This window comes from Prionailurus viverrinus, unplaced genomic scaffold (assembly GCF_022837055.1).
Source record: "Prionailurus viverrinus isolate Anna unplaced genomic scaffold, UM_Priviv_1.0 scaffold_50, whole genome shotgun sequence".
In the NCBI taxonomy this organism is placed as follows: Eukaryota; Metazoa; Chordata; class Mammalia; order Carnivora; family Felidae; genus Prionailurus; species Prionailurus viverrinus.
The window spans coordinates 1,464,495-1,605,145 of NW_025927613.1; the positions used below are offsets into that span (position 1 = coordinate 1,464,495).

Consider the following 140,651-nt stretch of genomic DNA (forward strand, 5'->3'; position numbering starts at 1 on the left):
TGGTCAGCCAGGAATGAATAGCTCTGGGACTATAGCTGTGTCCATCTCCCAACAGCTCCTCATCAATCCTTCAAAGGAATTGGTTGTGAGGAAAGGGGGAGAATGGAAATCGGCAATTCCATCCACCCCACAAAAGTTACAATCTTCTTCATTCTACACCCCCCTAACGCCAAAAACTATGTATTGTAAACACTCTCATCTTCCACGGAACCCCAGCAACTTTCCGGCTCTCTGCTGCAGCCTCAGACTCCTCCACTCTAGGACTTCTATGGGGATTTCTAAAAACAAAACAGCAAGTTCCTCTCCCCACCTGGGATCTACTCCCTCTTCCCCAGATGACTTACACCATCTGGCCGAGAACTTGCTTCAAATATTGGAAATCAGCATAGTCTCCGGAAGCACCCAGCATGGTGCTGTCGTTGACTCTCATAATGCGAGAGATGTTGCGGAAACGAGCCAAGGAGCCATAGGAGCCCAGCATGTCTGCTGCGATCACCACTCCGCCCTCAAACTTAACGCCGAGGACCGAGGTCCCGGTCACCATGGGGTTCCTGCACAGAGAGAGAGGGAGGTCTGGCGAGGGGAGGAACGTTGGAAGAGCCGGAGCCATCTCCTGCGCAGTGGGTTCCGCTTCTGATTTTCCAGGCCTCCTTTGCTTCTCCGGGACTCTCCGCCCCGCGCTCCTCGCTGTTCGCTTGCCCTGCGGCCCTCACCTCGCCTTCCCGGCTCCCTAAGCACCGGCCCGCCGCACCAGGTCCCACCGGCCCGCCCCCGGCGCAGGCTCGGACGCCAAGAGCTTACTGCGTGCGCGTCATTGGACCCCCGTAGGGAGCGGATGCCGGATCCACCGAGGCACCAGGAGTGGACGGGATGCGGTAAAACTGCCCCGGGGCCGGAACCCCGGCCCAAAGACTGGACCGCGACTCCAAGAACGCTTCCATCTTAGTCACGGTGGCAGAAGAAATGACAGCGCTTGCGCCAACGGAAGCGGAAGTGATCCCTCTGTGGGCATACCTTCTTCCTGCCGGCCACCTCCAGTAGCCATGTTGATGAAGTCAAGGCCCTTCTACCTTCGTTGTGGTTGATGGCTGGGACCCAGAGTTGTGGGATCGCGTGACGTAGCAGCGCGGCGCCGCCGCGCAGTAGAGTCTGGACTAGATCAGTTTCTGACGCACAAATTCAAGGTCGGGGAGGTTGGTTGGGAGGTAGGTATGTGGAACCACTTCAAGACACTGATCTGAGCGAGGAGGCAGAAATTCTCTTGTCCTTTTTCTGTATCTTTATCAAAAAGCCCATATGAAACTAACAGTGAACGCGGGATCTCTTAACATGTGTATTTCTCAAAGCAGCCTTGTATAGCAGGCATTACTCCACCTGTTTTATAAATATGTCTTGTGGTGTAGTGATTTTACGTGGCCACACAGAGAGTGAAGGTAAATCTGTCTTCAAGCCCAGATTTAAAAAAGAATCATACAGATGTGCAAATCCTGTGGTGTATGGTATTTCAGGTGAGTCACTCACTCTGTGGGAACTTGGACAGATATCTGAAAGTTTTCTTATTGTCAGATGCTCTTGCCCACCTCGTATGCAGCAGAAAAATTCCATTGACTGTGGGCATGAAACCAAATTCCAGAAGTTTCCTTTTCAATGTGGTTATGTAGCAGGGACTGGAACAGTATATAAAATGAAACTGGGTGGGGCGCCTGGGTGGCGAAAGGGGTTAAGCCCAGGATTCTTGATTTTGGCTAAGGTCATTATCTCAAGGTTCATGAGATCTGGGTGGAGGGGAGCTGGGCTCTGCACTGGCAGCAGGGAGGCTGCTTGGGATTCTCTCTCTCTGGGCCCCTCCCCTGCTGGTGCGCAGGCTCTCTCTCAAAATAAATAAACATTTTTTAAAAATTAAAATCAAACTGTTGAACCTAAAATCACTACTTTGTCACTCCTCCCCACACAACTTGAATTAAAATTTTTTTACTTAGTGGGAAACCAAATCAATTTCGTTTTAAAAATTCCATGAGTTAATGGGGCGCCTGGGTGGCTCGGTCGGTTAAGCGTCGGACTTCGGCTCAGGTCATGATCTCACGGTCCGTGAGTTCGAGCCCCGCGTCGGGCTCTGTGCTGACAGCTCAGAGCCTGGAGCCTGTTTCAGATTCTGTGTCTCCCTCTCTCTCTCTGCCCCTCCCCTGTTCATGCTCTGTCTCTCTCTGTCTCAAAAATAAATAAACGTTAAAAAAAAAAAAAATCCATGAGTTAATTTGAACCAAAGCAATGCAGGAAATCTTAACCTAATTAAGTAACAAAAAATTTTATTGGGTCATGAAACCCTGGAAAGGGAAGGTTCAAGATCTTGTGTTAGAGGCACCCAACTGACACTCATTGTATCACCTTTGGTCTTGAAAAATATACTTATTTTTCTAATTAATAGCCACTTCCTCAAACCCTATATTCCAAGTGACTCTTGGGTCACTCAGTTTTACTTGAACAAATAGCAGGTGCTCAGTGGGATGATGGCTTACTGGGATTCCTCGAAAACTACGCGAATACTTTGTTATTTGTAGCTGCCAGAGCCCTCATTATATGAACTTTAAATCAATCAATCAGTCAATCAATCAGCAATTAACTGGCTATGTCCTTGTTTAGAAGTGGTCTCATGGCTTGCTGGTTTTGGTCTCACTCCTTCTTAGGTCCTCAGATTAAGGTTCTTGTGGGGCCAGTACCAGTTCCAGAGATCAGACAAGTAGTCAAAATTCCATCAGGCCTAAATGAAGAAAAGTGAAAGGATCTAGAATCATCCAGCCTGAGAGTAGAATGGCTCTCAAACCGCCAACATTTGATGATGCAATACTCAAAAGAAGGTGACCACCCTGTCTTTTTTTTTTTTTTTAATTTTTTGTTTAATGTTTATTTATTTTTGAGAGAGACAGACTGTGATGGGGAGAGGGACAGAGAGAGAGGGAAACACAGAATCCGAAGCAGGCTTCAGGCTCTGAGCTGTCAGCACAGAGACTGACACGGGGCTGGAACTCATGAACGTGAGATCATGACCTGAGCCGAAGCTGGACGCCCAACCGACTGTACCACCCAGGTGCTCCCAGCCTGTCTTTTGTTATGAGGTAAAAACAAGACATAAATTAAACAAACAAGGGGAATTTGGAAGTTTCTTTCTTCTCTTTTTATTTTTTTTTAATGTGTATTTATTAATTTTGAGACAGAGAGAGAGAGCATGAGCAGGGGAGGGGCAGAGAGAGAAGGAGAGAGAGAATTCCAAGTAGGCTCTGAGATGTCAGCACAGAGCCCAACACGGGGCTCCAACCCACAAGCCACAAGATCATGACCTGAGCTGAAATCAAGAGTCCCACGTGTAACCTACTGAAGTCAACCAGGTGCCCCACTTTTCTAAAGCAGGTCTGATATTATCTGGAAAATCTTTTTTAAGTGTGCCTAATTTTCTATGGTTGGCTGTTAACTTTGAGTGTAATTAACACTTAGCTCCCACCAAAGTTTAAGCTCTTAAATCAGCAATCCCTGGACTGGATTTGAAACCTGAAACCTGTCAGGATATGCTTGAATATAGGGGATGTCCTTAAATTCTCAGAACAGAAATAAAACTAGACTAAATTGGAATATAGCAACCACCATCCCCACCACCTCACAAACATTTTCACTACTCTACTTTTTAGGAGAAATGGAATTTGAACCTTCAACTCCAAAAGAGTTAAGGATCATTTCCTGACCTGCTGTGGTGGGGGGGGGGGGGGGGCGTATAACAGATGAGAAAGAAAACCTATCCAGCTTCGCCATAGCTGCACTACTCTATGGGTCTTCCCTGAGGATTTTTGCAATTTTACATCCTCTATAATTCAGTTCTACAGTATCTCTCTCACAGCATGCATCACACTTGCCGTAATACTGTCTCCTCTGCCAAACTAAAAGTCCCCACAAAGGCAGGAACTGAAATTGCCTTTCAACAGTGTCCTTTGATGCACAAAAGTTTTCAGTTTTGACGTATCCCTATTTATCAATTTACTCCTTTGTTGCCCATACTTTTGACTTCATATACAGGAAATTATTAATGCTTCAATGTCAATGAAGCTCTCCTCTGGTTTCCTTCTAAGAGTTTTATAGTTTTAACTCTTGTATTTAGATGTCTAATCCACTTTTTAGAAAAGATTTTATTTTTAAGTAATCTCTATACCCAATGTGGGGCTTGAAGTCAACCCCAAGATCAAGAGTCACATGCTCCAGGGCACCTGGGTGGCTCAGGCGGTTAAGCGTCCGACTTCGGTTCAGGCCATGATCTTGTGGTCCGTGAGTTCGAGCCCTGCGTTGGGCTCTGTGCTGACAGCTCAGAGCCTGGAGCCTGTTTCAGATTCTGTGTCTCCCTCTCTCTGACCCTCCCCTGTTCATGCTCTGTCTCTCCCTGTCTCAAAAATAAATAAAACGTTAAAAAAGAAAAAAAAAAAAGAGTCACATGTTCCACTGACAGCCAGCCTGGCACTCCATGCATCTCTTATCCATTTTTAGTTAAATTTTATATATGATATAAAGTAAGGATCCAGCTTAATTCTTTGTGTGTGGAAATCCAGTTTCCCCAACATCATTTATTGGACAGACTGTCTTTTCCTCAATGGATGGCATTTGTACCTCATGGAATTCATTGATTGTATGTGTGAGGATTTATTACTGGGTTCTGTGTTGTATCCCATTAGTCTGTGTGTCTGTTTTTATGACAGTACCACACTGTTTTGCTTTCTGTAGATTTGTAGCAAGATTTGAAATCAGGAAGTGTAAGATCCCCAACTTTATTCTTTTTTTACATGTTTTGGTAAAAGTGTCTTTTTGAAACTTTTTTTGTGGTGGCATTTTTTTCCTCTCCTATGGAAATCTGGGTTGATGGTTACTTTCTTTTGAAACTTTAAAGATGTTATTTCATTATCTTCTGACTTCCACTGTTTGTGTTAGGAAGTCACCTGAGTGTCATACTGTTGTTTCTTTGAAGATAATGTGGTTTTCTTTCTTCTGACTTTTTTTGAGATGTTCAACAGTGTCTTTGATGTACAGCAGTGTTAGGAGGATGTATCTAGGCATTGTTTTATTTGTATCTATCCTCCTTGGGTGTGCTGAGCTTCTTGAGTTGGTATCTTTCACTGGTTTTTTAAAATTCTCAGCCATTATCTCTTCAGATATTGCTTTTGCCCAGAATTCTCCTTTCTCTCCTTAGACTGCAAATATGCTATCTATTTGAGCATGTCCCTGTGCTTCATACGTTCTTTCTTTTTCTTTTTTTTATGTTTATTTTTGAGAGAGAGAAAGCCAGGGAGGGGCAGAGAGAGATGGGGACAGAATATCTGAAGCCGGCTCTGCGCTGACAGCAGTGAGCCCAATGTGGGGCTCCAACTCATAAACCGTGAGATCATGACATGAGCTGAAGTCAGATGCTCAATTGACTAAGCCACTCAGGCACCCTACTTCATACTTTCTTGTTTTCCAGTCTTTTTGATATCTGTGTTTCAACTTGAGTATTGTCTTTAAATATATTTTTAAACATTTTTTAATGTTTATGTATTTTGAGAGAGAGAGAGTATGAGTGGGAGAGAGGCATCGAGAAAGAGAGAGAGAGAGAGAGAGAGAGAGAGAGAGAGAGAGAGAGAAAATCCCAAGCAGCCTCTGCACTGTCAGCACAGAGCTCAATGTGGGGCTCAGTCCCACAATTCTGGGATTGTGACCTGAGCTGAAATCAAGAGTCAGACTCTTAACCCACTGACCCACCCAGGTGCCTCCAACTTGAGTATTTTCTATTGACCTGTCTTCCATTTCACTAATCCTATGTTCTACTTTGTCCAATCTGCTGTTAAATTCTTACATTGAATTCTTCAGATTTTTTTTTTCAGTTCTAAAATGTCCATTTGACTTTTTTATGGATTCCAATTCTATTTAAATTTTCCATATTTTCATCTATTATGTTCATTGTTTTCACTCTTCACTAACATGTTAATCTAGGTTATTTTTACATTCTTGTATGCTGACTCTAGTATCTGGATCATCTGTGCATTTTCTTCTTTTTTTTCTTTTCATTTTGGTCATGTTTCTTTTACTCTATGCAAATAGAATATTTTTTTCTTTTTTTCCAGAAATGATTAATAATTCTAGAGGCTCTATATCATGTTCTTTTCCAACAGAGAACATTCTCCCTTTTTTCTTTCAGGCAGATAGGGTGAGGGGCTGATCAACTCAATCTAGTCAGGAATTAAGCGGTGTCAGGGTCAGGTTGCTGTTTCAGTCTGATTTGCTCATATTCTTCAGACATGTTCCTCACATGTTCCTCACAACCTTCTGATTGAAAACTGGGCAGGTCTTCATCTCCTTAGCCCCAAAATACTAAAGAAGATTGAGCTGACTCTCCAAGTTCCTGCTCCATGCAGCTCAGAATCTGACAGATGTCTTTTTTTTTTTTTAATATCTTTATTTGAGAGAGAGAGAGAGAGAGAGCACAAGCAGGGGAGGGGCAGAGAGAGAGGGAGACACAGAATCTGAAGCAAGCTCTAGGCTCTGAGCTCAACACAAGGCTTGAACTCATAAACCGTAAGATCATGACCTGAGCCGAAGTTGAACACTCAACGCAGTGAGCCACCCAGGTGCCCTGAATCGGGCAGATATCTTGAAGAGGAGACCAGTTGAAAGTTGAGGTTCTTCCTCTGATTCAACAGGTCTTTATTTCCTAACCAATAATTCCAGACTGGGAGATTTAGTCTGCCTTTTAGAAGCTTCTAGTCAGCCTCTCCAGCCTCCTGCACATTCCAAGAGTTCAGCAAATGTTCCATGGATAAACTAGCCACCGTTAGAGGCCCCCTCAGTTTTCAACTTGTCACTCCAATTTTCCAGTTTTGAATGACCACCAAAAGTGTGATTTCTCTTTCCCAAATAGAGGCATTCTGCCTAGATTATGCTTTAACCTCAGCCTGTGCTCAACTTAACTCAGAAAGGTTTTTCCATCTCTGGATTTTATGTCACCTAGTCCTCATTCCTTCCACAGCCTTTTGGTGCTTTTTTAAAAAATATACTTGTGGGGGGCGCCTGGCTGGCTCAGTTGGCTAAGTGTCCAACTCTTGGTTTTGGCTCAGGTCATGATCTCATGATTTGTGAGATCAAGCCCCATGCCAGGCTCTGTGGTGACAGCACAGAGCCTGCTTGGGATTCTCTCTCTCCCTCTTTCTCTGCCCCTCCCCTGTTCGTGTGCACGTGCTCTCTCTCTCTCTCTCAAAGAAACAAAAACTTTAATAAATAAATGAATAAACAAACAAACAAATAAATAATGTATTTTTTGTAATCTATCTAGATTCTTGCTGCAGTAGGATGACTGACCTGCCATGACTTACCTAGTGCATTCATTTGCTGTAACAAATAACAAACCACAGTGGTTTAAAACAACAGAAATGTATCCTCACACAGTTCTAGAAGCCAGAAGTCTGAAGTCAAGGCGTCAGCAGGGCCACACCCTCTCTGGAGGGTTCTTTGGCCTGTGGGTACATCACTCTTTGTCCTCATGTCACCTTCTCCTCTGGGTCAAATCCCCCTCTGCCTTTCTCTTTTAAGGACACTTATGATTACATTTAGGGCCTGCCCAGGTAATTCATTATATTCTCTTCATTTAAGGACCCTTCCTGGGGCCCCTGGGTGGCTTGGTTGGTAAACTATCCGACTTTGGCTCAGATTAGGATCTCATGGCTTGTGAGTTCCAGCCCTATGTCAGGCTCTGTGCTGACAGCTCAGAGCCTAGAGCCTGCTTCGGATTCTGTGTCTCCCTCTCTCTCTGCCCCTCCCCTGCTCACACTCTGTCTCTCTCTCAAAAAAATAAATAAACATTAAAAAAAAATTAAAGATCCTTCCTTTAGGGACACCTGGGTGGCTCAACTGGTAGAGCATCCAACTCGTGATCTCTGGGTCATGAGTTCAAGCCCCACACTGGGCATGGAGCCTACTTAAAAAAATTATAAAGAAAAGAAAAAAGAAAGTAAAGATCCTTCCTTAAATGACAACTGCAAACACCCTTTTTCTAAGTAAGGTAACATTTTTTTTTTCAACTTTTTTTTTTTTTTTTAATTTTTGGGACAGAGAGAGACAGAGCATGAACGGGGGAGGGGCAGAGAGAGAGGGAGACACAGAATCGGAAACAGGCTCCAGGCTCCGAGCCATCAGCCCAGAGCCTGACGTGGGGCTCGAACTCCCAGACCGTGAGATCATGACCTGGCTGAAGTCGGACGGTTAACCGACTGCGCCACCCAGGCACCCCTAAATAAGGTAACATTTATAGGTTGCAGGGTTAGGGAAGTAGATCTATCTTTTTTTTCCCCCATAAATAAATAAGTAAATAAATAAATGAGGAGGAGGAGAAGGGGAAGGAGGAGGCATTATCAACCAACTGCATCTGGTACAGAAATGCATCTGTTTTTTTACCTTTATAGTTGAAAAATAAAATACAGAAGATCACGCAAAACAAATATATGACTTGATGAATTATTGTAAGGCAACTACCCTTGAAACTACCATCTAGATCAAGAAATGGAACCACTCCAACTATCCCACCCAGTCCTAATCACAATTCTCACTTTGCCCCTAAAAAGTAGCCACTATTCCTGACTTTTGTAATCATCACTCCCTTGTATTTCTTTTTTGTAATAAGTTTTTTTTTTCTAAGTTTATTTTGTGAAAGAGAGAGAGAGTGCAGGGGAGGGGAAGAGAGAGAAGGAGAGAGAGAGAATCCCAAGTAGACTCTATGCTGACCTGGGGCTCAGACTCATGAGATCATAACCTGACAGGAAATCAGTGCACCCTCCCTTGTATTTCTTTATAGTTTTATCAAGGAGGCATGCTTCCCTGGATACTATCCTCCAGTCTTTCCCACTTCTTTGATTTGGCATGTATTCTAAGTTTTTTTTTTGTTTTGTTTTCCAATCTTTAGCCCTTTTTAATGACATGTTATTCTTCTCAGTATCATTATATACAAATCAATATAGAGTCTTTTCATTTCCTCTTGCCTTTTAGGGATAGTTAGGACTAAGAAAAACTACTTATTTTTATTATTTCCATTCTAAAATCTGTAGAATTATTATTTTTTTATTACCCTTTGATTCTTGGTTGGAATGTGTCCAGTTGGGTAAAATAGTGAAGATATGCTAAAAGTGCTCCAGTTATAACTACTTAAAATTTTAAATATGTTGGGGCACCTGGGTTGCTCAGTGGGTTGAGTGTCCGACTTTGGCTCAGGTCATGATCTCACGGTTCGTGGGTTCGAGCTCCGTATCAGGCCCTGTGCTGACAGCTCAGAACCTGGAGCCTGCTTCCGACTCTGTGTCTCCCTCTCCCTGCCGCTCTCCTACTTCTGCTCTCTTTCTCTCAAAAATAAACGTTAAAAAAATTTTTTTAAGTTTTAAATTATGTCATAATTTTTTCACTCTGTCTCTTTCTCTCAAAAATAAGTAGACATTAAAAAATTTTTTTTAAGTTTTAAATTGTCATCTTTTCAAATGAAAAAATGAATTTAGAATGAGAAGTTGGTAAATGTCAAACTTAAAAGCTATGGAATTCCAAACAATTAAAATGGCTTAAAGATAATTCCTTACACTGACAATAGAAAATAAAGCTCTTCAAGCAGAAAACTTTGGTTGTTAGAGGAACTGTTCACACTTCACACGATGATTAGAATTAGGTTGCTGATTAGAATTAGGTTGCGGAAAGTTTTGTTAATTACAGGTGGCTGATTTTCCCTGAGGGCGCACCTCAGGCCTCCTGGCCCTCCCAACAACCTGCCCCTCCCATCTCATCTCAGATTGTCCTTTAGGATGCCTGGCTGGCTCAGTGAAGCATGCAACCCTTGATCCTGGTGTCAGGAGTTCAAGCCCCACGTTCGGTGTAGAGCTTACTTTAAAAAGAAATAAAAATAAAAATAAAAGTCAGGTCATGTCATGTCATAAAAAAAAAAATTGCAGTCTAACCTTTCCCTTAATCTATCTCACCTTGAGCTCATTGGAACTGCTTTCATTCCACCTCTTGTGGAGGTCATGAAACAATCTTCTATTTTGAAGATTACTGAATGTACAGATTTCCTCTTCCATCCCTTTCTTTTCCTAACCGTTTTTCCATTGAAGACTCCAGATGTCTGACCCGAGTACCCTTCCTTCTGCCTACAGCCTGGGTTTTGCTGATTGTATACCAATAGTGCAACTCACTGTGTTCCTCTCTCCTCTGCTTTTCTGCATGTGGGCGGGAGCTCAACCCAGAGGTCTGATCACACCCAGGTTGGATGCCTTTGGCGAGACTGTAGGTGGTGGTGTATACTTTCATTGGAGGCCCATTGTGTCTGATTGTCTCTCTTTTTTGTGATGTTAACAATTGCTTCTGTTCAGTAAATTCACTGGTGTTGCAAAATAATGATATTTTGAATCTGCTATTTCATTTTCGTTCCTTAGCTTGACTATTTCCGTAGAGAGACACTTACCCTCATCTACTTTTTGGTTACTCAGCGCTAAACACATATAAGGAAGGCGGGATAAGAGGCACCTGGCTCATTTGGTAGAACATGTGACTCTCAATCTCAGGGTGGTGAGTTCAAGCCCCACATTGGCTGTGGAGCCTACCTTAAAAAAAAAAAGTTGAAAAAAAAGAAAAGCAAGATAACTTGATTCTTTCTCTTTAATGACTTTTTAATATGATTTTGCCCCATCATTATTTAAATGCGACAATTTTTGTATTGTTTTAAGTTTATTTATTTTTGAGAGAGAGAAAGAATCCCAAGCAGGCTCTGTGCTGTCAGCACTGAGCCCAAAGTGAGGCTCAAACAGGGCTCAAACCCACAAACTGTGAGATCATGACCTGAGCCAAAATCAAGAGCCGGACACTCAACCAACTGAGCCACCCAGGTGCCCCGACATTTTTTGTATTTTTAGAAACTCATGGATTTAAACATTATTCATTTTAGTGCTCAAATTATTCCAGATTTGGCCAGTAAGAGTGTTTTCAAGCCTTTTAACATTTCCCCATCATTTTTGAGCCCATCCTTTCTGGCACAACAGGATATTCTAGGCTCATCTCATAATTTCTCTCCGCACAAGCCCTGGAGTCAGCCATTTTTCCGAGGAGCCTTGATTTCTTTTAGTGGAGACTAGTATTTAGGAACCAAGATTGGGTCCTTAGGTGAGCTTTTTACTATGGAGATGTTGATGTTCACAAGACTTCTCAGTGGAGTGAGCTACACATGTACGTTTACATCAATATTTATTTCTATACTTATCTATAGGTATTAAAAACTATTAAGTTTACACCAATATCTCCAATTCCAATCCAACACCACTGGGAATATTCTAATTTTCTCTCTTTTCATTTCTATAATTCCCTTTTTCTGAAAGTGAAAAACATGGCTGCCATTAGCTTCACTGTATGATTTTTTTTTTTTTTAATTTTAGAGAGAAAGAACGAGAGCAAAAGTGGAGGAGAAGCCCAGAGAGACACAGAGAGAGAATGGTAGCCCAATGTAGGGCTCAACCCCCTGACCCTGGGGTCATGACCTGAGCCGAAATCAAGAGATGCTCAACCAACTGAGCCACCCTGGAGCCCCTCACTATATGATTTTTTTAAAAAATTTTTTTAACGTTTTATTTATTTTTGAGACAGAGAGAGACAGAGCATGAACGGGGGAGGGGCAGAGAGGGAGCGAGACACAGAATCAGAAACAGGCTTCAGGCTCCGAGCCGTCAGCACAGAGCCCGACGCGGGGCTCGAACTCACGGACCGCGAGATCGTGACCTGAGCCGAAGTCGGGACGCTCAACCGACTGAGCCACCCAGGCGCCCCATATGATTTTTTTTTTAATGTTTATTTATTTTAGAGACAGAGAGAGCACAAGTGGGGGAGGAGCAGAGAGAACTGGAGACACAATCTGGAGCAGGCTGCAGGCTCTGAGCTGTCAGCACACAGCCCAACGCAGGGCTTGAACCCACGAACCATGAGATCATGACCTGAGCTGAATTCGGACACTCAACCGACTGAGCCACCCAGGCGCCCCACTATATGATTTTTTTAATCAGCTCTCTTATGTGTGACCCATCTCGTGTCACTGCCACCATCTCTATCCCTGCACGAACATCCTCCTCCTGGCGCCCAGACTTCAGTTCTCCTTGCTGTGCTCTTGCTTTGCTATCCCAGCCCTGTGCCAGTGAGCTCCTCAGCCTGCTCTGATGCCAGCAGCCTACCTGGCCCACCCTTCACGAAGATGTTCCCTTTAGCCTCCTGTGGCTCCAGCGGTCCATCTCAGGTCACTGTCACTGCTACCTCCCTGCCTAGATGTCTCCTTCACATCTCCTGCTGGGCCACAGTGCATCCATCTCTGCCTCACAAAAGAGGCCTGTCTTGCTTGGGCCCACCTCATGGCTTTTGGGCCAGAATTGTTTACAAAAGGAAGGGGTAGGGGAAGAGGAAGGGGGGAAATATATATATATATATGTGTATATATATATATATATATATATATATATATATATATATATAACAAAGTGTCTCAAGATTTTACACTGATACTTCCACTTCAAATAAAATAACCACAAGCCTTTTACTTAACCTAGTCTGTATTACATCTGTATTTCTTTTCTTCCGCAATGAGAAGAGACTCTGTTTTCTCGAGGACATAGGGGGTTATAGAATTAACATATCCCAGGATTACTCATTTATTTTATCCCACAGTTTACAACAGTCTCAGGATAACAGTACTAATAGTACCACCAATATATTAATATCGTTTCTACAACATTATTTCTAAAAAGTTAAAACATTTTTTTGTATTTGTTCTTTAAAATATTTCTTCCCTTGATTTACAGCTTTTTTTTTTTTAATGTTTATTTTTGAGCACAAGAGAGAGCGAGCAAGAGTGAGTGGGCGAAAGGGCAGAGAGAGAGGGAGACACAGAATGTGAAGCAGGCTCCAGGCTCTGAGCTGTCAGCACAGAGCCCAACACAGGGCTCAAACTCATGAACCACGAGATGGTGACCTGAGCTGAAGTCGGACACTTAACCAAGCCACCCAGGGGCCCTGATATTTTTGTATTTATCTTCTTCCCCTGCTTTGATTTTCTTCTTTAGGTCTACTATTATTTGCTCCTGATCTTTACCTGTCTTTAGTATTTGTCACTGGCTCTTGAATCCTTAATATCTTTTCATTTATTTTCAACCTATTTTTTTTTTTTACATTCTGCTTCTCTTGGGGCTTTATCTGTTGTATTTATTCAGTCTTATATTCCTTTTAGTTTATAGTCTTCATTTCTGAAAATACTTTTTCTTTTATTTCCAATGATTTCCTGAGGTGAGTCACCCGCACTTGCATTTTTTTCAAATTCTGACTTATGTTGTTCTTTTATTTCTTGTATCATTCCCTACTGAGGAAATCTTTCAGCTCGTTTGGAAATAGTGAATTAGATTATTCTGCTTGTGGGAACATCTGTCTGGCATGCTTCCATTGCCTGTAGGGATGTTATTCTCCCTATTCTCATTCTTGTTAGAATAACTTTGTGTGGGATTTGCGCATGAGTCTTTTCTCTCATATTTTTGGAAACAATTGTTTTCCTGAACTTGTAGGAGTCGTGGTTCAGGATAGCTTTTCTAACTTCACAGAGCCCCCTCTGCTGTCGTGTTTTGTGTAATGCTTCAAAAAACCTAGCGTGCTCTGTACGGTTTCCTAGCTTGGTTCTCCTTCTCCCCTTTTGTGGGGAGAGAGGCAGAGGGAAAGAGAATCTTAAGCAGGCTCCACGCTCAGTGAGGAGCCCAGGGCGAGGCTCAAACTCACAACCCTGGGACCATGACCTGAGCCCAAATCCAGAGTCAGATGTTCAACTGACTGGCCACCCAGGTGCACCCTCCCTCCTCCCCTTTATCTACACCTTCTCTTCCTTTGGCTCTGTTATCCCTGTTCTGATTAATTTTTTTCTCTACTTCCAGAAGTTTCTTCTCAGTGTGTAGCACTATCCTAGAAGGGAGCCTTGCTGGTCAGTTTGGAAGTTCCTGGGACCCAGACTACTCCAGCCACTTCAGACCTGGATCCCCTTGCCTTCTCAGCCATTGGATTGGGCATAGCCCTTTTCTGTTTCAACTGCTGTTTCGAATTAGCCTGCTTTGTTTTCCAATGAATGCCTCTTAGCTGTTTTGGGATCTCCTGTTTTCAGGTGTTTCTTCTCCCACACAAATTCCAACAACTCACAGGTCTTTTAGGTAGTGGCGATTTTGAGACAGGGAAACTGAAGGTGATGCAGACAGGCCGGTCCGAGGACCCAAAGAAGGGGAACCCCAGGACTAGCCAGGAGGACCCTTGGCTTCACACAGGATGGAAGTCAACCGTGAGCCAGCAGGAAGTGAAGGCAGAGTTGACTGAAAAAAAATAGAGAGAGAGAGATACAGACAGAGCATCCAGGAGACTCGGAAAGGAAAAGAGCATGAAATATCATCTTTGCTTGGGGCCTGGGGTTTTTATTGGTGATTGTGGGCTTATTCACATGTCCTCTTAGGCATCTGGGAGCTGGTCAGAACAAGGATGGGGTCCAGGTGTCCATCATAAGTCACTCATTTCCTGAAGCCAGGGGTCTTGGAGGATGTACGCTCCTCCTGGTAAACTCCATAGATGTTATCTTTGGAACACTCCAAAGATAACATTAGCTCTTTGTCCCTTACAAGGAGGACATATTTTATCTGCATTACAAGACAGGTGTTGAGTGGGGGGGAGGGGTGCAGGTCTGAGCAAGAATTGAAGCTGGGCAAGGAGCAAAGGGAAAAAATGGCTTTTTTCATGGGGTCCCTTTGAGACAGTGAAACTGAAGGGACCTCGTGAAAAAAAAAAAAACCTCTCAGTGAATGCTGCTCTTCCTTTCTCTGGTCTTGCATTTGATTTCCATCCTGTACGAAGCCAAGACCCTCTGGGCTGGTCCTGTGGGACCTGCTCTGGGTCCTCATGATGAAGTTTTGGGGTGATGGTGGGTGGTTGGGATCTGCTCTGGGTCCTTGTGATGAGGTTTTGGGGTGATGGTGGGGTGGTCCAGAGCCCACGCCCAAGAAAGAATTCTTGAAGATGTCTTTGGTGCAAAAAGGTGATTTTATTAAAGCATAGGGACAGGACCCGTGGGCAGAAAGAGCTGCGCTGGGTTGTGAAGAATGGCTGGTTACATACTATGGAGTTGGGGAGGTATAGACAAAAGGGAGGCCTCCAGAAGGACTTTGATGTGCTAAAGAGGACTCCGGAGATACCTGAGGCCTTGCTAGTGTCCAGCTAAGGTGGTTTTTCCCTCTAGCAAAGCATTAGCGTTAAGACAGTAGGGAATTCCTGGGAAAACGTTTTACTCTGCCAGCCTCAGGTATTAGTCAATGGGCTGCAGGTTATAAGGAGACTTAATTTTACCTGTCGTTTCCTTCTGCCTTTGTTCCCCGTATCACTGTGGAGAGGCGATGTTGGGGCTCCAGGAAACTGACTCTCTAGGATTCTAGAGCTTAGGCTATTGATAAGATTGCCTTTTTCTTGTAATTTACTAGATGGAGACCTAAGTCTCCATGGAGACCCAAAGTCCTGTATGACTGTGATCTCTATCACTTGGCCATTTGTTTTCTTTCCTTTTTTTTGTCCTTGGGTAGCCAGGAGTGCCTGAGGAATGTCACACACATCCCACCTGCGGGAGGGGTGTGCTAGCGTGTATTTTGCCCTCAGCCTGCCTGAGACTCCCTCATCACTTAAACCCGGCCCTCCTGCATCAGTTCGTCCTTACCCACTAATGTTTGGGTGTCTCGGAGACAGCTTGTCACCTAATTTTGTAATCATTGGAAACAAAGTTGATAGGATTTTGGTTTGCTGTCTAGTTCTCTCCCTTTTTTTTTTTTTTTAACAGTTTATTTATTTATTTTGAGAGAGAGAGAGAGAGAGAGGGAGGGAGGGGGAGAGAGAGAGAGAGAGAAAATCCCAAGCAAGCTCTGTGCTGTCAGCATGGAGCCTGACGTGGGGCTTGAACTCACAAACCTCGAGAGCATGCTCTGAGCTGAAATCAAGAGCCGGACACTTAACTGACTGAGCCACCCAGACAACCCTCGTTTTCTTAAGAGAGAATTTGGTGATATTAAAAAATCATGCCACTACCATTGTCTGAGAATGCTGTCATTCATTTTTACAGTGTACAAATACAGAAAAGTTTACAGTAGAAAACACTCAATAGTGAGTTTTCCTGTACATAAATTATGCCTTGACAAAGTTGATTTTAAATATTTAAAACAGAAGTTAATCTTTACTCTTACCATCTAGAGATAATCATTCTTAACATTTTGACATAGTTCCTTCCAAGATATCAATAATGATCATGTATTTTTTTCCTTACTAATACTGTTTATTTATTTTAGAGAAGCATTTTTACTTCAAAGACAAAATACAAGTCAAACAATACAAATATATCTTTCAAAAGTTGGTAATCTCCCGGGCGCCTGGGTGTCTTGGTGATTAAATGTCCGACTTTGGCTCAAGTCATGATCTCATGATTTGTGGGTTCAAGCCCCACATAAGTCTCTGTGCTGACAGCTCAGATCCTGAAGTCTGCTTTAGACTCTGTGTCTCCCTCTCTCTCTCCCCCTCCCCCTGTCTTTCTCTCTCTCTCTGAAATAAGTAAACATTAAAATTTTTTTTTTAATTCTTAAACTTTTATTATTACCTAGTGATGCTTTTGTTTCTGTAGACTGAGTCAAAAGATACATACCTTTACTCTCTATGGATGGAGCATACATATAGTACACAAATCCGATGCATAATTCCATTAAAAATTGTTTTATGTTTATTTATTTTGAGAGAGAGCACAAAAGAGAGGGGGAGGGGCAGAGAGAAGGAGACACAGAATCCCAAACAGGTCTCTAGCTGCCAGTGCTGCAGAGCCCGACTCGGGTCTTGAACTCACAAACTTTGAGATCATGACCAGAGCTGAAATTAACCGACTGAGCTACCCAGGCAGTCCTCAATTAAAATTTATATATGTATATGTCCATGTAACCACTATTTAGATCAAGGTATAAATCTTTCTGCAGAAACCTTCCTTATACCCTTTCAAGTCAATAATCCTCCCCCGAGAGGAAACCACCCTCCTGATATCCGTTAATTTAGATTTGTCTGTCTGTTCTTGAACTTCAAATAAACAAATGACGTGGTACTCTTTTGTGCTTGGCTTTTGCTCAACCATATGTATTTGAGATTCATCTATGTTACTGTGTGTAAGAGTAGGGTGTTTTTTTTTTTCTGTGTGGTATTCATTGTATAAATTGGAGTGCATATTTAAATTTTTTGTATCTTTTGTAGTTTTGTAGTTTGTATTTTGTAGTAAAATATACATAACATAATTTACCATATTAACCATTTTAAGTGTACAATTCAGTGACATTAAGTGTATTCACAATGCTGTGCAACCATCACCATTATCCATTTCCAGAACCTTTTCATCACCCCAAATAGAAACCTTGTATCCATCAACAAATAACCACCCTTCCCCACAGGCCCTGGTAACCTCTATACTACTTTATGTCTTTATGAATTTACCTGTTCTGTATACATCATAGTGAGTGGCATCATATAATATTTGTCTTTTTGTGTCTGGCTTATTTTACTTAGCATAATGTTTTCAAGGTTCATCCATGTTGTAGCATATGTAAAAAATTCATTTAAAAAAAAATTTTTTTTTTCAACATTTATTTTTGGGACAGAGAGAGACAGAGCATGAACGGGGGAGGGGCAGAGAGAGAGGGAGACACAGAATCGGAAACAGGCTCCAGGCTCCGAGCCATCAGCCCAGAGCCTGACGCGGGGCTCGAACTCACGGACCGCGAGATCGTGACCTGGCTGAAGTCAGACGCTTAACCGACTGCGCCACCCAGGCGCCCCAAAAATTCATTATTTTTTAAAGCTGAATAATAGTCCATGGTATGTATATACCACATTTTGTTTACTCATTCATCTATTCATTGGTATCTGGGTTGTTTCCACCTGTTGCCTATTGTGAATAAGCACATTTTTTTGTTGTTGTTGTTTTAATAGATGCTAGCAGCTTATTTTCAGAAAGATTGTGTTTGGGACTGAACTGTGATTACCCCTCTACCAAAATTCACATGTTAAAGCTCTAATCCCCAATGTGACAGTACTTAGAGATAGGGCCTTTAAGGAAGTAATTAAGTTTAAATGTGGTGGTATGAGCGGGGCCCTAATCCTATAGGACTGGTGTTTCTTTTTATCAGAAGAGGAAGAGGGGCACCTGGATGGCTCTGTCAGTTGAATGTCTGACTCTTGATTTCAGCTCAGGTCCTAATCCCAGGGTCATGGGATAGACCCCTGCATCAGGCTCTGCACTGAGCACGGAGCCTGCTTGGGATTCTCTCTCTTTCTCTCTCTCTCTCTCTCTCTCTCTCTCTCTCTCTCTCTCTCTCCATCTTCCCTTCTCCCCAGCACATGCTTGCTCTCTCTCTCTCTCTAATTAAAAAAAAAAAATCTCTGTGCACTCTCTGTCTCCATAGGCATGGAAGAAAGGCCATCCAAGAACATAGCAAGAAGACAGTCATCTCTAAGCCAGGAATAGAAGTGTTGCCAGAAACCAACCTTGTTGGTGGCACCTTGACCTTAATCTTCCAGCCTGCAGAACTGTGAGAAAATTAATTTCTATTGTTTAAGCTACCCAGGCTGTGATACCTGTATTTTGTTATGGCAGCCCAAACCAACTAATACAGATCATATCAAACTTTTACTCTCATTAGTAGTGTATGACTATGTAATTAGAATGTGCCAGATTTCCCCACACTCTCAAAACCATTAGATAGTATCAGTCTTTAAATTTTTGCCCATCTGATAGTGAAAAATAATTTCCATTATGCTGATGAGGAGTGTTATACTCAATTCTCTTCTTCTATGAATTACTTCCACATAGTATTTATACTTTATTTTGCTTATTTGTTTCACTTTCTAACATTTGGATCTTTATTCTCTGGATTTTTGTTTTGTATATGATAGGAGATAATGTATCTAACTTTATTTTCTTCCAGATCAATACCCAGTTGTTCCAGGGAGCCTGGGTAGCTCAGTTGGTCAAGTGTCTGACTTTGGCTTAGGTCATGATCTCATGGTTCATGAGTTCAAGCCCCATATTGGGTTTGCTGCTGTCAGCAAATAGCCTGCCTCAGATCTTCTGTCCCCCTACCTCAGCCCTTCCCACTCTCATACTCTCTCAAAAATAAATAAAACATTTTTTAAAAATACACAGTTGTTCCAACATGATGTATAACTAAGCATCCTTTTCTTGGGGTGCCTGGGTGGTACATTCAGTTAAGCGTCCAACTCTTGATCTCTGCTCAGGTCATGATCTCACAGTTCATAGGATTGAGCCCCTCATGGGGCTCCATGCTGACATCTTAGAGCCTGCTTGGGATTCTCTCTCTCCCTCTCTTTCTGCCTCTCCCCTATTCATGTGCATGTACTCTTTCTTTCTAAATAAATAAATTTAAAAAAATTTTTATGTTTATTTATTTTTTTGAGAGAGATACAGAGAGCAAGTGGTGGAGGGGCAGAGAGAGAGGGAGACACAGAATGGGAAGCAGGGTTCCCGGCTCTGAGCTGTCAGCACAGAGCCTGATACAGGGCTTGAACCTACAAACCGTGAGAGCATGACCTGAGTGGAAGTCAGACATTTAACTGACTGAGCCACCCAGGCTCCCCTAAGTAAAAAATAAAAATTAAAAATCTATCTATCTATCTATCTATATATATATATATTTGCTTTTAAAAATTTTTTTTAACTTTTTTTTTTTTGAGAGAAAGAAAGTGTGAGTGGCAGAGGGGCAGAGAGACAGGGAAACACAGAATTGGAAGCAGGCTCCAGGTTCTGAGCTGTCAGCATAGAGCCCGACGTGGGGCTTGAACACATGAGCAGTGAAATCATGACCTGAGCTGAAGTCAGATGCACAACTGACTGAGCCACCCAGACGTCCCTGCTTTTCTTTTTCTTTTCTTTTCTTTTCTTTTCTTTTCTTTTCTTTTCTTTTCTTCTTTTTTCTTTTTTCTTTTCTTCTCTTCTCTTTTCTTTTTTCTTTTCTCTTTTCTTTTCTTTTTTAAGTTTATTTACTTATTTTAAGAGAGAGAGCAGAGCCCAGCACAGGGTTCAATCTGACAAATCATGAATTCATGACCTGAGTCAGAATCAGGAGTCGGTTGCTTGACTGACTGAGCCACCCAGGTGCCCCTATTGTAGTGTTTTTATTCACACTCACATATTCACTGTATTTTAGAGTTCTTAAGTTTCAAAGAGTACGTGGGATCCACAGCACATGCTCTCCCCTGAACCGCTTGGCCTGACCATCCTATTCTGAGTATCTCTCCTGCTGAAAGCCCAGCCAGGAGTGCAGAAGAAAAAAATCAACGATTTACACATCTAGTTCCCTTCCCTCTGTTTATCTGTGTTGAGGGGCTGTAGCTGGTGTATTAAATTAAGAATACGCAGATTATGGGGCATCTGGGTGGCTCAGTGGGTTAAGTGTCTCACTTTGGCTCAGGTCATGATCTTGCGGTTCATGAGTTCTAGCTAACAGCTCAAAGTCTGGAGCCTGACTCAGATTTTGTCTACCTCTCTCTCTCTGCCCCTCCCCCACTCACACAGGCTCACTCTCCCTCCTTCTCCCTCCCTCTCCCTCAAAAACATGAATAAACATTAAAATTTTTTTAAGATATAGAATATGCAGATTATGACTTGCTGAATGAGAGGGCCCAAGCCACCCACATGGGGTGGGAAGGCAACTTCCTCAACATCCAAGCCCCTGATGAGGTTTTGAGGTGATGGTGGGGTGGTTCAGAGCCGACAGCCAGGAAAGAATTCTTGAAGATGTCCTTGGTGCAAAAAGGTAATTTTTATTAAGGCACAGGGACAGGACCCATGGGCAGGAAGAGCTGCACTGGGGTCTTGTCGGGTAACTCATCATTCTATACCCTCAGGTTGGCAGGGGGTCAGGGATAGAGTAAGTCTCTAAGGAATTTTGGAAGCAAGGTTTCCAGGACCTTGAGGGACTAGCTGTTGCTAGGGAAACACCATTTATTACCATTTAATATAAGTTCAGTCATGAGACCCTTTAGATGTATATCAGGGGGCCATAAACTTGGAGTACGATGGCCAGCATATATCCTGGAGCAGTTGAGATAAACGAAGTTGACTTACAGGGTCCTTGATGTTGGGATAATGTTAAGCTAAAGTTCTCTTTTGCCCCCCACAAAGTGCCAGCATCCAGGCAGCTGAGCTCCTAGAGGGAGGTCACTCTGCCAGTTTCAAGGACTTGTCAATGCACTATAGGCAGTAAGGGGATTTAATTTTTCATTTGCCTGAGTTTCCCCCATGACCATGGCAAGCACTTAAACCCCCTTCCTTTGTTCTTGGGTAGCAGGAATCAGGGTCCGAGGAGTATCACACATATTCCGCCGGGGGAGGGGAGGGTGTGTGCTAGCTTGTGCTTTGCCCCTCAGCCTGCCTCATGTTCCCTCAACACCCCCTCTTTGGGGAAGTGAAAACTCCATGTCATTTTGATTGAAGCCGCAGTCTCAGTATAAGCACACAAAGGAAGTAAAGTCACAAGAATTATTGTAAGCGAGGGGAAGAGCAGTCCTCTGTCCCAGGTCATCAGTGAGCAGGAGACAGAAAAGCAGGATAAGAGGCACCTGTTACTTACAAGGTGGTTGGGACGGAGACCACTCACTTTTCGGGGGTTCAGCGCTAATTGGTTATTTTAAAAGGTGCCCCGGGAAAAGCACAGTGGGAACTGGGGTGGAATCCTAAACTCAGGTCCTTATCTAAGTATCCAGACTCTGGGTGTGAGCAGGGTTGTTACACTGTGAAATGCCAAGGCAGCAACTGAAAATGGGTTTCCTCATTACACTTATGTCTAACCTTGAAGCATTTGCTGAACTGCATACTTCCAAGTTCTAGAAAGGGTAGAGGAAATCTCATGCTCAACCCCCACACCCCTTTCAAGCAGATGAACCCTTTCTGGGTATGGGTATTCAGACTTTTCCCAATCCCTCCTAAATCAAACAAAAACAGATTGGAGATGAGAAGGGTAATTCTAACATACTTCCTGCCAAAATTATACTTGAGAGCCATTGTCAATGTGAATAGAGCAGATTAGAGTCAAATTTTATCTCTAGGCAAAGGTCACTGAGGCTTGAGGCATGGAGATTATAAGGAAAGTTTAGGCTTTTTAAACATAATTGCAAAACCAATAAAATATTAGCAGATTAAATCTAATAGCATATTAAATAATACAGCATGACTAAGCAGGGTTTATCTCAGATTAAAGGTTAATTCACCATTAGGAAATTTATCAATGTAACTCACCAGATTAAAGAAGAGACACTATATAATTATTTCAATGGAAGCAGAAAGAGAATTTGATAATATTTAACAGCCATCCATGAAAAGAATATAAACAGCTTTTAATGAAGAAAGCAGAGAGGGGAGTTTCTTTAACCTGATTAAGGATATCCACCAAAAATCCTACAATAGACATTAGTTAGTGGTAAAACTTTAGATGTAGTCCCATAATCTCATTAAAGTAAAGAACAAGATAAAGAAGACTATTATCCCTGCATCTGATAGGCTGGCAATCCTCACCTCATAAATAACACAGATGGAAGGAAGGAAGGGAGGAAGAAAGGAAAAATTGAGATACAGGTGTTGAGAAAGAGAATGGAAAAATTGTGGCTAGGCAATCAATATGATTGCCCATATAGAAAATCCAAGAGATTAAATAAACATGGAATTCAAATGTAATTGAAATATAGAATGCTGTTCAGATGCACATAGAAATAATGAGGAATAGAATTATTATGTGCATTCATGCATTGAGTCCGGATTAAAAGTAACATAAACCATAAATCTAGACGAAATAGTGTAATGAGAGGTGTAAAATATTTAGAGACAAAAGTTTTTTTTCAGTATATAAGTCAGTTAATTACCTTCTTTTATTTTTATTTTTTTAATGTTTATTCTTAGAGAGAGAGAGAAATCGAACATGAGTAGGGGAGGGGCAGAGAGAGAGGGAGACACATAATCCGAAGCAGCTCCAGGATCTGATCTGTTAGCACAGAGCTGGACGTGGGGCTCAAATTCACAAGCTGTGAGATCATGACCTGAGCAGAAGTCGGATGCTTAACTGACTGAGCCACTCAGGCACCCCAGTTCATTACCTTTAAAAAAAAAATGTTTTATTTTGAGAGAGAGAGAGAGCAGGGAAGGGGCAGAGAGAGGAGGAGAGAGAGAACGAATCCCAAGAGAGCCTGATACAGAACCCATGAACCATGAGATCATGATCTGAGTTAAAATTAAGCGTCAGATGCTCAATCAACTGAGCCACCCAGGGGCCCCCAGTTCATTACCTTTTCTCAAAAGTTAAAGGTGAAAGTATTCTTTCCGCATATCCCTGCCAGCAACAGCTGTTAATAGCTCTTTCCCATATTATGCCTGACAAGGTAGAGCATGGCTTCTGATCCTTAAGTTGCATTTCTTGGACTGTCTGTGACTTTAAGCATCTTTTCATATTTCTTTGTAGAGAATTTTCTCCTCTCTGCATTGTCTCTTCATATTGTCTGTCCACTTTTCTGTTAGATTGCATGTCTTTTCCTTAACAATTTAGAAGACCTTTTCATGTAATGTGGATATTAATCTGTTGTCTGTCTTCCTGGGTATTTATCTTCCTTTAGGATCATTTATCGATTTAAAAAATCAACCCAATTGTATTGGGATTCTAATTGAAATTACATTTTGCATATATAATATATGATACAAATGATATGATACCATTTGTGATAATTTAAACACACAAAATAGGGGATGCCTGGGTGGCTCAGTGGGTTGAGTGTCCAGCTTCAGCTCAGGTCATGATCTCACGGTTTGTGAGTTCGAGCCCCGTGTGGGGCTCTGTGCTGTCACCTCGGAGCTTGGAGCCTGCTTCAGATTCTGTGTCTCCTTCTCTCTCTGCCCCTCCCCCACTTGTGCTCTGTCTCTGTCTCTCAAAAATAAATAAATGTAAAAAAAAATTTTTTTTAACGCACAAAATAATACATAAACATAAGGCTAATGGGCTCATGACGGTGGTTGAAAGTGACTTTTATATAATTTTACTTAGGGAAATTTCAAAGAACCTTTGAAAATTTTCCTAACAATAAAAAATCAAGAAAATCTGCCAAATGAAGTGGAATTAAAACAGGAAGTATGCTTTGCTGGGATGAGGGGAATAACTTGGCCCCTGGAGAGGGAAATGGAGTTGGGAGAAGTTATAATGGGATTTTAGCTTTACTATAATTTTTTTTTAAAGAATGGATATAATTGCTTACATAGTTGATTTTTAAGGTATTTATGAGACTTTTGGTTTTAGGATGGTAAAGTAAAGGTGTCTGCACACGCTGGCATCTTGAAAAATCTTAGGATTTGGAGGCATTGGGTACCTTGAAAAGCTGGGCTGAGGTGGGGGTGCTGAAAATTCAGACTTTGATGGAAACAGGATCACCAGGGATCACTATATTTGAGGAAAGCCTTCAACATAAAGGAGACAGAAACCCTCTTCTGCAAACAGAAGTTCTCTCGCCACTCCTGAGTATACACCCATGAGAGATGAGAACATATATCACAGGAAACCTGATACACACATATTCATAGTACTCCAAAAATGGAAACAGCCCATATGTCAATTAACTGATGAATGAGCACACAAAATGTGGTATATCCATACGATTGAATGTTATTTGGCCACGAAATGGAATGAAGAATTGATATGTGCTACAACATGGGTAGACTTTGAACCTATCATGCTAAGTGAAGTAAGCCAGGCACAAAAAGCCACATATTATATGACTCCATTTAAATGAAATGTCCAGAAAAGGCAAATCCATATATTAGTGGTTGCCTAGGGCTGGGGTGGGGAATGGAAAGTGGCCACTAATGAATCCTAGGTGGTTTTGGGTTTTTTTCTGACCTCATGGAGATATTCTAAAATGAGATTGTGTTGATGGTTGCATACCTGTGAATATACTAAAAATCACTGAACTACACCTTTTATATGGGTGAGTTTTTTGGTATGTGAATTATAGCCCAATAAAGCTTTTAAAAAAGTGATCTGAAAAGAAGCAAAGATATTGGAGGGCAAAGAAGAGGATGTCAGCCCTCCTCTCTTCATGTTTGGAACAAGCCCTTCGAAAATCCTACATCAGAGAATGTGTTTCTACATATTTGTCTTTTCTTTTCTTTTTTATATTTAATTATTTATTTTTTTATTATTTTTTTTTAATGTTTATTTATTTTTGAGACAGAGAGAGACAGAGCATGAACAGGGGAGGGTCAGAGAGAGAGGGAGACACAGAATCTGAAACAGGCTCCAGGCTCTGAGCGGTCAGCACAGAGCCCGACGCGGGGCTCGAACTCACGGAGTGTGAGATCGTGACCTGAGCCGAAGTCGGCCGCTTAACCGACTGAGCCACCCAGGCGCCCCTATTTATTTTGAGAGAGAGAGAGAGAGAGACAGAATCAGACGTGGGCTCCAGGCTCTGAGCTGTCAGCACAGAGCCCGATGCAAGGCTCGAACTCATGAACCGCAAGATCATGACCTCAGCCAAAGTCAGATGCTCAACCAATTGAACCACCCAGGCGCACCTGGTTTTTTGTTTGTTTGTTTGTTTGCTTAAAGAGAACATGTTATACATACAGTTCGGCAGTTGGCACCCTGCTTTTTGCTCAAATATCTTGACTGTCCTTCTGTGCCAGTATGTATGGTCTGCTTTCCTTGTGTTCTACAGCACAGATATAACCCAAATTATGTAATCATTCTCTTCATGAAATGTCTACTGTTGTCACTATTACAAATAATGCTGTACCGGACAGCTATTTTTGTATACTTATGCACTTGTTAAAGTATTTCCATAAAATTGTATTGGGGTCAAAAACTTGACATCTAACATTTTGAAAGATATTAACAGTGTTGCCCTCCCCAAAACATCATTTTGAGCACAGCATAATGTATAGGATTATCAAATCACAATGTTGTACACTTAAAACTAATGTAACATTGTTATACTATACTCAAATAAAAATAGTTTAATTCGATTTTTTAAGGCATTTCATTAACGATGAGTGTCATTCTCTCACACCTCTCCATTATAGGATATTATCAGCCTTTCTAACTTTTGCCAAACTAATAGGGCAAAACAGTTTTGCTGGCCTGCACTAGCTTGTGAAACGGACTTGTGCCCCATCTCTTCCCAATTCTGTGTTTAATGATGACTCTTTGGCAGCTGGAAATCAGTCATATTTACACCACAAAATTGGCAAAGATTACAAATTAAAAGCATACACACACATATATACACAAAGTAAGGAAGGGAATATGACTAGAGACTACAGTTCTCGTCTTTTTTGTTTTTTTTACTGTTCTCTTGTTCTCATGTTTTTGTTTTGTTTTTCGTCTTTTCATTTTATTTAGAGAGAGAGAGAGAGAGAATGAGCAGGGGGAGGGGCAGAGGGGGAGAGAGAGAGAGAGAGAGAGAGAGAGTCTTAGGCAGGCTCCACACCCAGCGCAAAGCCCGACTTGGGGCTCTGTCCCTCAACTCTGGGATCACGACCTGAGCCAAAATCAAGAGTCGGACGCTCAACCGACTGAGCCACCCAGGTGCCCCTCAGGTTCTTATTTTTAATTAAACTTCTTCTTTGGAGGTAATTATAGATTCCCATGCAGTCCTAAGAAAAAATACAGGAAGATTCTACATACTCTTCCCAGTTTCTCTGGATGGTAACTTCTTGCAAATTATAGTGCAGTTTCGCAACCTGGAAATCATTGATATAGTCAAGGTACAGAGCATTTATATTACTACAAATTTCCCTCATGTTGCCCTTTTATGGCCACACCCACTTTCTTCACACCTTAACTCCTGGTAAACATTAATCTGTTCTCAATTTCTGTAATTTTATAATTTCAAGAATGTTAATGTAGATTGAATCATACAGTATGTAACCCTTTGTGATTGGCTTTTTTCACTCCACATGATTCTCTGGAGATTCATCGAGGTTACTGTGTGTAAACAATAGTTCGTTTTTTTTTTTAATTGAGATATAATTGACATATGACATTATATTAGCTTCAGGTATACAACATAATGATTAGATATTTGTATATATTGTAAATGATCACCACAATAAGTCTAGTTGACATCATCACCATAGTTACCAATTTTTTTTTAATGTTTATTTTTGAGACAGAGAGAGAAAGAGAGAGAGAGAGAGAGTGCGCATGAGCAGGGGAGGGGCTAGAGAGAGAGGGAGACACAGAATCTGAAGCAGGCTCCAGGCTCTGAGCTGTCAGCACAGAGCCCGATGCGGGGCTCAAACTCACAGACTGCGAGATCATGACCTGAGCTGAAGTCAGATGCTTAACTGACTGAGCTACCCAGGCACCCCACCAAATTTTTCTTTATTGTGATGAGAACTTCTAAGATCTACTGTCTTAGCAACTTTTACATTTGCAACATAATATTATTCTATGATCACCAAGCTGTATATTACATCCCTATGATTTATTTTATAACTGGAAGTTTATATCTTTTGACCCCCTTCACTGATTTTCCCCACCCCCCACACCCCTCTTCTCTGGCAACTATCAATCTGTTTTCCATATCTATGTGTTGTTGTTGCTGTTGTTGTTGTTGTTTAATTCTGCATATATGTGAGATTTGTCTTTCTCTAACTTATTTAACGTAACGCCCTCAAGGTCCATCCGTGCTGTTGCAAATGGTAAGATCTTATTTTTATGGGTGAATAATGTTCCTGTGTGTGTGTATGTGTGTATTGTAAATAATACTGCAATAAACATAGGGGTGTGTATATCACTTCAGGTTAGCATTTTCATCTTCTTCGGATATATACACAGAAGTGGAATCGCGGATCATAGGGTGGTTCTAGTTTTAATTTTTTTACAAAACTCCATACTGTTTTCCACAGTGGCTGCACCAATTTACATCCCCACCAACAGAGTACAAGGGTTCCCTTTTCTCCACATCCTTGCCATCACTTAACTATTTCATGTCTTTTTAATAATAGCCATTGTGACAGGCATGGGGTGATATCTTATTGTGGTTTTGATTCACATTTTCTTGGTGATGAGTGATGTTGAGCACCTTTTCATGTGCCTTTTGGCCTTCTGTGTGTCTTCTTTGGAAAAATGTCTACTTACGTCCTCTGCCCATTTAAAAAAATCTTTTTTTAATGTTTATTCATTTTTGAGACAGAGAGAGATAGAGCATGAATGGGGGAAGGTCAGAGAGAGAGGGAGACACAGAATCTGAAACAGGCTCCAGGCTCTGAGCTGTCAGCACAGAGCCCGACACGGGGCTCGAACTCACGGACCGCGAGATCATGACCTGAGCCGAAGTCGAACGCCCAACCGACTGAGCCATCCAGGTGCCCCTTCTGCCCATTTTTTAAATGGATTGTTTGGACTTTTTTTCTGTTGAGTTGTGTGTGTCTTTGTATATTTTAGATATCCACTCCTCATTGCATAGAGGATTTGCAAGTATTTTCTCTTATTCTGTAGGTTGCCTTGTCATTGTGTTGAAGTTTTTCTTCCTTTGCAATGGTTCATTTCTTTTTGTTGCCAGGGAAACTTACTGTGGTGTGGATATACCTTCGTTTAATCATACCCACATTGAAAGACATCTGGACTGTTTTTATTTTTGGCTAATAATAATAAAACTAACATAAGCATGCCTGTACAAGTTTTTGTGTGTACTGTTCTCATTTTCCCAGCTGGTCCTGAAGCTGTTGCTGGTATATATGACTTCCCTCTGTTACTTCTCATTCCTTTGCCTTAATAATGGCTAACATTTATAGGGTGTTTACTGCATGCCAGACCCTGTCCTAAGTGCTTTAGAAGTATTACTCAATTCTCAAAATAACCACTTGAGGTATGAACTATTATTATCCCTAGTTTATAGGTGTGGAAACTGTGTGGTAGGGTCCCCTCCCTAAGGAAAGAAAAAAAAAAAAACCCTCAAGGCAACCTTGACAACATCCTTCCCAACGTTGTAACATGAGACCATTTAATCAGACTACGTGTGTGTGTGTGTTACCATATATGGGAGACGAAGAAGTAAAAAATATATAAAAAACTATGCCACATGGCATTCGGGGCTCCATTCTTTGGGTACGAACCCAACTGAGCGGTGCTGGAACAAATAAAGTTGCTGCCTGAAAAAAAAAGCCTGGGTGTCACGACTCTGTGCGAGAATCCTGCTACAGAAACTAAAGCAGAAATAGACATGCAGCCAGCTTGTGTTAGTGCATAGATCTGAATCCATGTAGACTGGTTCTAGAGCTCAGCCAGGACTTAAGACAACTGAGGTTCTTTCCTTGTGGAGTGACCTCGGCCTTCACTCCTGGAGGACCTGAACTCTCAGTTCTCTTCTGCTGCTTAGTCTTCTGTTAACATTAACCATTGCACCTGGTGGTATGAGGTACCCTGGGGGTACCCGTGGGTTGCACCCATCTCTCTCCCTGACCCTGTGTGTAACAGCAACCTTATTTTCTCTCAATCATCAGGATCAATCGTCCCAGCTAACATCTTGCCCCCTTTTCTGCCTTTCACTCGATGGCATAAAAAACTAAAATACTCAGGTTACTGTCTCAAGGTCCAGTTCAACGGAACTACTGGTGTCTCCTCTTTGCAGAAGCAAATCTCCTTGGGATACCAAACCCCTAAACGGGCAAAGCTGATAGCCATGGATCTGCATGCAAAAAATGTTGTGAATGGGTTATAACTCCCACCCTTCTCTCTGTTTCTGGACTCATCGTGTATTCTGGCTGGAAGGGAAATGGTGCCATAGAATGGTTGCTGGTTCAGAACATAAATTGCACTCTGTGGTCAGCACTCCAATCTTAAAAGGTTTTACCATAAACGAGTCTTCTGGGAGGTCAGCTGCTTCTGAGGGATGGGGTACATGATAAGATCCATGACTCCCATGAATCTTCGTGTGGTGGTTAAAGCATGGACTCTAGACCAAATTGTCTGGATTCAAATACAGGCCTCACCACTCACCTACTTCTGACTTTGAGCAATTTAAGAAACTTCCCTGTGACTCAGTTTCCTTATCTGTAAAATGGAGCTAATAATAATAGTATTTTGCTCAATATGATTGCTGTGAAGATTAGATGAGTTAATGTCTGCTGGACATTGCTAGCACTCCGTCACTGTACATTGAGAGCTTTGGTCAGAAGCCATGTTATGTGGGCCACCAAGGGAGCCTACAAAGCATCTAGGATGCCCACAGGTGGTGGTGGTGGTGGCAGCGAACATATGGGAGCAGGAAAAATAAGTCAAAATATGAAATTGACTTATAGAGAGAACACATTTCTGCCTCCTCTTTGTTGAAGAGACCTAACATAAGCATCCTTCACCAGGTGGTGGGCTGGTTTGGTAGCTTTTGTAGGCCAATAGCCCTGGTAGGTCAGCCATGGTAAGGGGGTAGTACATCCTGGGAAGGCCACATGCAGCCTGTGTTCTTGCCACCACAGCCACTTCTTTCATGGAATGTCTGGGGAGGAAACAGAATGACATCCACTAAGTAGGTTCCCTTGACCCACTTGGCCACCAGAAGCAACCCTAATTTCTGATGGTGAGGGACCACTGACACAAATATTCTTCACATTCTGGGACCCTCCTGTGTGGTCTATGCACAAGTCTTCTTCCTGAACCCGCTGTCCCCGATCCTCTGTTCTCATTCTGTTTGAATCTGTCCACCCAGCCAAAGCACTGGCCTTGCACGTGGATCAGTAAAGATCCTCAGACTGTGTCTTCCACCAACAGAGCCAGTAACAAATTCTACTTGAAATTTTACCCACTGGAGGATTCTCCTTCTCCACTAACTTCTAGGACTATCTCTCAGAAAGCATTATTATCTTTTTAAATAAAGAGGCATTTATTAATTATCTGCAAGTTAAGAAAAGAATCACTAATTCTCTAGCTTTGAAAGTGAGTATCTTGGTTATAAAAAAACTTCAATTTCACAAGTTTTATAACATTTTTTATTGTGCTGAAGAATCTATAACATTAAATTTACCATCTTAACCATTTATTTTATTATCTTTTTTTTAAATATTTATTTATTTTTGAGAGGGAGACAAAGCGCGAGTGGGGGAGGGGCACAGAGAGAGAGGGAGGCACAGAATCGGAAGCAGGCTCCAGGCTCTGAGCCATCAGCACAGAGCCCGACGCGGGGCTCGAACCCACAAACCGCGAGATCATGACCTGAGCAGAAGTCAGATGCCAAATCAACGGAGCCACCCAGGCGCCCCTATTTTATTTTTTTAAAATAAGTTTATTTATTTATTTTGAAAGAGAGCACGAGCAGGGGAGGGGCAGAGAGAGAGGGAAAGAGAAGATCCCAAGCAGGCTCCACACTGTCAGCACAGAGCCCAATGTGGGACTTGATCCCACAAACTGGGAGATCATGACCTGAGCTGAAATCAAGAGTTGGGCGCTTAACTGATTAAGCCATCCAGGTGCCCCCATTTTTTTTTTTTATTCTAGAAAGAAAGAGAGAGCACATGAGTGGGAGAGAGTGACAGGGGAGAGGGAGAGAGAATCTTAAGCAGGCTCCACACTCAGCATAGAACCTGATGTGGGGCTCAATCCCATGACCTTGGAATCACGACCTGAGCCGAAATCAAGTCGCTTAACAGACTAAGCCACTCAGGTGCCCCCATCTTAACCATTTCAAAAAAACTTTTTTAAATGTTTATTTACTTTTGAGAGAGAGAGAGACAGAGAGACAGAGGGCAAGCAGGGCAGGGGCAGAGAGAGAGGGAGACACAGAAACCAAAGCAGGCTCTGAGCTGCCAGCACAGAGCCCGATGCGGGGCTGGAACCCACGAACAATGAGATCATGGCCTGAGCCGAAGTCTGGCCCTTAACCGACTGAGCCACCCAGTCACCCCTTAACCATTTTTAAATGTACAGTTTGGTTTTGGGTTTGTGCAACAGATCTCTAGAACTTCAGACGGGCTTTATTACTGCGATCATAACATCATAACATTAGCACTCCAGTGCATGCTCACTGCTACTAGAAGAACTTTACATTTATTAAGTCATTTAATTTTCAGTGCAGCCTATGAGAGTAGGTATTTTTATTATCTCTCTTTTAGAGATGAGGAAACTGAGGTACACAGAGGTTAAATAACTTGCCCAAATTCATTCAGCTAGGAACTTACAGAACCAGAATTCAAACACAGGAAATCTGGTTCTAGAATTTTTGCTGTTAATCTCCTGATGGGCCACTCCTGCCTGGCAATGGTCTGTTGTGGACAGCCAGCCACCTGTAACCCAAGCTAGAATGTTTTTTCTTCTCAGTATCTTTCCTGATGCCAGCGGCTTTCCTGATGAGCAGGCTTTTGAAGCCAGTAGAGCATACTGAGAAAGATGAGTTTTGGCAAGACAGGGCAAATGAGAGGGCACAGCGGGGCATTTTGTGGTTTCTTTCTGCCTTCAGGATGTTCTCAGGCTCCACCCAGCTATACTTGGAGGTAAGAAGCATGGAGCTACTGAAATCCTGGGCCAACTAGGCGAATCAGATAATCCTTAGTTTATGAAGGGGCTTGGGCCACAAAGTCACCCGGTGTCCCATGGTCCCACATTTTGTTTCTCTTGGGACCCAGAAGCCCACAAGAGTATATTTATCAAAAGAGGAGCCTGCTGAAGGGGGCTAAGCCTCAGCACCTCTTTTGGCCTCTGTGGGGACTCTCCTTCTGGGTCTTGCTTGCCACAGCCTCGTGGGTCACCCCAATTTGTCAAGCACTGTTGGATCCTTTGAGTCATACGGCCCCATTGGCAGATGTGTTGAATATAGCCAGGCGTGGCCAGAGAGCCCTTCTTGGTAGGAGACCCCGCAGTCACTGCAGGGGTGGGGGGGTCACTGCCTCCATCCATCATGCTCCAAGTGCAGCCCTGGACCCTGCAGCATGGCTGGTCACCCGCACACTTGCCTGTGTCCACATCCACCAAAGCCCACTCACCACTGTCCTACCTCTTTGTGTCTGAGCCCTCCTGGGCACACCTACATGTCCAGGACTGTCATGTGCTTGATCCTAGCTGCAAAGGGATCTGGGACAGTGAGCGTGGGGCCTTTTTGGTTCCTAGAGTGGTTGGTGGTGGGTTCCATCTGCCAACAGACATAAAAAGAGCCATACGTGCTGGCCAGCCCCAAACAATGAAACACAAAACAACCCATCTCAAGGAGCTCTTGTGAAAGTTCTATGATTCACTACAGGAGAGTGTAGCCGTTATAGGCACAGAGTCTGAAGCCGACTGCCTAGATTCAAATCCTAGACTCTGCTACCCACTAGCTGTGTGAGTTGGAGCAAGTTACTTCCCTTTTGTATGCTGTCACTTCCTTATCTGTAAAATGGGCGCAGTAAGAGTCTCCACTTCATAGGTTTGTTGTAAGGATTAATTAAACAAGGTAGAGGGGCACCTGGGTGGCTCAGTCGGTTAAGCATCCAACCTCGGCTCAGGTCATGATCTCCTGGTCCGTGAGTTCGAGCCCCATGACGGGCTCTGTGCTGACCGCTCAGAGCCTGGAGCCTGTTTCAGATTCTGTGTCTCCCTCTTTCTCTGACCCTTCCCTGTTCATGCTCTCTCTCTCTGTCTCAAAAATAAATAAACGTTAAAAAAATTTTTTAAAAAAACAATAAATAAATAAATAAACAAGGTAGAGCATGTAAAGAGCTTACGGAAGTATCTGGCACATAGTAAGCTTTTATGTGGATTGGGGTTCATTTATTTTTTGTCTTTAAAGTGCTTAGAACGATACCAAGGGTATGTTAAACATTTAATAAGTGATGTCTGTTTTTGTTGTTGTTGTCATTATGACCTATTTATTGCCTACTTGTCCAGGTGCTTCTATGGACTGTATCCTAGAACTGGAACTCCCAGGTAAAAACGCTGTGCACAATTTGACTTTTGATAGGTATTGACGAATCACATTTGTTAATAAGGCACCAGTTGGCACTGTCACCCGTCTCCAGTGATGACCTTTTCTTCATGTTCTCACCATGACTGGATTTTAACCTTTTAAATTTTGGCTCAAGACACAAGAGTGTTATCGTATTCTTTCACTATTTCAATTTTTAAATTATGTGTGTATTTCAAGCTTACTTTAAAAAATGTAAAAAATACATAATTGGTACATAATGTGAAAAAGAAATATTGTTCCCTATAATCCAAGTGGTAACCAGTGTTGGTTACATTTGGTAAGTTTGGTATGAACTTACAAGAACTGCAAGAAGTTTTGTCTCTTCAAATGCTTTTCTACAAACATGTAACCTTATTTGTTTGTTTGTTTGTTTATAGTATACATTTATAGTACATATTAAATTAGAAGTTATGTAATTATATACTATGCAATTATAAATTATAATTTAAATTAATTAGTTTAGTATGTAAAGTAGTCAAACTAAATAAAACTATATGGTTTAATTAATTAATTGTATATATAGTTTAAATTGAATGGGTTCATACTATTTTCTGCCTCTTTCCCCCTTGTCCATATTTCTTGGATATCCTTCCACGTCCATGTGTATAAAATTATACATTATGGTTTCTTGGTGTTCATGTTATGGATGTTCCATAATATATTGAACTATTCCCCTACTGGTTGTTTCCAACCTGTCACTATTATGAACAAGGTTGCAGTGGACATCTTATTAATAGATTTGAATACGTGTCCATTTCCACAGAGTGGATCATCCAAGGTGGATTCCCACTGAAAATGCTGCCAGGTGCTGCTAAACTGCCTTCTGAAAATGTTCCACCATTTTATACTCTTACCAAAAAATACAAGAGTGTCCTTGTCCCCACACCTCTTCCAACACTAAATGTTAACAATCTTCTTATTTTTGAAAATCCTGTCATGTTGTTGTTTTAACAAGCATTTCTTTAGTTGCTAATGAGGTTGGGTATCTTTATTTATGTTTATTACCCATTTAACCTTCATTTTCGTATCCTTGGAATATTTTTCTATTGTACCGATTGTCTTTTTCTGATTGATTTGTTGGAGATCTTTGTATACTTTTTTTCTTTTATTTTCTAAGTTTATTTATTGTTGAGAGAGACAGTGTGAGTGGGGGAGGGGCAGAGAGAGAGGGAGAGAGAGAGTCCCAAGCAGGCTCCACACTGTCAGCACAGAGCCCAATACGGGGCTTGAACCCACAAACCGTGAGATCACGACCTAAGCCGACATTAAGAGTCAGAGACTTAACCGAATGAGCCACCCAGGTGCCCCGGAGATCTTTCTATATTAAGAGAGATCATCATTTTTCAGTTTGAGCCTTTTTAAACTCTGGTTTCTGAGCAGCCTTTTGATAAGGTGAGACAGGAAATCCCAAAATATCCCCTTTCCAAACAGCACTCTCCATCTTTCTACACTTGTGACCCTGGGAAAATTGCAGTGGAACAGCAGGTTAGATATGGTATATGGAAGACAGAGAGTCCAGGACATGCAGTGAGGCCCTTTCCCAGACCTTCCTCTGATTCCATGTAGAATGAAGACAGGTGTCCCAAAGCCTCAGGATTCCTGTCTCTTTGGGACACTGGAGGGAGTATCCAAGTTGTCTGCCCTTTTCCCAGGCAGCATCTTGGTGGTGAGGTGACAAAATGTAGGCCCTGAGAAGGAGGGCAATTTGTTGCTGCCTGTCCTGAGCTTAGTAGAGAAACTGTGACTCAGAGATACGACTCCAGGGGCCAAAGGTCTTTCCAACCTCAAATAGAAGGGCTTTCATTTTCCTTTGGATTTTTTTTAATTTACAGTATTATAACATGTCCAAAATGGAAGCTTGATTAGAGGTTTTGATGGCTTAATTTGGGCCATTAACCGAAACTGATGTAATTCTTTCTTCCCAGGGCTCGTAACTGAGAAGGTGCAAGCCAAGTGAGCCTCTGTAAAGGTGGAGACGATTGCATAAAAGCCTTTTTATGGTTCTCGTCTCAGCTCTTCTGGAGCCAGGCTTGGCACAGGAGGAAGGCTGGCACAGGAGGGGCCGGGGAGGAAGTCACAGCAAACTTCCCTGTGTCCCTGGGACTGATGTCGCTGTTACCTCCTCTAGACTACAACACTGGGTTCACACCCACCTCACTTTTTCTTTTTGTAGGTTAGATATGTGACAAGATACATAATTTCTGTTGTAGTGAGATCCTCCTTCACTTAAACTTGAATCTATCTTCAAGGTAGATAGATACCCTTGCTTTCCTACAGATTAAACAGATTTAAGAACAATAGAGGGGCGCCTGGGAGGCTCGGTTAAGCGTCCAACTCTGTTTTGGCTCGGGTCATCATCACACGGTTCGTGAGTTGGAGCCTCACATGGGGCTTGTGCTGACAGTGCGGAGCCTGCTTGAGATTCTCTCTCTCTCCCTCTCTCTTGGCCCCTCCCCCTCTCACTCTCTCTGTCTCTCTCTCAAAACTAAATAAATAAACTTTAAAAAATGCATAAGAAAAAGAACAATAGAAAGGTATGGACCCTCTTCAGATCTTGATTCAAATAACCTGTAAAACAAAAACGTGTAAGACAAAAGGGGAAATTTGAATATCTGATAATAGTGAAGACTTACTAATTTGCATAGGTGCGATTATGAGACAGTGGTTTAAAAAAAAAAAAAGATGGGAATGCAAGCTGGTGCAGCCGCTCTGGAACACAGTATGAAGGTTCCTCAAAAAACTAAAAATAGAACTACCCTAAGACCCAGCAACTGCACTACTGGCTATATAACCAAGGGATACAGGTGTGCTGTTTCGAAGGGACACATGCACCCCAATATTCACAGCAGCACTATTAACAATAGCCAAAGTATGGAAAAAGCCCAAATTTCCATCGATGGATGAATGGATAAAGAATGGAGTATTACTCGGCAATCAAAAAGAATGAAATCCTGCCATTTGCAACTACGTGGATGGAACTGGAGGTATTATGCTAAGTGAAATTAGAGAAAGACAAATATTTTATGACTTCACTCACATGAGGACTTTAAGAGACAAAAGAGATGAACATAAGGGAAGGGAAACAAAAATAATATAAAAACAGAGAGGGGGACAAACATAAGAAACTCATAAATATGGAGAACAAACTGAGGGTTGCTGGAGGGGTTGTGGGAGGGGGATGGGCTAAATGGTTAAAGGGCATTAAGGAATCTACTCTTGAAATCATTGTTGCACTATATGCTAACTATGATGTAAATTTTTAAAAAATAAAATTAGGGGCACCTGGGTGGCTCAGTCGGTTAAGCGACTGACTTTGGCTCAGGTCATGATCTCACGGTCTGTGAGTTCAAGCCCCGCGTCGGGCTCTGTGCCTGACAGCTCAGAGCCTGGAGCCTGCTTCGGATTCTGTGTCTCCCTTTCTCTCTGACCCTCCCCTGTTCATGCTCTGTCTCTCTCTGTCTCAAAAATAAATAAACATTTAAAAAAATTTTTTTAAATAAAAAATAAAATTAAAAAAAAGAATTCTAATCTTGAAAGGATGCTTATAGAAATATTAATGCAAGGAATAATACAGTGTCTCGTGTTGGCTTCAAGAAAATCTGAGGTAGAGGAGGGCTAGGAAGAAGAGTTGAAGCAGGTAGGGTTGTGAGCAGAGTTTTAGGGAAGATGGTGGTGTAACTGCAGGTTCATCATACTCTTTTATTTTTGTAAAAATTGACATTTTTTGCTGAGAGAGAGACCTAGAGAGAGAAAGAGATCTCCCTCTCTCAATTGCCTTTCTTTTCTTCTGTCCCAAGAGACGGCTTTTTAAACACTTCCCTCTCCTTCGCATCTCCCTTGCTCTTAAATTTTTTTTTTTAACATTTATTTGTTATTGAGAAACAGAGAGACAGAGCCCGAGCAGAGGCGGGGCAGAGAGAAGAGTAGACACAGAATCTGAAGTAGGCTCCGAGCTGTTAGCACAGAGCCAGACGTGGGCTCGAACTCACAAACCGCAAGATCATGACCTGAGCCGAAGTCTCAGCTCAACCGACTGAGACACCCAGGCGCTCCAAGTCTTCCTTGCTCTTATTATCAGAGGCATGCCTCTGATAAAACCAAGCCATGCTTAGCACCTCAAGGGTAACCTCTGAGGCTGGAAGGTGAGAAGAGGACATCCCATTCCACAGAAATAAACTGTTAGTGGTGATCTTTCCAGCATCCGTGACAGGCCAGAAGGCAGCTATTTCTGAGTGCACTGAGGGTGGGCCGGAAGCCCTCCAAGTGCCTCTCAGATCACCCCCAGCCCTGGCAGAGGGCTTTTTTCCTCTCTCTGAGCTCTGTTGTTATTCTGAGTGGCAGGCTTTGAACTCAGCATTGTTCAGAGATAGGGAGGTGCTGTGAAATTTAGCGTGAGCAGCTGGTTGAATTTGTAAAACTCTGTTTCCTCTGATGTAATATGAAGAAAAAGCTGTTTACCTGTCCAGTTTGCTGTGGGCAGTCCCTGAGCTAACTGCTAGTGTGCAGGGCCCAGCCTGGCACCAGCCACACCTGCTAACAGGTCCTCAGTAAATGCTACTCCCTCCTGCACAGGGCGTGTCGTTGGTCTGTTAAAACCAGGAGAAAGGAGCAGGACGTGGCTCAGGAACTGCTTAGCTGCGAAAAACCTCCACCTGTCCAGCCAGTCCCACATGAGGCCTCTGCAGGCTGCTGCCTTGGGTGCCACAGGCACCTTGGGTTGTGTGTTGGGTGTGTTCGTTCTGTTCGCGCTGCTCGTTTGCACACAAACCTGCACGTGTATAGACCAGACCACCCTGTCCAATCCCCGTTTACTCTCGGCCACCCACATTACCCCATGTCCTTCATTGCACTTTATTGGTAATGATGCTATTGCCTTGATTAGTGGCCATCTCCCTCCGCAAATCATCTCTATGACAGCAGAAACTGCCTTGTTTCCCACTCTGCCTACCAAACCTAGTGGAGGCCAAGACGGAATGAATGAATGACCACGCACGCGTGTCTCTCCCAAAGGAGAGGGCAGGCAGGCAAAAAAAATAAATAAAATAAATTAGTACCTTTATTTGGGGTTTTGATTACAAAAGTAATACACGCTTATTATTTTTTAAAATGTACAAGTGTCGGGGCGCCTGGGTGGCTCAGTCGGTTGAGAGTCTGACTTTGGCCCAGGTCATGATCTTGTGGTTTGTGAGTTCGAGCCCCGCGTCAGGCTCTGTGCTTGGAGCCTGGAGCCTGCTTCTGATTCTGTGTCTCCCTGTCTCTTTGCTCCTCCCCTGTTCATGCTCTCTCTCTCAAAAATATACATTAAAAAAAAATTTTTTTTTAAATGTACAAGTGTCTGGGGGTGCCTGGGTGGCTCAGTCAGTTAAGCATCTGACTTCGGCTCAGGTCATGATCTCACGGTTCATGAGTTCAAGCCCCGCGTCGGGCTCTGGGTTGACAGCTCAGAGCCTGGAACCTGCTCTGGATTCTGTGTCTCCCTCTCTCTCTGCCCCTCCTCCGCCTACTCTTGTCTCTCTCTCTCTCTCTCTCTCTCTCAAAAATAAAAAAATAAGCATTAAAAAATAGATATATACAAGTGTCTGAAACAAAAGTAAAATATTATCCCCTTCCTTCCGTTGCCTCTCTCCAAAGGTAACCATGGTTACACATGGCCGTAGTACCTTTCCTGTAGCAGGGGGCATCCCCCACTCCCTCCGCACCAGGAAGACCCCACTGTTCAGTTCAGGAGACACCTGCTTCTTCTCTCCCCATTCCCAAGAAAGTGTCCCTGAGAGTCCCCAGAAACAAAACAGCACAGCTTTCCACATTCCTTCTGGAGCTTCTTCCTCCCCACCACCCACACCCCTCCCAAGCCAAACAGAGCCAAACAAAACACCAAGTGGCCTGGAGTGATTAGAAAAACTGTGAGCTCCAGAACCCAGGAACCTGAGAGGGGTTCCTGCTCAGCACCTACCTTGGCCTTGGCCCCTCTGAGCCTCAGCTTCTTCCTAAGTCAAAGGAGGATGATTTACCTACAAGTATGGGGTGTGGCAAGGGTTAAGTAGGGGTGCTGTGGGCAAGGGCGAGTGTGACCAGGTGGTTCATTCAGTTTAGTTCTGCTTGATCCCTGATATCCTCCCCTCCACCCCACCCCCCCACCGGCCGGACTGGGATTGCTTCCCCATTGCTTTTGTTTTGCGAGAGATGAAGAACAACACTTTTTTTCCTGTCTCTCTTTTTTTTTTAATTTTTTCAAATGTTTATTTACATTTTGAGAGAGACAGAGCATGAGTGGGGGAGGGGCAGAGAGGGAGACACAGAATCCAAATCAGGCTCCAGGCTCCAAGCTGTCAGCACAGCTGTCGAAGCTCAAATCCATGAACTGAGAGATCATGACCTGAGCTGAAGTCGGACTCCTAACAGACTGAGCCCCCCAGCCGCCCCTCTTTTTGTCTCTTTTCTTTTTTAAATGTTAAATTATTCTTGGAGACTCTGACGTCATCTCCTCTCCTTTCCCTTCTCTGGGTTTAATCTTTCTTTCCTCACTTCGCCATCTTGCCAAACAGTGGTCTGTTTAAAGAGGCCCAAAGAAGTCTGGCAGAGACTGGAAGGAAAGGGGGGAACCAGCAGAGGGGCTCCATACCCCCTACGCCACAAGAATCTGCTTTCTGTCTGTAGATGATGGAGCAAAGCCAAAGTTCGGGCAGCGGTTACATAACCGCCTGGCTGTTCAGCTGCTGGCCTGATAACCTACCTCCTCTAATATTTACTGTGCTTTTTTGGAGCTTGAACCAGCAGGAAGGAACATGGGCCGCACCCACCCTCCTTTGGGGTGGGGGTGCCCAGTGTCAGGCATATGGCCTCCTGGGATTAGCAGACCGGGGCTGGGGTCTCACCCTCCCTGGGACTGCCCAGGGCAGGAAGCTTGTGGCCCTCCTCATATGCCTTCATATCAATCTGGGAGTCAGCCAGCTCCAGTTGGACTCTGGTTGGCTAGGGAAGGGCAGATCAGAGAGAGGAGAGAATGCATAAGTTCCTGAGAAGCAACATTAGGGATGCCTGAGCCACAATGAGGCTGACTGGGGTGGCCCATCATGGAAGCAAAGACGCCATGGGCCGTGGACCCTTCTACAACCAGCCTGAGCCCTCTCCCTGGGCTGCTTCCACCTGTAGCCCTGATTTGAACGAATTTTCCCAACCACCTTGCAGGCTGTGGAGGAAGCAGTAGGTAGGGGCTAGGGGTGCCATTCAGGAGCCACAGAGAACATCAGGTCAGGGTTCAGAGCATGGAAGAACCTACAGTCTGTGACAGAATGGTGCTTTGCGGTTCTTGTCTAGAATAAGCAAAATCACAGTTTCTTTGGGAGTGATGACTCAAGAACCTTTTTTTTTAAATGTTTATTTATTTACTTTAAGAGCACATACGCAAAAGGGGGAGGGGCAGAGAGAGAGAGGGAGACAGAGGATCTGAGGTGGGCTCAGCACTGAGAGCAGAGGGCCCGACGCGGGGCTCGATCCCACGAACCGCAAGATCGTGACCTGAGCCAAAGTCAGACAGTTAACCGACTGAGCCCCCCAGGTGCCCCAGAACTTTTGACAAGGGGGTGAGGATGGGCTTTCTTTCTCTTTCAGATCTTGGTTGTAAGGCTATTTCAAGCCCCAAAGCAGGAAAGTAGAGGAGGTATGAGATGGGGTCCAAGGAGGAGGAGGAGGCCAGAGGCGCAGGCTGGAGGCAGGGTGAGGAGAGACAGCCAGCAGATGGGGAGGCCAGCCCAGGCGAAGAAGCAGCCCCCTGGGCCACCCCCTGGGGGACAGCTGCACCCACAGGGCTGACTGTGGCACATGCCTGGCTGATGGCGTGATGGTGAGGACCCAGATGTAGGAAAGAGTCAGGGGAGTTGAGTGATATTGAGGAGAAGGGGGTAAGGGCAGCCACAGAGCATCTCCCTCTGGGTGCTCCCTTACCCATGGGAACCAGGAGGACAGATGCCCATCATCTGTCATACTGCAGCCCAGCTTTGTTCTTCCTTTCACTCCGGTTTGGAAACACCATGGATCTTTCCGCCGGCAGTCTCGAGACCAAACTTCGTCCCTTTCACTATCCAATAAAAACTTCACCCCATAGCTTTCATCCAAGATGAAAGTGGCTTCTGTAGACGCCGAGTCAGCAGGTTCCTAGAAGAAGCAAATGTTACCCCTGTCAGGCAGCCAGGTTTCAGGAAAGAGGGCCCCTTGACTTCACGATGAAAAACAAGTGGGGTGGGTTCCCTTGCCCAGCCCTTCGAACCCGGGCCTCTCTGGATTGGGGCAGCCCCAGAGAGAGTTAACAGATCAGGCCTCAACCTTGCCTTGGTTCTTCAGCAAGCACCTGTCATTTGCTTGACGGCTGTGTGGCACGTCCCTGAGACCCTGTACTAGCAGGCTAGGCAGCCCTGGTAGCATTGAATCCTCCAGCTGGGGGACTCCTTCCTTCCTGGATGAATGGAACCCTGAGAGTCTTCTGACTTGTCACAGGCCAGTTAGGGACAGTGACATCATGCTGGACTGCTCTGGGGCCCTGCTACCCACCTAGGGAGCTGTATGAGGTACCCAGCCCAGAGATGGGGGGGAGCACTACACTTCCACCTGCCGGGATTTATGAGAGTAATGAGCGTGATAATGAGTGCTGCCAATTTTCCTTCCACTTCAAAGCTCAACAGGAATACACAAGTCAGGAGAAAGTGAAACCTGGACATGGGTCCTAGTTAACCCTGGTTCCTGTCAGGGCGGCCATGGCAGGAGGACAGGGTGGGCAGTTTGGGGGTGGGTAGGACTGTGCCTTTTGGAGTCTGGACGTCTGGAATCAGAGGGCAATCTTAGGAGAGAGCTGACCCTGACTGTGAATAGGAGCAGATGGGCCCACGGCCCTGTGTGGAAACAGACCCAAGTACAGAGATGAGCACTGACACAGAAACATGTGCGCTCATACACTCGCGCAAACACACACACTCACGCACACAGGCACATATGCATAGGCCCACACAAGCAACACTCCGGCAGGCACAAACTCACTTAAGTACACACAGACATGCACAAGTCCAGACACACAGGAACACTCACACGAGCACGTATGCACACACAAACACACACACACACACACACATACACACAGGCATACAGGACTGTGCACATACACAGAGCCACAAAGTATTCCCAGGCACCCACAAGAGATACACACACAGGTACAGTGCATATCTGCAAATGCACAGGCTCCTAGCACACACGCACGCGCACACACAGATACACACACACCCTGCAACTCAAACAGCAGCCTCCCAGGCCATTTGAGAACGTCCTGGCCAGCTGCCCTTGGTGGTTCACCCTGGGCTGCAGCCGGGGCCCTCCCCCTGCCCCGCCCCGCCCCCCAATTGGTTGTATAAATTTCTTCCCTTTGCTCCTTCCCAGGCACAGCGGCACAGCGTGCCTCGGACACCAGCCCGGCCTCTGTTTCTGCTCCCTCCTGACAGGCCAGTCAGGATCAAAGCATACCAGCAAGCAGCATGGGTAAGGAGGGGGCTTTCTGACAACCAAGTGCCACCCACCCTGCCACAGGAAGTGGCAGAAAAGCTAGGTCGGGAGAGCTGGGGGGGGGGGGCAGGCGCTGGACTCTGCTCCACTGGTGCCACCCCACCCCCACCCCTGCATCTCCCAGCTCAGCCAAAGTTTCTAGAGGGTGCCAGAAGAGGAGGGTGGAGGGGCTGCGGAGATGGGTGGCCCTGGACCCCCACCTGGCTTCTCAGCTGCAGCCCAGGCGCCTTTCTGCAGCTGGGAATATCTGGTGGGGCGGGAATACAGTGGGAGAACCTTTTGTCCCCGGCCTATCACCATAGGTGAATGACAGTCCTGATTTCAGCCCTGGGCCAGCTTCTTACTCCAGGAAGTAGGGAGCCCAGGCCTTTGGGGACAGATGGCTCTCCAGCCACCCGGAACCTGATCACTCTGGGACGGAAAGCGGAGCCCACACTCGGCCGCTGGGCGCCTATTCCAGTGCCTCCCACCCCTCAACCCACCCCCCAGTCCCCAAGCCCTCTTGTTCCTCACTCTCAGACTCCTAGAAGCTCCAGTGAGCTACCCTGTGTTCATCCTAAACCCACAGATGTTCAGAGATCTTGCTTAAGATGCTTAAGACAGGGCATTGTTTCCCAGAAAGAACACTGATGCTCCTGGGGGCCTGGTGGGTGCATGGGCCTGACTGATTCTAAGAACTGCTGGGAGGGGGTGGGGACAGGGACAGGAAGACAGCACAGCCAGCAACACCTCCCTCACACCTTTATTTCTCTCTCCGTTCAGCTTTGCGGGTTTTGTGTCTCTGTCTTGAGGTCTTGGGAGTTTTGAATCTCCTTCTGTTCTGTGTTGGGCAACCTCCCTCCCCTCTCCCTCCCCTCCTGTGCCAAGCCCTGGCACAAGTCCCCTTAATTCCTTTGGACTGGACCTCTCACCCTGCCACACCCACCCAGCCCTCTCTATGAGCACCAACCACTGCCTGGGATTTCTGTCCCCAGCTTCTGGCACAGTCCTTCCCATATTTATACAACACTTCTCCTTTAAAGTACTTCTGAATACATTGGCTTATTTGACCTTCATGGGCACCTAGAAAAGAAGGTAAGATATTATTACCCGCTTTTAGCCAAAGCAGGGGAGAGAACATGAGAGAACAGACATCAGACCTGGAGCTTGAAACCAGGTTTCCGCATTCAACAATGCTGTTGCTGCCACCTGGGCCTCCTAAGTCACTTGGCTGCCATGAGTAGGGGACCTGGCTTCCCGGCTGAGGCCCGGCTGAGGGCCTCCAGGTACCATGGAGGCTCAACTCTGGCTACTCCTGCCTCCCTACTTGTGGCCCCCCAGCTGTCAGGGCAGTGGCCAGACCGGCCATGGGCTGCAGCAAGGAGGCAATGCCCCAACCTGTGATCTCCACTCCGGGATTTCTTTCCTCCTACAGCTCCCTTTGTGCTAGTCCTTCCTCTCCCTCCTGGTCAGGCTCCAAACCCTGATGCCTGACACCTGGTCCTGGCAGCCCTCCTTCTCAGAGACTGATGTTGGTCCGGTAGATCCATGTGGCTTCTCTTGCCAGACTTCAGGGACAAGGAGGGCCACACCCTATAGCTCTGGTAGGTGGGCCTCTGAGCCCTCCAGAGCAGGACCAAACACCTAACGTTACAGATGCAGGAAGTGGGTGACACCCGGGGGTAGAAACTGGTCTCTGCACATCCAGGTGGTAACAGCTCTGTGGCCCCAAACTTCAGCCTCAGATCCTTACCAGACCTTCGGAGAAGTAACCCAGGCTTTGGACAGCAGCCTGGGGTCAGAACCCAGAGGGGAGAAAGGCAGGAAGTGTCCCAGACCCTGGCAGAGACAGCTTTCTGGGAAGGGAGGTGAACAGGCACCACCCTCACTCGCTGAGGAACAGCCAGGCTTTGATGGGCTCCTGTCAGGCAAGCACAAGCTGCATACTTCACTCATTGTACCTTCTTGTTTCCTTCTAATAAAAGCCAATCGTGGTATTCTTATTACTTTCTTTTTACAGATGGTGTGGATGTTGAGGCTGGGGAGGTTAAGTAACTTGCCCCAAAGCTCCCATGGCTTGGAGCAAGTCCCAGTGAGCAGCCAGGACTGGGACGCAAGTCAATGTCATAGCCATTGTACCGCACAGCCTCTCCTGCCCCTCTCCTGGGTCCTGCTTGAGTGTCTGTCCACCTTCAGGTCATACCTGTGAAGGCTCTTCCTGCCACATGCACACATGCATCAGGGTTCTGAGGGCCAGGGAGGATGGTGGCAGTGACAGGGCCAGAGTCAGGACAGGACCTGGGCCAGCACGTGGTGAGATATGTGTTGCCACAGGTAGGGAAGGAGCCTTGACCCTGCAGCGAGTGACAGAGCCAACCTGCCTCATTGTTTTCACAGCTACAAAGTGTGAGAAGTGTGGACCGGGCTACCCTACCCCTCTGGAGGCCATGAAAGGTAAGTGTGCAGCATCTGCCAGCCTGTGCCCCCAGAAGGGAATTGTGCAAAGCCATCACCCTCTACTGATCCCACTGCCGGTGAGGGCAGGAGACCTAAGGCCTCAGCCTCGGGCATGCCCAGCTCCGTGCCCGTCATTCCCCTCCACCCTGCCATCCCCACTAACTGCTTTCTACCCTTTAGGACCCAGGGAAGAGATTATCTACCTGCCCTGTATTTACCGAAACACAGGCATTGAGGCCCCGGATTATTTGGCCACCGTGGACGTTGACCCCAAGTCTCCCCACTATTGCCAGGTGAGGTGCAGCTTGGGCACTGGAGTACCCTGAGTCCCCTCTCTAGCCCTGGCCCCGGCAATGCCCTTCCCCAGCCGCATCCTTCTTCACCCTCCTTGGGTACGGTTGTACAATCTGTTCCCTGCACAAGGGCACCCCCAAGGTACAGGACAACGATGAACACCAGCCTGTACTGTGCTGCCCAGCCCAAGTGGGTCCAGGGATCCCAGTGGCATGGTCTGGGTGAGCACCACCTCCTGCCCCCTCTCCCATCCTAGGTCATCCACCGGCTGCCCATGCCCAACCTGAAGGACGAACTGCATCACTCAGGATGGAACACCTGCAGCAGCTGCTTCGGGGACAGCACCAAGTCCCGCACCAAGCTGATGCTGCCCTGTCTCATGTCCTCCCGCATCTATGTGGTGGATGTGGGCTCCGAGCCCCGTGCCCCAAAGCTACACAAGGCATGTTGCCTGCCTTTGTTGCTCAAGGATCTAACGGACACGCCACTCTGGGCACCCTCCAGGCCACAGGCCACCCCCAAGCCAGCTGCCTTCAGCTCTTGCACAGTGTCAGGGCTCAGCAGCAGGGGGAGGGGGCGGGACTTCAGAGGAGGGTTACCAAGGCCTGCGGGTGGTCACCATATAGAATCATGGGGGTGGGCACCAGAGGGGTTGGGAGGAGCTTTTTGTTTTGACTCTGAGAGAGTGAAGGAGCCCTTTTTTCCCCCAGCCAATTATGAGCCGAGGACTTCCCTCAGGCAGGAGCCTCTAACCACCCCTCCCAACACGTGGTTGAGTGCCATCTTTGTGCCTTGATGCTGGCGATGGCCCAGCAGGGGAGGAGCTTCTGGTCTCACGGACTCATGGGTGTCTTCAAGACAGATAATGGGAGAGAAGTCAGTGCTTTCTGCCTGCGGAGTTAGTCTCTCAGACTCTCCCTTGCTGCTCTGCAGAAGCTACCAGACTGAATCTCTGCCATATTCCCCCTGGGAAAATTGTGTTCATATCTTAAAGGAAAAGATATGATGGTGTCAGCAGATAGGAGTGGGGGGATGGGGGAGTCACAGGTGGGTCCCCCCAGCCCTATAACATTCCGATGCCATTCCTTACCCATATCCAGGTCATTGAGGCTGAAGACATCCATGCCAAGTGTGACCTGGGCTACGTCCATACCAGCCACTGCCTGGCTAGCGGGGAGGTGATGGTCAGCTCCCTGGGAGACCCCAAGGGCAATGGCAAAGGTACCTGTTGGCACTGTAGGCACATCTGTGGGGAGAACAGCTCCCAAGCTGAGACAGAGGGATAGAATGACCTTCCAGGGAGAACCAGAGGGCTGGGTCTTATCCAAAATTTAAACTATAGTCAAGGAACTTCAGTCGTTTCAATGATTTCTATAAAGATGAAACTTGAATGACAAATTCACTTAGAAATTACAGTCAGAACAGTGTACTATGTTCTGGGGGACTATGACATGACCCCGGAAAACACAGACATTTAATATCAGCCTTTACGAATTCATGGGCAAGTCTCACAGTCCGTGGGGTCCTTAACCTTCACATCGGCACTCTCATTTATGGTGCTGTCTTAGCTAATACTTATACAATGTCTCCCGTGAGCCAGGTACAACCTATGAGATAGGTGTGCCTAGCATCTCTGTTTTCCAGATGAGAAAGCCGGGGCACAGGCTGGGTAAATAACTTAGCCAAAGTCATACAGCTAATAAGCTGTAGAGGCAGAACTCAAACCCAGCAGTGTGGTTCCAGAATCTATGACCTAATCACCACACTGAGCTGTTTCTCTCTGAACCTTACCTATTCCATCTGAGGGCTTGGAGTGGGACACCAGTTCCTTCTCAGAGGTAGGAGGAATGTGGCCCTCCTAGGTTTAATACCACTGAGGAGTTGACATCTAGTTGTATTTGCAAAGGACTATCAAGGCGTCATAACACACTAAGCAAGGGAGGACATGTTAGGCATTCACAGTGAATAACGAGTATATGCAATTTGTCTGCTCTAAAAAAAATACAACTTAGTGAGCAGAATGGAGCCTAGCCTCTGGAAGGGAGTCCACACTGAGAGAGAGGCTGGGCAAGAGAGCCACAGCCTTCTGAGTCCCAGACTCTCGGCTCAAGGGGACAGAAATGTCCCCTGTGGTCTAGGACCGGGATGAAGTTGACGGGAGGTAGGGGCACCAGAATGAGTCCCCACCTCCCACCTGGTCCCCTGGATGGAACCATTTGGGCACCTGAATTGAAGGAGCTAGCAAATCCAGGGGGAGGAAGGGGCACCATGAAATGGACTTGCAGCCCCTTGGACGTGCCTGGGGGCAAGGGTTGGATAAGGCTGGCATCTCCACTGTCGCTACCTGCCACTTTACTTCCTTCACTGTTCAGGGGGTTTCGTGCTGCTGGATGGAGAGACATTCGAGGTGAAGGGAACATGGGAACGGCCTGGGGGCGCTGCACCCATGGGCTATGACTTCTGGTACCAGCCTCGACACAATGTCATGATCAGCAGTGAATGGGCGGCTCCCAATGTCTTTCGAGATGGCTTCAACCCCGCTGATGTAGAGGCAGGTGAGACTTGTCCCCCACAGGCCAGTAGGAGCCTGGGCACACACACCCCTACTTTCTGCTTGAAACCCCTCTTCAGGTCTCCTACTTCTCTCCTGTGAACCCGACTCTTGGGGTGATTGATGGTATAGGACTCGCTGAGTACTCCGGCTTGCTCAAGCATCCTTCTTATCCCTCCAACCGGTTTTTCAACCTTATGCCCTGGGTTGTGCCCCAGCCTTCACTCATGCTGCCCTGCCCTGATCCTGAGCCCATCCTCTGGCCCCACCCCTTCCCCAGGGCTGTATGGAAGCCATTTACACGTGTGGGACTGGCAGCGCCATGAGATCGTGCAGACCCTGCCCCTGCAGGACGGGCTCATCCCCCTGGAGGTCCGCTTCCTGCACAACCCAGACGCGGCCCAGGGCTTCGTGGGCTGTGCCCTCAGCTCCACCATCCAGCGCTTCTACAAGAATCAGGTTCCTCGTGTCCTCTGGCCCTCTCCTCCCAGCCATCCATAGCCATGAGGCACCCCTCTCTCTAGGGCTGACCCAAGCCCCTCTGCCTGGCTCCGCTAGCCCTATTTCTCCAGGAACAAAAACCAAGGCCGCTTGTCCCATCTCTCTTCTCCCCTGAATCCTAAATTCCTACTCATTCATTCAAAAAACGTCTGTGGGCTTCTATGTTAGGCACTGTGCTAAGTGCTAGGAATGTAGTGGTGAAGGAGACATCATCCCTACCTTAAGGGTCTTGCACAGGAGTTAGATCCAAGTGGCAAGAGGGCCCTCCATCTGCTGTCTCACTGCAGACAGCAGGCCCTGGGGAGACCCAGATGCAACCCCAAGTCCCCAATCTAACAGGCTCACCTCTCTGCCTAACCCCACCGTCCACCTCCCGATGCAGGGAGGTACTTGGTCAGTGGAGAAGGTCATCCAGGTGCCCCCCAAGAAAGTGAAGGGCTGGATGCTGCCCGAAATGCCCGGTGAGTGTCCAGGGGACGTTGGGAGTCAGAAGGCTGATTCCTGGCCCCGGGGAACAAAAGTCCTTACAGCCTCTGAATGGCACCCCTGCCCCAGGTCTGATCACCGACATCCTGCTATCTCTGGATGACCGCTTCCTCTACTTCAGCAACTGGCTGCACGGGGACCTGCGGCAGTATGACATCTCTGACCCTCAGAGGCCCCGCCTCACGGGACAGGTGGGGTGCTAACACGATGGGGGAGAGAGAAGGGGGAGGAAAAAGAAGGCTGGGGATGAGGTGGACGGTAGGAAGTGGCTGGGGGATGATCAAGGAGGTTCAGGAATAGCAAAAATGCAGACTGAGGGGTGGCACAGGCCAGGACTGTGGGCAGCCATGGCCACAAGTGAGGGAGTGTGAGCACGCTGACTGAGGCACCCTGCTCTTCCTGCGATGTCCTCACCTCCCACCACCGTCCTCCTTTCTGCTCCATATCCCCCCACCCAGCTCTTCCTTGGGGGCAGCATTGTTAAGGGAGGGCCCGTGCAAGTGCTGGAGGACCAGGAGCTAAAATCCCAGCCAGAGCCCCTGGTGGTCAAGGTGAGGATCTACCCCCAACGTCCACCCCTCACCCGCACACCCCCACCCTCCACTCCAGCTCATGGGTACCCTCATATCCATGCTGGAGAAGTATGGGGTGGGGGCATGCTCCATGATCCCTCTCCCAGGACCCGCGTGTTATCACGGGCCCTGACCCCTGATTTTCCCAAGGGGAAACGGGTACCCGGAGGCCCTCAGATGATCCAGCTGAGCCTAGACGGGAAACGTCTGTACGTCACCACATCTCTGTACAGTGCCTGGGACAAGCAGTTTTACCCTGATCTCATCAGGTGAGAAGCAGACAGCCTGGGCTCCCCTCCCCAAGTCCTCCTTTCCCAGAAGAGTCTGGTTTCCTGAAGACTCCTTGGGCACCCCACCCACCTCCACCATACGGGCCCTGCTCCTTTCTTAGGACCCACCCCTGCATCACAAACTCTTGGGGGAAAGGGATGGCCACCCCTGACCTCTTTCTTACTCCCTCCCTCTTTCTGCCAGGGAAGGCTCTGTGATGCTGCAGATCGATGTAGACACAGTAAAGGGAGGCCTGAAGTTGAACCCCAACTTCCTGGTGGACTTTGGGAAGGAGCCCCTAGGTCCAGCCCTGGCCCATGAGCTCCGCTACCCCGGGGGTGACTGCAGCTCTGACATTTGGGTCTGAAGTCCACCCCGGGTAGCCCCATCCCACATCTGAGCCCTCACTTCCTCAGACACCTGGCTTCATGCTGCTCCCTCTTGGCCCCCACGCCTTGGCAGATAGTCCCACCAAAGCCAAACAGAGGCTATTGGGACGTATTGAGTGGTGTCTTCATTTACTGACTACCTGTTGCATGTTGCTCACTGGCTGTTTTTACACAAACTCTTGGAAATTGCTTTACCAAGAAATAAACTATGGAACCTATTTCTTAGATCACCTTGTCTTTGGGGGCACAGTCTGTGACCCCGCTTCTGCTGATCCTTTGTATCTTGTATGGGAAAGTCCTGACGAGGACTCCGGGGGACTGACTAGTTCACACCAGGGATTACAACATGATACTGAAGGTCACCAAATCTCACTTCTATGGCCAGACAGAATGTGAAGACTTTGGAGGTGCTTGTCACAAGGAGACCTGAGGGGACAGAGTGTCTACTGGTGTTCCTAAACTTCACTATTTTTTTCAATCCATCCTCCACAGCCTGGAGGCTTTTAGGCCCCCTCTCCAGGATGGGGCCTCCTGCACTTAACCTCAGCATGAACATATGTCACATTACATTGAGACTACCTGCTTATTCCCAGCACCTGGCTTGTGCCTTAGCACAAAGAATGCTTTACTGAACAAATGAAAGTAAGGAGGCATGTGTGACGCGTGACTTATGGGGGCCTTGGGATCTAGTGTGTCTTACTAGACGTTTCTCTCCTAAGTTTGTCCCCTGTCCTTTTCAATGACCAAACTGCTTCAGAAAGAAAAAGGATCATATCGTTCTACATCGTATTTAAATATTTCTAAAGGTCTGGGGCACCTGGGTGACTCAGTCAGTTAAGCGTCTGACTCTTGAGTTCAGCTCAGGTCATGATCTCATAGTTTGTGAGTTTGAGGCCAACGTCGGGCTCTGTGCTGACTGCGGAGCCTGCTTGGGATTTTCTCTCTCCCTCTCTCTCTCTCTGCTCCTCCCCTGCTCTCTCTCTCAAAATAAATAAATAAACATTAAGAAAATTTCTAATACTTTTAAAGGCTTAAAATTCCATTCAACAAAATGAGCCTCAAACACTTACCATGCCAGAATCTATGAAGACTACAGGGGTTATATCTAAAGGACATGGGACACATCTGACCAAAGACTTGTATCTAGAATACAAAGCTCTCAAAATTCAACAGTTAAAAAAAAAACCCAAATTCCAGTTTGAAAATGGACAAAAGACGTGAACAGACATTTCACCAAAGAGGATATAAAGATGGCAAGAAAGCACATGAAAAGATAATCAACATTACCAGACATCAGGGAAATACAAATTAAAGCCATGTGATATCACTACACACCTATCATGATGGCTAAAATAGAAAATAGTGATAATACAAAAATGTTGGCCAGGATGGGGAAAAACTGAATCATTCAGACATTGCTGGTGGAAGTGTAAAACTGTACAGCTACTCTGGAAAATACTTTGTCAATTCCTTATAAAGATCAAACATGGGGCACCTGAGTGGCACGGAACCTGCTTGGGATTCTCTTTCCCTCTCTCTCTGACCCTCCCCAGCTGGCACTGTCTCTCTTTTTCTGTCTCAAAAAACAAATAAATAAACTTAAAAAGGGGCGCCTGGGTGGTTCAGTCGGTTGAGCAGCCGACTTTGGCTCAGGTCATGATCTCCCGGTCTGTGAGTTCAAGCCCTGTGTCGGTCTCTGTGCTGACAGCTCAGAGCCTGGAGCCTGCTTTGGATCCTGTGTCTCCCTCTCTCTCTGCCCCTCCCCCACTCATGCTCTGTCTCTCTCTCTCTCTCTCTGTCAAAAATAAATAAACATTTTAAAAAGAAATTAAAAATAAATAAATCAATAAACTTAAAAAAAAAAAAGACCAAACATGAGTGGGGGGAGCTAAGATGGAGGTATAGTAGGAAGACCCTAGACTTGCTTCATTCCTTGAACACGGCTATGTAACTGTCAAATCATTCTGAATACCCAAGAAATCGACCTGAGGACTGAGAGAACAAACTGTACAACTAGAGGGAGAGAAAAGGCCACGTTGAGGAAGAAGGAAGCAAAGTCACTGTAAAAGACAAAATAATTCTCAGTCTGAAGCAAAACAACAACAACAACAACAACAAAATTGAACTTTTGGGCATATATCCCAGAAAACTGAAAATGTATGTTCACACAAAAATCTGCACACAGTTGTTCATAGCAGCTTTACTCGTGACAGCCAAAAACTGGAAACCATCCAAATGTCTTTCAGTGGATTAATGGTTAAACTGCTATATCCATGCCATGGACTATAATACTCAGCAATAAAAAAGGAATGAACTATTAGTACACGCAACGGTCTGGATGGATCTCAAGAGAATTATACTGAGTAAAAAAAAAAAAAACAATCTCAAAAGGTTATAGATATTATGATTCAATTTATATAACATTCATGAAATAACAAAAGTATAGAACTGGAGAAAAGATTAGTGGTTTCCAGGGGTCAGGGATGGGACTGGGTGTGTGTTGAGGGGGGATGGCTATCAAAGAGTAGGATTCTTTTAGTGATGGAACTGTTGTGTATCTTGACTGTTGTGATGGTTACACAAATCTACAATGTGATAAAATCGCAGAGAACTAAATATGCATATACGTACATATAAGTGAGTGTATGTAAAACTGGTGAAACCTGAGGAAATTTGGTGAGTTGTATCAATGTCAGTCAGTTTCCTGGTTATGATATGGCACTATGGTTATGCAAAGTGCATCATCAAGGAAACTGGGTGAAGGAAGGGTACATGAGATCTCTCTCTCTCTATCTGTATTATTTCTTGCAATTATATGTGAATCTACAATTATCTCAAAAGAAAAAATAACACAGAAGTCAACATGAAGGAGCTTCCACTGGCCAAAGATGGGACAATTAGAGTTTCAAAGAGAACAATAATTGAAATAGATTGAAATATACTATGTTAAAATCCAGAAGTTCATAAAAACACACATAGGAAAACTCTAATTGGTCATGTTTGAAAGATACTAGAAAACCATCTTGTTATTCTGAAAACTGGAGAACAGAGAGAAAGAATCAAGTATTTATCTTGCTTTTCCTCAGGAATCCACCTTAGGACAACCAAATAGTTGATGAGGAAAAGATCTTTAAGGAATTTCAGCTAGTACATTAAGAAGGAATGATAGAATTTGGATAACACCAATTTGTAACTTCTAGTGACAAATGAGCCTAACCAGTGGTCACCAGTAGCTGCTAAAACCATTAAATGAAACACCAAAATGAAATGTTATAATGGATAGAGCTGACCAGCAAAACCAGAACTCACTAATCAACCTGCATCACAAAAAGAGTAATGACCAGGCATTATGTGCTACCTATGAAGTATTCTTGCCAAAACATCAAAATGAATCTGAACAAGTCTCTAGATCTCACAGTCGGTTTACAGGAAATATAGGAGACAGAAGAACAAGTTTCAAAAGCTTAAAAACATTACAAAGATGCAATTGTAAAAATGAAGAATGCGGGAAATTCTACAAAGCAAATGACTTGTTTCCTCAATGAATAAGTTGAAAGAGGGAGGGTATAGTTTAGAAAGATTTAAGAAACACATCAACCAAAACTAAATGCAACGTTTGGATCTTGTTGATACTGATTTGAACATAACAGGAAATACATTTTTGAGAAAATTAGAGAAATTTGGACACTGACTGTTCAATGATAATAACTTATGTTTAAGTTTTTTAGGCATGATAATGGCATTGGGACTATGTTTAAAAAAAGTCCCTTTTTTTAAGTTATATTGAAGTATTTACATGAATACTAAGTTACTTACAGATGTACTGATATAATGAGCACCTCTATTAAAATGACGGGGAGCAGGTAAGTTGGAGAGTGGAGGAGGTACAGATAAAACAAGATTGACCAGATGTTGTTAATAATTCTTTTTTTTAATTTTTTTCTAACATTTATTTATTTTTGAGAGAGAGCACAAGTGGAAGAGAGGCAGAGAGAGAGGGAGACACGGAATCCAAAGCAGACTCCAGGCTCACACAGGGCTCAAGCTCACAAACCATGAGATCATGACCTGAGCCAAAGTTGAACGCTTAACCAACTGAGCCACCCAAGCGCCCCTCTTGTTAAAATTCTTAAAGTAGGGTGATAGGTATAGGTATGCAGGAGATTATATACTTCCTTCTTCTTTTGTATGTTTGAAAATTTTTCATAATAAAAACTTTTTAAAAATTCACCTGTATCCTAGATCTGTACTTCTGATCCTATATCACTAAAACAGAAACTCCAAAAAGAAGATAGTACTTCCTGTCACAGATGACCTAGTCACCAGCGGTATGTGACCCAAATCTTCCCTAATCCCTGCTGTACCCACCCTGACAGGACCTTTGTCTGTTGTACTCACAAAGATACCACCCCATGCCCCTACACCAGACTAAGGGAGCAAGAATACCAAAACTGAGCTTAGCATGTCTTGAGTCCAATGTATCATCTAGGGGCTCCTGCTAGCACCATGGTCAGCTCCACAAGTTGGTTTATGACACCATCTGGAAAGTTCTAGAGAGTTTGCTGAGCTCAAGGATATGCCCAGAAAAGCTGTAGTCCCAGGCCACCATGTCAAAGAGTATGACAGAGTTCTGGAAGGTGTCCACTCATCATTGGTCTCTTTAGACGGATTAGACCTCCTACCCATTGTAATTTGGGTAAGTCTTTCAGGACAACCTCAGGTAATTGAATTTATCTTAGTGAGGATCACCCTCCTTCTTGCATCTTCCAAAGTTGATTGCCTGGCTGCATGTTCTAAATATCTGCTCCTGGCCATTCTCTGGCACCCTACTGGGAGTCTCTTTCCTGACTTACTGATTTTTGAGGCCTAGCAAACTCTCTTCTCTAAACACTACCTGACTTAGAGGAATATGTACAACATTATGTTAAGTAAACAAATTAAGTCACAGAGTTATATATATAAGAGAATAGTATAACCCCATTAAAATTTTTTTTAATGTTTATTTATTTTTGAGAGAGAGAGAGAGAGGGTGAGCAGGGGCAGGGCAGGGGCAGAGAGAGAGGGAGACAAAGAACTCAAAGTGGGCTCCAGGCTCCATGCTGTCAGCACAGAGTCCGACGTGGGGCTCAAACTCATGAACTGTGAGATCACGACCTGAGCTGAAGCTGGATGCTTAACCAACTGAGCCACCCAGGCGTCCCTATATTCCCCATTTTTAGGAAAAAATTGAACAAAAACCTTGGATTGGGTGGACCTAGGTTTGTAAGAACATGAAATGGGTATGGAGCATACTTACCAGAATGTGTTGTCCTAGAGGGATGAGGGTTATGTATGAAATTTCTAAGCTGTTTCTAGAACTAAGCAGGAAATATAAAGGCATAGTGCTCCAGTCATCTATCGCTGGGTAACCAACCACCCCAACACATAATGACTTAAACCAATGGCAACACTATTTTTTCTCACAAATTTGTAATTTGGACAGGTCTCTATGGGGACTCCATTCAGTGTCAGCTGGAGCAGTTTAAAGACTAGAGGCTAGAATCATCCAGTGGCTCACTCACTCCATGTCCAATGATTGATGCTGGCTGTCACCCAGGACATTGGCTGGGGTTATGAGCTACACATGGCCTTTCCATGCGGCTGCTTGGCTTCCTCACAACATGGTGGCTGGGTCCCAAGGGTGAGTGTCCCAAGAGACAGCAAAGAGGAAACTGTACCAGCTATTCTAACCTAGACTTGGAGGTCACACAGCATCACTTTCACTGCATTCCATTCACTGAGATAGTCACAAAGGCCTTCCCAGATTCAGGGAGACAGGAAATAGATTCCATCTCTTGATGGGGAAGTGGCAAGGTCCTGGAATAGTCTGTGAAACCAGCAATACTGTTGTGGCTGCATTTGGAAAATACAATCTTCCATATGTAGACACAACTATTTTAATTAATGAAACTTAGGGTGGAAAATGTTCAGCATTGGATAGCAAAACATACTACATAATTACATTAAAACAGTGTATTATTTGGGGCACCTGGGGGCTCAGTCGGTTGAGTGTCTGACTCTTGATCTCAGCTCAGGTCTTAATCTCAGGGTTGTGAGCTCAAGCCCTGCGTTGGGCTTCACGCTGGGTGTGAAGCCTACTTAAAAACAAACAAACAAAAAAACCAGTGTGTTACAGGTGGAGGAATAGACAAATAGAGTCAATAGAAAAGAAGAAGGTCCAGAAACAGACCCAACTAAAAAAGGGAACTTAGCAGGCACCTGGTGGCCCAACTGGTTGAGTGTCCGACTCTTGATTTTAGCTCAGGTCATGATCCCAGTGGAGCCTGCTTGAAATTCTCTCTCTCTTCCTCTGCCCCTCTTCCCTGCTCATGCGCTCTCTCTCTCTCTCTCTAAGATAAAAATAAATAAATAAAATAAAAATAAACATAAAAAAAGGGAACTTAGCACCTGATAAGAGTATGAAAGGAAAGCTATAACAAGAAGGAAATGAGGGGCGCCTGGCTGGGTCAGTTGGTGGAGCACGCAACTCTTGATCTCTGGGTTGTGAGCCCTAGTCCCACATTGGGTATAGAGATTGCTGAAAAAAATTAAGTCTTTAAAAAAAAGAAGAAGAAGAAGGAAATGATAAATATTTTGAAAAGACTGTCCGTCTATTTGGAAAACAAACAAATTAAATTAGATCCTATGGAAGACATTGTCGATTGGCTCTTGAAGAAACATTCCCAAAACTCTTTTCCCTTGCTCACTGAAGGTAAGTTATATCTTTACTTTTATGGTAATAATTCTATTACTCTTACTCTTTACCACATATGTATTTATCCATAAACAATATATTATGCAGTTTTGCCTGCCATCAAATTTTGCAAATTGCATCGTACTGTATGTTCTCTTCCGTGTTATAGTTCTTTCACGGTTTCTAAAGATTCGTCCTTGTAGATGCATGTGGCTGTGGCTCATTCATTCCCACTGCCCTATGACATTCCATCGTATGAATATACCACAACTTTTCACTCTACTATTGATGGACATTGGGGTTCCCAGGTTTTGCTAATGCAAACAGTGAAACTATAAATCCTACTGCCTCTGTCTTCAAGGCATGTTTGTAGGAGTAGGATTGTTGAATTATAAAATATTTCCATATTCGACATTATCAAACTCTTTCAAAATGATTACAGCAAACCACGTCCCCACCAGCAGTGGGTGAGGGCTCCTCTGGGCCCACAGCCGTGTCAGCTCTCAGCATTGGCAGACTTTGGAATTGTTGCCAGTTTAGTGGGTATGAAATGGCATCTTATCGTGGTTTTAATTTGGAATTTCTTGATTACTATAGAGAGTGAACAACTTTTCATATGTCTATGAACCATTTCTGCTTCTTTCTTGAAATTCCTGTTGATCTTCTCTGCCCATTTTTTGATTTGGCTATTTATCTTTTTATTTGTAGAAGGCCTTTATAAATTCCAGATAATAATCCTTTGTCAGTTATATGTCTTGAAAGTATCTTCTCCCAACGTGTGGCTTGATTTTATATACTTTTCATAGTGGTTTTAAAAATAAATTTAAGTTTTTAATATTAATGTATCTAAATTTATCCATCTTTTCTTTTATGGTTTGCTTTCACAGTACCTATCGGCTAGAGTTGCTATGAGATAAAGTGGCAACATCTGGGAGGCCCTTAGAGGAATCCTCGGCACATATTAAACTCTATATAAGTTCTTGCTATTACTGTGGTGATGCTTACCAGATAATTTTTATTGTTACTTCTCAGGGCAAGGTACATCATACCTCATTCAGCTTTATATCCCTAGCCCTTAGCGCAATGCCTGGCATAAATGAATACCTGCCTTTTTTCCCCATCTCAAGTCTCTCCCCCTACACAACCTCACCTTCTACAGTGCTGTCAAAATAATCTCCTTTACAGAGCTATGATACTTTTTCTCTCTTTCCTGAAATTTCCATTTATTCCCCACCACCTGCGAATTCCTAAGCTGGCATAATTTATCCCAAACTCTTTTTCCAATCAAGTGCTCTATATTTCCCTTCATACCAAACTGTGGTGTTTGGGGGTACCTTTCCATCAGTCTATATCCATATTTGTATATGAATATCTACGAATATGTATCTACACGGCCTAGGACAGTGTTCAAGAGAATGGGCTCTGAAGGCAGACTGCTTGCCTTTGGATTCTGATTCCAGCACTTAACTACATATGTAACTGTGGACCAGTCCCTTCACTTCTCCAAATCCCAGTTTCTTTGCCTGGAAAACGGAGGCGGTAAGTACCTTCCTCAAAGAGCTGCCAGGAGCATTAAATGAGGTGTTTAGCATTTGGTATGGTGTCTAGCACACAGTAAACATCAGACACATTTTTGCTGTTATTAGAAAACCGTCTTGCCACTATATCCTTATTCCCCCAAACTGCAATTCCCTGGGTTCTCCCAGTACCCACAGAAGCTAGTAGTAGATAAATGGAGGCTAAAAAGGGCAAAGGTGACAAGATCAGGCATCATTGCTGTCCTCCTTACAAAAGTACACTGATGATGAGACTAGAGAATGTATGAGAAGTCAGGACTCCAAATACAGTTTTAGGTGTATCGTATCTGTTGTGCCAAACAAAATACATCCATTCAAAAAATCGTTAACCTGCAGTCCCTTACCTTTGAAACTAGATGCAAAACTTAGTCCTCACGTGCATTTTTCATAGCAGAGGGTCCACTGCTTTCATTTGACTCGCGATCTAAACAAAGCCTTAACCGAAAGGTTAACAACCCATGGCCTATTCAGCACAATGTTCTCTTCAAGAGTTCATGTGGGCATCCAGCACCCCCTGGGGGTGTCAGTCAAAATTCCAGTGTTCACCGAGTGCAGAACTACAGGTATGCAAATACATTAGCATCTCTTCGGAAGGAAATAAAATACCCACGGGAAACCAAGAAACGCTTGGCATTTTAACTTAATGTGGTACAGCTGCTGAGATTTTGAGGCCTCCATCAGAGAGCAACGTGAGCCCGTGTTTGCAGATTTGCTGTGAATGCCTGTAGGCTGTGTTGAGGGCGGGGGTCGGAGGGTGGGGTGTTCAACTTATTTTTCATCAAAAGGAGGTGGTGTGAACTTTCAGCGAACCTCCATCACTATTACCCATAATTTTCCAGTTATGTTATCAGCCACTGATTCTTTTCTTCCAGTTGCTCTGATAACCGAAGGCAAAACTGAAACCCTGAAGACGAGGGCAAAGGAAAAGAAAGCTCCAAAGGGAGCCCAGCGCCCGGCCTTTCGTCCTGCGGTCCCTTTAAGAGAAGAACCTCTCGGGACCGGCAGTCCCAACCGACCCCAGTTTTAACCGAAACCTAACCCGGACTTCCCCTCTTCACTCAAATAAGACCAACTTTGGATTTTCCCTCCCCTATTGACCAATCAGAATCTGTTACCAGGCAGACTTTAGCTGCCGCCGGTGCGAGCCCGGCGCCTTCTGTCTCCGGGTGGCCGCAACGACCAATGAGAGAACAGGCCGCGCGAGTCTCTAGGCAGATCGGGACTGCTCCAGCCACTCAGAAAAAAGAAAATAAAGCAACGCACGAGCCCGCTGGGCCAGGACCGTGGGGCTGGGCTGGAGTGAAGGTGGCTACGAGGTAGTTTCTCTTTCTCCCTTACCTTTATTGTTGCTTGTGTTGGAAGGCGACTGTTCAAAGGTAGGGAGGGGGCAGTATGAGTTGGGAGGAGAGCAGAAAAAGATTGTGGCCGTATTTTCAACAGCTCCTTCGCCCATGTGCACGTGCCCCGAATCCGGGACCCCGTTCCCCCAACCGGGTTTCCTATGCCCAGCCCAGGAGTTCGCCCCCCTGAAGCCTCCCACCTTGCAGCAACGCGGGATTGAATGCAGGGGGAAGGGAGGGAGGTGGGGGTGCGCCTCAGGATGGGAGGTTGAGGGAGATGACGTAGGGACCGGCGACGTGGGGAGGGGGAGCCGCGGGGGAAGCCGTGGCGAGATTAAGTAATGAGAACTTGGGCCCAGTTTTTTCCAAGCCTGCAAGGGCAGAGTATGTTCGTATCCTTTCTGACCTCCCAGGAAAATTCAGGCGTGAGGAGAATCGGAGAACTTTGTTTTGTGGTGGTTCTTGTTTTTGGTTTTTTAAGGGGGTGAGGGCGGGACGGGGCCAGAGGCAGAAATGGACATTTCTAACGTGGATTCCCAACCCGCCTATCTCTTCCTGTACAGTTTTCCACACTCAGGAGACTGCAGGAAGCGGGGAGGGGGGGGGGGAGATAGAATGGAGGTGGCAGAGATCTCTTTGGGTATATATGGGCCTGGAGAAGTAATGGGATCATTTCTAATTTGGGGAGAAGGCAAGTGGTGAGAAAAAAAGACCACTGAGGACATTCAGAGGCTTTCTGTTTCTCTGTGTTTCTGGGTAGGGAGACGAGGAGCGCCTGGGGAGCGGCGGGGTGGCTCCAGGGGAAGGGAGGTTGAATCTTCCTGTCGTGTCTCCTCTCAACTCTAGCCCTCATGCCGGGATGGCAGAAGATGAACCCGACGCTAAGAGCCCCAAGACTGGGGGACGGCCCCCCTCAGGTAGTGCTGAGGCGGGAGAACCCACCACCCTTCTTCAGAGGCTCCGAGGTACCATTTCGTAAGTACTCCTCACCACCTCCAAGTCTTGCTCCAGAACCGTAGCACTTCACTTCCTCTGTAGATGAACTGCCTCTCCCTGAGCAAGTGCCTGTGAGCACTGGGAGATTCTCCCTCATGGTAGCCGTTGCTGAGCACCTGCCAGGCCTCTCAGCCCTCTTCCTCTCCCTAACAGTAAGACACCAGGGAAAATCTTGTGTGTGACCTCCAGCTTTCTCCTCTCCTCCACAGCAAGGCCGTGCAGAACAAAGTCGAGGGGATCCTGGTGAGTGTTTTCGGGAAGAGGGCAGTAGAGAGATGGAGTTGGTGCAGCAGGGAGGAGGAGGAAGAGGGTATGCCTAAGTGAAAGGTTTCTGTGGGACAAGCAGTGTTGTCTTCCCCGTCAGAAGATAATTGGCTTTGCAACTTGCTGCCAGTTTGACCTTGAGCATCTTAGTTCATCTCTCTGTGACCTGTGGTATAGACACTCAGTAGGAATAAAATCAAAGCCGATCCCCTCCACTCCCCTCTCACCATGGTAGCTCACCTAGGTGCCTCTCAGATAGAGTGAGAACCCAGCACCAGATCATTTCTAAGGTCCTTTTTCACTCTGACAGTCTCTAAGGCAGCCCAATTTGGGGGGAAGGATCAGAAGATCCTACCTTGGGTCCTTCTTGGCCTTATTTTTTTTCCCTTGCCTCTGTTCCTCCCAACCTCAGCAAGATGTACAGAAATTCTCAGACAACGACAAGCTGTATCTCTACCTTCAGCTCCCCTCAGGACCCAGTACTGGAGACAAAAGGTAAGTTTGGTGTTACAATTGAAGGCGTCAGAGGTTCTGGTTCTTAAAGGAAGGCTCACTGAGATGGGGCTGGGTGACTAGGAATACTCATAACCGCTTGATAAAGAAGGAAATGTGCTGTCCTGGTTTACCTGGAAAAGGTGGATTCCGGGCCGAGTGATTTGGTCCATCACTGCTGAAGTGGTAGTCTGTTGAGAACCACAGCAACTATTAGGATCTTAGTAAGGTGTGTCCCTTTTACTTCTCTTGCAGCTCAGAGCCAAGTACACTTAGCAATGAGGAGTACATGTATGCCTATCGATGGATCCGCAACCATCTAGAAGAGCATACTGACACCTGTTTGCCAAAGCAAAGTGTTTATGATGCCTATCGGTGGGTGAATGGGGGGCTGGGGTGTGGGTTGGTGGGCTAGGACTACTCCCTCACTCCTGGAGAGCTCCCTGCCTTGATAGAGCCCCACTGACTTGTTAAGGGGTTTCTCATACTTGATGCCAGGGACCCTCCGAATCTACCCATGATTCAGATACTCACTGGTGTCTAAGTATCTTCCCTCTTTGCCCCCTCCCCCCACTTACTCAGGAAGTACTGTGAGAGTCTTGCCTGTTGCCGCCCACTCAGCACCGCCAACTTTGGCAAAATCATCAGAGAGATCTTCCCTGACATCAAGGCCCGAAGGCTTGGTGGCCGAGGCCAGTCCAAGTATCCTTGAGTGGAGAGGTTGGGGCTGGAGGATGGACCTGGGGAGGAAAACTTAGGGTGTGGAGGGCCAGGAGTAGAAACAGCCTAACCTTCCCACGGGGCTTGGAGATCCCCGTTGTTGGCTGCTCTTTAACTTGTCTCAGATATTGCTACAGTGGCATACGAAGGAAGACCTTGGTGTCTATGCCACCCTTACCTGGACTTGACCTGAAGGGCTCTGAGAGTGTAAGTAACAAACAACCCTCCGATTGCATTCTTCTCTCCGAAGTGGAGGGTGACACAGCCTAGGTCATTCTGCATATAGTTTCTGGGTGTATAGGATATTCCCTTTACCTACCCGATGGCTCAGGCAGACGGTGAAGAGAATTTGTGGGTTCCTGTGGCGAGCTACTCCCATTTGCAGTCTGGTCTTGCTGTGGTTGACACTGGTGTCTGAGAGGGGCCAAGGTGGGGTGTGATTGGGCATGTCCTTCCCCACTGCAGCCAGAAATGGGCCCAGAAGTAACCCCAGCACCCCGGGACGAACTGGTTGAGGCAGCCTGCGCTCTGACCTGTGACTGGGCAGAACGAATCCTGAAACGATCCTTCAGTTCCATCGTTGAAGTCGCCCGCTTCCTCCTGCAGCAGCACCTCATCTCTGCCCGGTCTGCTCCTGCCCACGTACTCAAGGCAGTGGGGCTCGCTGGTGGGTGGACCATCATCTCTCAAGTCCTGAGAAACTCTCTGCCACTTTCAACTTCATAGGCCCTCCCACCTGCTAGGGTAGAGACACCTTGCATTTGCTTTCTATTTCTAGTGGCCCTTATAGGACATTAGGTCATGCCTTAGACCACCTTCTTCCGACTTCTCCACCAGTCAGAGTTGCCTCACTTGTCCATTGTTTCCTCCTCGCCCTCGCCTTACTACCTTTCCTGCACCTCCACAGACGACGATGAACATGCCCCTCGGGAGCGGTCTTCTAAATCCAAGAATGGTGTCGAGAGCCTAGAGGGTGGAGCCCACAAGAAACCAGAGAGACCAGCCCAGGTAAGGAAGTTGATGCCCCTGACCTTGCTGCCCTGGGCTGGGGGCTTTTGGTATCCCTTTCCCCATATTTTCTCACCCTTCTATGCCTGTGTTGACTCCAGTGTCCAGTCTTCCCACTTAACTGTGTCCTCTCTTTACCTTTTAGCCACCTAAGGAGCCGGAACCCCGGGCTGGGGCTGGCCCTCCTGCACGTGGAGAGCGGAAGAAGAGTGTAGTGGAGAGCCCAGCCCTAGCAGCCAGTAACCCACAGGTTAATGCCCTGGTGGCCCGGCTGCCTCTGCTCCTTCCCCGGGCCCCTCGCTCACTTATTCCACCACTCCAAGTCTCTCCCCCCATCCTGGCCCCCAAGCTTTCTTCAGGCCCTCTGAAAGTGGCTCTGCCCAGTAGGGCTGGGGGACCCCAGGCAGCTGTGCCCATCATTAACATGATCTTACCAGCTGTTCCTGCTTTGCCTGGACCCGGGCCTGGGCCTGGGCCTGGGCCTGGGCCTGGGCAAGCCCTACCTGGGGTGCTCGCTCAGCCACGAGGCACAGAGAACAGGGAGGTAGGCATAGGTGGTGACCCAGGACCCCATGACAAAGGTGTCAAGAGATCAGCAGAAGTACCTGTGAGTGAGGCCATTGGGCAGGATCCACCAGCTAAAGCAGCAAAGCAGGATATAGAGGATACAGGAAGTGATGCCAAAAGAAAACGGGGGCGCCCTCGAAAAAAATCAGGTGGAAGTAGGGAAAGGAACTCTACCCCTGACAAGTCAGCAGCTGCCGTGGACTCTGCCCAGCCCTGCCGGTTACCACGGGAGACATGGGCCTCTGCAGGGGAGAGCAACTCTGCCAGAGGGTCAGGGAGACCAGGGCCAGTGGGAGGGGCTGAGAAGGGGATGGTGCTTCCCCGGGATCAGGAAGATGGTGTTGTTTCCAGAGGAGGAAAGGGCCCCAGTTCCCGGCATGCCAAAGAAGCAGAAGATAAAATTCCTCTGGTCACCTCAAAAGTGAGTGTCATCAAGGGCAGTAGAAGCCAAAAGGAGGCTCTTCCAAAGGGAGAGGTAGACACCGCAGCACAGGGTAATAAAGACTTAAAAGGGCACGTGCTTCAGAATTCCTTATCCCATGAAGGGAAAGACCCCCAAGCAACACCCCCTTGATAGGTACGTGGGGAAAAGTGTTTATATTCACATTAACTCTTCCTGCCTAGTAGAGGCCCTTCTCTGCACTTGCTTCTCATTTGGCTCTTCTTTTCCTAAGGCAGTTCATTCTCCTGTAGAGACTGCTGAGGCCCCCTTGTCTTACACAGTGTCTGGCTCCTGCCTCTGATGTTTCCAGCTCAATACCCTTGGCTTTAGAGTCCTTGATAAATGTAGTGACTGTCTTACCTGGATCTCTGCTATCCTGTGGGAGGATAGGGATGGAGTAAGTATGATGAATGTATCGGCTAGGAATCTTTCGGTTTTAAATCAAAGAAAACCTTACAAACTGGCTTAAAAATTAAGACTTCCTGGCTCACGTAACTGTGAAGTCCAGAGGTAGTACTGGCTCCAGGGAGAGCTGATGCAGTGGCTCAACCCGTTTCTAAATACCTGATCTCCCCCCCTGCTGCTGCCTTCTATAGGATCGTTTTAAACCTGGGCCACTTCATGGCTGCCAGCACTCCTGGGATTACACGTTTTCTCATTTATATCCAACCTGAAAAGGGAACATCTTTGTGCCAGGAATCTTAGCAGAAGCATCAAGATTGACTCTGATTAAGCCATCCTGGGTCACATGCCCACCCCTAACCAATCACTGTGGCCAGAAGGATGGTATATGCTAATTTGTTCATTCTACATCGGGGAAAGCCTGGGATCAGCCTCCTTAGAATCACAAAGGTCTCCAAACGGGCAGTTCCTGGGGAGGCAGCTGACGCGGGCCACACTATAAAGTACATGTGGTTTTAGCTTGCTAGGTTGGGATCGGCTACACCTGTTTCCTTTTTCCCCTCCCTGTCTTGCATTTTCCTTACTGCAGCTATAATAATAGCCTCTTTCCTCTGGTAGGCTCGGAAGGAATGAGAGGGAAGTCCCTCTCCTTTAAGGACTCTCTTTGGTCTCATTTAGATGATACTTCCTACATTTCAGAGATGGAGATCCTTCCCTTTCCTGTTTCTGAATGTTTTTTCCTCATTCTGCTTCCCTACTCATTCTGCTTTCCCGACCCTACTGCCAGCTTTCACCAAGTGGAGTGAAAGATGAACTTCTTAGCCATTTTATTAAATCCATTCTGTATCCACCAGGTGTCAGTCTCTTGTCATACATGTGTCAGGACTTAGCCAGGATTGTGGGGTTTAGGCTAGGTGTGTGGAAGGAGGTAGCTCTGCAGATCAGCACCAATAGGAAGGGAACCCAGACCTTATGTTCTCCTTTGGAAAAGCAGTAAACCAATATTTACTGAGGACCTACTTTGTCTTCTGCGTAGGGTAGCTTCTGTCAGGGAATCTGGTTCTGCCCAGGAAATAAATTTTCTTTCAGGGAGACTTCATTTCCACCACAGCATATTTTTTAAAATTATAATATGTAATATTTGATATATATAAAGAATATATTTAACATGAATAAATTATGAAACATAATTAAGTGAATACCTTTGACCCATCACTCAAATTATACATTAAAACATTAGAAATACCATTGAGTTTCTTGTGTTCCTACCCTGGCCTATTCTGCTGCCTCTCCCCGGACAATAACCACTGTCCTTAACTTTGTGTTTATTAGTTACCTACATACACACACACACACACACACACACACACACAAATATATGTGTATCTCTATATTTAACCATATACATATAATATTCTTTTAAAATATTCAGTTTTGCTTTTTTAGCTTTACAAAAATTTTGTACTCTAATAGTCCCCTGCAGTTTTTCACCTAACACTATTTTTAAGATTCATCTATGTTGTAAGTAGCTATAATGCTCATTTTTCACCTGTATTCTACACATTTCACCTATTACTGGACATTTGGGTTGTTTCCATTTTTTTGCTATTACAAACAGTGTTGCTGTGAACATTCTTGTACCTGTTAGTGCCTTTTTTTTTTTTTTTTTTTTAAGTAAGATTTCGAAAAAAAGGTTTCTAAGATGGTTCATTTGATCTGTGCATCCTCTGAGTTGGGAACTGTTCCCTCTCATTCTCTGAAAGAGTTGACATCAGATCAGTAAAACTCAACTGTTGAACCATTTTTGCCTGGCATTCCTTTTTGGGAAAAATTTTAACCATTGATTGGACTTTCTATTTTTTGTTGAGTCAATTTAGGTTAAGTGTTTTTTTTAGGATTTTGTAATTTCATGTCTTTTTTTTTTAATTAAAATTTTTCGGGGCGCCTGGGTGGCGCAGTCGGTTAAGCGTCCGACTTCAGCCAGGTCACGATCTCGCGGTCCGTGAGTTCGAGCCCCGCGTCAGGCTCTGGGCTGATGGCTCGGAGCCTGGAGCCTGTTTCCGATCTGTGTCTCCCTCTCTCTCTGCCCCTCCCCCATTCATGCTCTGTCTCTCTCTGTCCCAAAAATAAATAAACGTTGAAAAAAAAAAAATTAAAAAAAAAAAAAATTTTTTCCTTTTTTTTCCCCCCTGTGCTCTCTGGGTAGTCATGTACTTTGTTTTTCATTTCTACTATTTACTTTTACCTTCTTTTGCACCAGAAATTTGTTATTTTACTTATTCTACTACTTTTGGTTTTGTTGATCCTCTCCCTTATGTATTGTTTTCCATTTCATTAATTATGGATATTATCTATAGTATTTCCTTTTTTCTGCTTTCTTTAGATTTAATTTTATGTTCTTCCATAACATCTTAATTTTGACACCTAACCTAATTTTCAAGCTGTTATTTTTTTCTACTGTAAGTTTTTAAGGACCTGTTTCCCTACATCCCCCCAATTTTTCTGTTGTAAATTACTTTAATTATAACTTAGTCCTAAGATATTTAAATTACCTTTATGATTTGTGATTTATGAATTATTTATAACAATTTTTTGAACTTCCAAACATCTGAATATTTAAAGTTTTACCGTTTTGATACCCACTTTCAACTTTAATCATTTATACTCAGAGATGTGGTACCCTATGATGCTAAATTTTTGAAACTTGTTGGGTTTGTTATTTTGTATTTCTGTAACTTTCCTGGATATCTAAATCTGTTTTGTTTTCTGCTCACTCTTGCCTGTGGTAGCTTGTTTCTTTGTATATTTTCAATCTTGGGGTTTTGAGCTCAAATTTTGTTAAACTTAATCTATGGGAATCCAGAGAGCCTAAATTGGGGGCACTTTCCTGCAGAGAAGATTTGCATTTGCTTCTGCCAGGAGCCAAATGATGCTCCTGACCTGGGACTGTGTTAGCCCCTTCATGGGGCTCAGTTTCTTTCAGGAGTCCCAGGTTTTCTCCCCTTCCTTGGCTAGGCCCGGGGTTTAGCCTCTGTTCACAATACTATTCACTCCTTCATATAGGTTTCAGCTTAATGTTATTTTTTTCTTCCTTTAGTGATTTCTCTTACTTTCTAATGAGCCCAGCAATATGCTGACCATTATGTTTGTTGTAATGTATCCAGGATCTACTTGTATTTTAATGGGAGAGCCCTTCCTTTTATCCAGGCTGTCAGAAATTGGCCTTACTGTGGTTTTGGCAATTTCCTTTTTGTTTTTTAGGTGCCAGGCACTTTTTAGAAGCCAACTGACTTAAGCTGTCTTCAAGTCAATAATGATCATAGCATAGTGGCAACATAACAGTTATGTTAGCAGTAAGCATAGAGCTATGGGGGCCCAGAGGAATAGCATATAGATCAGACAGGGATCCAGATGACTTCCCAGTTGAGGTAAGTAGGAGTCACCTGGACAAGTCTAACTCCTAAAACAAGGACAGAACAACATAAGACCTATAGAAAAAAAGCTAAATCATGGTACTCATTCTGCATAAGAGCTATAAATTTAGATCACTTGGGCTGAATAATTTTGGAAGACTTCATGGAAAAGATAGGGTAAGTAGAGCGTAGATAGGTGGAAAAGAGAGGACATTCCAGGGAAAGCAGAGGTTTGGGGATGTGAGATGTGACTAAAGACCTAGGAGAACCATCCCCTGATAGAGACCTGTCAGGTAGAAAGGGGGTGTACGAACAATAGTGAGAAGTCAACTAGAAGGACATGCAACCATCATAGTTCTCTGTTGACTGAATGAGTGGATAAAGGTATGAAGTTTGCATTAAAGGATGGAGGAACTGGAGTCATAAGGAAACAGCCAAGCAACTGGTTCCATGTGGAAGGAGAAGAGGGACTGGACTGGGCTGCTGATACATTAAAAGTGACAGGCAGGGGCACCTGGGTAGCTCAGTTGGTTGAGCATCAGACTTCGGCTCAGGTCATGATCTCACAGTTCGTGAGTTCGAGCCCCGTGTCAGGCTGTGTGCTGATAGCTTGGAGCCTGGAGCCTGCTTCGGATTCTGTGTCTCCCTCTCTCTGCAACCTCCCACTCTTGTGCTCGGTCTCTCTCAAAAATACATAAACATTAAAAAAATTTTTTTAAAAAAGTGACAGGCATATGGGAAAATAAACCACTCATGTTAGAATAGATGAAAGCATCCAAGAAAACCTTGTCCTCACCATGGTTGGCTTTGGGGATGTATCCATTCACTCTGGGAGACCAGCCCACCTGAGGATTTTGAGATTTATGTGTTTTTTTTTTTCCAAGTTTGTTTGTTTATTTATTAGCAAACTTTACACCTAATGTGGGGCTCAAACTCACAACTCCAAGATCAAGAGTTGCATGCTTTTCTAACCAAGCTAGCCAGGCATGCGCCGCTCCCTCCCCAACCCCTAATCCCTGCCATAGGATTTTTAAGTAGCCTATTTTATTTATTTGTTTATTTTATGTTTTATGATTGTTGTTGTTTTTTAAGTAGGCTCTACATTCAACTAATGACCCTGAGATCCAAGATCTGAGCTGAGATCAAGAGTCAGACGCTCAACAAACTGAGCCACCCAGGCGCCCCAGTAGCCTATTTTTAAAACTTACCTATTAAAAAAATTTAATGTAAGGGGTGCCTGGCTGGCCCAGTTTGAAGAGTGCAACTCTTGATCTTGGGGTCTAGAGTTCAAGGCCCACGTTGGGTGTAGAGATTACTTAAATCACTTAAATAAGTAAAACATTTTTAAAAATGTAATGGGGGGGGTGGGGACCTGGGTGGCTCAGTTGTTTAAGTGTCCAACTTTGGCTCAGGTCATGATCTCAGTTTGTTGAGTTCAAGCCTCACATCAGGCTCTCTGCTGTCAGCACAGAGCTGGCTTCAGATCCTCTGCACCCCCCCAAATAAATAAATATTAAAAATAGTAATCTAACATGGGGTACCTGGGTGGCTCAGTAGATTAAGCATCTAAGTCTTGATTTTGGCTCAGGTCATGATCTCACAGTTTGTGGGTTTGAGCCCTGTGTTGGGCTCTGCACTGTCGGTGCTTGGGATTCTTTGTCTCCCTTTCTGCCCCCTTCAAAAATAAACATTTAAAAATAAAAATAATCTGGGGCACCTGGGTGGCTCAGTCGGTTGAGCGTCCGACTTCAGCTCAGGTCATGATATCGTGGTCCGTGAGTTCAAGCCCCGCTTCGGGCTCTGTGCTGACAGCTCAGAGTCTGGAGCCTACTTTGGATTCTGTGTCTCCCTCTCTCTGCCCCTCCCCCACTCATTCTCTCTCTCTCTCTCTCTCTCTCTCTCTCAAAAATAAACTTTTAAAAAAATTAAAAATAATCTAACATGAAACAAATTATTCTATAGTTTAGGCAATCTTCAGTTTACTAGATGAAGGGTTAAACTAAGATTTTGGGGATTGCCTACTGCTTCCTCTACCATTTTTATTCTTTCCCCAACACCCTACTCTGTACTCACATGACCTCACCCCCCAAGTGTCATGTTTTTTCATTTTAACCCTATCATAAATTAAGTTAAAGATAATTTATAATTTACTAAGATTTGAAATAACTGTTTACTATGAAGCCAAGATAAACTCTACATGTCTAGTCGATGGCCCCAAATAAGTGAACTTATTATTTTTGTGGACAATTAACTTTCTTTAGAAATCAAAGCAAATGCCACATTTACTCACATACTAAATGAAAGGACTAATGTCATCACATGTTTGTCTGAGTATTTCATCTTATGGTATGGTTCCTCAGTAGGTCTATCCCTTCTTTGCCTAGGATTGTCCAGGTAGCTCTGTCCTATGAGATAAAACTAAGCACAACATATAGGTAATGCATTATTTAAGAGATGTTCATGAGAAGGTATTTGTTTGCTGAAAAGAGCATGAATTCAGTTCATATCTTAGCCCATTCATGGGTTGTAAAACTGATTTAGCAGGGTGCAAAACAGTGTTTTCAAAAGTGAAGTAAAACAGAAATTATCAGAGTTATTTGCATATAGTAAGAGTAAGTATTAGTTCCTGAAACCTTTATTTCAGCGAAGGTACATCTGTGTATTCTTGATCATGATATAAAATGTACTTCTTACTGTGGGTTGAAGTAAAACAACCTTGAAAAAGTGACTTAACCGTTCTGAAGCTTAGCTTCCATAAAATGGGATAAAATCTCTTTCACAGGGTTGTAATGAGGAATAAAGAAGGTAATATTTGTATTCATACACAGTAGGGGCTTGGCCAACAACTCCTGGCTTCTTTATCTTTTCTCTGGAGGAAAAAAAAAAACCCTAATTTCTGTGGCTCAGGGAGAAAAGTTGTTCTTTATAATTTCTTTAACCACAGGGGTATTTAAAATATAACAGGAGTTACATTATGAACTGGGTCCGCTAGTTATACCAACTTTTGATGACTAAGCCAACTTCTTTACCTGATTTGGTTAAACTTAAATAAATAAACGACATGGGGTGGATCAGTCAGTTGAGCATCCAACTCTTGATTTTAGCTCAGGTCACAATCTCAGGGTGATGGGATCGAGCCCCACATTGGGCTCCATGCAATCAGTACTGAGCCTGCTTGGGATTCTCTCTCTCTCTCTCTCTCTCTCTCTCTCTCTCTCTTTCTGCCTCTGCCCCTCTCGCCTGCTCACACTCTGTCTCTAAAAAACAAAATAAAATAAATGACATTACCTGACCCTGTTGGTACTTTCCTGCCCTCCCTATACTCCAAGGTGCCACACACACATATACTTTTCCATCAAAACAAGAGGTGTCCCACACACATAGGACAGTACAGTTTCCCATAGGGTCACATCATCCATGTGCAACCATCTACACCTGCAGTGGCTCCCTGGGACCTAGGAAGGAGGCAAATGGTACTTTTTCTAGCAAAAGAAAATTTTCAAAAATAGGTTCAATGTGGGGAATTTTAGAAGATATCCTAAGTTTTATGCTTTTAATTTAATATGGGAAACAGAATAGCATTCAGCTTTATAATTTGACAACTGAAAGCAAATAGGATGAGAGAAGAAAACTAGTCAATATTTACTTGTTAACATTTTTAATTTATTCATTTATGAAAAATAACTTTTTCCAAACCAAAAAGAAAAAAAATCGGTAAGACAGTTGGTATTGTTTTACATTTTTGGAAATCCCTTTAATGCCTAACTAGATTCTTATATCTGCTTCTGTATTCCATCTGTTGCTATATCAACAAATATAATTTCTGCCCCTGTGGTAGAAACTAAAGATACAGCTAGAATACAAAGGTGAATCCCTTCCTGCCTTGGGTTCGGACTAGAGGGGTTTGGAGACTCACAGAAACAGGAGAGTAACAACAACCACTCCAGAGAAAGAAAGACCAAGTCATACAGAGATGCAAAGAAGTTCACACGTGAGCCCTTAGAGTCATAAACACAGAAAATCAACATAGTTCTGCTTAATATTGTTTGTAGGGGAGGAAAAAAGTGGGGATCTCACTTGGTTAATAAAGGACTTAATAACTGCCTATGGCGATAAAAAGTTCCACTTAAAGTTTGAACAGAGATGTTCCTGAAATCTTGTTTTGTTGTTGTTATTGGAAAATAAAAAACTTCCTACTATAAAAAGTAGGGCTTTCACATCCCTTTTCACACTGTTTCAAAAGCTGGTCTGAGGCCCTTTGGAATCCTATCCACTGGAAGGGAGGGATGTATGACATTTTAAACTCTAGGCTAAAGCAGGATCATCACCTCTTGACCCTTGCCTGACAGCTGATTGGGAGCTGGCCAAGAGTTGCAGGACCTAACAGGTGGGTTGGTGATTCTCTCCTCCAGACCAGTGGTGACAAATTTAAACTATCTATGGCACTCTTGTCCTCTTTCTCCGGTCATCTTTCATAACTGTACTCCTGCTTTAACCAAGTTTATCAGCTTGCCCTCAAGCAAATTCCCATCTCTATTCTTCACCATACAATTTTTTAGTCTTCAGAATGCTCTCTCCTTTTTTGTTCTGCTGGATCATGTCCAATATCTCTTCTGAGACCTGGCTTATAGTGTTTTTTGAGAAGTCTTCCATTCATTTGTTCATAATACTGAGTGGCTAGGCCTTCCATATTAATTCATCAGACTCCTCTATGTTCCTTCAGCAATTGGATGGCCCATTTGTTCTACTTTTGTACATACTGCATTGCATGTTTTACATAGGTATTTTAAAGTGACTGCTCTTTATTCTGCTTCCCTATTAAACACAGAAGCAATGACCCTCTTTTCTTTCATTATCCTATATAGTTGTCCAAATAACAGTAATATATAGTACCATGGTAGTAATCTATACCTTTTAATCCTCACAAAGCCTGTGAAGTGTTAAAATTCCTGTATCCACTTTACAGACCTAGAAACTGAGGTTCAAAGCGGTTACTTCAGTCCCCCCAAATCAAACACCCTTTAAGTGGCAGGGAAGGTGGCATCCAAGATCAGGGCTAGCTTCAGAAATCTAGCCTCAACGTCGAATGTCCCAGCGAGACTAGGACTGAGGTTCTGAGAGAAAGGGCTCCCAATCAAATCAATCAATATTGACAATATACAAAACCAACACCAGAGGTCCATTGCAGGGCGCGTTTTTATTTGTTTAGCTGCATATATGGTTTGGTTTGGAAAGAGGGGTTATGATCACTCACCTCTCCCAATTTAGGCCCGTCCAGCCCCTCCCTGGAGAGATCAACGTCCGGAGGCTGGAGGCCAAAGGACCCAGGCAGGTGGTGACCTCGGAGGCAGAATCGCGGCCTCGAGTCGCGCCCGTAACGGCGATAAGATTGACGCGATTGGATCGCGCCATTTCCGAAGCGACAAGGGGCGTAATCTTGGAAGCTTCCTTAAAGATGAATTGGAAAAGGGTGTTGAGGGTGACTATCTTCCCCGCCCGCCCTTTCTCTTTCTCCTCCTCCGGCTGGGTCCCCTGCGTGTATCCCACGGTCTGATTTACTAAGAGAGTCATGTGGAACAGGGGAGGGGGAAAAGCCACTGAGAGCAATTACGGTAACTCGGTGGCTAACGCAAAAGGACTTATTTACATATAATTTGCATGCTCAGATACTTATGGAAATACCCGATATGTCTGTACTTCCTTTCTAACAGGTCATCCGCACCCGCCTGCTTGCCTGCTCTTCTCTCCTCTAGGGCGGGAGCCCGGTCCCTTATCCAGTAACTTTTACGACCTTTTCGGTTACCCAGCCTGGCACACACTACCTCCTAGCCTTTGGAAGATTGACCCCTCCTCCCCCCCGTAGGCTCCTCCCTTCGTCTTCTCCCTCTTCTGCTTTCAAAGGCCTCTTCCCCGCCCCCTTTTCTATTTCTGAACAGGCATGTTGCAGGCAGCTCAGCCGACTCCTTAGATTGCTATGGGATTGGTAGGGTCCTGAGCATCGAAGAACCAGGAAGGCACATCCCACGAAGAGCTGCTGGGACTCACGAGAAGACTCGAGCCCTGCTGGGATTTTATTTATTATCTGTCTCTTATTTTTGGTCTTGCTTTTGTGGAGGGAGGAAGAGGAGGCTGTGCGGCTCGGTCGAACTTGAGGCAGCGCGAAGGCCCCCTCAGGCGGCGCCGAGGGCAGCCCCGAAGCCGGGGCCTGGCTCAGCCGCCGCGGCCGCTGTCAGGGAAGCGCAGGCGGCCAATGGAACCCGGGAGCGGCCGCTGCTGCTGAGGCGGCGGTGTCGGCAGCCCGACCCCGACCGCCCGCACCCCCTCTGCGGGGTTCTCCCGGAGGTAAGCGACTCCTACCCCGTGAGTCCCCCTGGCCCTTGTGAGTGGGGGTGGGGGGGCCCTCTCCCACCCTGTCCCGCACAGCCTCTCCCCGCCCCCACATCTGGGTTCAACTACAAAACTGACGTCCTGGTGGCAGCTGCACCCCGAGTGTCTTCTCCACTCTTTTCCCTCAAGCCTAAGGTCCTCTTATGCTTTTTTGGCTTCCTCTTCTGTTTAGCTCCTCCCTCTGCCCCGGGGACCCCCCCCCCCCCCCCCCGTCCCTGTTGCCTCTGTCCCGAGTTATTTTCTATTAAATCATGAACCCTTTCCACATCAGGACACCTCTTGTAATGCCCACCCTTGTTTGCCCTTCCTCGTCATCTGTGTTCCCGCCCCAAACCTTTCCCACAGCCTCCGCCTTCATCCCCTTTCCTATTTTGCCCCTTTTCTCCGATGTGTTCGTGCAGCCCCAGCACTGGGTTCCACTTCCCCGTGGCCCTCTTCCTCTGTTTCTGATTCCATTACCTCACTGCCACCCACCCAGCTCCTGGCTTTCAAGAATTGTCTCTTCTCTCTCCTTAAGGAATCTCAGGCCCTCAGCCGCATTCCCAAAGTACCATTTGCATTGTACTTTGACCTTAATTCTTACCCTTCTTCTCTAGAGTGCTTTATGAGCCCTGTAACTTTCTTTAGCTTCCCTTTCATCCCTCCTCAAACCCCCAACCTCTGGAGGTTTGTTCCTATAGAAGAGAAAAGATCTGACAGCGCCCCTTCCCATTCGGGATTTCCAACTTTGACACCTTCTGCCTCGAATTTCAAGGATTTTTCTGATCCTTGTGACACTTGATTTTGTTTTCCATGTGGTCTTCATGTGCTCTCTGTCACATTCTTCATCTTTACATACCACTTATTTAAGGATCAGCTAAACCTTGAACTGAGATAAAATGTGTTGGGAGGAGGGGGAGCCTCAGCTGTCTCACTCAGGCTTTTCTGGACAGAAGGGTGTTTCTGAAGGATGGGGCAAGTTTTGAAGAAGTCCCTATCAGATTACACTTTGTTGACTACTCAGGAACAGCCACTAGGAGGGATGAACAGGCCTGCATGGAGACTGAATGAGGTTGTGAGAAATTTTGTTCTGGATTACTTAATTTTAGGCTTGTCTTTAAGGCATCACAGAGTAGAGTGTCTTCCCACCCCTGTCCAGATCCAGGAATCAGTTTACTGTCTGTGGCTTACTGGAATAGTTTTGTTTGATTCTATAAGAGCTTAGGCCTGGGGTGGGGTTGGGAGGTAACTGGGAAAAGGAACATGAGACATTAGAAAAAGGTTGTACATTCAGAATCAGGATTCCTGGGTTCAGCATATGACTTCCTCACTTGACCTCTAGAGTGACCTTTTGGGGAGAATGGCCCACTCTGTGGGCATTGGTGTGTAATAGGCTATTTGTAGGATGTGGGTTAGGGGAAAATTAGACTTGGTTTATTTGTTTACAGAACATTTTGGGTTTCTCAGACAAAAGGCATTTATTAGTAGTGGCTTAGCTGACCTGAGACTTTTCCTTCATTGTGGTCTCTCTGTTGGGTCTTTCTAGTTGCCAGCTGTGGTGATAAGTCCGTTTGAAAGACAAGCTCCAGGCCTGACTCCTCTGTTTGCCTTGCTTTTTTGCCCCACTGCATGAAATTACTGACCACCTCTGCTGTTCCTCATGGACTTGGTCCATAATCCAAATTTTATAGGTGGGAAGTATGTTTGTGGGAAAGCCCTTGGAGGGAGATGGCTGGAGAAGAACTTGGAAACGTACTCCCTGTGTCCATGTCTCCCGGCCTATGACAGTGAAGAGGGCTGGTGAAGTTCCATTCATCTTCCGACTCTAGGCTGTCTGAAAGTAATCATGCTTCCTCTTCCCCCTTCTTCCTGGTCTCCCTCCTTGCTCCTGAGCCAGAGCACAGCCTCCTCATCTCCCCTTTTAGGAGGACTTTCACTCTTTTCAAATACCCCCAAAGAGAAATCCTGTTTCCCCTAGCTTCCCTGCTTCATTCTCAGAGCTGCGTCCACGCCTCATGAGAACATGTTTGCCAAACGCCATCCAAAGCAGCAGATTGAAATTCTTTGATTTGGGGAAGAAGTTTGGGTGGAACCTTTCAGCAATTGGCAGGAGACAAGACAGGGCCTAGTCCAAGCACATTTGGGGCTTGCAACAGGGAGTAACAGTTCAGAGAGAGGTGAGTGCACAGGTTACTTTCTTTGCCATCTGTCTCTTTCAGCAGGGGCTCCCAGAGCTGGCTTGGACTGTCTGGCTGGAATCTGCCTACACCAGCTCCCATGGCCCTGCACAGAGACTTCTCAGCCTGATTCAGTATTGACTTAACTACCCTGCGACCACTGCCCTCCCTACCCTCCTGCTGGTAGCTTGAGAATGCCCTCTTCCCTGATACCAACTCCCCACTGGGGCCTTGGGGAAGCACTTACCTGGTTCCTGCTAGGGCCTGAGCCTGCTTGACTGTTCAGCCCGGAGTTTCTAGAGGGGAAAAATAGTACTCAGTCTCTACCTTATCCATTGAGGTCAAGGGGGAAAGATGAGCAGAGACCTTCTTAAAGGAAGGTTTGAGTTAGACTTTAAGATATAAGAAGAAACTTCTCAACAGCACAACAGGCAGCCTAGGGTTATGTGGAGTCTCTTTGGAAGAGCAACCTCTTTTTAAAAATTACTATCAAAGGTGGGGCGCCTGGCTGGCTCAGCTGGTGGAATATACCTCTTGACCTCATGCTTGTAAGTTCAAGCCCCACATTGGGTATAGATATTACTTAAAAATATAAAATCTTAGGGGTGCCTGAGTGGCTCAGTTGATTAAGCATCTGACTCTTAATTTTGGTTCAGCTCATGATCTCATGGTTTGTGGGATCAAGCCCTGCACTAACAGTGTGGAGCCTGCTTGGGATTCTTTCTCTCTACCCCTCCCCCCACACTCATGAGCTCCCTCTCTAAATAAACATTTAAATAAATATGTAAATAAATAAATGTTTGAAAAATTATTATCAAAGGCAAACATATACTGGGTAACAAATCCGGTGGCACTTTTATGATGAGATCAACAGTTCCTTTCCATTCATCCCTACTCCTATTCCTTTAATGTCTTCATTATCACAATATTTGTTTCTGAAGGTTAGCACTGTAGCATTGGATAAAATGCCTGTGCCTCTATTTCTTGATTTATTAATTGTAACAAAAGACGATTGAACTTTAGAGGATTTGCACTTCTCGTTTATATAATTGTCACTTTTATTTATTAGAAGCCTGCGTAACTATAAATAACATATGTGACCCTCCCTTTCTTTTCCATGAACTTGTAAGGGTCTCTACTTTTTTAATGTTTTATTTATTTTTGAGAGAGAGACAGTATGGACAGGGGAGGGACAGAGAGGTGGGGGGGGACACAATACGAAGCAGGCTTCAGGCTCTGAGCTGTTAGCACAGAGCCCGACATGGGGTTCAAGCCCACGAACCGCGAGATCATGACCTGAGCTGAAGTTGGACGTTTAACCGACTGAGCCCCCCCAGGCGCCCCTGTAACAGTCCCTTTTAGCTACTCACCTTGTAGGATTAAGATAGTGGCTTCACTACCTTTTTTTCTAACTCACATGATCCATCTCAAAGGGAGGGAAATTGAGCTTGCCAACCTGCTTGGAAATTCAGATGTTCTCTTAAGACTATTCTATGAAAATACAGGAACGTGTAAAAACATGAGGTTTGGTTTGAACCAATCCATATTTATCTATTCCCCCAAGAAGGGAATGGTGGTTAACTGGGTTAGAGGATTGATTTGGGGCTTTTTAGCTCCTATCCTAGCAGAGGCCAATCCAGGAAGGCCTTTAATGGAGACCAGTACAGGGGTGGAAGGTTGTTGCTTGGAATCTTTTGAGAGGTGGGAAACCAGGTTAAACATCCCCTCCCCCTAGAGGTTTTGCAGACATTTACTTAAATCCTAGGTCACATAGAACACATGCATGTATAGCTTTTCTGTCTGCTCCTGCTGCGCTCTGCCCTGAACGGCCGCCTGACGCTCAGATGAGGATTCCCTACATTGCCCAGACAGTAAGCTGTGGAGCCCAGTCAGTTTTTAACACCCCCCACTCCCATCGCAGTGCCTAGAAGCCAGCTGCTAGACTGCGGCAGGGGAGGCATTTTCAGTTCCCTTTATCTAATTGGAAGGACAGTTTAGATTCCCAGTGTGAAATGTGGGGCTCAGTTGTTTGAACATCTTTGAGAGCATAGGGGCCATTTGATACTAAAGATTTGGATTTTCTTCTCTTTTTGCTTATTCTCTCTCTCTCTCTCTCTCTTTTGAGAGAGAGAGAGCATGCAAGTGAGAGGGGAAGAGGGAGAGAGAACCTTAAGAGGCCATTCTCAGCATGGAGTCTGACTCAGCGCTTGATCCCATGACCCTGGGATCGTGACCTGAGCTGAAATCAAGTCAGATGCTCAGCAGACTGAATCACCCAGGCACCCCTCTTTTTTCTAATTATTTTACAAGGGGAAGGGTGATGAATACAGGACCTGTTTCTTCGTTTCTTCTTTAGCTTTCTAGTCCTTTCCCTTTCTTTAGAATGGTTACTTACCAAAGCTATATTGTCTTTGCTTTTGAAAAGGAATGAATTGATGTTGAAGACCATATCAAGATTTAGATTTTAGAAAATCCTTTTCCTGTTTCTTATTGTCTAAATTGGCAACTCAACACCTCCTTCCCCCCATGACTTGCTTCAGATGCAGGCAATCCCTGAGGCTCAAAGAGGCCAGGGAGGTCCACCTCCAGTTTGGTAGTTTCTAGTGGCAAAGCCTCCTACATAGGAGAAGAATCCAGTTTTCCTGCACCTCATGACACTGTCTGGTTCCCTAGGGAATAAAGACTGCTAGATGGGGGATCTGTTCAGTGAGGAGTCCCCTGAGTACTGTGATGTGGGATTCCTGGCTGAGCCCTGGGATTAAAAAAAAATAATAATGGCAGGCTTACCTCCCTTGCTGGTGCCAGTAACAATCCCAATTGTGATCAATGTGGGCAGGCATCTGCTGCAGATCCTGGTGAGGTCTGTGGTGCTAAATGTGGGAGATTGTCTGAACTTCACATCTCTCAGAAGTTTTGAAAAGTGGATTTTAGGAGCTTTTGGTGACTTGGAAGTCTCTGGAATACAGGGAAGGGGAAAGATGTGGCACGCATAGACAGATTGAGGAAACAAAGTTAGTTGCATAAAACAGTTGAAGCTGTCATGTGAGTTTTTCAGCAGACCTAAAAGGTAGTGGTCTCAGTTGAGTTAGAATGACCCTCTGCTCAGAGAACCCTGCAAAGGTGTGGCAAGGGGAGATGAAACTTCCTTATGACTCCTGTGTCACCTAAAGCTGTGAGTAGGGACAGATCCACCTAGGCAGCCATGCTGGTTCTGCTATTCAGAGGATGCTGCCCAATTTTAGGAGAGATAATGAACAAGTTGCCAAATTTTTACTGATTCCGAGCTCAAGCTGCATCGGAGAAATTAAATTCAGGGATGGGAACTTCTTGTTTGACAGTTGGGAGAAAGATAAACCGAAGAAGCCTTTTTTGGTGATCTCTGAGAACAGAAGTGTTCCTCATCTGTCTTCCAGCAAGACTTCAGTGGGGACTGCTGGGAGGCAGGGAGCTGGGCTATAAGAGTATTGGCAGAGCAGAATAGCTTTGACTTTTAATGTTTTAGAGGTTCAAGAAGAGGCCCTGGGAGGGTGGCAGTGGAAAATGGGGCTTCTCAGTGTGATCAGAGAATTTGTATCTTGAGCCTCTTTTCACCTACCCAAAGTCCTATGTCCCCAGATTCACAAGCATCCAGGTGATGTCACTAATAGTTGGAAATTACCTGCATTCCAGCTCTACGGTAGATTCTGCCTTCCTCTTGCTCATGCTCTTGAGTTTATCTTAGATTCACTCTGTGTTTTCATGAAGAGGCCTCTGAGCCCATTGCTTACTACAGTCAGACTCTGGAGCTGGGTTGAGCTGACATTAACAATGTGCCTCTCCCAGTCCCCGTTTTGAAATTTCCTTCAGTTGTGCACTAACTCTTCTGATGTGGATTCGGTGAGGCTCTGAAGAACCGTTCTAGGAGACCAGTGGCTTTTGTCACTCCAGAGAGGGTTTCTTGGTGATGTGATTCCTGTTCCTCCCTGTAGTTTGCATGTTATAGACCCATGAGCTCTGGCCCGAGTTCTTTTTTTTCTCTCAGCCCTTCCAGTTCTTGAAGTGTGTGTGTGATAATGGGGAAAGTAGTGTCGGGGTAAGAGAGAGCTGTCATAAATGTTTTGGAGGATTCTCAGACAACGAGTGTAACTCAAGTTCACTTTCCTTACAGTATATGCGTGCGCGCACACACACTTGCATGCATGTACACTGTTTACTAGCCTGTTAGGTGATTGGGAGTCACCTAATATTTATTGACTGCTAATGTGTGCCAGGAACTGTGCTAGATTCTTCTACACACATGAAGTTATTCCACACAGTAACAATGAGAAATAGATGTTTTTCCCATTTTCCAGTTGAGGAAACTGAAACTCAGAAAATAGATGGTTTGCATAAGATTACACATTTCATAATGGCAGAGCCAGGATCTTGAATCCCATCCCAGCCTATTTGACTCCAAGTTCAGGAGTCTTTCCACTTTACTTCAGCTACCACAGCACTAGAGAAAGAGAGAAGGTGTCATCAAGTCGGACAAGCAGAGAAATGACACACTTCTGCAGAGTTGATGATGGTTGTTTTAGAGCTGTTTTCTTCTAAGTGAAGCCTGGATATTATTTGCTGGCCCTATTCCTTGGAACTTTGAGTCTAAAGAGAAGGTAAAGTATCTGTGATTAGAAAAATATATGAAGACTTTGATACTAAATAAAGGTGAGATGCTTAGGACCTGTGTATGGAGTGTTATATGAGTAAGGAAATAACAGATTAAAGAAGAAAAGAAAAAGGTTATGGGCAGGCATGTCAGGGAAGACCCAGAAAGAGCACAAAGATAGAAAAACATTTGAAGAGTTAGAGACAAGGGAGTAAGACGAGAATTGCTTCCCAGTCTATCTGCAGAATGTATACACCTATACAAACATAACATGTAAAGCAACATTTTGCAAATACAAGGTAGGAACAGAGGCTAAGCCGAGTAGCTAAGTGCAGAAGGAAGGAAGAGTAATGTGATCAGCCATAGAGGTAGGAAGGGGAGGCTCCATGGGAGATGGTTTGTCGTCTGATTTTGAAGAAGTCCAGGAAGACAAAAAAAGGAGGGGCCTGGGAAGGTTTCATGGTGGGCAAAGGAAGACCCAAGGATGCCACCACTAACTGGTGTGTATGTGTCTCCCTTTCTGTTCCTTTCTCCTTCCTCCTCTAGCTTGGAAGCTCGAAGTCTGGCTGTGGCCATGGGAGACATGGTGGTGGAACCTGCCCCTCTGAAGCCAATTTCTGAGCCCACTCCTGGCCCACCAGGGAATAACGGGGGCTCCTTGCTAGGCGTCATCACGGAGGGGGTTGGGGAACTATCGGTGATTGACTGCGAGGTGGCTCAGAAGGCCTGCCAGGAGGTGCTGGAGCAAGTCAAGCTTTTGCGTGGAGGCGTGGCCGTCTCTAGCACAGGCACCCCACTGGAGCTGGTCAATGGAGATATTTTGGACAGTGCGATCCGTTGCCTGGATGATCCACCTTCCCAGATAAGGGAGGAAGAAGATGAAATGGGGGCCACTGTGGCCTCAGGCACAGCCAAGGGAGCAAGGAAGCGGCGGCAGAACAACTCAGCCAGACAGTCCTGGCTCCTGAGGCTGTTTGAGTCCAAACTGTTCGACATCTCCATGGCCATTTCCTACCTGTACAACTCCAAGGAGCCTGGAGTACAAGCCTACATTGGCAACCGGCTCTTCTGCTTTCGCAATGAGGATGTGGATTTCTATCTGCCTCAGTTGCTTAACATGTACATCCACATGGATGAGGATGTGGGTGATGCCATCAAGCCCTACATCGTCCACCGTTGCCGCCAGAGCATTAACTTTTCCCTCCAGTGCGCCCTGCTGCTCGGGGCCTACTCTTCAGACATGCACATTTCCACTCAGCGACACTCCCGTGGGACCAAGCTCCGGAAGCTGATCCTCTCAGATGAGCTGAAGCCAGCTCACCGGAAGAGGGAGCTGCCCTCTCTGAGCCCAGCACCTGACATGGGGCTATCTCCCTCTAAAAGGACTCACCAGCGCTCTAAGTCTGATGCCACCGCCAGCATAAGCCTCAGCAGCAACCTGAAACGAACAGCCAGCAACCCCAAAGTGGAGAATGAGGATGAGGTAAAATGCCTGGAAGGGGCAGTGGGGCAAGGTGGCATGGAGACAGGATGTCTGACATACAGTTCCTCTGTCCTTTTCTCTCCTTCCCTCTGTTTCATTTCACTGATAAAAGCATGGGATGTCAGAGTGGAAAAAGACCTTAGGATTCATGTATTCCAACTGCCTCATTTTACAAAGGAAGAACTCAGAGACCCAGAGAGATAAAGTGACCTCCCTCAGGTCATATAGCTAATAGCAAGACTGACACTCCTGACTCTGCCCGGGTGTTTTTACTCAACTTCCCTGCCTTTCCATTAACTGTTTACTGAGAACTGTGGCAGAGACCCCTCCCACCCTGACTTGATAGATACCTGGGGTATCTACCAGAACCTCTCAGAGCAGCAGCCATAGGGGAGGAAAAGGGATGGTGTGTGTGCTGGAGGGAAGGCGTGTTAAATACAGCCTTAGCTTCATTCTCCTGGTCCCTCCTCCTCATAATCCCTCTGCCCCACTCCAGTGATCCTGCTTTTTGTCGACTTAAGAGTAAGGTTTATTCCCTGTTACTGAGGCATCTGCAGAATGCCCTTGTGCCTGCCTTTCCTCCAGAGAAGGGATGTCTTGCTGGGATCTTTCACTTTGCATTTGGGAGAAGCACAAAGGGAAGAGGGAAGTAGTCTTGGTGTGGAGTAAATCTTGGGCATGCCCAGAGGCTTGTCAGAGACTTGAAGGCTGGAAAGAGGAGAAGGCTGCAGGAACAGCTGGGGGTGTCCAGTTTAGGACCCAGAGCAGGGAGGAGATAAGCACATCAGTAGGTTATGCCCAACTGCCATCCCATGTCTGGACAGATAGCTTGGGAAGTTGCCAGGGGACAACCAAGTGTCAGTGACCTGGTGTCCCAGCCAGACAATGGTGCTCCAGTACCCCCTTCTGACTCACCACCATCCCGGCTCTCATCCTGGCTGCCAGCCCAGCCTACGAAAGAAGGGAGAAAAGAACAAGGAATTTGCACTTGTTGGAAAATGCATATAGCCATGGTGCTGGCATGTGCCCCTGTGGGGCACATAACCCACCCACGGTTTTGATACAGTGAGACTTCTTTCAGCTTCTTTGAATCAGAGTGACTAAGGAAGGGAGAAAGCAGGAGGGACAGAGACTACAGAGCCTGCTTTCTGGAATTTTGGGATTTTGTTATGATAGTTTAATAATCGTGAAGCCAACAGAGCTAACATTTATTGAGCATCTATTATGTGCCAAGCATCATGCCAGGTACTTTACGTTTCATCCTCACAAAGTCCTAAGAGATGGGGATTATTTTACCATTGGGGAGACAGGTTTAGAGAGGCGAGGTGATTTGCCCAGGGCTGCTCAGCCAGGCCTCAGTTCACAGCTGGTACTCCTCCATCATTCAGCCAGGCCATCTTGCTTACTTCTCAGCATCCGTTTTCCTAGGCCCTCAGCTGTCAGAGTCCACCTGGGGAAGAATGGCCTAGGCCTTAGCCATCTAGATTTCCACAGTTCCGTGCACAGGCAGAAGAGCTCAACTGTTCTCAGAACCAAAATGGACCATTTCCTTTTCTGGTTGAGCTTGGCAGGGAAGTTCAGAATCATGAAGGGAAGTTGTTACAGAACAAGAAGAATCATTTTGATCTGGTGGGACTATGGTCATGAAGGGTTTGGGAGCTCCTCCTCTTGGGCTCAGGCCCACAGCAGTGTGTGTGTGAGCAGCTGGAAGTGAGCCCCTTGGTGCCTCCTATCAGGCGTGGCTTTTCTCTGTGTGCATTTGATGGTCCTCATCTTAGGATCAGAAAAGCTGAGGCCTCAGGGCTACTCTGTGCTGGTCCTTGATCTCTCTTCCTTGGTTCTAACTCCTTCCCAAGATGCAATCATGAATGACTCTGAGACCTAGGTATTCTGTTAAATCCTCTGGGATGGCTTCTCTGGCTGCCATTCTTTCCAACCTGGCACCTTATCGTGGGTCACTGGATCCAGGAAAGGAAGGAGATACCCCATCCCTAGGCATTCCTGGGTTATCTGATGCTGGCAGAATGAGATACCTGAACCCACTGTGCGTTCTTAGGAAACGTGAGAGCAGGAGTGAGAGAATAAACATGAATATCTCTACGGGTCCAAGCACTGGCGTCTGGCACAGAGGTCTCTCCAAACCCCTTTGTCAATTTGAGGATACATCTGTCAAGGCCCAATACCAAGGGAATGGGTTTGCCTCCTCCTCCTCCTCCCCTGTTATGCAACATTCATTCACTCAACAAATGAGGTTGTACAGTGTGCAGAGTGTCCAGTGCCAGAGGCAGTGGGGGCTGGAGGATAAAGTACGGCCTGTCCCTCCAGGAACTTGGAATGTTGAGACCCCATTATCGGAGAGACCATTTAGTGTGGGACTCCCGATTTTGTTTCATGAAACTTCACTGAATTCATCAGTTCTAACAGTTTTTTGGTGGAGGTCATGACTCTCTTGAAAAGCTGTCTCCTGCGTATAAGGAGGAAGTCACCAGCTTACTAAACAAAGCACGAAATTATCTAAAGAGAAGCTCTGGAGAGTAAAGTGAGGCCGCACAAGAGGCGGCCCTGGGGCTGCTGGTCTAGCTGTCCCCCTGCCCGGAGTCTCCCTGCAGTCTTCCCCTCCCCAGATGTCACACAGGGTTCTGTTTTCCTCTAATGATGGGTCTTTTCCACTCTGGGCCACAGCAGCCAAGGGCTCTAGCGTGGATTTCTCCCACCCCTCACCATTTCAGCCCCGAGGACGCACCGCTTCAAAGCAGTTTTTGTCAGCCTAACCAGAGGACCCTGCTCAGGTGGATTTCCTTCCCATTTGTAACCAAAATGCTGGACATTCTGACCTAGAGTAGGGGCCCAGGGAGCAGAGATGATTTAGGTACCACCCCCACTCCACACCCCGTCCCCACACAATGACAGTCCTAGTAGATGAGCTTTGTCTTTTCAGGACTGCAACCTTTGTACAGAGAAATCTGCTGCGTGTCACACTGGAAACCCCGGTGGGCCTTCCAGTCTGATGCGGTGTGATGTCAGCTTCTTGGCCTCAGCTTTTGTCCTGGAGCTGACTCAGTATGAGTGACTCAAGCCTACAGAGTAGGACAGATATACCTCCCTTCCCCCAGGGCTGTTAATGAGTCAGACAGGGCCCGTCTGTGGAAGACTCAGCTGGAGCGTTGCTCACGGAGCCAATATTCTGCCTGCTGTTTCTTCCCCAGACAGCTCATAGGTAGAAATTGAGCCACTAAGTCAGAACAGACTCTGGCATCCTCCTCACTGCCTCAGCTCTCCCTCCCACCTCTGCCTACCTACCCAAAGCAGAGGAGTTGTTGCCTTGGGAGAGTGTTTGGCTTGCCTTCTCCCTCAAAGTGCCCTTCTCCCCAGATCCTTCAAGGAATGATCTGCCTGTAGGACCTCCAGCTAGAAGAGAATGTAAACCATGGTGGAATTAAGTAGATGCTTGACATCCTGATTGCAAAGTAGAAGCTCAGTGACCACTGCCCTCCTGCCCCGGGACCTCCCAGGGCTTTGTCTCCTAAGGCCAGGCCCCTGCCCTCCTGCAGGTTGGTGCACAGGTATTGCCCCTTTCTCCCTGCCCTGACCTTGGCGGACAGAACTCAGGATGGGTCTGTGCGTGAGCTGCAACAGAGCCGCTGGAGGAGAGTTTGACCACTAGCCCTTTCCCCTGATTTGCTCTAGACACCAGTAAGACACAGGGTGAGGTTTAGACAAATCCCCTCACCTGGGACCTGGATGGCTGCTACCCAGCTGCTCAGTTTTCTCAGGTGGATGCAGCTAGGGCCAGCTCCCCAACTTGGGTCCAAGAATTGTAATTTATTGAGTGGGGCATGAAATAACCTGATAGGAAGCCTGCAGAGGTTTGGTAGATAGAGTCATCCCCTCCTTTATGCCCAGCAGCATCTAGCCCCGAGGTGTCATGCTCATGGCTCTGGAGTGTCCCTTGTCACCTGCTTCAGTGTTGGGACTGGTCTTCCCAGGGTGATAATGAGGCTGATTGGAGAGGAGACACCCTTGACACTGAAAATTTAGCTTTTCTCCTTCCTCCTTGCTGTTTCCAAGAAGCTGGAGGAATGCGGGCTTTCCAGTATGGGGGCCACACAGCTTGTTACATTCAGTCCCTTTGTGGTGGTTTCCACAGAGAAGACTCTGGGTGGGAGCGCATGAGTGGACTGAGTGGACGAAGAGAAAGCAGGCAGCTTGCCAGGGCAGTTACCGCCCTGAGGCACCCAGATGTTAGAGGGAGAGCTGGGTTCAGGCAAGGAGAGAAGGGAAGAAAGTGAAAAGCACAGGCCCTCTGTCTCTTCAACCCTTCTTTTACAAAGGTCTGAGCTAGCAGCCTTCCAGTGTCTCCCACAAGTGTCAAGTATTGGGGCAAGTGGTGTTTCTGGGTTGACTTTCTCCTGTTAAAGCAGCAAGGTAGAGATCACAAGAGAAGCTGTTATGATCCAGGTTGGAGCTAAATTCTTTGCCTTTGTCTCTCTCCCCTCCCTCCCTGCCCCTCCTCCTCCCTTTGCCCTCTGGCCCTTTCCCAGGAGCTCTCCTCCAGCACCGAGAGTATTGATAATTCATTCAGTTCCGTAAGTGGGGCCAGGCTGGGACTGGGTGGCAGGCTCCCCCTGTGGCCGCATTTCCTCTCCGTCCCCAGGTCTTCTGAGTCCCCAGGCCAAGGCTGGAGTTAAAAGGTGCCTTTTTTTCCTGGGAGAACCGCCCCTCCCACCCGGCCTCCCCAGCCTGGAGGAATCCCTCGTCCTTTGCCTCTAGTACCCTGAGTCCAGGTGGGGCCTTCTCCCAGATGCACCTGGGATGCAACATGACTCAGCCCCTGTTCCTGGGTCTCTAGAGAAAACAGCTGGGAGAGAGGTAGAATTTACCCCTGGATTCACGCCAAGAACTGTTTGGCAGAAACCCCCAGGATCCTGTTTCCCCACCCAGAACCCTTTCCCTATGGCTTCTGCCATCAGACCATCAAATATTTATTCAGCCCTTCTATAAATGCTAGCCCCTGTGCTGGGGGAGCAGACTCCAAAAGCAAACAGGATTTGGCCTGAAGGAAAGTTTTACCTCCCCACAGCTGGTTTTCTTTTTTAGCTTCAACCACCTTTCTTCCAGGACTGAGTTCTTCCCTTTCCCAGCTCACTGCCAGGAGGTTCCTTAATCTGCATTCTCCTTTCTTGTTCCCTCTGGACTAACCCCGTGACCCTCTGATCCCACAGGGTCTTGGACCTTGTTGCTGGGCAGAGACGTGAGAGGAAATGCTGGACCCTCTGGGAGTTTGGATGATTTTTTTACATTTTCTTTTTGATTTATCTACCCAGTCAATTTTCTCCGTTCTGTGCTGATTTCCTTTCAATCATGATTCCTATCTCCTCCCATGTGGCAGAGCCTCTTTCGAGGCCTGGGGTCACATCTCCAACATACTCAAGGAATGTAGGGGCCCCCGACCCAAATGCTGATTGGAGGATGGGAAGGAATTCTGCCTTTTCTAATCTAAGATGACTCTGAATTGGTTGGGGTGGAGAGTCCTTGGAACAGTGACCATTTGCCACCTGAGTGGATGGATTAGGGGATCAGGATGAATGAAGGAGTGAGTCTCCAAATTTCCTCATCCTTTCTTTTGCTTTCTCCATGGGCCCCTGTGATATTTCCAGGGGCCACAGAAGCCCAGTTCTGCTCTCTTTCTGTCTTTATCTCTTTTCAACCCTGTTTCCCAGAGCAACCCTGATTGGTTCTGATACCCTGTTTCATTATTGTGTGGAGCCCTGAGCCAGCCCCTCTGTGGGGCAGAGGCTGAGAGATGAGCTGTTCCTTTGAACCCTGGCCCTTTGCACATGCAGAGATGGGCCTGGTACTGCCCAGCTTTCAAAAGAAGCTCTTCTTTGCAGTGTAAGGGAGTGAGGGTAGAAATTCTCAATTCTCAGGAAACTAAACAGGACCCACAGAGAGGGAGAAAAAGGCCTGGTGAGTGAAATACTGTTTCTACCAGAAGAGAAGATACTGTTCTTACATAGCTGAGGGAAGCTGGGATGGGGCTGCTGGTTGGCTACCTTGATAAAGTGCCCTTATGATAGAAGGACTTGGACTGGGAAAAGAGCCCTTCTTTGTGTCCATCTTTCCTCCTACTCCCACCTCCCTCCCCAGGCAGACTTTGCCCTTTCTGAGAATGACGAAGTACCCAGCCTGCGGAGCCAGGCCCACAGCAGGGAGCTAATAAGGGGACGCTAGTCCCTGAGAAGGGGGAAGAGGACCTAAGGAAGAACCACTGAAAGAGACAGGCCTTCAGGGCCCTTGGCAAGGGCTGAAAGGAGCTATTGCTTTCTCCACCCACCTCCCCGCACCTCCCTCCCTCCATCTCCTTTTTCTGTCCCCATAGATTGTTCCTTCATTAATGCAAAGTCTACTCCCATCTCCTCCTCATCCCCTGCATGTGCAATGACCCCTTGTAAGAGACCGTGGGATGGACCAGGGGGATGCCATGGAAGGTAACAGAAGTCATTTGAATGGTGTAAGTCCTCCTTCTTTGCAAGGGGACATAGTGACTCAGAGCTCCCCTCCCTAGCCGTGTGGGCTCTGGCAGAGCCCTGCAGCAGAGACTCAGCCCAAGAACCTTGAGCCGAGTGAAGCATGTCAGGTGTAATCAGCTCTTCTCTCCGTCCGCTCCACCCATCTTGAAACCTTGGGACAGTTCCTAAGGAACTCAGGGCCAAGAGAAGAGGGGTGCCTCCCAGTGACCCACATTCATGCCCTCCTCCCACCCAAGAATCAGCCTGTGGAGGAGTGGGCTGGCTTTTCTATGTACTCCCAGCTCAGGTTGTCTGGGGTGGAGTGGTGGGATCTGCTACCAGTGCTGAAAGGTAGCTCTTTCCCTAGGGTTCAGACATGGGGATCCCTGGCCTGCACGGCCAGGAGTGACTGAGTGGGTGGCCCACTTTTTTCTATGGTCTCTTCACTGTCTTTTACTTCACCCCAACCCCCTATAGCCCGTCAGACTGGCTCCTGAGCGAGAATTTATCAAGTCCCTGATGGCAATTGGCAAGCGGCTGGCCACACTCCCCACCAAAGAGCAGAAAACACAGCGGCTGATCTCAGAGCTCTCCCTGCTCAACCATAAGCTCCCTGCTCGAGTCTGGCTGCCCACTGCTGGCTTTGACCACCACGTGGTCCGAGTGCCCCACACCCAGGCTGTTGTCCTCAACTCCAAGGACAAGGTAGGTGGACTCTGGCCCAAACCCATCCCTACATTTGACTCTTCTCCCATGGTTGTCCAGGTTTGTGTATATGCCCAGATATGCTGCACCAACATCCTGGACTCCTTCACGGTTCATGTGCGCCTGTCAATCTTGACTTTACCTCAGTGCTGTTGTGATCCTGGGGCCATCTTGTCCCCCTTCTTGGGCCTTTTTTCTGGTCCCAGAGAGGCCTAATCTTTCTAGTCCTCCTCTTCCCATGGTCAGGAGAGAGTTGCTCTCCAACCTCCTTCCAGCTCATCTTTAACTCTTAGGCTTTCCAGGCACAGTGACAGTGGGAGTAGAGAAATCTCTTGTTTCTAAGACCTTCTCTCATCAGAGTGGGCAGGGAGGAGAGAGAAGGATGCCAGACACACGTTGGAGAGAATTAGCTGAACTTGTGTGCTGATTGGAACGAGTACTAAGGTTCGGCTTTTTCGGAAGTATTGAGGATTAGAACCCTGCTTGGAACAGCACCCAGCTTTTCCCCAGTCTCTTTGTCTATCTTTAGGACAAGCCCCCAGAGGCTTCCAGGCCTCTTTGATGGTGATAATCAATAGTTTTGCCTAAGTGCATCATCTGTACATGTGGGAGCTCAGCTGAAACATTCATTCATTCATTCATTCATTCATTCATTTATTTTTAAAAATTTCATTTTGAAGTAATCTCTACACCCAACATGGAGCTCAAACCCACAACCCTAAGATCCAAGAGTCACATGCTCTTCCAACTGAGCCAGCAGGCGCCCCTCAGCTAAAACATTAAAAAAAAAAAAAAACAAAAACCTGTGTATGCTCTCACGCAAATTCTTGAAATGCGTGTTCGCAGGACAAGTTCCTGCCCTGAATGTCGTGTTCACAGTGTCAAGGGACTGACAGGCAAGGGTTGGAGCTAGGAGTGGGCAGCTAGAAGGACAGTGTTAGCAGAGGGGAGATTTGGGAGATGATGGTGGAGCTAAGTGGCAAATACTGGTCTCACACCCACTGCACCCCACCCTGCCAGGCACCCTACCTGATCTATGTGGAAGTCCTCGAATGTGAAAACTTTGACACCACCAACGTCCCCGCCCGGATACCTGAGAACCGAATTCGGAGCACACGGTCCGTGGAGAACCTGCCCGAATGCGGTATCACCCATGAGCAGCGGGCAGGCAGCTTCAGCACCGTGCCCAACTATGACAACGATGACGAGGCCTGGTCGGTGGATGACATCGGCGAGCTGCAGGTGGAGGTGAGGGAGCTCCCAGGAGGTGGTACTGGGGCCCAGCACCCGTTCTCCAGGAGCTTTCGTTATATTTGAGACAGGACCACACACCCTGAGAGGCAGGCTGAGGCAAGTGCCCATACGAATGAGCTAGGTAGTAACGGGGATGAGGGGAAAGGCTCTGGACAGAGCTAGTCTGGAATATTCAGGTGGAGCTCGTTTTCCTGCTGAAGGAATTTAGGTTAAATATAAGGATGAATTCCTAAGCCCAAGGGAGTGAGGGAAAAGAGTATTTATTGAACATTTGCTATATAAAGCTGTCTTATGGAAGCAGAGAATGATAAGTCATACATTCATTCATTCAAGAAATATTTATGGGCCTTCTTTGTGCCAACCTTGAGTACTGTGTGCTAGTGAGCACAATGGCCCCTGCCTGCAAGGAGTTATGACCTCAAAAGACAGACGACAAGACCAGTCAGCAGGTAGCTGTAGTCCGGCGAGACCCCAGTTGTGCTGCAGAGGGCAGGGCGTTAACGGGAGCACCTGAGGGTAGAGGTAGGACTTACTACAGACTTGGGCCTGGGCACACCTCAGATGATTTCCTAAGGAAGTAATAGGTCAATGGGGGCCTGAAGATGGGTAGGAATTTACTGGACGGAGCACTCCTGGCAGAGGGAGTAGCAAATGTGCAAAGGCTGGAGGACAAGAGAGCTCGGCCCGGTTGAGGAACTGAAGGACATTGTGTGTGACTGTGATGTGTGGTGTGGGTGAGAAGTGGTGAAGAAGGAGGCTGGAGAGGTTGGCATGGGCCCGGTTGTAGGAAGGATCCTATCAACCATGGAAAGAAACTTGGACTCTCGTGCGGAGCCAGAGCCACATTTTATGGAGGACTGTGACACAACCACATTTCATTTTGTGAAGACAGACTCTCTGTCCTTGAGCTTACAGTCCAATTAGGGAGACTGGACACAGACATCTAAGGGGAAAATTTTTGTTTAGGATATATAACAGGGCAGTGTGCAGTAAGTGCCGAGTGGAGTTGAGGAGAAGGGATCCACTGCGAAGGAAGGAGAAGGGAAAGACCTTGCTGTGGACCCTGGGGTCTGGTAGAATAATTTGTATTTGAGAGAGATGGGGAAATAAGACTGAATGGCTGAGACTGAAGAAATGGTCAGAGGCGACTAGTCGGGAGAGGCTCTGTTCTCTCCTAAGGGAGAATGAGGCCGAAGCTGTGGACAACACCTAGTAGAAGGCCCGAAGTCCAGCTTTCTGTGGCCGTTGTGGCGGGGCTGTGCAAACTTGAGCACACTTGGGGTCTTCTGAGAACTTGTTAAAAGTTCAGACTTCCAGATCCCATTCCCAGTAATTCTACTTCAGACTGATGGCAGGAAATAGGAGTCTGTGTTTTAGCAGCATTCCAGGCAATTCTGATGCAGGTAGAGTCCACGCCTGGAGAAACACTGCTGTAAGGCCTGTGTGAGTGCCTAGGCATTTGGGGTCCAGGTGGCGAGGATGGCATGGAACCAGGGCAGTCTTTTTGGAACAGCATCCATAAGGTGGTGGGGTGATTGTGACACAGAGGCAGCAAGCAGGCAGAGTGGCTGGAGGAGTAGATGACAGAAGCGAGGCCTGTGCTTGGCACTTCTGACTTGTGGTCCCCTCCTCTCTCAGCTCCCTGAAGTGCACACCAACAGCTGTGATAACATCTCCCAGTTCTCTGTGGACAGCATCACCAGCCAGGAGAGCAAGGAGCCTGTGTTTATAGCAGCAGGGGACATCCGGTATGGCCAGGCCACCACCCTGCCCCTTGTTCTTCCTCCCTCTCAGGCACTGCCTGTCTCTGTCCCCTTCCTGTGTGTCAGCCTGTCTTTCCCTCTTCTCTCTCCTTACTCTATCCTTGTTCTGAGACCACAAAACTTGAGGCAGTGAAGGTGCAGGTTGAGAAATTATTGGGCTACCGCAGAAGGACGTTACATTTTAAGAGGACTCCAAAGGGGTGAAAGCACCAGAGGAAGGAATTAGAACAGCGTTTCTCGGACCCAGTCTGAGGACTACACGTGTCAGAATCAAGGGAGAGGGGAGGAGAGCTTGCTGGAAACACAGATGCCAGAGCCACACCTGATCTGACTCAGAGTCTCGGTGGAGGAATGGGGCCTGGTAACCTGCATTGCAACATGATTAGAAACCACCAGGTTAGCAACACTCTCAGCCCAGGTTTCTAGCTCTGTGTGCCCGGAGTCAAGGAAAGAGTACAGGAAATTCCGGCATTGACAGGGACGTGAGGCTCTGGGGTGTCTCCTCCAAGCAAATGATATAGTTTCTTCCTGCTAGACGGCGGCTCTCGGAGCAGCTGGCTCATACCCCCACAGCCTTCAGACGAGACCCAGAAGACCCTTCTGCAGTTGCTCTCAAAGAGCCCTGGCAGGAGAAAGTAAGGTGAGTCAGGTGGGAGTGATCTCTAGGCCCTCCCAGAGCTTGCAGGCGACCCGGGACTCACCACACCCCCTGTCTTGTCCATCAGCCTCTCCCAAACCATCAGGCTCCCAGGCTTCTGAGTCCTTGCCTTGTGGGGAGTTTGATCTGGACTTCGGGCAGAAGCAATGTCTGTCCTCTCCTGGCATCACCTTTTGCTTTTGCCTCTTTTTTCACAGGCGGATCAGAGAAGGCTCCCCCTATGGCCACCTCCCCAATTGGCGGCTCCTGTCAGTCATTGTCAAGTGTGGGGATGATCTTCGGCAGGAGCTCCTGGCCTTCCAGGTGTTGAAGCAATTGCAGGTAAGAAGGGGCAGGGGGGACAAAGGTGAAGAGCCAGCTGAGGTGAGCGTGCAGGTTGTCCCACAGGGCGCTTGCTGGGGCCCAGCTTTCTGCCTGGGGCTAACTTGGATGCAGACACAACTTGAGCCGGTGCTCCTTCCCCAGTGCACTTCCCCAGGAAGTACAACCATGGGAACAGCTCCACAATGACCCCTCGTGGCCTTTTCGTGGCCCGTGTCTGCTGTGATCCCTGAACTTTGGGGGCTGGGTTTGTCCTTTAGTCTCCGAACTGGCCTGTGGCAGGTGGTTTGCAGTGTGCTGTCGATCCCCTGAACCTTTGAATTGGTCGCCTGCAAGCAGCTTCGCCTATTTCATCCAGTTCTTTCTGAAAATATTGTCATTTTCTAGGGAGGGCTTTTCTGCACCTAAATCCTTTCTTTGCCTTTTTGGGGCTTTCTATCTATCCGATGCTTTTCTCACATACCTCCCTGTGTATTGTCGGGCCCTAGACTTCTTTCAAACCTCCCTGGTCCTCAGTGGGATCAGTGGGTTTTTTACTCACTTGATGATCCAGAATCCAAAACCATGGGGACTGTCCAAGGTTGAGGTCAGAGGGGGATTTTAACCTCCTCCCCCAGTTTGGAAAGATGATAGTCGCATGCCTCTGTGTCTCCTCACAGTCCATTTGGGAACAGGAGCGAGTGCCCCTGTGGATCAAGCCATACAAGATCCTTGTGATTTCGGCCGACAGCGGCATGATTGAACCAGTGGTCAACGCTGTGTCCATTCACCAGGTGAAGAAGCAGTCACAGCTCTCCTTGCTCGATTACTTCCTGCAGGAGCACGGCAGTTATACCACTGAGGCATTCCTCAGTGCCCAGCGCAATTTTGTGCAAAGTTGTGCTGGCTACTGCTTGGTCTGCTACCTGCTACAAGTGAAGGACAGGTGGGTGAACTCCTCATCCTAACCTCAGGCCTTCATGCGTGTTCTCACTCTTCCCCGCCTCCTGTTGCCTAGATGTCAAAGTGGAACGAACAGCACAGTTGAAGCAGCGACGTGTTTGCGGGCGGGTTCAGCAGGGAGGCAGACTGACAAGTACTAGGATACAGAGGCGGAGACCTGAAGGACCTAGGGGAGGAGCAAGAGATTGAGCAGGCAGTGTCTTGAAGGATGAGGAGGACGAGGCTAGAGGGCACTGTGGGGCAGGGACTCTCCAGGAGAGGGACCAGCCCAGTGTGCTGAAAGCCGGGGCCACGCTGCCTGGCAGAGGGAGCAGAAGGCACCGCAGGTAAGCCGAGGCCAGGTCGGAGGGCCTCCCTTGTGAGGCCCAGGAGCCTCAGTCTGCAGGCACAGGAGTGACAGGGTCCAGTCTGTGTTCAGTGACCGTTTGGTGACCGCCCCTGTGGCGCTGAGGGTGAGGCTGGACTCATCCGGGTCTTCAGCAACAAAGCAAGAGGTACTGAGTCCCGGCCTGAGGGTGGTGGCGACGGTGACCGAGAGCAGGAGACAAGATGCATGTGAGGGACATGGTGGACACAAAGTTTTACCTCCCAGCCCCATACTCCCTTTCTTGTTCCAACACATGACTTCCAAAGCTTGTAAGTGTCTGTTGTTTCCCCCAGAGTGGTCATTTCTTTCAATATCACATTGAACTTTGTGAGGTCTGACTTCACGTATAGGTGAACGACGTGTTGTACAGAGATAGTTACCCCTGAGAAAGTCTTAGAGAGTCTGTCTCCGGACAGTGAGTGACTCAAGGTCAGCACCCTGAATGTTCCTGTGAGTTGTACCTCTCACTAGATAGAGGGCAGCCTCCTGGAAAGACAGGTGTGCAGTGGCCTGAGCTCCTAGGGCTCCCGGTAACATGGCAGTGTGTGAAGATCTGACTAACGGGATGTTTAACAGAAATCTCACATCTGTTAAGTACCTGTCATGGCCTGGCATTCTCGTATTAAAAGCCAACGAAAACCTTGTGAGGCAGGCGCTTCCCCCAAGGGAAATGAGGGTCCAGGAGCTTTCAGGACCCAGCCAGCCCTACAAAGGAACCCAGCAGAGGCTCTGCATGCACAGGCCAACGGGAAATGTGATTATTTGTAAGGATTTTGGTTGCAAGCTTTAGACTATCCCTGAAGAAGTAGGATTTTGAACCCAAGGCCCAGAGAGCCTGGAGCTGAGCCCCGGATTAAGTGGGGGTGGCAGGCGCGCAGGTGCTAGTCAGGCCTTTGAGCTTTCCTGTAGGAAACTAGTGTGTTTGGAAGAGTAGAGATCATCCTTTAAAGAGGGTGAGGGGTCAGGCAGCTGATAAGCCTTGTAAAATAAAGAGCAGATGTCATCAATCTGTGAATGGATCAGCCACTGGAGAGAAGTGGTGACAGTGAACCATGTAGAATCAGATGTAAGATCTCAACTGCTGCGGAGAGCCCCGGACCACCTTGCAGCGGAGTGGATTCCAGCATTTGAGAGAAGCCTCCCCTCCATAGCCATGGGGCCTTGGGCATGAAAGTCCCTTCTCTTGGAGCCTCTGTTTCCTCACCTGTACAATGAAAGGTTGGACTAGGACATCTAAAACCCTTCTCACTCCCAAGACTGCCTGTATTGCTAAATTTGTAATGCTTTCCCCAAGGGGGAAGGACTGAGGTGGGACTGGCTCCCCCTCTCTCCCCTTTTTTAGCCAGTCACACCAGACCTAGAGAAGGGGGCTCCAGACTAGGAGCTCTTAGCCTGCCAAAGCCTCTGTTGACACTGAGAGGGTCAGTTAGGCTGAATGGGCCGGGCTCACATGCTTGGCATGCTAACTGTTCCTCCTTCTGCTGGCCATTTTGGGGGGATCACGGAGACCTGGGATTTCTCTCCCTCTAACTCTTCTTCCTGCAGCTAGCTTGTAATAATTGTCTCCGGAGATTTTTTTTCTTTTAACGTTAGTGATCTTACCATGTAGTTAGAATCTCCTGCTCAGAGCCCCACGCTATTTTACACGTACACTCCGCTCAGCCTGTGCTCTTATAGTGGGGCTCTGCTCTGCAAGGGGCTGACAGGAATTACCATGAAAATACAGGTAAAGTATGTTCTGACTAGAGGCCTCCCACTGAGCAGAGGGCTTGGCCTCTGAGACAGCTGGCTGGAGCTAGAGACCTTTCCTTGCCTCCAGGTGCTCTATTTGGGATCAGTTTGGGTGCCAGAAGCATGATTTTTGGAAAATGGGGATATTCTTAAACTGTTTTCAGTTGTTAATGCAATTTCAAAAATAATCATAATACAATTTCAGATTCCACGGCCTTTGATAGCAGTTTACTTTTCTGATTTCCCTTCTTTCCGCTGTTAGCTTTAGGTCCTAGGAGGTTGGGCCCAGAGTTCTAAGCAGCAAGAAACGTGGCAGGAGGTGCCCCTGCCTGGTATCACGTGGCCAGTGTGTTGCATCTTGAGGCTCCCACCTCAGTCAGACTTACTACTGCCTCTTTCTCTCCTCTGCCCCCTCCTCAGACACAATGGAAACATCCTTTTGGATGCAGAAGGCCACATCATCCACATCGACTTTGGCTTCATCCTGTCCAGCTCACCCCGAAACCTGGGCTTTGAGACGTCAGCCTTTAAGCTGACCACAGAGTTTGTGGACGTGAGTCAGGAAGGAGAGGTGCCTCACTGTGTCCTTTCTCTGTCTTGGGAGAGGGAGCTATGGGCTCCCCCCAAATTAGGGACAAACAACAGAAATGGCAGCAAGTCAGGGTGAGGCTGGATGTCCTGGGAGGCTTCCTGCCTGATAAGAGAGCGGGGAAGTCATGGAGTTTGGCGTGTCTGCCCCGACGGAGGGGGTCCTGGCCGGCTTATAGGACACTGAGCCCTGTGCACACACAAGTGTCCCTTCACAGGTGATGGGGGGCCTGGATGGCGACATGTTCAACTACTACAAGATGCTGATGCTGCAGGGGCTGATTGCTGCTCGAAAGCACATGGACAAAGTGGTACAGATCGTCGAGATCATGCAGCAAGGTGGGCTGGGAAGAGGCCATATGTTTGGGGACAGGGCAGTGCCCATAGTGCCTCAGGGTTCCCACTCATATTGGGGCCCTGGAGCATGGAACTTCCAAAAAGTGGATTCCACCTCAAGACGGGGGTGGGGGGGTCCTCCCAGAGGGTTTCCAGCTCCCATGATCTAGTGCCATTCTTCCTTTGGGACATTCCTCCTGATTCCTGATAGAGCTGGAGGGGAGGTGGGAGGGTATGCGGGGTGTGGTGCACAGGCCACAGAAACCACCCTCTAGGCACACTCAGGGAAAGAACAGCGTCCCTCCCTGTCTCCTGTCCCTTGTCTGCCTTAGCTTGTTTCCTTCCATGTCTCTGGCTCTTCTCTTTGCCACCCCATGTGTTTCTGGTCACCACTTTCCCCCCTGCTGGCCCTTGACCACACACTGCCCTGTCCCTAGGCCCCTTCCCTGTCCCAACACTGCCCTCTCCTGCTGAGCTGGAAGTATTCCCTCGGCTCTCCTCTTGATCCGCTCCCACGGAGCCATCTCCTGGCCACCTCGCCCTCCTGTCCCAGATCCCTCCTCTCCCAGCTCTTCTGGGCCCTGTCTCCCATCTCCCTTCTCAAGGCTGCAGTGCACACTGGGCTAAGCTGCCAGTGTCCTCCTCCTCCCCGCCCCTGCCCCCACCCCACAGGTTGTCGCCGTTGCTCAGGAGCGTCCCCGTCTGGCCCCGTGATGACGGTGGCCCAGATCATCTGTGAGTGTCAGACGTAGCATAGGCATTGGCCTGCGACCAGATAAGTGCCCAGCTCAGGGCCCGTTCCCCAGACCCTCTCCCCAGCCTTCCCTCTGGGTCCCGCCCTTGGCGAGATGGTGCTGGTCCTCTCCCCTTCTGCCCTCATGCAGCACCTGGAGGGCCTGAGGAGTGTGGGGTGCAGATGGGCTCAAGACGGAACTCCCCTTCCCAGGCAGAACTGTGTCTGCAGCCAGGGAAGGTGCTGAAGTGGGAGGGGAGGGCCTCGGCAGACAGCCCATGACCCGCGCCCTCGCCACTCCCCCAGGCTCTCAGCTGCCTTGCTTCCACGGCTCCAGCACCATCCGCAACCTGAAAGAGCGCTTCCACATGAGCATGACCGAGGAGCAGCTTCAGCTGCTGGTGGAGCAGATGGTGGACGGCAGCATGCGGTCCATCACCACCAAGCTCTACGACGGCTTCCAGTACCTCACCAATGGCATCATGTGAACCGGGCCAGCAGGGGTGGGGGACCCTCCCGGGAGGAAGCCCCGCCCGCCCATGGGAAATGGAAGGCAAGAAATACAGAGGATCATGTGGTAACTGTAGAGCTTGCTGGGAGTGGGAGTGCCAGCAGCGGCAGGGCCCAGACCTGCCAGGACCTCCCCACCCGACAAACTGCAGGAAACTGCAGGACTCGATGCCCTCCCCCTCTGGAGGAGAGGCGACAGATGGGAGGGACACTGGGGCCTTTCTGCTCCTCACCAGGGTCCACAAGGTTCTTCCCTTAGGCCATCCTTGCTGTGTTCTGGGCCCCAGGAAGGGGGGAGGGTGGGGACAGTAGGTTCTTGGTACTTAGGACTCCTGTGGTTGCCCTTTGGCTGTGCTGCTGCCTGCCTCTGTCCCCTCCTAGCGGCTGGCTCTGATGTAGGGTCCTGCACGCGTGGTGGTTCCCAGTCCCGGGGTCAAGGGCGGGAAGGACTGGGACCCCTCCTGTGGATGAGGGGATCAGCCTAGCCACAGGGGATTCCTTGGCCTGATCCCTCCCCCACATCCGGGGAAAGAACTCTCAACTTTTTAATTTTTGTTTGAAATAAAGTCCTTAGTTAGCCATCTGTGTCATTACTGGGTTGTGTTTTTTTCAGGGGTTGGGGGGGAGGGGGATAGGTGAGGAAGTGTTGAGCAGATGCCTCAGTGTCCCTGATGCAGAAGGCACCACACAGAGCCAGGTGGAAGAGGACTGCTCCTTCCCTGCCTTGGCTCAATCAGTGCCTCCTTGTCCCTGGGAAGGGCCTCCCCGGTTTTGACTCTCACCAGCTCCCTGTCAAGTCCCCAGTGTCTAGGTCACATAAAAAGAGGAGCCTGAATGGGGATTAAACCATGAGCAGTTTTAATGGTCTGGTTTTCTCCCTCCCATTTCCCCACTGTTAGTATTATTACTACAAGAATAAAGGATTCCTGAGAGCCTGTCCACTCCTCTCCCTTGGGCCCTCCCTTGACAACACTCGTCCCCACCAACCCCCTCTGGATTTCTGGATTAAAAAAAAAAAAAAAAAAAAAGTGAAAGGCACTGCAGGGGTTGGGGGCTCAAGTGCCAGGGAGTCTGAGGGGTGGTACAGGGGCAGGGCCAGGCCCTTGAGGGTGGAGAAGCATCCTGAGGGCCCCAGTGGCCTAGGAAAGTCCCTCCTCCCACCCCCAGACCCACCTCGGGGGTCTGCAGCAGGAGAGTAATTAGTGTTGGGCTCAGAAAGGAGGAATGGAGGGCCCATTCTACTAGGACCCACGGGCCAAACCCAAAGGGGACTGCAAACCACTATAATCCTCAAAAGCCTGTTGTGTTTGGGGGATGGGGGTGAGGAGCTGAACAAAATGTGAATGAGGATGAAATCCCTAGTCCAGGGACCACACAGCAGCAGTGACCCAGGCTCCCGGCAAAAAGGGAGGGGAGAGGGCTGGTCAACTCAGGCCCAGGCCTAGTTGTCCCCACTGCCCCCTTGCCGAGCCCTGATGAACGCCATGCCGTGTGTGCGAAAATGGGTCTTGAGGTTGAGGGGGCTGTCGCAGCTCTTGCCACAGACCTTACAGGTCAGCGGGCCCCCAGAGGCAGGCAAGGGGGACTCTCCACCCTCTGGATCAGACCTCAGTGGAGGAGGGACCTCTTCCCCATCACCCAGGCCCAGGGCACTGGCACCACCCACACCCCGTTTCTTTTTGTGGCTGATGAAACGGTGCCGGCTCAGCGAGCCCGGGGAGGCGAAGCACAAGCCACAGTCGAGGCACTGCTGGGCACCGCCGTCCACCCTCAACCCCACCATAAGGCTCTGCTCCACTGAGCCACCACTCCGGTAACGCAGGGGCCCATGGCCTCCTGAGCTGGGCCCACCCCTGGGGGACTTGGCCGGGGGTGTTGTGCTGTCAGGCTCCTCACTACAAGAGTCAGAGGACTGGCGGCGTTTCCGTCCTGGCCCCTGGAGGAGAGAGTACAGAAACTAGGCCTCCCCATCACCCCGCATGGTCCCGGGCACACCCACCTAGCTTCCCGAGGCCAAGGCCTAGAATCCTGCGGCGTTCCAGCCCCAGGGCCCCGACACAGTGGGCTGGTCCTCTGCCTACCTGGGCTCTGGCACCGGGGCCCCGAGCCAGGGTGCTCCCCCGGCCAGGGGACTGGGACCCGAGTGGCAAGCCATGCCGAACCTGGACGTGTTTCTCCAGGATCAGGCGGCTGCTGAAGGTGCGTTTTCCCTCTGTGCAATACCTAGAGGGGGAGAGTGCGGAGCGTGGGCACCAGGGGAACAGCCCAGAAACCAAGGCCTAGGACTCAAGGTTGGGTGGGGTGGGGCGGGACGGGACGGGGGGGTGGGGGGCTCCCAGAGAGGAGACCTCAACCTTCAGTCCACTCAAGACAAGACTCGGGTTGGCAGGTACTTAGTGGGGGTGGGGGCATGGGGTGGGCGGGTCACTTGCTGGGCAGAACGAGGAGGGGGACGAGGCGGCAAGCAGCCAAGGGTTACCTGCATGGGTAAACTCGCTTGATCCCCTCATGATTGACCCTGACGTGGCGCCTCAGGCTGGGGGCGGAACAGAAGGAGCGCTCACACAGGCGACAGGGAAACTTTTTCACAGACTGAGAGAGCAGAGGGCAGGGCAGCTCAGAGCCAGGCTCCAGGCCACTGCCCCTCCAAGGCCACACAGACCAATGCCCGAGGTGGAGCCCCACTCACCTTGCCATGCTCCTTCTTCATGTGAGCCACATACTCATCTCGCTCGGGGAACCAGGAGTGACAAAGGCCACAGGTCCAGCCTCCAGGGCCCCCGCCCCCACCACCCTTGATGCCTTTGCTCCCTAGCTCCCGCCGGGGCCGTTTGGTTGGGCGAGGGGGTGAGGGGGAGCTGGGTAGTTCTTCCTCTTCCGAGGATGAAGACGACTCCTCAGTGGGGACGGTTGTTCCTCCCCGAGACACAGCCAGCTCCTCGGGCTCAGCCTTGGGGGTCGTTAGGGCACCCGCGGCCCCTTTCCCAGCAGTGTCCTCCCCCTGGCGCCCGGACTGATGGGTGTTCTGAGAGAGGGAGACAAGGGTGCAGCCTTTGCAGGGAAGGGCCTGGCTCAGCCAGTGGCATTTACTCTCACACCCCCACTTCCTGAAGGTCATGTGATCCCAGCCCCAGGTCACCACAGCTGAGCACACCACCCCACCCCCACCCCCACCTCTGTCCCTTAACTTCTATACCTTGAGATGATCCAGCATGGTCCTTTTTTGGGCAAAAAGCAGAGGACAAGACGGGCACTTGAAGACGCTGACACGCTGGGGCAGCAGGTGCTGGTCGAAGTGTGAGGAGAGGAGGGGTTTGTGAGTGAAGACCGTGTCACACATGGCGCACTTGTAGATCATCCTGTGTGGGCGGAGAGGACAGTGCAGACACCCTGGCCAGCAGGGCCCCAAGCCCACTCCGGCCCGCCCCACCCCCTCCCAGGTCTCACTTGGCCTGCTGCGCATGGAAGCTGGGGTGCTGGGTGTACAGGTGGGCGTGGGCGCTGGGTGCAGACTTGAAGGCCATGGGGCAGATGGGGCACTTGTGGAAAACCTCGCAGTGCGACGTCTGGATGTGGGACTTGATGGAGTTCACACCCCCAAACACCACTGCGCAGCTAGGGCACCTGGGGGGCACGGAGCGTGGAGGTAAGGTGGGGCAGCTCCAGCCTGTCCCCCAGCCCTCTCATCCCCGGAGCCGCTGGACTTAGAAGCTCATCAGTGATGGAGCATGAGCAAGGTGGGGACGGGAGGGGTGAATAGACCCTGCTCCTTGAGGGAGGCGTGTGGAGAGTGGTCTGGAGCTTTCTCTGCTCTCCATGGGGGCAGGGCAAAGGCAGACAGATCCCAGGAGGAGGGGTTCAGCAGGGGAGATGGGGCGCTCCCTCAAAGACCGGCTAAAAGGCTGGTACCGGGCCACAAAGTGCCGAGCTGCACAACGGTGGGCTTGGGGGGCAGGGATAGATGGTCTCAAGACAACGGGGCAGGAAGGCAGGAGGCACCTGTATCCCACACGGCGAGACAAATGCAGACAGGCCTCCCGGAGATGGGTCTGGAAATTGGCTTGCAGGAAGTTGCCCCCACACTCAGGGCAGACGTGGGGAGGCCGGTTCTTATGCATACGCTGGTGGGCGCTGAAGCTGCAGCGATTGGGGAGCATCATGGGACAGGTGGGGCACACCTGTCGAGGGGGTGGAAACAAGACAGTGAGCAGTGGCCTGTCCCCTGTGACCTCCCCTAAGCTCCCAACCCCCTCCCAGGTCCTACTCCCCGGGCATCGGGCTCTACCCCAGGGAAGGGCAGTGAAAGGCAACTCACAGTGCTGTTGGCCCCAGGGGCGGGGGGCCCAAGCTGCTGGAAGTGGGCAGCCATGCCCGCCTTGTCCCGGCACTGCTCCTTACACTCCAGGCAGCGAAAACACGTGTAAGCCGAGGTGGCAGGGGCAGCAGGGGGCTCGGAGGAGAGCGGCAGCACAGGGGCCTCGGCAGGAACTGCGGTGATGGCAGCGGTGATGGCCCCGTCCCCCTTGCCCAGGGCAGGCAAGGCTGGAGGTCCGAGGGCAGGAGGGACAGCCAGCAGGGGCGTGATATCCGGCTGCCCCACCATCTGGTCCAGAGCAACGGGCCTCATGACCAGGTGTGAGCACTGCATGACGAGTCCTTTGTCCTTGTGCTCTCGGGCATGCAGCAGCAGGCTGCACTTGTTGAAGAAGACCAGGCGGCGGGCGCAGTGGTTGCAGGTGACCTCGATGCGCATGCTCCGGCGGTCATAGTGCCTCGCCAGGCTCTTCTCCAGTGAGAAGGCATCCCCACACTCAAGGCAGCGGTAGCCGGTTGGAGGCAGGGCCAGCCCGGCCTCGGCCGGAGGACTCAGGTTGGGCCGGTAGGCAGGCAGCAGGTTCTTGCTATTGAGGACCTTGTTGAAGGCCTCCACCAGGCTAGACTGAGTCCGCGAGATCACCGTGCCACCGCCCACCCCGGGCCCGGGGGCCGGCTTGGAGGGCTGCACCATCACCACCGAGGCACCGTTCACCTTCTGCCCCCCAGCCCCCAGCCCCACCCGCCCCTCGGCCTTGGGCAAGGTTTGGGGCACCAGACCTAGCACATTCTTAGCCATCGTCTTAGGGCTGGTGGCAGCACCTCCAGGCAGAACCACGGCCTTGCGGGCCACGCTGGCCGCCATCAGCATGGCCGTACTTGCATTCTGGATGGTGGCCACAGGAAGCACGGTGCCTTTTAGCCGTGTACCGTCACCCAGCTGGACGCTCACCACCTTTGGACCCTCAGGGGTCGGGGGCGCGGGGGATAGCTTCAGGAGGCCAGCCTCAGCTAGGAGGGTCCCTTCGGCCAAGGGGGCAGGGGGTTCGGGATCTGATGGGACCCGGGTTACCGTCCTTGTGATATTCCCGCAGGATGTTTTAATGGTCTTGATCCGCACCTTGAGAGGCCTTGAGGAGCTGGAAGAGGCAGGGGAGTCGTTGCTGTCCTCATCTGCGGCCTCGGCTCCACTAGAGGGACTCTGGGGACTTCTGGGGGAAGACTTGGCCACCGGCCCCTCCTCCTCCTCTTCCTTCAGGGGCTGACAGCGGGGCACTCTGGGGGAGGCAGGAGGGCTCTGATGCCCTGGAGACTGCTTGAAGAAGGGCACCCCTGCAACCTGGGGAGGTGAGGCGCCGGCAGGAATGTCCATGGCCTCAGGGCTAGAGCCAGAGCCTAGCCCGGCTAGGCCCGGAGGATGAATGGGGCTGCAGCTGTCTTGCTTCAAGGTCCCCAGCGGTGGGGGAGAACCAGACGACAGCAAGGCTGGGCCATTCTCCCGGGACAGCTCAAAGGGAGAAGAGAAAGGAGGTGGGGTCATGGCCCCTTCCTGAGGCGGGGAGGGTGCAGCGGGAGGGAGGGGATCAGGGTGCTCCCCTGGCTCAGGCCCAAAATGAGCAAAAAGGTCCAAAGGAGCTTTGCCTTCCATGGCTTTTTCTTTCCAGGTACCCCCACTGGGAGGAGCTGGAGAGTGGGGTGTACCTGGAAGGGATGACTCAGGGCCCCCAAAACCATTCTGCATCAGACGATGTCCCACAGGCCCTTCCTTAGTCACCCCCACAGCCCGGGTCCCGTCCCCTCCTGAACTTCCAGCCGGGGACTCAGGCTGCTCGGGACACACAGTGTTCTTGACAATGACACTGACTGCTGAGATGTCTGGGGGTGGCAGGCCATGATCAGAGGCCTGGGCTGGAATCTCGGGGCCATCCTGGGCAGCTGCTGCTGTTGCCTCTCCAGATTCACCCCCTACGCTGGGTTCTGGCTTCCCTGAGTCTCCGGGCCCCTCATTTTCTTCCGGCCCAGAGTGGATGGCTTCATTCGCATCAATGTCAGGGATGTCAAAGGCAGCAAGGAGGTCGTCGAAATCAGGGGTCTTCATGTCCCCCATGGCAGCGGGTCCCCAACCTGATGAAAACAGAAGAAAGGAGGAGAAACTGAGCCCTCTGGAGGCAGGGACCCCGGCCCTCCTCCCTGGAGAGTTCCAGCTTCACCTGGTCAGGACCTGCGCACAATGTGACCTGGGCACACCTTTACCGCTGCGCAAATCCTAGGGAGCTGGTGGAGGTCTGCCAAACCCTAATACTGAAAGAGAGGTAGTGTGCACATTCCAGGGAAGACACCAAGATCCAGAAAAAGCTGAGGAAAAGGCACTTCTCAGAAACACAGCTGAGAGACAAGGGCAACAGAGACAGACGAGTTCAGTGAACATCTTGGTTAAAACTGCCTCAGCCCCTCCTGGGCCCTGCACAGAACCAATCAATTAATCAATAAAGGAGCAAAATGTACACAATGCTCTGGGGCTAAGGGCTCATTCAAGGCAGCACGGGACCCATTCACAATTTCTTCAGGGATCTTCTGGGGGTCCACAGAGATCTGAAAGGTCAGTGTACAAAGAGACAGTGACTTAGACCAAGATGTAAGAAATGATTCTAGTTCCAGCTTTATCAATGGCCTGCTGTCCAGTGCCTTACTTTTGAAAAGGAGGGCCAAGTAATCCATACATTACAGGGTGAGTCTGAGCAGGATAGGAATCATAACCCTGAGAGTCAGAACCCAGAAGATTTGTTATTACAGCTGGGACAAACAAGGACTAGTCAGGTCAAGGAGGAGATAGGAAGGAATAAGCACTGAAAATCCAGGACTGGGGTCAGAGAGAAGAATCAGGGGTTAAGTCTGGGGACTTGGGGTCATCACTGGCACCTGGAGATCTAGCCTGGTTACCAAGGAGAAGTGGACTGAGGGAAACCACCCAAGAGACCAAGATGGAAAGAATAAGACACAGGAACAGAAAGAGACAAAGAGACAGAGGGGAAAACCGTGACGGCACCCTGGTCACAAGGGCCCCAGCCTAGGCCTCTCCTGTCACAAACACCTGCTGCTAGCTCACCTACCTTCCCCAGAGTGCCTCTGCCCTCCCGTGGCCCTCCCTGGGCCAGCCCCTCCTCCCTTCCACTCTCCCTGGATCCTGCTCTCTCAGGGCCAAAACTCCAGGGTAACTTACCCAGCACAGCTGCCACAAAGGGGAAAAGCCAGTCCCCCTCACTCCTGTCACTTCTGCTCCGAGCTCCGAACTCATACTCCTCCCCTTTTCATTTTCCCTTGGCAACACCAGTCCAGGAAGTCTCGCCCAACCCCAACCTGGCCCAGTGTACGCGCCCGCACGTGCACGCGTGCACACACACGCACGCGCACGCACACACACACACACATACACACACACATCCCACAAGACTCATGTGGCACTAAACCAACAAGAAGGATAGCCTAGGGCTTGTGGGGAACCCGGGTCTGTTCCTCACCAGTTTCTCCCCAAAAGTTTCCATTTCTAAGAGGAAGAAACTGAAGAAGTCTCTGTCCTTACACATTCTCTGCCCAGGATGCAAGCCACTTCCCAGGGCCAATTCTCTCACCTCCTGCCAGCCTTTAGACCGAAACTGGAGACAGTCCCAGCAGGTGGCAGCTGGCAATGCTGGGAGGAAGGTAGGGTAGAGGAAGAGGGTACCAACTAGAGAAAGAAAGGGAAGTTTCCCCTCATCACCCCCTACTTAATTCTGCAGTTTCTGGGTTTAAACACAGCCCTCCATCCCTTGCCTCTGCCCTGATGGAGAGCCAGGGCCCTCCTCTGCCTGGCTGTCTCCCCAACAGGAGAAACCCGAGCTACCTTCCACCCTGGCCACCAGAAAAGCGGGTTGGTGAAGCACAGATCACTGGGGACTACAAGGAAACATATGCCCACTCACCCTCCCCAAGCAACTCCCCCTTTGGCGTCCAAGTGACTTAGAGGTCATGCGATAGCCAGGAGCGGACAGTCCAGCAAGCAGCAGGAGCTCAAGGCCAAAGAGGCTCCCCCCCACCCCACGGCTGAGGCCTTTTCTGCGGCCGTTGTGCCCGAACTCTTGGGCTCCGGCCCTCCCCCCACCCCTTTCCTTCTGTTCTTCCCCAAACACCAAAGGAAGGGGCTGAACAGGAAGAGGGTGAACTGGCCTGGGTCGGGAGGGGGCTCCACTGCCCTTTCCCCTGGCCCGGGGCCTGCAGCGCAGAGGAGGGCGAGGGGCCGGCGGCCGGGGGCGATTAGGCTGCCGCCAAGCTGGGCAGCGGGTGGAATTAAGTCCCTGCCATCTGCCGAGGGCCGGCGCGGGGAGATGTCCGGGGTTTCGAGGAGGGGGCGGGGTGTACAGAGAAAAAGCCGCTGGGGAAACTGAGGCGCACCGCGCTTCTCTCGCTCCCACCGGCGTGCGGAGGGAAGGACGGGCGCCGGCCAGGCCAGGCCCCACGGGATCTGCCGCGCAGCACCTCCCGGCCCAGGACTTCACAGGAGTAGGGAAGGCGCGTGGAAAGAGAGGAGTGGGGAGGAGACGGTCTTTGCGTGACTCGCAGCTCTCCGACCGGGGTCCGTCCCAACTCCGACCTCCTCCCCTCGTCCCGGCGCAGCACAGCCTCCTCCTCCCGCAGACTCCCGAGGATCCCTCGAGACGCGAGTGAGCCGAAGGCGCGCAGCGGACCGGGGCGCGAGCCTGAGTCCCGCCCGGGCCCGGACGCTGACCCGCACCCAGTCGGGGTGCAGGCTCCGCTCCGGCCAGGCCCAGCTCCCCCGCCCCCGCCCCCGCCCCCGGACACGGACACCATTTTAGGTCGCGACATCCCGCAGCCTCCAGTCACCGGGCCGCGCTTCGGACGCCTCTTGGGCTCGGGGCGCCTAGACTTGGGGACCCTGACCCTCCCTCCACGTTTACCCGGCAGGGGGCTGTGCTTTCAACAGGCTGGGAGTTTCGCCCATCCGCCTCAAGGGATGGAGGCGCCGGCGGGGCCTTCCTAGAAGCCGCCCCAGGGGGGCGGCGCGGAGAAGGGGGTAGTTGACCAAGTGGGGGAGGGGCGGGGGTATTTACCCGCCCCCCCGGGGGCGGGGCCAAGGGCGGGTATTACCCCAGGTATGCTTACTTGTTCCGCTCCTAGTGCGGGCCGAGACCCGGCGGTCTCTCGCCTGCTCCCACCGCCACCGCCACCGCCGCCGCCCTCCCCGCGGCCGCCGCTACTTCCTGCTTCTCTCCCGTTCAGCCTCCCCCTCCTTCAGCTCCCTCCGCGTTCCAGGTCTGGGCTGCCCGCTTCCGCACTCGCCATTGGCCCACGCTCCCGTCGTTCAGCACTGCGCCCCTCCCGGCCCCGCACTGGGTTGGCCTTAAGTACTGCCGCTCGGAACTAGCCCCTCACAGTCCTCCCAGCCTCATTGGGCAAGGAACCTAGTCCTTCTGAAGATGCCTCTCCCCATTGGCTGCGCCGGGCCCACCTGCCCCATCTGGGCATCTCAAAAATGACTGGCTTCCGCTACAGTCGCTTAGAAAGAAGCCAATCTGATCCCCTGCTTTCCCTCTAGAGGCGGTGACTATCCCAGGTGCGTCTCCGCCCCCTCACTCCTTATTGGCCACAATCCTTGAAGCCTGCAGTTCACTTATGCAAATTAAAAGAACTCTCAGCTTCTATTTGGTGGGCACTTTGAGGAGCGCCTCGTTGACTCCTAACGAAGCCCGGATGCGTAGATCCGCTTGCATTGTCTTCTCAAGCTAAACCCCAATGTCAGTCAGGCCGTGCAGAAGTCACAAAATGGGACGTTACCCAAAACATTACGTCATCTGGTTGACCAGTTCCTTGCAGTCTTCCTACTGTCTAAATCGTCATATAACCTGCACGGATGGGGTTCTCGCGCGGGCCAGCTCCTGGGCAATGGCGTTACCCCTACCTTCTCCCTCTGCAGGAGCGCTTGCAGTGGGGGCGGGATTAGTTATGAGTGTGGAAGGAACCGGCACCAGGAGCCCGGGACGGCTTTGCAGACCGGAAGTGGAGGAGAGGTGACGTTAGAGTGCTGGCGTGGCCTGAGCCATGTCGAAAGGGATCTTAAAGCGGCATGCTGGTAGGCTTCCTGAGCACGGGGACTGGATGGGACCGACCCTCGCTTCCATTTCCCATTTTAGGGCTCTCCTTTTCCCCGCCCCCAGCACGGGGTGGAGGTGGAATCGAAGCCGGTTTTCCCGCGCTTTGTTGCCACGCCCCCTGGAGGCGGGAGAAGGGGTGGGGATCCTCCGTAAATGAGTTGCTTTGATATTCATAATACAGATGCTAGCACTGGCTGCCACCTCGCTCGCGGGCTGGCCTGTCCGCGAACCTCCACAGCCGGTCGCGTACGCAGCAGCTCAGCACCGGGACGCGATTACTAAAAGCGGTTCTGTTATCCTGCACAGGAATCACTGGACCTCTGGACCTAGGACTCTCCTACGCGCCCCGAGACTTTACACGGGTAATAGCGACTGTATTGAGATGTCAATCAGAGTCTCTGAGTGGAAATCTTCGGGCCACCACCATGGAAATCTATGGTTCCATCGGGCAAGGCGCTCGACCTCCCTGCACCGATTTTTCTCATGGATAAAATAGGGACTATAATACCCACCGACATGATTGTTTTTGTGAGGATTACACCCGTTCAGAACCTAAAAGTGCTTTGTAAAGTGATGGGCAAATGGAATCAGTGCTCCCCAGTCGGCCGCCTTCTTTGTGGAGGTTTGCCTGCAGTTAGTTACCCCGGCTCACAGTGTTCTTCCATGTCTGAACCACTAGCTAGAGTAGCTTCCTGGATGTGGCCAGACTGCATTCCATTCCCACCTCCTTCCCTGCGTCTTCCTGCATGGAATAATAATTACCACTGATGCACACGTACTATGTGTGGGACCTATTATAAGCACTTTATATGTATTAACTTATATAATCCTTGCCACAACAGCGTGAGGGAAGTACTATTATTATCTCCATTTTACAGGGGAAGAAATTGCGGCACAGACAGGTTAGATTAGGTACCTTAACCAAGGTCAAAGGCAGTGGAGTTGAAAGTCCTAAAGGTCTGGAAAGCTGAACACTTTCACAGATTCCTTTGTCAGGAGGACTGTGAATAGAAGTTTGTTCTTCAATTAGATGCACTATTCACTCAATTAAGAAATACTCTAATTCAGGGGCACCTGGGTGGCTCAGTCAGTTGAGTGTCAGACTTTGGCTCAGGTCATGATCTCCTGGTGGGTGGGTTTGAGCCCTTCGCGTTGGGCTCTGTGCTGACAGCTCAGAGCCTGTGAGCCCAGAGCCTGGTTCGGATTCTGTGTCTCCCTCTCTCTCTGCCCCACCCCTGCTTGCTCTCTGTCTCTGTCTCTCAAAAATGAATAGATTAAAAAAATTTTTTTTATAAAAAAATATGTTATTATTATTTTTTTTAATTAATGTTTATTTTTGAGAGAGAGTGCCCAGCTGGGGAGGGGCAGAGAGAGAGAGAGAGAAGGAGATACAAAATCCAAAACAGGCTCCAGGCTCCAAGCTGTCAGCACAGAGCTGGATGTGGGGCTCAAACCCATGAACCGTGAGATCATGACCTGAGCTGATGTTGCACCTAACCAACTGAGCTATCCAGGCGCCCCAGAAATATTTTAATTCAACCAATACCTGAGCACCATCTAGGAGTAAAATAATGTAGACACTGAGGATACAGCAGTGAACAAAGCAGACAAGAATTGCTGGCCTTATGAAACATACTGAGAAGACAAACAATAAATATGGTAAATAAGATAAATAGAAGCATGTTCGAATCTAACTGCCGGGAGAAAAATTAAGCAAGGCTATTAAGCCATAAAAAGAAATGCGAGGAGCTTAACTGCATATTGCTAAGTGAAAGAAGCCAACTGGAAAGTCTATATACTGTATGATTCCAACTATATGACATTCTGAAAAAGGCAAAACTGTGGAAGCAGTAAAAAGATCAGTGGTTGCCAAGTGTTCAGATACAGGGAGGAATGAACTGGTGGAACACAGTGGATTTTTAGGCAGTGAAACTATTCTCTGTGATACTGTCATAGTAGATACATGACATCATACATTTGTCAGAAACCCTATTGTAAACTATGGACTTTAGTTAATAATAATGTATCAATATTAGTTCATTAATTGTAACAAATGTACCACACTAACACAAGATGTTAATTAGAGGAAAAACTAGGGGGAAGGAAGTATATGGTAACTCTAATTTCTGCTCAATTTTTCTATAAACCTAAAACTGCTCTAAGAAATACTCTATTAATCTTTTTTTAATGTAAAAAATAAAGCAGGAGGGGGGTACCTGGGTGGCTCAGTCAGCTAAGCATCTGACTCTTGATCTCAGCTCATCTTGATTTCAGGGTCGTGAGTTCAAGCCCCACATTGGACTCTGCACTGTGTGTGAAGCCTACTTAAAAAATAATAAATAAATAAATAAATAAAGCATGGAAGGAGTACAGGAAGTGTGGGAGGATTGTGATGGCCTTTCTGAGAAGGCGGCATTCAAGTAAAGGCAGAAAATTGGTGACTGAGCCATGCAGCTATCTGCATTGCTATCTGTGAGAACATTCCAGAAAGAGGGAACAAATACAAGGTCTTGAGATGGGAGCATGTTTCAGAGGGATAAGGGGTGAGATGAGTGGGTCAGGCCACCAGATGCTTTCGGAAGGACTTTGGTGTTTTCTCAGAATGGGATGGGAAGGAAACATGATGTAGTGGCCTGACTTAACTTTTAAAAGGGTTGAATGTGCAGGGAAGTGCAAATCAAAACCACAATATGATATCACCTTATGCTTGTCAGAATGACTAAAATAAAAAACAAGAAATGGCAAGTGTTCGCACAGATGTGGAGAAATGGGAACCTTCATGCACTGTTGGTGGGAATGCAAACTGGTGCAGCCGCTGTGGAAGACAGTATGCAGGTTCCTCAAAAAATTAGAACTACCCTATGGTCCAGTAATTGCACCACTGGGTATTTACTCAAAGAATACAAAAACACTAATTCAAAGGAATACACATGCCCCAATGTTTATTGCAACATTATTTACAATAACCAAACAGGAAGCAACCTAAATATCCATTGATACATGAATGGGTAAAGAAGATGTGTGTGTGTGTGTGTGTGTGTGTATACACACAATGGAATATTACTCAGCCATAAAAAAGAATGAAATCTTGCCATTTGCAACAACATGGATGGAACTAGAAAGTATGCTAACTGGGATAAGTCAGTCAGAGAAAGACAAATACCATATGATTTTACTCGTGTAGAATTTAGGAAACAAAACAAGAAAAAAAAAAAGAGAGAGAAGCCAAAAAACAGACTCTTAACTATAGAGAACAAACTGATGGTTACCAGGGGTGTCTGGGGGTCTCAGTCAGTTAAGCGTCCAACTCTTGGTCTCGGCTCAGGTCATGATCACACTGTTCATAAGATTGAACCACACATGGCTGGCTCAGTCAGTGGAGGCCACAACTCTTAATCTTGGGGCTGTAAATTCAAGCCCCACAATGGGTGTACAGATTACTTAAAAATAAAATCGGGGGGGGGGGGAAGGCGGGGGGGAGAACCAGGAGAATATTGTATCCTTAAAGTCACCAAAAAAAAAAAAAGCGTTTCAAGGAGGAGGAGAAAAGAATGATCAACTGTCAGATGCCACTGAGAGATCAAATAAAATGAAGCCTGAGAACTGACCAATGGAATGGGTTAAGCAAAATTGAGGTTATGGGTGAGCACGATAAGGACAGATTAGATGGATTAGTGGCAACAAGAGCTTGCACATAGTGGTTTCAAAAGAATGATAAGGGGGTAGGGGAGACAGTGACTGTGGACAGTCCTTTCCAAGGAGGAAGGGAGAGGAAAGGGGTGATAACTGGAGGGGAAACAGAGGTGAGGAAAGGACTACTTCAAGATGAAGGAATTTCACTATGTTAGTACACTGAGGGGAAAGATCCTGGAGAGAGGAAAATCTGAGTTTGCAGCAGAGATAGAAAAAAGTTCTGGAGCCAAATGGTTAAAAAGATGAGGGGCGCAGTCTAGTTCCCGAGTGGAGGGACATGTAGAGTTCACGCATAAGGACAGGAGGGAAGGCAGAGCGAGTGGGCTTGGCAAGGAAGCTGTAAAAATCTCTCCAGTTTCTTTTGTTGCTGCTTCACTGTAAGAAGCAAAATCGTCCCTGAAATTGAGAATGGTGGAGGAGCTGGAGGTTTGAGGAGAGGGTGGGTAAGCTATAGGCATTCAGGAGCCAATCAAGGGGCTGAGAGGCCAGAGGGTTGGAAAGCTCATTGACAAGAATACTGAAATTAAGAATTAAGATAGCTGTAGTGTGGGAAAGAGGGAAGGGAGCTGGGGCGCAGATGGCTGCAACCGAGAGAGGTGGTGGTAGTTTAATCACAAGGTACTACTACGTGTGTGTGTGTGTGTGTGTGTGTGTGTGTACGTTACTAGCTCCCTCTTAGCCCTTCCCAGGGAATAATTATTACTATCTGCTTCTATCACCATCGATTCATTCCATGTGTTCTTGAACTTCATATAAAATGAAATCATAGAGGGGCGCCTGGGTGGCTCAGTCGGTTAAGCGACTGACTTTGGTTCAGGTCATGCTCTCATAGTTTGTGAGTTGAAGCCCCTGCATCAGACTCTGGGCTGACAGCTCAGAGCCTGAAGCCTGCTTCAGATTCTGTGTCTCTGTCTCTCTCTGCCCCTCCCCTGCTCACAATCTCTCCGTATCTGTCTCTGTATGTTTAAATAAACATTAAAAATTGCTTAAAAAAATAAATAAACTGAACAATTGACTGGCATTAGTATAACCATGATGTTATATAACCACCACATCTAACTCCAGCCATTTTCATCTCCCCAGAAGAGAACCCTGTATGCATTAATTGTTCCATTCCCCATCCCCCAAGCAATCTGTGTTGTTTCTGTGAATTTACCTATCTGGTTATTTAATATAAAGGGAATCATACAAGATATGACCTTTTATACCTGGCTTCTTTCACTTAGAATGTTTTCAAAATTCATCCAAGAAGTTCTTAATTTTAATAAAGTCTAATTGATCAACCTTTTATTTACAGTGAGTGTTTTTGTGTCCTGGTTAAGGTCAAGAAGTTTTTGTGTTTTTTTTTCTAGAAGCTTTATTTGTTTTACTTTTCACATTTAGGTTCAATGATCTATTGTGAATGGATGTATATGGTGTGAGGTTAGGGATCATAGTTCCCCCCGCCCCATATGGATATTCACCATTTATTGAAAAGACCATCCATGGGGCACCTGGGTGGTTCAGTGGATTAAGCGTCCATCTTTTGATTCTGCTCAGGTCATGATTCCTGGGTCATGGGTTAGAGCCCCATGTTGGTCTCTGTGCTGAGTGTGGAGACTGCTTAAGATTCTCTCTCTCCCTGGGGCGCCTGGGTGGTGCAGTCGGTTAAGCGTCCGATTTCAGCCAGGTCACGATCTCGTGGTCCGTGGGTTCGAGCCCTGCGTCAGGCTCTGGGCTGATGGCTCAGAGCCTGGAGCCTGTTTCCGATTCTGTGTCTCCCTCTCTCTCTGCCTCTCCTCCATTCATGCTCTGTCTCTCTCTGTCCCAAAAATAAATAAACGTTGGAAAAAAAAAAAAAAGATTCTCTCTCTCCCTTCCCTCTCTTGCCTTCTCCCCTTCTCCCAAGCATGTGTGTGCATGTGCGTGGGTGCTCTCTCTTTAAAAAAAATAAAAAGAAGAAAGAAAAGAAGAAAAGACCATCCTCTCCTCCCACCAAATTGCAATGTAGTAGCATTGTGTTCTTGAAATGAATAGTTCCAGTAGTAACCAGTAACTTCCTGATATCCTCCCAACTTCCTAATCATGACAAAGATAGCAGTTTCCCTGGCAGACTGGTTCCGCCATTTTCTGAGAATCATTCCTGGAAACCCAGACTAGAGCCTGCCCCTGTAACCTTTCCGAGTACTTTGCAAACACCTGATTCAATACATTGAATTTCTTTCTTAAGATTGGATTTTGATTTTTGCACTGAACACTGACCAATCGAGCCCTCACACTTACGTGTGCTACTCATCAGGCTTGTCCCCAGTGTTGTTGGTGCATATATTGTTGCCTGGAGCTTAAATTTGTCTAATTTTCCCAGCAGCTGCCTTGTTACCAGGTAGGTGGAACTATGGTGACAAAGAAGGGAAAAGCCTTCTTGTGGTTTATTTTAGACTGTTGCTCCCAAGGGAAAAGTGAGCCACTGAAGTGGCCATGAGTGTGCAGAGTGTAGCCCAAGTCTTCTCAGTCTCATCCTACACACCACAGTACTCACCCAGGTAGACTCAGCCTTCAGACACTAGAAGTCCTCACACTCCCTGACGCCAACACACCCTCTTCAATCCACATCCTCCCCCTACGTACCTCATCCACAAGCATCAGCACCTTGGCCCCATGGCTCTGTGTGTGTGTCACTCATTCCAATCTCCCACCTGAGTTCTGGAGTGCCGCTCAGAAATGCCACAGACCCCACTCCCGAGACCCCACGATAAGAACCAAATTCACCTCTTTCTACCAAATGTCTCATCCCTGGTTTTACATTTTAGGGAAAGTTAACACTACTAACCCACACACGGAAATCTGGGAGGCATCTTTTACTCATCCCTCTTCCTTATCTATCACCCATGATGACCAAGCCCTGCCAATTCTACCTCCTTAATATTCTCATACCCACCTCTCAGGCCCATAATCACAACCCTTGTTCCAGCCAGCATCATGCTCAACCTGGTTGTTTGCAACAGATTCCTTATCCTTGCCCTAGCCTAACTGAGGATTTTCTTCTATAAAACAAAGCTAATCATATTCAGAAGCTTAAAACCCTTCATCCTCTCCACATGCCTGCACATTGGAGGGTGCACATGTGAGGGTGAAGTAAAGACATTTTTACACCAACAGAAACAGAGAATTGAAAACCAGCATATCTCCACCACAAGAACTCTCATGGGATTGGCAGCTCTTTTTTGCTCATGGGTCTTGTCCCTCTGCTTTAATAAAATCACCTAAAGAAGAAGAAGAAGAAAAAGAAGAAGAAAAAGAAGAAGAAGAAAGACATTACAGGATTGCCTTCTGGGATAATACAAACTATCTCATAAAGAAGGTCTATGAAGCAAAAATCAGTGAGAAAAAATAAACTTGTGGGTTAAGCTAATGACTATATCTGACTTATGTGGTTTAAAAGCAGGACAGACTTCTGGGTGTAGAGGATATGTTATATATACTCATTTGTTTTTGCTCCTTCCTGAAATCTACTGCAATGATAATAAAGGAATTTAAAAAAATTTTTTTTAATTTTTTTTTCAACGTTTATTTATTTTTGGGACAGAGAGAGACAGAGCATGAACGGGGGAGGGGCAGAGAGAGAGGAAGACACAGAATCGGAAACAGGCTCCAGGCTCTGAGCCATCAGCCCAGAGCCCGACGCGGGGCTCGAACTCACGGACCGCGAGATCGTGACCTGGCTGAAGTCGGACGCTTAACCGACTGCGCCACCCAGGCGCCCCTAAAAAAAAATTTTTTTTAATGTTATTTACTTTTGAGAGAGAAAGAGAGAGAGAGAGCGGGGGAAGGGCAGAGAGCGAGGGAGACACAGAATCTGAAGCAGGATCCAGGCTCCGAGCTGTCACACAAAGCCCGACGCGGGGCTCGAATCCACAAGCCACGAGATCATGACCTGAGCCAAAGTCAGCCGCCCAACTGACTGAGCCACCCAGGCCCCCCAATAATAAAAGAATATTTAAGAACACATAAGCTCACAAAGACAAAGAGAATGGAAAGTGAAATTCTGGGAGCTAGAAAGCAGATTGATATACGTAACTGCACAGACCAAAGAAAACTGAATTCTACGTCAGAGGCCAAAGCTGCAAGACAAGTTGGTTAGATTGCAGGTACCGAATCCCATGATTACCAGGAATCAGCAACACCAGGTATTTCTGAAGGGGATGCTAAAGGAGGGGTGGAAAATAGGAAAACTATTTGAAACTCTAAGGAGGGTTGTATCCGAGGTCCCCTGCTCCATTCCATGCTCTTCTGTGACTGTCCCTCCTCCACCATGGCAGAAAGGTGGAGTTTAATGCTCCAGAGAGGGCAGGAATATCATCCTAAAAAAAAAAAAGGAGGACCAAAAGAACATTTACATCCTGAATTCTGAGAACCCCAGCCCTTTCCCCAAACTCAGTACCCAGAATGCTAGCAATCAGAACCATACTTTCCAAGTAGGAGACTGGAATATGCTTGCTTGGAAGGATCTGATCTAAAGATCTTGACATCAGGGATTCCCCCAGGAAAAGGCCTGGCCAGATCATGCTAGAAAGAACCTTACAGCTAACAGCTCCCCACCAAGGCTCAAAAATATCATCTCCCACACACCCCGAGACAGTAAAACTTAGAGGAGGTAAAACCTGCCCTGCCATTCATGAGGCTGAGATAAGAGACACAGAGAGCCCCTGAGGTGAACAAGAAACACTATTTCTCCCAAGGTACATAGCAATAAAGTTCGTAAAACTCCCTTTCTGTGACTATTGCTTTCTCACACACTGAGAAACTCTGTTCTCTAAACTCATAGGCTAAAGAAACACTGCTGTTTGAAAGCATATCAGTGAGAGTGAATCATTCTTTCTTTGCCTGAAGGATTCAAGTCACCTTGAGACAGAGAAGCAGTTTTGATTTACAGCCCAGGTGCAGAGCCTCAGATAAGGGGTTTCTGGACAAGTATTCCACATCAATGTTTACTTCACAGTCCAGCCCTGATATTGACCTCTTTACACGGATCCCTATTTACCTTGAGCCTATTAGAACACTGTTTCTTTCAAATTTCACCCAAGCCTGGGGTGCCGGGGTGGCTCAGTCAGTTAAGTGTCCGACTTCAGCTCAGGTCATGATCTCCAGGTTTGTGGGTTCGAGCCCCGCATTGAGCTCTGTGCTGACAGCTTGGAGCCTGGAACCTGCTTCGGATTCTGTGTCTCCCTATATCTGCTCCTCCCTTGCTCACGCTCTGTCTCTGTCTCTCTCTCAAAAATAAATAAATGTTTAAAAAAATTTATTTCACCTAAGCCTTATCCTTGCCATAAGTCCTGTCGTACATGGATCTCTTCCTCTGGGGAGGTACCTGACAGTTCCTCTGGTCTGTGGTCTCCCTCACTGCACCACAGGCCGATCTGCCCATGTTGGCTGTTGGGTTGGTTGGGCTAGGACAACTCTTTCAAAGAAAACTAGAGGCTTTGGCTCAAAGCAAAAAGTAAACCAAAAATGAAGTCCAGTGTCATATGAGAAATGGGATCCGACACAGGCAAGAAGTAAGGAGAATCGCAGGGTGAGAGTGAAGGGAAGTCACGGGGCGGGTGGGGAGAGAGCAAAGAAGTCAGAGAGGATCAGGCCAGGAGCCTCCAGGAAAGACTTCAGGGGGAAGGTGAGATTGATTGGGTGCTTTCAGAGGAAATGCAGACAGTTGGAGAAGAGTTTGGGGTCAGTCAGCAACAAGAAGAAGAAAGGCACTTCAAGGAAGGAAAAGTATCATAGGGACACATCTATGAATAGCGTTTACATAGTCAAAATAATGTAAATTCTGAATAGTCCTTTAACCAAAGTTGTTATATAATTATATGGAGGAAGTGGGGAGGGATGGTGAGAAAATGGAACAGGTGAGTCTTCCTCTTCCAGTTTAGAAATCCATGCATAATATTATAAAGTAAAAAATCAAGTATTCACAATGTAAGATGCTATTCAGAGATGCGGAGATAATTGATAAACTTTGAGGTACAATATTTGAAAGTGGTTGCTTCTAGGTAGGGGAAAATGGGGAGAGTGGGCTGGGATGTGTTGTTTATGACAAGTATTGTAACTGTTTAACTCCAAATTATGCACGTGTATAACTTAAAAGAAAATGAAAACAAGAAAAGGTAGAACTGGGCGCCTCAGTGGCTCACTCAGTTAAGCCTCCAGCTCAGGTCATGATCTCACGGTTTGTGGGTTGGGGCCCCGTGTTGGGCTCTGTGCTGACAGTATGGAGCCTGCTTGGGATTCTCTCTCTCCCTCTCTCTCTGCCCCTCCCCTGCTCATGCGCATGCTCTCTCTCCCTCTCAATAAATAAATTTAAAAAAAGAAAAGACAGAACTAAAATCTTGAGCATAACTGCATATTAGTTGGGATGGATTGATTAAGGTTATTCTAGGGTTTTAATATTGATTGTTAATGGAGTGCCTGGGTGGCTCAGTCGGTTAACCATCCGACTTTGGCTCAGGTCATGATCTCGCAGTTTGTGAGTTGGAGCCCCCAGTCAGACTGTGCTGACAGCTCAGAGCCTGGAGCCTGCTTCGGATTCTGTGTCTCCTTCTCCCTCTGCCCCTCCCCTGCTCACGCTCTGACTCTCTCTGTCTTTCAATAATAAACGTTAAAAAAAATTTTTTTTTAATTTTTTTGATTGTTAAATTAAATGTTCAAGTTAAATTTTTTCATTTTAATATTAGTAAAATAGAAGCAGAGTACATCATTTCCAAGAAGGTAGGGAGAAAAAAAGGAATGGAAGAGAACTCAAATAGTCCAAAAGAAGACAAGAAAAGAGAAAAATAAGTAAAAGACTTAAAAAATTCTGGACAGATTAAAACCACAAAAAACAGGAGCACCTGGGCGGCTCAGTTGGGTAAGCATCTGAGTCTTGATTTTGGCTCAGGTCATGATCCCAGGGTCATAGGATCGAGCCTTGAGTTGGGCTCAACATGGAGCATGGAGCCTGCTTAAGATTCTCTCTCTCTCCCTCTGCCCCTCCCTTGCTCTCTGTCTCAAAAAACAAAAACAAATTTAAAAGAATAAATAAATAAAACCACCAAAAAACATTTGCTAGAAATGAATGCAATGATATCATAATCATAACCAACTTAAATAAATTCTTCAATTAAAGGCAATTTTTAATTATTAGGCTAAATCATAAATAGTAATATCCAGCTATATATTGATTACAAGAGACATACCTAAAACATAAAAAATATAAAGGTTAAAAGTAGAAGAATAGAAAATATATTATTTTCTATTATAATATTATTCTATTTTCTATTATATATTATACTATTTAGGCAAATACTAACCAAAAGAAAGTTAGTGTAGATGTATTAATATCAGATAAAATAAAATAAAATTTGTAACAAAAATTACTTACAGATAAAGAGCTACTATATTGATTTGTTTCAATTCACCACAGACATGATAATTATAAATCTATATGTTCTTTTTAATTTTTTTTAATTTTTTTATGTTTTATTTATTTTTGAGAGAGACAGAGACAGAGTGTGAGAGAGGGAGGGGTAGAGAGGGAGACTCAGAATCCAAAGCAGGCTCCCACACGGGGCTCAAACTCATGAACTCTGAGATCATGACCTGCGCCAAAGTCGGATGCTTAACTGACTGAGCCACCCAGGCACCCTTATATGTTCTTTTGTAATCAAAAAAAATATTAGGTTTATGTATTTATTTTGAGAGAAAGAGAGAGTGAGAGAGCAGGGAAGGGGCAGAGAGAGAAAGGGAGAGACAGAATCCGAAGCAGGCTCCATGCTGTCAGCACAGAGCCCGATGCGGGGTTCAAACCCACAAACTGTGAGATCATGACCTGAGCCGTAACCAAGAATCAGATGCTTGACCAACTGAGACACCCAGGCGCCCCGTATTCTTAATAATATAGTGTCAACTTTATCAAGAAAAAATTGACACAACCTTCCAGGAGAGATTGATAAACCCACCACACTTGTGGGAAATCTTAACATACATCCCTCAGTTAATGGATGGATCAAGAAAACAGAACAAGTATATATAAATATATGTTTTTCATTAAGAATATGGAAGATTCAAACAACACAATTAAAGTTTTGACCTAATGAACTTATATAAAACCCTGCAGTCAATCACTAGAGAATACATTTTCTTTTCTCATATGCATACAACACTTTAAAAGATTTACTGAGGGGCTCCTGGGTGTCTCAGTTGGTTAAATGTCCAACTTCAGGTCATGATCTTGTGGTTCGTGGGTTCGAGCCCCGCATCAGGCTCTGTGCTGACAGCTCAGAGCCTGGAGCCTTCTTCGGATTCTGTGTCTCCCTCTCTCTCTGCCCCTCCTCTGCTCTCTCTCTCTCTCTCTCTCAAATAAATAAACATTAAAAAAATTTTATAAAAAAAATTAAAAAAAAAAGATTTACTGAGACATAACTGACATACAATGAGCTGCACATATTTAAAATGTACAATTTGATAAGTTTCTTTTTTTTAATTTAAGTATTAGATAAGTTTCAACTTAGCATACATCCATAGGACCATCACCATCATCAAGATAATGAACATATATTCATCAATCCCAGAAGTTTACCCGTGCATCTGTTACCTTGGGTGGCAATGGAACTGGTTTAAAGATGCCATTTTCCACCTCTTACAGACGCTTGTGACTATGTGACTACAGTCCATGCATATAAGCGTGAAAAAGAGTGCTGTTTACTGAATGGATCCTCCCAGAACGCTCCTTTAAGAAGGAACAGACAGCTGGCATATACCCTTTTTAGTCCTTTTGATCTTTTTCCCCTTTCCCCACTTTCTGTTTCCTGTTTGGAGCACAGACCTGACGATGGAAGGATCTTGTGATCTGGAGCCACACTGAGGATGGAAGACATGGAGAACTGCAAGGAATCTGGAAAGCTGAGGAAGCCCTGACACTATGTTGGCCCCGGGCCGTCTACATCCAGACTTCATTCCCTTGAGAGAAAAGTTAACTTCCATCTTGTTTAAGTCTCTATTTCCAGTCTCAGTTACAGACATAGACGTAGTTCCAATTTGATGCAAGTTGGAGTAGTGTCAGTGACAGTACCTGAAATGTGGTGTTTGCTTAGGGGAAGTATGTTGGGCAATTGTTTAGGGGAGGATTGGTTCTACTGCCATATGGAAAGCTGGAAACGCCTGGTATTTGCAAACCACTTGATCAAATGGTCGCTCATTGTACTTTAGAAATCTACTAAGCAAGGGTTTTGTGTTCCGGTTTGTTGGTGCTGCTGCAAAATTCTGCATGAGACACAAAATTATGCTTGAACCAGTCTGTAAGCAGAAAAGAACAGAAAGAGAAGAGAAAAGAAAAGAAAGGAAAGGAAAGGAAAAGAAAACAGAAATAACACCACTAAGGAAAGCACTCTCTCTCCCTACACACACACAAACACCCCCCCCACACACACACATACAGGAATATAAAAGTTGACGGAGAATCTCATTATATGGATGCTTTTGGATTGAAAAAGCTAATTGCGAGGCGCCTGGGTGGCTCAGTCGGTTGAGCGTCCGACTTCAGCTCAGGTCATGATCTCATAGCTGGTGAGTTAGAGCCCCGCATCGGGCTCTGTGCTGACAGCTCAGAGCCTGGAGCCTGCTTTTGCTTCTGTGTCTCCCTCTCTCTCTGCCCCTAACCCACTCACATCCTGTCTCTGTCTCTGTCAAAAATAAACATTAAAAAAAAAATTTTTTTTAAAAAGAAAGAAAAAGCCAATTGCTTCTCTACCCCAAACTGAAGCAGTTGAGAATGGCAAGTGCTAAACAGTCACTCACTAGGAGATAACACTGTGGCCCCCAAGCCTTTTTCAAGCACCTTTGGTTAAGAGTTCTGTGCTTGCCAACAGTGCAAGACCTGCAAAGATCAGCTTAGCCGGGTTACCTTTCCCTTCAAGCCTTAACGAATTGGGGGAATGGTCAGGGCACAGAGGACAATATGCAAATCATGAGTTTCTAGCCTCAGTATGATATCTTTGGCCACAGTAACTCACGTTTAAGAATGGACTGGAAGCTATAATTATTTCATGAAACTATGTTAACAAAACAAAAACAAACAAAAATCCATACCTGGCAACAGTCTGGCAAAACATCCTGGACCCACTACACATTAGTGGCTCCCTCTAGAGGCAGCTGCCAGAGATGTATAGCACTCAAGAAGAGAGAGCATCACTAGGGGGCACCTAGGTGGCTCAGTGGGTTGAGCGTCCCACTTTGGCTCAGGTCATGATCTCACTGTTCATGAGTTTGAACCCTGCATCGGGCTCTGTGCTGACAGCTCAGAGCCTGGAGCCTGCTTCGGATTCTGTGTCTCCCTCTCTCTCTCTCTGTCCCTTACCTGCTCTCTCTCTTTCTTATCTCAAAGATGAATAAATATTTAAAAATTAAAAAAAAAAAGAAGATATCTATCACCCACACAGGACTCTGCAGATGGTCAAGAGTGGGGATTTTCCCAGGAGCAGAACGAAAGTGAGCCAGACAGACCAACTAAGGCATGTACTCTTCTGTCAGCGCAGGTTGTCCTTGCCCCCTCCCAGACTTGATATACACTGTTGTTCTGGTTGTGTATTTCCATGTAACACAGCCCTCCAAAACTTCAAAATAGCAGTCATTTATTATCCCCACAGCGTCTGTGGCTCCCAAGGGTTTGGCTGGGTCCTCTGGCACAGGGCGTTTCGCGTGGCTGGAGTCACACCGCTGGCACTGGAGCTGACTAGGCATCATACCCTCTCCGTACATTCTCAGGGCTTCTCAGTGGCTCTCTGTAGAGGCTACTTTGGGCTTCCTCACAAGATGCTTAGCTTCAAGAAGGAAAACCATAGGCTGAGGACGGTGACACAGAGAGAAGGAGCCTGGGCCCTGATGAGGATGGGGCTTCTGTGAACGACCTACCTATGGACTTTTTACACGATAGAAAAATAAAACTTCAATCTAATTTAAGTCACTGTTATTTATGGTTTCCATTATTGGCAGCCAAGTGGAGTTTCCACCTTAAAGAGTAAGCCTTTCGTACTTGACTATCCATAGGGGCAGGGATCCCTTTGGTTTTGGTCATTTTTATTCCCTGAAACTCATATACAATCTGGCACAGAAGAGGCATTCAGTAAATACTTGTTGAATGAATGCATGGCACTTTATGTTATAACTGGTTTACTGAACTGTCTGGATTCAATAAGTTGCGAAGCATCACCACCCCACCGCATGCCATCAGCCACTACTCTCATCCCTGCCCTATCAGCAACCTTCCCTATCCCTGGGACACACTTCTCAAATATACTCCATGGCTTTCTGGTCGTTGTCATGGATTTCAAGTCTCGAACCACCCATTTTTAAAACTCATGAGGTGTGGAGTGGGAACTCTTAGAACTTGTAAAGACTTAAAAAATTAGAAATTCTTAGTCCTTTGAAAGCGGGGTCAGGAGGTTTGAAAATTCCTTTTGGGGCGCCTGGGTGGTCAGTCGGTTGGGCGTCCGACTTCGGCCAGGTCACGATCTCGCGGTCCGTGAGTTCGAGCCCCGCGTCGGGCTCTGGGCTGATGGCTCAGAGCCTGGAGCCTGTTTCTGATTCTGTGTCTCCCTCTCTCTCTGCCCCTCCCCCGTTCATGCTCTGTCTCTCTCTGTCCCAAAAATAAATAAACGTTGAAAAAAAAAAATTTAAAAAAAAAAAAAAAAAAAAAAGAAAATTCCTTTTGGGGGACAATGACCAAGGAGAAAAAGCTTACGGAAACTCAAAGACTGGCTCCTCCCTCATCCACCACACAGCAAGACCCACCAGCTGACTTTTTCTGGACCCTCTATGAGCTTTCAATTGCTCTTTGGACCTCACACTTAAGTCAGAACAGATAGCCAAGGATCAACTGAGAGTTGAAGGCAGCCTCAGACATGAAAGACAAGAAAAGGAACCAAGAGAGTAATGGAAAATGAAGGGATCAGAAGAAAATTCCAGGGGCACCTAAGTTGGCTCAGCTGGTTGAGCATCCAACTCTTGATTTCGGCTCAGGTTATAATCCCAGAATTGTTGGATTGGGCCTTGAATTGGGCTCTTTGCTGTCAGCATAGAGCCTACTTTGGATCCCCCTCTCTCTCTGCCTCTCTCCTGCTCATTCTCTCTCTCGCTCTCTTTCTCAAAAATTAATAAACATTAAAAAAAATCTCTCTCACTGGGGTGCTCGGTAGCTCAGTTAAGCATCCGACTTTGGTTTGGTCACGATCTCATGGCTCGTGAGTTCGAGCCCTACATCAGGCTCTGTGCTGACAGCTCAGAGCCTGGAGCCTGCCTCAGATTCTGTGTCTTTCTCTCCCTCTGCCCCTCCCCCACTTGTGCTCTGTCTCTCTCTTTCTCTCTCTCTCTCAAAAATAAACATTTAAAAATTTCTCTCTCTCTTCCTCTGCCCTTCTCCTCCACCCATGCATCCTCTCTCTCTAAAATAAATAAATAAATAAATAAGTTCCAAAAAACTGAATATCCTCAGAAAGAGAAGATAATGCACCCATCATATAAGAAGAGGATACTATTTTTCAAAGGAACATTCAGACAATAAAAGACTTCTCAGACATTAAAAGTATGAAAATGGAAGTAAATAAATTAGTAACAGGATTCTAAGATAAGTTTAGGAAATACCCTGGAATATAGAGTAAAAATACAAAGAATGGAAAATAAGAGATAAATACAAGAAAATTAGAGGTTCAATCTAGGGGATAGACTATTTGATTAAGAGGAGTTTTGGAAAGAGAGAACAAATAGAGTGGTTGGTAGGAAATTATTAAAGAAATATCTGGGTAACATTTTCCTGAACTGAACTTTCCAGATTGAAAGGGCCTAACACAATAAATTTTAAAAAATAAAGAAACGGGGGGCACCTGGGTGGCTCAGTCGGTTAAGCATCCAACTTCAGCTCAGGTTATGATGTCATGATGTCATGGTTCATGAGTTTGAGTCCTGCACTGGGCTCTTCGTTGGTGGTACAGAGCCTTGGGATTCTCTCCCCCCACCCCTGCCCTTGCTCTCTCTCTCTCTCAAAATTAAAAAACAAAGAAAGAAAAGAAAAGAAAAGATTTTTGAAAATAAAAAACCCAAGGGTTTTTCACTATGAAATTTCAAAGTAAATATTAAGAGAAACTTCTAAAGGCTTCCAGAGAGAAAATTAGGTTGCATACACAGAATAGTCAGTTGCATACACAGAATGGTACTGGATTTAGTAATACTCCCCAAAACTAGAAAACGATAGGGGCAATGCCTTCAAAATTCTAAACAAATATTATTTTTAATCTGGAATTCTATACTCCTCTAAGCTGTTTCCAGGCATGCAAAGACAGGAAATTTACTTTCTGTGCTCCCTTCATCACAAAGCTGTTAAGATGGTAAAGTACTAAAACAGAGCAGTGGGGTGCCTGGGTGGCTCAGTCAGTTAAGCATCTGACTCTTCATTTCGGCTCAGGTCATGATCTCACAGTTCATGATCTCAAGCCCCAAATCAGGCTCTGCACTGACAGCAGGGAGCTTGCTTGGGATTCTCTATCCCTCTCTCTCTGACCCTCCCCCACTTGCAAGCACTCTCATTCAGTCAAAATAAATAAGTAAACTTAAAAACAAAAACAAACAAACAAAAAAAAAAAACAGGAGGCACCTTGGTGGCTCAGGTGGTTGAGCATCTAACTCTTGATCTCAGCTCAGGTCATGAACTCATGGTTGATGAGTTCCAGCCCCACATGGGGCTCTGCATTGGCAGTGTGGAACCTGCTTGGGATTTTGTCTCTCCCTCTCTCTGCCCTTCCCTTTCGCATACTCTCTCATTCTCTCTCTCAAAATAAATAAATAAACTTAAAAAAAAAAAGCATGAAATGAGGGAAAATCAAAACATGGTATCCAGGAAATAAAGGATTGACCCACACAGAAGAGAAACAAAGAAATTCCCTGGGATGAAGATATAGGAAAACCAAGACAGCTTTGCAGCAGGCCTCCTGCTACCAGATCAGCTAGACATCACATGAAGTCAATAGGCTACCTACTGTGTTTGACCAACTTGAGAAGTTTACACTTCTAAAAGAGGGAATGAAAAAAAAACCAACAACAAAAAACCCAAGGCAATTGTAAATTCCAGGAAAAACAAAAATGTGCATAAGAGGCAAATTTAGTCTTAATATTCATGTGGCTTAATTGTAAACCAAATTTACATAGTCATAACTATATAAAAATAAATACTTATTTATCCTAAAACGCACCAAAACAAACAAACAAAACCAAAAACCCAATAACTATGATCTACTATTGGAAAAGGTGATGAGTGCTGCATGTGGAGTATTTAAAGAATGAAATCCTAATCTTCTATCACAGAAAGTGTACTAAGTAAACTAAAGATTTTATTGATTTTTTTACCAAAATTTGTGATAAAGTCTTTTTATTTTATTTTTTTAATGTTTATTTATTCTTAAAAGAGAGAGACAGAGAGAGATCATGAATGGGGGAGGGGCAGAGCAGGACACAGAATCTGAAGTAGGCTTCCGGCTCTAAGCTGTCAGCATAGAGCCTGACGTGGGGCTCACAAGCTGAAGATCATGACCTCAGCCAAAGTCAGATGTTTAACCAACTGAGCCACCCAGGCACCCCTGTGATAAAATTTTAAAGTGACATTTATTCAAAGCAGTAAGGCAAAATTTTATTTTGTTTCTGATGAGCTATGGGTCTAGTTTTTGTTTTTTTAAAGAATGGTTAAAGAATGCAGCAATTATAAGAACAGGGATGGGCTTATAAGGTATAACGTTAAGCAAGATAAACCAGTAAGAGAAAGGCAAATATCATATGATTTCACTAATATGTGGAATTTAAGAAACAAAACAAAGAAAAAAAGAGAAAAACAAAAACTAGACTTGTTTGTTTGTTTGTTTGTTTATTGGTGGGAGGGGGTAGGCAGAGACAGAGGGAGAGAGGCCAAGGAGGCTCCACAGCATCAGTGCAGAGCCCAACGCAGGGCTCAACCCACGTTTGTGAGATCATGACCTAAGCTGCAATCAAGAGTCAGACGCTTAACCAACTGAGCCACCCAGGCACCCCAAAACCAGAGAACTGGTTCTCTTAAATACAGAGAACTGGTAGTTGTTAGAGGAGCAGTAGGTGAAGAGATGGGTGAAATAGATAAAGGGGATTAAGAGTACACTTATTGTGATGAGCACTGAAAAATGTATAGAATTGTTGAATCTGAGATTTTGTGTCTCCCTCTCTCTCTGCCCCTCTCCTGCTCATCCTCTGTCTATCTCTAAATAAATAAATAAATAAATAAACTTTAGGGGTGCCTGGGTCGCTCAGTTGGTTAAGCATCCGACTTAGTCTCAGGTCATGACCTCACAGTACATGGGTTCGAGCCCTGAGTCAGGATCTGTGCTGACAGCTCAGAGCCTGGAGCCTGCTTTGGATTCTGTGTCTCCCTCTCACTCTGCCCCTCCCCCCTGCTTGCGCTCTGTCTGTCTCTCTCTCTCTCTCTCTCTCAAAACTAAATTGCTTATTAAACAATTGTTAATTGTTAATTTAAAAATAAATTTAAAAGTGTATATATATTGTCCATTCCTCTCTCATATAATATGAAAATAGTGTAATCTTTGAAGCATCTTATGTCAATTTTACCAGAGATGTTGATTTAAAATGCAGATTCATTATCCTGCCCAAGATGTACTGAACCAGTATGTCTCTGAGATCTGGCAGTGACATTTAGCTGCATGACCCAGTGATTTTTAGGTATCCTAATGGAATCTATTAGGAAAACACATCTTGAATTATCCTAAGGTATTTTCAATTACAATAATTTATTTTTTATTAAATTTATCCTCTCAGGATAGGAAGTTAATTTTCTCTCACAGCTCTGAGATATAGTGTTGATTCTATCAGTCTTTAACCACAAGATCTCATTCTGTTGTTTCATCATTATAGTCTTAATTTATTTGTCATATTGCTCTGATTTCTCTATACTTACTCATCAGATAATGGTCTTGTATTTTATACATATATTAATTCCATTGCATTCTCAGGAAGTCCAGTAGAAGAATACCTCACAAGTATTGTTCAAAAGGGGTGCCTGGGTGGCTCAGTCAGTTAAGCATCCGACTCCTAATTTCACCTCAGGTCATGATCTCACAGTTCATCAGATGAAGCCCCACGTCAGACTCTGAGCTGACAGTGTGGAGCCTGCTTGGGATTCTCTCTCTCCCTCTCTCTCTATCCCTATTCTACCTGCCTTCTCCCTCAGAATAAATAAATAAACTTAAAAAAATGTGCCTTTCAAAAGAACCAAATAAGTATTGGTCAAAATATGACAGTGGAGTATAAAATAAAATATGAGGAAAAAATATACTTTAAAAAGCTGTGAAGATTGACCCAAAAAAGGAAACAATAAACAGTAAAAAGTGAAGAGCTATGTGTTGTTCAATTCAAGAAATTAAAAACAAGATAGAATAAATCCAAAGAAAATGGAAGCACATAATAGAATTCCAGGCTGACATTTATTTTCCCTCAAGACTTTAGATATAATTCCAACATGTTTTTATTCCAATTTGTTCCAACATGTTTATATTCCAACATGTCTATTGTTGCTGATTAGAAGTTGATGTCAGTCTGATTTTCTTTTCTTTTTTTTTCTTTCTTTGGTAGATACTCCACTGATATTTTCTTGCACACTAATATGTGTGATAGGAGAGGATGAATTTGGGGTATTTTAAGGAGGTAAGAGGGGCAGAACTTGACCACTCCTTGATAAGGGAAGATGGAAGAAAAGAGAAAAACCAAAGATGATTCATTCCATTGGGAACAACAAAAATACAAGCAGATACGGGGCAAAGATGAGATTCCAAGAGAAGTCATTCCAAGAGAAGATTCTTGTGTCTGGAAGCCTCTCTGGGTTTGAAACTCTGGAAGGGGTTTCCATTTATAGGTTGAAGCTACAGATGCAGGAGTTAGCATATAAAAATGTGATAGATGTTGGAGCACCCCACAAATGACATGTTGAGGATGTGGAGTGCAAGAGGGTACAGAGTGAGAAGAAAACCCAGGACGGGATCCTGAGGAATACTAACGCTTTAGGAAAGAGCAGTGAAAGAGAAGCCTGAGAAATGTGTTGAAATGGGGGAGCCAGAAAGATGGGGGTGGAAGTAGTGGAGGGTGCCATCAGAGAAGCCAGCAGAAACAAGTTCAAGGAAGGGATGTTTAACCAGGTCAAATGCAGCTGAGAGGGCAAGCAAGAGAAGGGATCGGTTTTGTAAGGAGGATGTCACTGGCCACCTCGGCCAGAGAGACATCTTCAGAAATGCGGAGCCGAGGAAGGTGAGGAAGGAAAGCAGGGAGAGAAGACTCTGGAACAGCTGAAGTGTGGCAAAGAAAGAGACGGGGTGGTGGCTAAAAGAGGAAGAGGCATTTTATTTTGGTTTAAAAACATGTGAGTTTTTCTGATAACAAAACTAGTTACATATTCTTGTCATAAAACCTGTGGAAAGCAAAACAAAGTGTAAAGAATAGAGAATTCTATAAACTCAGCTGACAGGGGTAGGTGACAACTATCCATCCCTAGGTGATGGTCCTTTCACCCACGTATGTTTAAATAAAAATTGGCTACTTTGAAGGATGCTTGTTTCATTTCATACATCATGAGCATTTTCCATTTCAATAAATAACCCATGGTTTTTATGATGAAGGAAATGATGTTCATTGTAAGATAAAATGTCAAACAGTATGGTCTCATTAAGGTTATTGGTGATGTGGGCTTGATGTGTGTCCACTGAGAGGAAAGCAGGGGCAGAGCAGGTGTTGAGGACAAAAGAGACTCTGCAGTGAGGTGGTGGCTGATGCCAGAAGGTGGAGGAGGAGGCTGGAGGGAAGGGACTCAGAAGCAAAAAGGTGGTATCTTCTGCTGAGGATGGGGGCGTACACCAAAGTATGACATGATTGCTGCAGGGAAATGGTGACAGGGCTGACCACGAGGGCTGCTGAGAAGGGGAAAGAGCTGTTTCCTGGTGATGCACCTTCCAGGGAGAGAGACCTGGGTTTTGATCCTGGTTCTGCCCCTTCATCAGCTAAATCCTTGGCCAAATTACCTAATCTCTCCGAACCTCAGAAGTTGAGATAAAAAGGTTGAAAAATAGATGGTTCGAGGATCAGTTCAGGCTTGGGGTTCAGCTCAGCTTGGGTGGAGTGAAAAGGAACTTGGGAGATGAAGTTACTGCCAAGACAGTGGTTTAAATGATAGATTACGAGATCTTTGCTCTTGACAGATGGGAGCAAAGCAAGGAAGAAACTAACAGTAAAAGAAAGGAAAAGGAAATTCTTTTCTTTTCTTTTTTTCTTTTCTTTTCCTTTCTTTTCCTTTCCTTTCTTTTCCTTTCCTTTCCTTTCCTTTCCTTTCTTTTGAGAAAGGGCATGAACAGGGGAGAGAGACAGGAGAGAAAGAGAGAGAGAGAGAGAATGTCTTAAGCAGCCTCCACATTCAGAATGGAGCACAACACAGGGTTTGATCCCATGACCCGAGACAAAATCAAGAGTCAGACACTCAATCAACTGAGCCACTCAGGTGCCCCAAGGAAGTTATTTTCAATCTAGTGAAGTTATTTTTACATGTTTTACTGCACTGCAAATTTCTATCCCCCAGAAATAAATACTATGACATTTTCACTTATGTTTTGCCAGTGCTTATAGAAAGAAGGAAATGATTGATACAATGAAACATGTAAGAGTATGGACCCTACAAGGGCACTTGTCTGGCTCAGTCAGTAGAGCACGCAGCTTCTGATCTAGAGGTCATGAGTTTCAGCCCCACACTGGGCCTAGAGCCTACCTTAAAAAAAAAAAAAAAAGCAGGGACTCTACAACCAAATTTCCTGGGGTCTGTCCTCTGTTCCATCACTTCTGAGCTGTAGAACAGTAGTTCTCAGGATCTCTTTCCACTCTTAAAAATGGAAGCTTCCCAAAAGGCTTCTGTGTATGTAGATTACACAGAAAGATATTTATTATATTAGGAATTAAAAAACTGAGAAAGATTTTAAATATTAATTTATTTAAAATCACAACAAACCCATTATATGTTAATATTCCTTAGTTTTTATGAAAAAATAACTATTTTCCAAAACAAACATTTAACTAGATGGGTATGCTATTTTACATTTTTGCAAATCTCTTTAATGTCTCATTAATGGAAGAAGACAACTGGGTTTTCAACTTGTTGCAATATGTTGTTTTGGTTGAAGGATATAAAGAAAATCTGATCTCACAAATATGTTGTTGGAAAAAATGGAAACATCTTTTCCTTCCTTCCTTCCTTCCTTCCTTTCCTCTCTCCTTCTCTTTCTTTCTTTCTTTCTCTTTCTTTCTTTCTTTCTCTTTTCTCTTCCTTTCTTTCTCTTTTGTTTTAGTTTTTAATTCCAGTTAGTTCTGGGGCGCCTGGGTGGCGCAGTCGGTTAAGCGTCCGACTTCAGCCAGGTCACGATCTCACGGTCTGTGAGTTCGAGCCCCGCATCAGGCTCTGGGCTGATGGCTCAGAGCCTGGAGCCTGTTTCCGATTCTGTGTCTCCCTCTCTCTCTGCCCCTCCCCTGCTCATGCTCTGTCTCTCTCTGTCCCAAAAATAAATAAAAGTTGAAAAAAAAAATTTAATTCCAGTTAGTTCATATATAGTGTTGTATTAGTTGCACGTGTAGAATATAGTGACTCAAAGTAGGCATATTTCAATAGCTTTTTCAGATAGCAGTGGGTATTTTTTTATAGTATACCAAAACTTGACAAATAGTAGTTTCTTAAACGTTAGTTGCAACATAGAATCTGAAACCATATCAATGAACTTTTTGTAACCTGTTACATTTGAATCCATTTCTTTTCTTGTATTTGGAACAGATCATTTGGAGGCTATTGGTTCGATGTGTAGTGCAGATCTTCCAAATGCTGGCACATGACCATATACAATCTGATACAGATGAAAAAAATAATATCATCATCCATCTCATTTATCCAAAGGATACAAAAATGCTGATTCAAAAGGGCACATGCACCCCAATGTTTACAGCACTATCGACAATAGCCAAATTATGGAAAGAGCCCAAATGTCCATCCACTGATGAATGGATTAAGAAGATATGGTTTATGTATGCAATGGAATTCTACTCAGTGATGAAAAAGAATGAAATCTTGCCATTTGCAATGACATGGATGGAACTGGAGGGCATTATGCTAAGCGAAATTTGTCAGTCAGTGAAAGGCATATATGATACAATTTCACTCATGTGGAATTTGAGAAATTCAACAGATGAACATAGAGGAAGGGAAGGAAAAATCAAAACAGAGAGGAGGCAAATGAGACTCTTAAATACAGAGAACAGAGGGTTGCTGGATGTGGCTGCGGGGTTGGTGGGGGGTTAAGTGGGTGACGGGCGTTAAGGAGGGCACTTTTAGGGATGAGCACAGGGTATCATATTTAAGAGATGAATCACTGGGTTGTACTCCTGAAGCCAAGACTATACTGTGTGTTAACTAACTTGAATATAAACTTTAAAAATATTATCCATCTCAAAACTTCTGAGAAACTTGTAGCACTTGGAAGAGCATGCGGCTCTTGATCTTGGAGTTGTAAGTTCGAGCCCCACGTTGGGTGTAGAGATTACTTAAAAATAAAATATTGGGGGGCACCTGGGTGGCACAGTCGGTTAAGCGTCCGACTTCAGCCAGGTCACGATCTCGCGGTCCGGGAGTTCGAGCCCCGCGTCAGGCTCTGGGCTGATGGCTCAGAGCCTGGAGCCTGTTTCCGATTCTGTGTCTCCCTTTCTCTCTGCCCCTCCCCCGTTCATGCTCTGTCTCTCTCTGTCGCAAAAATAAATAAACGTTGAAAAAAAATTAAAAATAAATAAAAAAAAATATTGGGGCGCCTGGGTTGCTCAGTCAGTTAAGCATCCGACTCTCGATTTTGGCTCAGGTCATGATCTCACGGTTAGCAGGTTCGAGCCCCGCATTGGGCTCCACACTGACAGTGCAGAGCCTGCTTGGGGTATTTTCTCTCTCCCTCTCTCTCTCTCTCTCTCAAAATAAGTGAACTTTAAAAAAAAGAAAATATGAAAGATGTGCACTCAAGGGTTGAGATGTAATAAAATTAATATGTTTTACTGCTTCATCAAGAACAGTATTTTTGTCTGTTTTTTAAATTATTTTTTTAAATGTTTATTTATTTTTGAGAGAGGGAGAGAGACAGAGTGTGAGCAAGGGAGGAGCAGAGAGAGAGGGAGACACAGAATCCAAAGCAGGCTCCAGGCTCTGAGCTGTCAGCACACAGCCCGATGTGGGGCTCGAACCCACAAAGCGTGAGATCATGCCCTGAGCCGAAGTCAGATGCTCAACCGACTGAGGCACTCAGGTGCCCCTTGTCTGTTTTTTTAAGCCATGAGGATGTAGGGATGAAGAATACCATGACTAGCGGTATAATTTGGTGCTGGTGTCTTGGATTTGTACGAAGGCACCAGCAGTTTCCCCTCACTGCCTTTGCATTGATGTAAATCCCAGCACAGCGGAGAGTCAAATGACACCTTCGTGTCATTATGAAAATAGTTTTGACCTCACAACCCCCTTGAAAGTGTCTTGGGGATGCCCAGGGGTTTGTGGATCCCACTGTGAGAATCATCGTTTGCAGAGGAAGTTACCTGGCTTCACAGGGTTTCAATTTCCTCATTTATCAAACAGGATTAATAATGCTACACCTACCTCATAGGATTGTCATGAAAACTAAATAATTTAAAACACGTAAAACATTTAAAAATAGTCTCTGGCACATTATGTTATGCAAGCATTTACTAATATTATAGTCATATATCCAATGTCATCAAATGGTCTTCCAAAATAAGTTTATTGATAACTTTGGTCCATACTAATGTAACATAATTGTTGGATATCAGGTTGTTTCCAATTTTTCAATACCTTTATGCATAAATCTTTGGTACTTCTCTGATGACTTAAATTCCTACAGCAGAACTGCCCAAGGAGTATACCCATTTCTTCACAGTACTATTGAAAAGTGTACAGAGGGGCGCCTGGGTGGCTCAGTCGGTTAAGCATCCGACTTCAGCTCAGGTCACGATCTCGCAGTCTGTGAGTTCGAGCCCCGCGTCGGGCTCTGGGCTGATGGCTCAGAGCCTGGAGCCTGCTTCCAATTCTGTGTCTCCCTCTCTCTCCGACCCTCCCCTATTCATGCTCTGTCTCTCTCTGTCTCAAAAATAAATAGAAACGTTAAAAAAAATAAAAAAAAGTGTACAGAGACTATCAAAGTAGGACAGCTAAAAAAAATAGGGGCCTATGGGCCCAGTGAATATTTGACTTCAACAGGGAGCATTACTTAAGGTGGACATGATCTAGGGTGTAGCCATGAGTGTGGAAGATTGAACTGTGATGATGATCACAAAATGAATGTGTGGTGACGAATTGGAAGAGGCCATGGTGTCGACTGAGTCATCCTCATGAACACTGAAGTCACCCAGTTGACCTACAGAGGGCCAGAATACTGGCACACAGTTCTTCCTGTCATTACTTGATGGACGGGCTCTCTCAGAACAGGATTTTGCTTGGGGAACCACACACAGGCCCAGGAAAGTAACCAATACCTTTATAACCAAAACCAATAAGATTACCAAGATTTGATGATGGGCCATTTCTTTCAAGTTATATTTGATTTAAAAAATACCAGTCTCCCCCAAAACTTAGAGACAAGTATCTACAAACTCATTATTCAGAAATGGAACTCATCCAGCATGAATATAATGGGAACACAGGTAGGTTTTCTAGCTTCTCTTTGTGGAGCCTTGTTTACATTCAGGGTTTAAGGTCTGACTTCAGGATATTGGAAACAAAACTCATGGAATGTTGGCCCAGGCAGAAGTAATAGTGCAGATCACTGGAGAAAGGTGGAATTTCTCAATAAATAATGCTGTAAAAAATAATTGTCCATATTAAAAAATTAAAACTGTACCCGTATCCCAATGTATGTAACAATCAATTCTAGATGGAATACAGAATTTCTACATGAAAGACAAAACCATATAAACCTTTAAGAAAGAAAACAATATCTTTCTGACCCCTGGAAGTGTTTGCTGGACACAAAAAACAGTAACCTTGAAAGAAAAGATTGAGAAATTTGACATTAAGAATTTTGTTCACTCAAAAACACTTTAAAGTGAGAGTCCCTTGGGGGGTGGGAGGGAGGGGATGGTGGGTGATGGGTATTGAGGAGGGCACCTTTTGGGATGAGCACTGGGTGTTGTATGGAAACCAATTTGACAATAAACTTCATATATTGAAAAATAAATAAATAAAGTGAGAGTCCCAAATCAAACATATTATATATATATATATATATATATACACACATATATATATATATCTCAAACATATATATATGTTTAAAATATATATACCTCATATATATATCATATATATATCTCAAACGTATTTGATATATATATATGTATTTAATTGGTATATATTTAATCAATAATTTAGTATCAAAAAGTTAAAGAACTCTTACAAAACATCAATAAAAAGACAATCCAATAGAAATATGGACAAAAGTCATGAAGAGACATTTCACAAAAATGTGAAATACAAAGACCTATTGTTAAAAAATGTAAAAAGGAGCACCTGAGTGGCTCAGTCAGTTGAGCATCTGACTTCAGCTCAGGTCATGATCTCATGGTTTGTGGGTTCAAGCCCCACATTGGGCTCTGTGCTGACAGCTCAGAGCCTGGAGCTTACTTCGGATTCTGTGCCTCCCTCTCTCTGCCCCTCTCCCACTCACACTGTGTCTCTCTCTGCCTCTCAAAAATGAACAAACGTTTAAAAAAATGTAAAAAGATCAACCTCATTAGTAATCAGGGAAATGCAAATCAAGACCACGGTCAATTATCATTTATCCTGATTGGATTGGCAGAAATTAAGAAGTCTTAACGATACCAAGGGCTGGAAAGGATGTTGGTCAACAGGAATTCTTACACCACAGGAGGAAGTGCAAATCCACACAGCCACAGTGAAAAACAACTCAGCATTATTCTATAAAGCAGCCTAAAGAAACTCTTGGACATGTGCATCAGCAGGGATGTACAAAACATTCCACTGTAACCCCATTGCCAATTGAAAAATAACGGTGCAGTGCAAATGTCCACCAACAGGAAAATAGGTAGATTGTGGTATATTCACAGCAAGTAGTACTATACAACCAGAAAAAAAGAACGACTACATGCAAAACTTTGAAGAACCCCAGAAATGAAACATTTGTTTAAAAAGTTCCAGAAGTCTCCGGGTGTGTGAGCGGCTCAGTTGGTCAAGTGTGTGACTCTTGATTTTGGCTCAGGTCATGATCTCGGGGTCGTGAGACTGAGCCCCATGTCAGGATCCTCGCTTGGCTTGGAGCCTGCTTAAGATTCTCTCTCTTTCTCTCCCTCTCCTACTCATGCTCTCTTTCCCTCTTAAAAACAAAATAAAGAAAAAGAAAAGAAAGTTCCAGAAGTGTCACAGTATAAAACTATTAAAAATTTTTTTTTAATATTTATTTTTGAGAGAGAGAGAGAGAGAGAGAGAGTGAGTGGGGGAGGGTCAGAGTGACAGGGAGACACAGAATCCGAAGCAGGCTCCAGGCTCTGGGCTGTCAGCACGTAGCCCAATGCAGAGCTGGAACTCACAAACTATAAGATCATGACCTGAGCTGAAGTCAGCTGCCCAACTAACTGAGCCACCCAAGGGCCCCAAAACTTTTTTTTATAAAACTCAGAAACAAGCAATACTGAAAAAACTATGAAAAGGAAAAATGATAAAATGTAAAATTCTGGATAATAGTTATCTCTGGGGAGGCTGTAGAGGTGGGTTCAAGAAGATACACCAGAGGAATGTGGCATTAGTAATATTCTAGCTCTTAAGTTGAATGCAGATATGTTCATTTTGTTGTTATGATTCATGATTTATATGTAGGTTATTTTATAGGTCAAATATCAATTACCTCTTTAAATATAATAAACAAGAGGATTACGTGATTTAGAAACTGAAGTAGAGCTGACAGTTACATTAGTTTCAGGTGTACAACATGGTGATTTGCCAGGTCTATATGCTGTACTCACAAGCGTAGCTGCTGTCACCATACAACACTAATACAACACCATTGACTATATTCCGTTTGCTGTCCCTTTCTTCTGTATGCTGCGACTTAATCATTCCGTAACTGTTAGCCTGCACCTCCCAGTTCCCTTCACCTGCTCTGCCCATCCTGCAACCTCCACCCCTCTGGCAAACCACCAGTGTTTTCTGTATTTACAGGTCTGTTTCTGCTTTTTTTGGTGTTTGTTCCTTTTAAAAAAAAAATTTAAGGTTTTTATTTTTGAGACAGAGAGAGACAGAGCATGAGCAGGGGAGGGGCAGAGAGAGAGGGAGACACAGAATCTGAAGCAGGCTCCAGGCCCTGAGCTGGCAGCACAGAGCCTGACGCGGGGCTTGAACTCAAGGACTGTAAGATCATGACCTGAGCCAAAGTCAGACACTTAACCGACTGAGCCACCCAGGTGCCCGTTTGTTCCTTTTTTTTAGATCCACATCTAAGCGAAATCATATTTGTCTTGCTCTGTCTTACTTAGCATTATACCTTCTAGGTCTGTCCCTGTTGTAAATGGCACGCCCTTTTTTATGGCTGATATTCCAGTGTGTGTGTGTGTGTGTGTGTGTGTGTGTGTGTGTGTGTGTATCTCACATACATATCTCACATCCGTATCCATTCATCCACTGATTGGGTTGCTTCTGTGTCTTGGCTATTATAAATAATATTGCAATAAACAGAGAGGTGCATGTGTCTTTTCAAGTATTTCTGTGTTCTTTGGATAAATACCCAGAAGTTGAATTAGTGTATTATATGGTATTTCTAATTTTTTGAGGAACCTCCAAACTGTTTTCACCAATTTCCACTCCCACCAGAGTGTACGAGGGTTCCCTTTTCTTCACATCCTTGTCAACACTATTCTTATCTTCTTGATACAAGCCATTCTGACTTGTAAATTGAGATCTCATTGTGGTTTTGATTTGCATTTCCCTGACGATTGGTGAGGTTGAGCATCTTTTCAGGTATCGGCCATTTATATATCTCCTTTGGAAAAAGGTCTATTCACGTCTTCTTCCCATCGTTTAGTCGGATTGTTGGTTTTTTGTTTTTTGGTTTTTTTGGATGTTGAGCTGTAGAAGTTCTTTTTATTTACTTTAATTTTTTAAAGTTTGGGAGAGAGAGAGAATGCAAGTGGGGGGGAGGGCAGAGAGAGAGAGAGACAAAGAATTCCAAGTAGATTCCACACCGTCAGCGCAGA

General features: G+C 46.5%; 5 protein-coding genes and 1 long non-coding RNA gene across 21 annotated transcripts in view; 3 read left to right on the forward strand and 3 right to left on the reverse strand.

Annotated features, from left to right (window-relative positions):
- PSMB4 (proteasome 20S subunit beta 4) overlaps positions 1-973 on the reverse strand; it is a 2,450-nt gene extending 1,477 nt beyond the window's left edge. The window contains exons 1-3 of the mRNA XM_047848049.1: positions 802-973; positions 345-551; positions 1-68 (exon numbers count right to left, since the gene is read on the reverse strand). The exon at positions 1-68 is cut by the window's left edge and continues 79 nt beyond it. Coding sequence (XP_047704005.1) covers positions 1-68; positions 345-551; positions 802-941 — 415 coding nt within the window. The 5' untranslated portion in view covers positions 942-973. The remainder of the gene's footprint in view (positions 69-344; positions 552-801) is intronic.
- Positions 974-41,582: 40,609 nt separating this feature from the next.
- On the reverse strand, positions 41,583-61,073 carry LOC125159513 (uncharacterized). The gene is made up of 4 exons (XR_007149803.1): positions 60,768-61,073; positions 59,774-59,853; positions 44,570-44,682; positions 41,583-42,228 (listed from the first exon to the last, which is right to left on the reverse strand). It is a non-coding gene; the product is annotated as an uncharacterized LOC125159513 (long non-coding RNA).
- SELENBP1 (selenium binding protein 1) lies at positions 43,488-51,934 on the forward strand. The gene is made up of 12 exons (XM_047847986.1): positions 43,488-43,596; positions 45,997-46,053; positions 46,237-46,349; positions 46,607-46,792; positions 47,451-47,571; positions 48,723-48,905; positions 49,182-49,360; positions 49,785-49,863; positions 49,958-50,079; positions 50,347-50,439; positions 50,611-50,729; positions 50,935-51,934. The coding sequence occupies exons 1-12, from the start codon at positions 43,593-43,595 to the stop codon at positions 51,095-51,097; spliced, it is 1,419 nt and encodes a 472-aa protein (XP_047703942.1). The 5' UTR covers positions 43,488-43,592; the 3' UTR covers positions 51,098-51,934.
- RFX5 (regulatory factor X5) lies at positions 60,284-66,859 on the forward strand. 7 transcript variants are annotated; one of them, XM_047847979.1, is made up of 11 exons: positions 60,285-60,745; positions 61,616-61,744; positions 61,975-62,008; positions 62,442-62,524; positions 62,777-62,896; positions 63,104-63,223; positions 63,367-63,448; positions 63,707-63,908; positions 64,149-64,249; positions 64,395-64,699; positions 64,730-66,859. In XM_047847979.1, the coding sequence occupies exons 1-11, from the start codon at positions 60,612-60,614 to the stop codon at positions 65,388-65,390; spliced, it is 1,971 nt and encodes a 656-aa protein (XP_047703935.1). In that variant the 5' UTR covers positions 60,285-60,611; the 3' UTR covers positions 65,391-66,859. The 7 variants fall into 7 exon arrangements, with proteins under 7 accessions (XP_047703939.1, XP_047703941.1, XP_047703935.1 ...); XM_047847983.1 differs by having other exon boundaries at positions 60,284-60,745; positions 61,919-62,008; positions 63,345-63,448; positions 64,395-66,859; XM_047847985.1 differs by having other exon boundaries at positions 60,284-60,745; positions 61,616-61,734; positions 63,345-63,448; positions 64,395-66,859.
- A 7,942-nt stretch (positions 66,860-74,801) lies between these two features.
- Positions 74,802-100,721, forward strand: PI4KB (phosphatidylinositol 4-kinase beta). Of its 4 annotated transcripts, XM_047847806.1 has the most exons (13): positions 74,802-75,415; positions 82,787-83,723; positions 88,265-88,309; positions 90,710-90,937; positions 91,958-92,185; positions 93,830-93,939; positions 94,490-94,594; positions 94,810-94,933; positions 95,593-95,858; positions 98,394-98,526; positions 98,780-98,900; positions 99,570-99,632; positions 99,937-100,721. In XM_047847806.1, the coding sequence occupies exons 2-13, from the start codon at positions 82,815-82,817 to the stop codon at positions 100,116-100,118; spliced, it is 2,514 nt and encodes an 837-aa protein (XP_047703762.1). In that variant the 5' UTR covers positions 74,802-75,415; positions 82,787-82,814; the 3' UTR covers positions 100,119-100,721. The 4 variants fall into 4 exon arrangements, with proteins under 4 accessions (XP_047703762.1, XP_047703764.1, XP_047703763.1 ...); XM_047847808.1 differs by lacking the exon at positions 99,570-99,632 and having other exon boundaries at positions 74,836-75,415; XM_047847807.1 differs by lacking the exon at positions 88,265-88,309 and having other exon boundaries at positions 74,858-75,415.
- Positions 100,722-100,975: 254 nt separating this feature from the next.
- On the reverse strand, positions 100,976-110,491 carry ZNF687 (zinc finger protein 687). 7 transcript variants are annotated; one of them, XM_047847801.1, is made up of 9 exons: positions 110,408-110,491; positions 104,456-106,578; positions 104,140-104,318; positions 103,588-103,764; positions 103,337-103,499; positions 102,830-103,165; positions 102,620-102,732; positions 102,222-102,363; positions 100,976-102,076 (listed from the first exon to the last, which is right to left on the reverse strand). In XM_047847801.1, the coding sequence occupies exons 2-9, from the start codon at positions 106,559-106,561 to the stop codon at positions 101,582-101,584; spliced, it is 3,711 nt and encodes a 1,236-aa protein (XP_047703757.1). In that variant the 5' UTR covers positions 106,562-106,578; positions 110,408-110,491; the 3' UTR covers positions 100,976-101,581. The 7 variants fall into 7 exon arrangements, with proteins under 7 accessions (XP_047703757.1, XP_047703760.1, XP_047703754.1 ...); XM_047847804.1 differs by lacking the exon at positions 110,408-110,491 and adding an exon at positions 110,284-110,305; XM_047847798.1 differs by lacking the exon at positions 110,408-110,491 and adding an exon at positions 109,612-109,743.
- Positions 110,492-140,651: the final 30,160 nt, after the last annotated feature.

Coding starts and splice junctions, on each gene's coding strand:
- PI4KB (XM_047847806.1), top strand. CDS start 82,815: ATGGGAGACATGGTGGTGGAACCTGCCCCTCTGAAGCCAATTTCTGAG. Junction 88,310..90,709: donor TTGATAATTCATTCAGTTCC/GTAAGTGGGGCC, acceptor AACCCCCTATAG/CCCGTCAGACTGGCTCCTGA. Junction 95,859..98,393: donor CTGCTACAAGTGAAGGACAG/GTGGGTGAACTC, acceptor CCCCCTCCTCAG/ACACAATGGAAACATCCTTT.
- SELENBP1 (XM_047847986.1), top strand. Junction 50,080..50,346: donor GGCCCCGCCTCACGGGACAG/GTGGGGTGCTAA, acceptor CCCCCCACCCAG/CTCTTCCTTGGGGGCAGCAT. Junction 50,440..50,610: donor CAGAGCCCCTGGTGGTCAAG/GTGAGGATCTAC, acceptor GATTTTCCCAAG/GGGAAACGGGTACCCGGAGG.
- RFX5 (XM_047847978.1), top strand. CDS start 60,612: ATGAGAGAACAGGCCGCGCGAGTCTCTAGGCAGATCGGGACTGCTCCA. Junction 62,897..63,103: donor AGTGTTTATGATGCCTATCG/GTGGGTGAATGG, acceptor CCACTTACTCAG/GAAGTACTGTGAGAGTCTTG. Junction 63,449..63,706: donor ACCTGAAGGGCTCTGAGAGT/GTAAGTAACAAA, acceptor TCCCCACTGCAG/CCAGAAATGGGCCCAGAAGT.
- ZNF687 (XM_047847801.1), bottom strand. CDS start 106,561: ATGGGGGACATGAAGACCCCTGATTTCGACGACCTCCTTGCTGCCTTT. Junction 103,765..104,139: donor TCTCGCCGTGTGGGATACAG/GTGCCTCCTGCC, acceptor CGTGCCCCCCAG/GTGCCCTAGCTGCGCAGTGG. Junction 102,364..102,619: donor AAGCGAGTTTACCCATGCAG/GTAACCCTTGGC, acceptor CTCCCCCTCTAG/GTATTGCACAGAGGGAAAAC.